This window comes from Lipophrys pholis (assembly GCF_963383615.2).
Source record: "Lipophrys pholis genome assembly, chromosome: 5".
NCBI classification, from domain to species: Eukaryota; Metazoa; Chordata; class Actinopteri; order Blenniiformes; family Blenniidae; genus Lipophrys; species Lipophrys pholis.
In genome coordinates, this window is record NC_137628.1 from 15,180,425 (window position 1) to 15,324,603 (window position 144,179).

The window sequence follows — 144,179 nt, forward strand, 5'->3', positions numbered from 1 at the left end:
AGAAATACACTCGCCAGACGTGAGGCAGCACAGCCGCGCCGAAATGTATTTAATGAATGGAGAGAAATGTGTTAATAAAGCTGCTCTGCGGAGAGCAGAAACTTCACCCTGATACAACCGCTTCCAAATTGGTTCTTTTGGGCCCGGCATCAATCCTCGGTGCTACATTGTACTATTAGACTTGGCTCACTGTGATGCCAGCGGACCATGATGAGGTTTCATGAGGAAAATCAATTCAATTAAAAGTGGATTTTGCCAAAAGGTTTAAAATATACATTTGTCAGGGATACACAGGCATGGTCCGGTTATAAAAGATCTCGACAACCTAGACAATTCTGAAGTTCACGCCGGGTTATAGTCTTTCACCAGTCATCAAAGTTCCACTACGTTTTTTCCTTTAGTGTTTTTTAATGCAACTTTTTTTTTTATCATTTACATGTTCATGCAGCTATTCCTTACACCTTCTGTCCAAAATAAGATGACGTCTGAAAAGATGTGGTCGATACAAGATACTGATGGCTTTGTAGATGTTGAGCCTCTCTGAAGTTTAGTTTTTAGTTGGAAAGAATTTTTCATATAAATTAATCTGAATGCCTCAAATTGTGAATTTCGGTTGGAATCCAGCAATGCAACGGGATGTCTGCACAGTATTAAATTTGAAAGAGCATTTTGCAGCACTGCAAAGTATTCTCAGGCAGGCTTGACCACAACAGCGACTCAGCACTATCTTACAGTTTCACCAAATCCACACGTAATCATGAAAATCCAGGAAAACCAGAGAGTACATAATAACAAACACATTAAATCCTCCCTCTGGTCTCGGCAACATTTGGTCCTTTCACTAAATCCACTACAAAAGGATGAAGGACCTGCTTCTTTGTTGTAATAATTTTCAATTTAGAATCAATATGTAAGAATTCCTATGGTTATAAAAATGATGCTAATGGCTTTATTTGCAATCAATTATCAAAAGAGTGGACATGCGAGGCTCGTCGGCTGAAGCTTGTACCCTTTTACGATTACTCCAAGTCAAAACCAGGACCAGAGCCCCCAACTTTCTTTATTTTGAGCATTTGTTTGTTTATGGTGTGTTCATTATCACACATGTAATAGTGTTACGGTTGTAGCATGATTCCTACACAGGCTTTTATTGAGGTGTGTGGCTTTTACGTTGTTTGGGCTGGAAACAGCGAGTCAAATCTGGCAACCCTGGTGCGGCATGACTTCACATCGTCTTCTGGGCATGCGCTGTGGGGCCTGAAAACATTCGGCCCGATCACGATCACATGGCAGGTTGCGTTTGAATTGATCACGGAAAAAACTAACAAAAAAAAAACGGATTCCAGCAAAAAAAATCGGAATTGAGCATCAAGACCTGCAGTGAGAACGGAGTAGTCTTGGATAAGGATCGAAACGTCTTCCAGGACATGTGATCAAGTCCAGTTGACCTGATGTGATTTGTTTTGAGATGACCTTGGTCTTGTCTAATGGCCGTACTCTGATCAATGTGTGGATTTTGTCGACTGTGAAGGATTGGGCAAATATGACATCATGACACCATGACACCATGTGTGAAAGCATTAAAGCACAAACCAGGTTTGATTTTACCTCACACGCTCGTGAGATGCAGATAAACCTGGTGCACGGGGAACCGTACACGTGGTTCATATCATTTAGCTGCCAAGTTTCCAGATTGATTCTCCACTTTCCAGCAAGCCCCTCATATCAGTTCATGCTGGGGAAGAATGAGAAACGGCTCTGAAAAACTTGATATGTGGCGGAGTTTGGTAATCCATCACACTGTTCCTCGCCTTTGGATTTTGTCAAAGTTATGTTACTGCTGCGAGGGAAGGAGCGCGGGGTGTTTTCTTTTCCTGTAGAAGCTTTGACTTACACGCTGACATTTCAGCATTACAGAGTCTGAACTGCAGCTTCGTTCACAGGAAGAAAAAAAAAAAAAAAAAAAGGTGACATTGTGCTTTACACACCGTCTGAGCTTGCTGTCGTTTTTCTTCTGCGCGTGACTCTCGGGTGACATGCTGAATGTATACCCGGTTTTGAAATCGATTCTCAAATACTCGATATCAGGACTTTGAAAAGTCTTTGAGGCAGCCGCTTCAACAAAGCTTCTGCTTCCGCCAGCTCAACAACAGAGTAAACAAACAAAAGCCTGAAAGCCATTTTGCAACCTCAAGTTGTAGGTTTCATTTATGTTTTCGTTTATTGGAACGAGACAGTGCATGTTAATGCACAATCCAGCTCTTCACCAGGTTACTGTAAGTATGCCAGATTTAGCACAAAGCTCATGGCCATCCGTTGTCCCACATAAACCCATACAAACATGTCTGTGCACGCTCGCTGAACTGCTGCCCGAGGAAAACAACAGATATCTGGAGGAAAGCAAATGAATCTAGAAAGAAGACAAGAGAAGAGAAGGACTTTTTGGGCAAGAAAATTTCACGAAAAGCTGAAATTAAAGTTGAAGCAAAGTCAGCCATTGAGCAAAGTCAGCGGCTGAAACGATAAATCTGAAGATCCGTGAGGTGTTTTTAGGAGATCTCTCACAGCTCATTTCCACATGAAGGCCACTGTGCGACAAGGCGTCCCAAAGTAGATATTGCTTCAGTCGAGGAAATCCTGAGCCAAAACGTTTGGGAATCACTGGACTAATGCATTCACAAGGATTAAAAAAAATAAATCACGGAACTTTCACGCCTGAATTTCAGGGGTAATTCCAGGTAAAGGGGAATACTGCTAATTCAACAACTTGTTTAAGCCTAATGGCAAAGGTCAGGGCTGTGTAAAATATGGGACATCTTTTAGGAAACAGTGCATATAAAAACCTATATGTCTTTCACACAGATTCCACTGCAGCAACACAAGTTCTCATTAGCTTCTAGCAATTCACACAGAGTCAAGCTCAGACATCCAGATGGGAGACATGACAGAGGTGCAGCATGTTACTGCTTAGCGTATGTATGTGTGACCTCCAACCGATCACAGACGCCGCCTCATCTCTGTTACCACCTTCAATGCTCACAAGGAGGGGTAAGGTTTTCTTCTTTTTTTTTTTTATCATTTTCACATCCATCCTCAAATCAGAGGAGAATGGAAGAGATGAAGGGTCCAAATGTCACAGGGAACATATGTGAAATCGCTCACAATGACATTGTCTTTCTACAATTCGAGTTAAATAACACTTTCTGCTTAGGAGGAAGTTCTCCCTGGGTATGTCCTTCCTGCACAACATGTGTTTTTTATCCCCCCCCCCAAAAAAAAGAAGTGATGTTTGACGTGTCTGCATATGATTAATTGACCCATAAAGGATTAAACAGAAAAAAACCAGCTGTATACAATACATTACATCAAGTAGAAAGAAATGCATATACCTTGAGCGACTGTGGCCAAAACATAACGAAATGCAGGGTAAAACCTTCCCACGTTAACAGTCAATCGCAGGAGGACCACAGACACCACAAGATCAGGTGAAAACCCCAAAAAACTTCAGGTGGTTTTAGGTGTCCGACACATAAAACACTGAAAACAGCTCCCATGATGTGACGTATTCGAAAATGCAACTTTTCTGAAATTCTGTGACCGTGCATGTGCACCTCGGCTGTAGTAAATAGTTCTTTTGCACAAGCACGAATAGATAAAAACAACCATGGTAGCCTCCAGAGGATCATGACTCCAGGTCCATATTCTCCTGGGTTCGGTTAGTTTTATAGTTGAGAGTCACGTTGCCATGTAAACAGGGCCTGAGACTCCCACTCACAACTACAGAGACTCCAGTAAACCAAACAGGATGTGATTGGGAAATGCTGAAAACCCAAAACACGAGGAGAACATGAATAAAGACATATTGGGCTGCGAGGTAACGGAGAAATACTGTGTCGCCTTTTTGTCTGGCTGTATGAACAGGTCCTCCAGGAGTAAAATGTTAAAGAAAAGGAAATGAAGCATAAATGTCATTAGCACTCCCCCACTTTACAAAAAGTCTGCGCAGACATCTATAGTACGGTCAGTGGGGATTGTACCAGGACGTTTAGGCGCTCAGGCTAAAAGAAATAATTACAGATACTAATAGTCCTACAGTTCTACAATCCAGCATGAATGTTGGTTTGAAGATGGAGGAGCTGCTGTCCCACCACATATTACTGCGAGTACACATGAATGCTTTCACACACACTCACACACCTCGACTACAGTTTCATGCTGCTTCCACTCCAGAGGGGGAAACCAAGGAGGAGCAAGTCACATCTGAACCAAAGCATGACAGCTGCTCCCCGTCTCTCTGCTGGGACTCCAGAGGGGGCGAGAGGAGCAAGAGAGAAAGACTCACTTCAGAGAGAGTGCCCTTGTGTGAGCCGAGACTGGCAGGTGGAGAGTTTAGCGAGGAAGGTACTGGCAGGAAGAATAGAGGGATGGGCGATGAAAGAGGGATGTGACAGGTCTCCTCTCTGGCTGTCCCGTAAGCTTCTCGAGTTTCCAGCAGGGACGCTCCTCTGTCTCCGGGACGTCGCCGTCTCACTTATCAATTAGTTCTCAGTGGTGGTGTTGGGAGGGGGCGTGGAAAGACGAAGTTTGAAATGTCACTGCTCTATACTTTTTAATGTATTAATCATGCATGAAAATTGCCATTAAAGATTTAGAAATGCCTTGAAAAGCTGCGTATTTTCAAAAAGGCACCTTTCATGAACGATTGTTTACGGCTTGATGAGGTCTGTTTGTGAAATCTGATGTAAGCCTCAGACTTATGAAGCTCTGCATTTGGCATTTTCAACCTCGCCCGCACCGCCTCATCTATACTTCATGAGATATCGGGGGCTGCACTAATTGTTTTCGACACAGAGGTGATGGGCCAATGAAATAAAGATAAAGGAATGAATAAAAGAGTTAAGGGGAAGCGGGAAGAGCGGAGAGTGTGAGGGGCAGGGGGAAGGTTGTGGTTTAACAGGTACTGAAAGACAAAAATGAAAACAACCGGGATGAAAGTGAGCGAGGAATTCATCTGCAGACGAAACCCAAATAAGATGAACTTAGTTTTGTTTCCTCATCCAGGAAAACGGCATTACACATATGACACGAGCAGCAATGCTTCATCATCAGCATATACAGGACGCGCTACGCTAGTTATTTCTCCCTTGTGCAATACAGATGGTCACTTTTATCTTATAATCAAGTGGTTGACTCCTTAAAGCATTTTAGTTTGGCTTTTTCATTTATAAAGGCATAAATTCATTGTCTTATTCTATTGGCTTCTTACCTAATTTTAAATGTGTCCCTTAAATTTGATTAGTGTCCGATTTCCTTTGTCTTCCTCAGTCACCTTCGGCCCCGTTTACGTGACAACGTTTAAGATTTTCACCATTTGCTTGGCGGCTTGGCGGGCCAGATGGAAGCCAGGCTGGTTTTGGCGCAAAGGCCTCATGTTTGACACCCCTGCTCCAAACGCTTTATCCAACTTCGAGTAGCGGGGTGCTGGGACTGATCTCAGCTGACTATAGATGACCCGTCTTTGCTTCACTCAGTTGATCACAGGACAAACACAGAGTTTTAGAGCGATCGGTTGACATGAAATGTTTTTGGGCTGTGGGACAAAACACCGGGGGAAAATCCACTCACAGGGAAAACAATGCAAACTGGACGACTGATCCACGAACGATCTTGTTTTGAGGCGAGAGTGCTGATCGCCACAAGGTATTGGCCACAGGCAGAGAAACGCTCATTAACCTGGGGGGTCTCACCAGGGTAAGAGGAGAATAAAGCAGAAAAAGAACTTTCCCTTCGGTGTGCTGGAATTGTTTCAGGGCTTCCTCTGAGTGCTTTTTGCCATCAATCCAACAACATCTCTAAAGGGGGTCTGCTATTTTCCTCCACTCAACACTGAAAACGTACAATTTGTCAGATAAGTGCCATTTCTTTTGACCTGCTCGAACTCTTCTCACGTCTGTTTGTGCTTCAGTGCAACAGCAGCATCTGATTCCGTGACCTCTTTAAAGTCGTCCACAAGCGCTAAAAAGACCTGCTTTGCTTTTTTTTGACCCGATGGAGATAAGCTACCGACAACTCAACTACCAATTCCATGATAAAATTATATGATATGTGTGTTCCTACAATATCTTTAGAAGAATTGTGATTATCGTAATGAAAGTGAGCCACGTTATGCTGTTTATATTTAACTACATTACAGAGTAAAGTCCAAAGTCACTTTTTCTGGCTCAGGGTTCGCATAGAAAAATGTTCTTTGCCCGAGTGGCAGAGCACTGGAACTGTGCACTTGTCTAACTCCACGGGGGGGAAAACTCCCTGTCACTTCTGCGGAATGAGCCTCAAGCTCGATGGCAAAACAATGAACGGAAAAGAGTTTGAGGGAAAATTTCTTTTGAGGAACAGCAAAGATGGCAAAAGAAATACTACTGTATAACCGTATAACTGCCATTACTGTTATACACACTGGATTGTGTAACATTGGTTGTACTATTAGAAACTATACTTTTCCTCAATGGTAAATATCAGCCTGTTTCCTTAAACCATTGTAGTTACACTTCAGCATTCAGGCAATCAGCAGCCCTGCTCTGCTGTGTCGGGTACTCCTCACCAAATTAAGTGCAATCCACACGGTCAACTTTCAGTTAAACGAAACATCAGCATGAAAGTTCCTTCGAACACAACGTGAGATGAGGGAGACGTTTATTGCAGTGGATGTGAGCACGAGAGCTTCTGTTGTTGCTCTGCCAACACGCAGCTCGTATTGCACCTTCTGTGTAGACACGCTGTCAATATGGACACACTGGAAGATAACTGGGCCCACGGGCGCAGGCCAGACCACCACTCATTTGCGTGCAAAAAGCTCTCCTTTCCAGGAGTGCGGGACAAAAGTCCAGAGGAAGCCACTTTTTTTTTCTGAACACTGTTCAGCAGAGATAAAGAGTTACCCAAAGTGGAACAATTCCAGTATTGCAACAGTGCTAGATAGAGATACACACATCACGTCCACATCACATACATATAATCGTACATATAGATGCATACACGGTATCAGGCAAAAGTTAGAGCTCCCCTTTTCTATCAACTATGAACGTATATGTTTCACCTCTTAATTTATTTTGGAACACTTTCCACTGTACTTTTGGAAGCCGACCAAAACGAGTCGTTTTCCTACCTTGTTGGTTTTGGTTTCTTCCACTCGGAATGCGCCATTTTTTTTGATTCAGCTGCAGCATTTGCTCCGTGGGATCGTTCACCGACTTTACCCACAGTAAACAACCTGCACCAGCGTGCAGTTGTCCAAGATTTTGGACCAGAGTTCGATAGTTTGGTCTTTACCCGAGTGCGGATGAGGTTTCCACCTGCCCAAAGAAAGCTGACTATCTGTGGAAGTGAACTCTACAGCGTCACTCCTTAGACCGATCCTAAATCAGAAACCTTTGAACGTGCTCAGTCTCTGTTCAAGCCTGAATTGTTGGTGTGGCACTTGTAAATTAGCATCAGTCGTTTGCATGCTGGGCATTTCGAGAATATGCAAACTGCATGTGGTGTTTGATGAAAACCAGTGACATGATCAGTTTGAGTGAGACATTCAGGGAATATCTGTAAATTAAATTAACTGCTGGATCCATGCGCGCTATTTAGAGAACATCTGTAGAGTTTGACTTCAACCGGTTTCTAATTGAAATTGGTGTCTTTGTGAATAATGTGCATTTGTATCATGTACTGAAGTGATGCATTTTGGGACATCTGCCAGTCTTATCATCGACCAATATTCTGGCCGTGATGTGAACTGCAGTACCCACTAGTCTGTGTGAGGCATTTCAAGGGTGTCTGGAATTGATATTTAACTTTGAACCGCATATTCTGTGTGACATGTTCGGAGAACATCTGCATATCCATCTGTGGATCATAATGTCTATTCTTAGTATCTGAAACTTTGAGGAAACATCAGCTAAATTTCACCAATAAAGAAAAACGTGTTGCCCGTTACATCTAATGATTGTCTAATTAGGGAAGTTTTGACGGACATCTGGAACTGCAGAATATCACCTGGGTTTCACCGTTCATCAGACCGAGTTCCTCCCACCACCATGAGTACGTTCTCAACCACAGTGCCCACCTTCCCGTGCATTGCGTCAACTTACTGCCTCATTTAACCGTCCGCTGTGTCCCCAGCCTCCAGATCTAAGACGGCGCTGTGTGTGGACGTATAGCAGAAGAGACCCCGCAGTTAGACTTCTTTGGAATCAAGAGACGATTTAAACAGTCACAAAAAAAATAATTTTTATTTGCATTTTGAGGTTGAGACCGAGAGCAGATCGTCACGTCAAAGGTTGCAGAATCACACGACACAGAAGGGGAAGAAGGGAAAATATGACCTCGAGTTGAGCGCTGCAGGGGGGCACGGAGGATGTGCCGTGTTGTGGAAATAAATGAGTGTGAAAAACAAACAACCCCCCCCCCCCCCCCCCCTTCCTAAAAAAGAAAAAGACAAAAAAGAAAACAAGGACAGTGTGTGGCATGTACGGAACAGCAGAATATGTTTTCTCATGGGACATATGGCCGCACCAGCTGGAGTTCCTATATTGTTGCTGTGATAAGTGGCCTTATTCTCAGCTCACTTCCTTTTGTTTCTCAGTTTTATTGGATTGCTCCCTTGCTTCTCTCTTCACCCCATGTTTATTTCTGCCATTTCGCTTTATTGCTAGAGAAATTTCCCTCGTCTCATCTCGACCATACCCACGAAAAACACACACACGCACACAATCGTTAACTAACTTCACTAAAAGAGCCTTTCAAAGTCGACTGAAATCCAATTCCTCCTGTCTGTTTTGGAGACGATTAAAACGGAAGAGGCGTTTCGGAGATGCAATAAATGCTTTAAATGATATTTCCCTTCTGCCGTGTGCCTTCTTAGTCACGACGTTTGCTGATATCACGAGTCAAACATAGATTGTGTAAAGCAATTATGTGCATGCATAAATGTGTAAAGCAACTAATGATGTAGTAATGGCCAGAAAACGTGATACCGTTGGCCACTTTTAATGTAATGTCAAAACTGAAATAACTTGATGAAAATGTTCCGAAATAGTAAAATATGTATAAGCTTATTACAAGTATAATTGAGAAAGAATGATTCATTGATGCAAATGTACAAAATCCTGCCTATAAATATCTTACTTTCAGATATACAGTTCTTATATGTATTGTTCCATTATAAGCTGCAGTTATTGAATTTTCAATGGATAAAAAAAAAAAAAGAGTCACTTCAATAACGGAATAGCTCAAACACTAATATAAACACATTCAATTTTTGGAAAAATGTTTATAGAAGATTATTCTGTTTTTGGCTAAATCACATTTAAATTGACTCAAATTATTCCATTATTGGTCATTATTACACCGACATAGCATGTTACATTTTAGTTTGAGGCAAATCAATAAAACATCTATCAGCCAAATGACATAAAGCATCAGGGTGTCTGCTTCAAGAGGATTTTGTGTTTTGTTGCCAGTTTAACCAATAAAGTAAGCAAATTTCCCACCTTGCCGCATCCTGATGAGTGTTGTAATATCAGTTTGCGCCACATAGTGGTGATTTACTAAAGGCACCATTGTCCCACATTAAATTCATTCCATTTAGCCCTGAACTCAATCTGGACGAAGTACCAACAAAGAGCCCAAACTCTGAAAGTCAGGATCGAATAGCGCCAAAGTGATACTCAATAGCGCCACCCGATGTTTGGCAGAAGCGTGGCCTTTATTTTACAAAGCGCGCAATTTTAAAGATTAATCATTCCATTAACACAATCAAAAACATGTTAACTCATAAATTTATTACAAGATTAGTCATGATTGAAACGTAGATGTAAATCGGAACTAAATCAGACCAAAAAAAAAAAAAACCCTATCAAAAAACTTAATCTTCTTCTAGATTAAATAATGCTAAAAAATTCTCCAATTGTTGAGAATTAACGTCAAAAAGAAATTGCAAAAAAAGGGAGTAAATCTACAGAGAATGTGGTGAATATGCCATCTTTGGATCAGCTGTAACCACAACAAACCTGTAGAAAACCATTTTTATACGAGACCTCAAGAGAGGATGGTGAAATATCCTGGGAACGTAAGCAAACAATAAACTTGGTGGGATGTGTTTTTATGCCGCCACAAAAAATGAAAAGAAAAATATATATAAATCCAAGCACAAAATGTAAATATAAGTTTCCTTTGTATGACATTTTTATGACAACTTTGTTGTGTTGGAAAAAAAAAAAAGAAAAAGAAGATGTTTCACCCAAGGTATATTGATGAAATATTCAGGGTACAAATAGCAGGAGCAAGAAGCTTTTTTAACTGTCTGAATGAAAGATAGAAGCTGTCTGTCAAAGCAACTGCGCTTCCTCCACAACACAAGAGTCGCTGCTCTATTCAGATGTCAGCGTTGTGGAGTAATACGAGGACGATTTGAACGCTTTGTAAATATTTTATGAGATGTGAAGGAGTGGTGGGGTGTGTGGGGGGGGGGATAAAGTAAAGAAGACTCAAAGGCAGGGGACAGAGACGGGAAGCGACAGATATTTTCAGCTGGAGGTTTGGACACCTGGCATGGCTTCAGGCCGAGGTCTGCCGGCCGAACAGCTCCAGCGTCACGGCGGAGAGGAAGACCGGGATGCTCTTCTGGTGGTGCAGGTGGAGCGTCACCATCTCCCCCAGGGTTTTGGAGAACTCGGTTTCCATGAGCTGCATGCTGCCGTTGGAGCCCTGCGTCACAACACAATACCACACGGTTAAACCATCACTTCGCTTCTGGGCGGTAAAAAAAGAAGAAGAAGAAAAAAAAAAACTTTCAAAGTGAAGCCAGATCACTTCAAGTTGTTTTTGTCTGCTGGGAATTGCCGAGTGTGCGCGCGTGTGTGTGCATACACAGCAGGGTGAAGGTGTCTAAATCTGTGTGGATTAATTAAAAGGAATGAGGAGCAGCTCGGGGCGATGGAGTGAAGGAGAAAGGGATGAGGGAAACGAGGGATAAAGTAATTAAAGCCTTCGGAGGAGGGAGGAAGGTAGCGAGGAGCCGGAGTCCCACGGCATACCGACGAGATATTGAGACGTCTGAGAAATGGCCTGTGCTCGTGTGCATGTGTGTCAGAGGCAGAGATCTTTCACTTGACAAGTATCATGAGAGGGCTTATGAGACAGAGGGCAAAAGGAAAAGACGAGAAAAAGTTATTTAATAAAAAAAGACGGAGGGAAAAAAATAGCCCAGATGAGAGAAGAAAAAACTGGAATGAATGGGAGGAGATTAACACAGAAAGATTTAATACTGTGTGACATTATTTCCCACATGGACACTTCCACTGAGGGTCAAACTCTGAACGTTGTGAATTGGAGCTAAATAACTTTCACAGAACTGAATCATTTTGTCTGAAATCAGCTCTTGACTTTAGCAAACAAGAGAGTTAAATGGACTGAGTCAACACGCCGGGGGAAAAGTACTATTGGTGTGTTTCCTCTGACGTACATTAAGCTGAGGAGAGTTCCACTGTTTAGTTTTGTCACTGAACAGTCCCAAATCTAGGATGGATGAGAGGAGAGGATACCTGAACTAATGGTATTTGCAGGCTGACTGCACAATGGCTGAATGACGCTGAAGAGTGTCGACAGACAGACAGACAGACAGACAGACAGACAGACAGAGACAGAGACAGACTTGATGTTCTTTGCTTAGATCTACTCAAGAAAAGGCCTCAGACAGGTTTATATATTCTGTGTTTCATAGTCGCAGTCAGTTTATCCACATACAATCTTTCAAATGTTCTCGGGGGAGCCCTCACCTGACTCCCCCAGGTGTTCCCCAGGGCTTTGTCCCAGGTCCCATCGTATTGTTCATCGCCTCTTCTTTGGCCATATTTGTAAGTATAACATGTAATTCTATGCAGATGAAACCCAGCTCTACCTTTCCACCGAATCCACCTCCCTCCAGGACGGTCATCAAATTCTGGTTCTCCTTCAACCTTCTCAGGCGCAGTGATAAAACTGAAGTTCTCGTTCCAAGTCCACCCTCAAAAAAGTTCATCGTGTTTCCATCACCATAGACCGCTCCTCTGTTTCCTCGTCCACTGCTGTCAGGGATAATACCCACACTCTTAACCTATCATTTCAGACCCATGTCGATAATGCCACTCGTTCTACAACATCAACCGCCTTCACCCCTTCCAGTCACCCAGCAGCAGCACCACAAGACCACCATAGGATCCACAACCTTCAGTTTTAACTGTTTTAACTTGAAAGTGCGCCTCAGCTGTCCAAGTCATCTCACAAAACAGAACAGTGAACACAGAATTGTAGTTTTTCTTCTAATTTATAAAAACAACGAGTCAGTGTTTTAAGATACAACATCATAAAAGCAAAGTTACAACCATTATGTGCATCAATATTTTGCATATCTTTATGACAGACAGACAAACAGACACAAGAGAGTGTCAGAAGAATGAAAGAATGATTTCGGGGCGCTCAAGGTCAGAATAAATGACATTTAAACATTGAAAGAAGGGGGCTTGGGGCTATAGAGCGGCGTTACATTTGTGAAGAAGCTTAATTTTTATCATCTGAAAGTGAGTCAGGTGACCTTGGCAGTGAGGTCTTTTTTACTTCAGTGATATATGACTTTTTTGTTTTTATTATTATTCCTGTGTTTCATGACAGTACACAGTCCCGTGGATAGAGACAGAATATTAAAGAGAGGGAGGATGACATGCAACAAAGGTTTCCAGCTGGATTCGTTGCAGTACGTGGTAAGCATCTTATGCTACTGAACCACTAGAAAACCCAAGATTAAATGTAGTTTCTCAGCTTTAATTGATGCTTTGGAAAAGTCATCAAATAAACACTAGTGTCACAAAAATGTTACTCCTTCAGGGTCATGGACATAAACAGAGGTAGAGGCTGATATTCCAGAAATCAAGCATTTCAAAGAACGTTTCATCCAAGTTGATGCTGTGATTCCACGACCAATACAACAACCCAGATTGAAGCCCATCATTTGAATGTCGTGGTACGCCATGAAGCAATCCTGTAAGGTCATTTAGAACTGCATTGTCATTCTTAGGCCACATTTTAAATGCAACATGTGACCAAGGTCAAGAACGCAACTTTTTGAAAATGCTGCTACTGTTCATGCACCCCACGGTTCGTGGTAAATAGTTTGCCTGCACTTGTGCGAGTAGACAAACAATAACAACAATGGCGACTTCCAGAGTGTCAGGACTCCCAGTCCATATTCTCCTGGGACTTGGAGTCACTCGCAAGAGCAATCCCACTTGGTGGTCTGTCCATAGGATCACCTGTGTTCTCATCATTGCTAATGAATGAATGAATGACCTTCTTATTTCAAAGGTGAAAAAAAAGAAAAGAAATGTAGAAAAGTAGAATTTTAGGGATAACACATTCCATATATGCCAATCTGGTTCACATGTTCGAAAGGGGGTCGGAAGTTAATGCTAGTAGCGTATAGTCCTCTGCACGCACGGGTGTGGTTTCATTACAAAAAATAATGCTTTCAGCATTTCTGCCATTTGTTGCAGTGTAAATGCAAAACTTTCCTGAAATTAAAACATAACCATGTGTTTTCACTTGAATTTTTTTCTAAATCAAATTAAAATGCATGCTAGAAGGCCGTTGTGACTCAACTTACACACCAATGCAATGCATGCATGAATAATGTGGTAATATGACTGGATGATAATAAACCATAAAATATGTGAGGGAGGAAGCTGAAAATTTCCCTTTTGCACATATCAAGGTTTATTCTGTTAGTGGTCTTGGTTTGCAGCCATATTGATGAGGCAAAAAAGGGTCAAACCAACGGTTTCACTGCACAGGTTTTCCTTTTGATCAAACCAATCCTGACAACTGAGACCAAATCCTCCACATGCTGTATCAGCAAATTATTGCATACAACAAAGAAAAGATCAGCTGTGTTCGGCCTCTTTAGACAACTTTGTTTGTATTGTGTTCATACTTCAATAAAACTTCAACTGACCCATCCCAGAGTTTGTTTGAGAACGAGCAGAGAGCGTTCAGTGCACATCAGGGTCCAGACCACAGCCTATACAAACCTATGAAACGCTAACATGCCCTACAGTGACATGAGCATTTGTTTTATAAAAGAAGGCGCTTTCTTCAAACAAATCCTTCATCTCAACTTCATCCAAAATAAACACTGGTTTAAATGGAACAACGAAGGGATTCAAAAGCTTTTTCAAGCTCGGTCTTCTCCCCACTGCTTCATCTAAGTGCCTCACTCTGTGGCTTTACTTTCCTGACAGTCCCTGGAGTTTTCCCCCTCCCAGAGCGACTTCCTGGAAGCGACGCACTATCCTGGGGCGGCTCCTCTCAAGACAGGTGCAGATTCCAACACGTGTGCACGCCACTCCAGAGGCTGCTGGGTCTTTGGGAACAAATACACCGAGGAGAAACAGTGCGACCAGTTACCATGGAGATGTAGCTGTCTGCAGCACCTTCTTGTTCCCCTGAACAGACAGTGAGTGTGTGTGTGTGTGTGTGTGACACAGTGGACACGCTTAAGGAGGCCTATGGGAGTGAAGACTCCTGAAAACAGCTGGAAAGGAAGACTGAGATAACAGTCTCATTATTTGGCAAAACACTTTGTGCCCCCTCAAAACATTTGGATAACAAGTGGCCAAATGAGCAGGAGACACTTTCACGCAGGCGGCTGAACAAAGGCGATGCAGACAAAGATTGCAAAACGTTTCTGACACAAAGCAGCAGTGTTCTTGCTATAAAACTGCAATGGGGAGAGAGCAATAAATTTAAACAAAATGGCCTGCAGAGGAGGGCACTTCCACACAACTGGCTTCAAAAATCCTACATCAAACCATTTAAAGTCAGTGAAGGATTCTGAGTAAACCAGCTCCAGAGTCAAATAGTCAGTGCATTTAAACAATTCATTTGCAGGCAATTCTTCTTAAAACAAGTAGCCTGCGCTCTTGATTGAGGCCTTATGAGTATTAAACTGTGTGGGGCTGCTAAGCGTCGTAAAATTCTGAAGCACACCGGGCTTATCGGCTTTCATTTCAATTTGTTCATTTTCAGACTAAAAGTCTACAGCCACACTACGGACTCCGGGAGGCTGCACTTAGGCGCTGCGGTGCCTCCAGATGAATGCTAACCTCAGCATGTCAGCAAGCCCACACTCTGAATGCTTTAGCACTCAGGCGACACTCCAACCCAATTAGAACTACACAAAGTACAGCTGAGGAAAATGGTATAAGCCACAGTGCAGGCCGAGTTGACAAAACGACTTTGTAAAAAGTTCAAGTTTTCACCAAAACCATCAAGGTTCGTCTTATGGGGACCTTGATCGTCGTCTATTTTTTGGTTTTGTCTGTAATAATTCTAGTTGATGAATTTACCTTCAGACATGGTGCCAAGACGTGGATGATGCTCACTCTTGGCAGGTTTTATTGGGACTCCAAACATACTCTGAACGCTCTCGTGTAAAACATTGTAATGAACTAAACGCAGATGTCAGAACCGTCGCCAACTAGCACTAGCACCAGCTGCTAGGAATGGAATCATCCTCAAAGAGGTTTTAGGGCTGCGAGCGACATATGCTGTGCCTGCATTATATGAGCATTTGAAGATGCCACCTGGGTCACATATTTTTACTCGATGATGAAAATTGCGGACTGGACTACAAGGTGCAGTTGTGGCTTTCCCCCCGTGCATGGTAGAGTTTTTTTGCACTCTGGCTTCCTCCCACAAGCCAAAGACCCTTTGGCCTTTTTAAACGGTAGATATCAGTGGATGAATGTGTCTTTTAGGTCTCGTTTACATGACAACGTTTCCAAGTGAAAACATCTGTTGCCTTTTGGGTGTCCGTTTAATGACAATGGTGCTTGGAGCCACTGAAAACAAAACTTTTGAAAAATAGTTCCCAAGGTTGAACTTTGCGAAAACGCTCCGTTTCTGTCACTATATAGGTGGCGGAGATACTGCTACCATGCATGCGCACCACGGCGCATGCATAGACGAACACTTACAACTAAGGCGCCCTCCAGAGTGTCATGACTCAGTTTAATAGCTACTCGGAACGGCAATCCAACTTCGTCGTCTGTCCAAACAAACGTCAGTGTTCATGTTTTGTATATTGTTCTGTACGTGCATGTGTGTGGTTTCAGGACAAAAACAAACAGCACCCACTAGTGGCCCCACATGAAAACTCAATAGTTTTCAAAATGTTACCGCGTAAACAAATGTTCTAAAAGGTTCCTGCTTAAACCTCATTATGAGCTAATGGAGTTCTTGAAAAAGTCAGTTGTTGTTTTCATCCTTGAATGAGAGGTGGAACTTCATGGTGTCTTATCCAAGAGCTGTTGAGCTGTCAAGTTTAACGTTGGCTGTCAGAGTTTTGTGATTTTTACCAAGCCTGGAGGCATAGGCATCGGCAGTGAATTGGCAAAAAAGACACCTTTTTACACCAATCTTGGCTCATTTTATCTCTCTTTTTAATCAGTATTAATGATGTTACAGCTTCGGTTGGCCAGCCAGGTGATGATAAGTTGAGCAGAAAATGGAGCGATCACCACGTGGTTGCGTAAAATAAGATATGTTCATGAGACGATGCTATCTATTTGGTAGAGCTGTTGAGGATAATCCCCACACATCCACACCTACTAATAAAGTTTGTAATTTAGAAACACTTGAGTGCACTTTGTTATTTAATTGAATTTTGTTTGTAGTTGGAAGTTGTTGCTGGGTGCATGTCAGCACCCTCTACCTACCACATCAAGCTGATTTTTACAAATTAGAGAAACAACCACAGTAACCGTCAAGCCGGAGATGCTGCAGAAGGTTAAAGGCATTGGAAATGCTCAGCCAATTATCCACAAGGAGAAATAAAGAGTTACACCACCGAACAGCAACGTTACATCACTGATAGCGACTCAGGTTTTTGATCATGGCTGTGTTTTTGTGTCGGTGTAAAAATCCTTGTTTCATAATGTTTCATAATGTCTGCAGTGGTGATTCTGTTTTTTTTTTTCTCTTTTCCTAACTCAAAGTTGGACGTGTCGGTACTCTCTAGGAAAAGCGGGCGTATCAAAGGCTGATGTGGAAAACAAGCTGATAAAATTCTGAACGAAAGCTTTGCTAGATCGAAACAAGAAAAGGGCTGGTGAAGACCAACGTATCCCCACACTGACCGCCAGTTAACCAAAAAGCAGAAGTTATCTGTATCCAGATATTTCTGCATTTGTTCTGTTAACGGTTCTTCCGTTGTGTACCTGTTTGAATGGCTTTAATTTAACTGTGACTATAATAAAACCACTTTTTTTTTTTATTAATTAAAAGACAGAGATAATGTAAAAAAAAAAAAAAAAAATGTTTTTGTCTGTACAATTGTGAGGCTATCTGCCTTTTTAATTATTTACTGTTAGATAAGGCAGTTTTTTTTGTTGTTGTAGTGATTCTCTCGCTCAAACGATAGTCGAATACAACCTTTGGAACACATATCGACTCAGTTGAGGCATGCAATGTGATGATGACTGTCAGAGCATCTTAAAAACTGCAGGGTTTGGTTGAATGCTTTTGGCATGCAGTGATCAGACCTGAACTAAGGCGATTTAATCGTTCATACTCCACTGTGGTGTTTGTGCAGTGTCTGGGCTGTGTAATTGTAGTCTGATCACAATGTCCATGCTGACCTCTGTTTAATGCTAGAGGTGCACTGAACGCCAAAGCAGATGGCCTGGTCTGTTGAATAACATCGTGTCTTTTACATCATGCAGATTGCCAGGTGTGTGTGTGCTTAGCTGAGGAGGAATGGGAAGGACGAGCAATGAGAAAAAGAAATCTGGTGGAGTCAGAGGAGCTCACTAGACTGATTCTGCTGGAGATGTCATAAAGGTGACCGACACGTACCACAAAGGGAAACATTAGTGGAGACTTCATGCAATGACCTCCTTTTAAGCCCGCGTTTACTCGGCAATATTTCAAGTGAAAACATATCATTTTAGAAAAGTTTTGTGTTTACACAGGGACGTTTTGAAAACGATGTTGATTTACACAAAAACAGCAGAAATGCTGAAAATTATGTCGATTTCATGTTGGGCCAGTAGTGGGTGCTGTTGTTTGTTTTTGTAATCAAACTACACACATATGCACACCGAGAACCATACAGTATGAACATTAACAATGGCAGGTACATGGACATGGGAGTCATGCCACTCTGTCATGGAGTCGGGGCATTTTCAAAAAGTTCCACTTCAGTGGCTCCAAGCAAATGGACACCCAAAACATAGCGAATGTTTTCCATTTTCACAGCTAAACAGCTCAGTTTTAGTTTGCTCCGACTGTTAGAAGACAATAATAGTCCAAACATCCATCAGGGGACAGTAAATAGTTCTAAAAGTGCAACCACCAAAACAGAATTCATACTTGATGGATGAGAGAGTGGCACACTCTGAACAAACATCAGCTTTTAGGCGAGGAGTTGAGCCACACTTGGTGATGTTTGCACGTTTCCCAATGTCTGTGCAGTCAGAAATTCAAAAGTTAATGAAAGGTCAGAGGAGATCTTCTTTAAAATCAGCTTTATTCAAATGTTGACCTTATCAATGCTCATTTGCATATTCACACTTCTCTAAAAAGTGTTTTAAACAATATCTGACCTTTATGAAAACAACAAGGTGCTGTTTAGATTTGAAAACAACTGGATTCCCCACGTTTGAGAGGGAGTGAGGCATCGTGTGTGTGTGTGTGTGTGTGTGTGTGTGTGTGTGTGTGTGTGTGTGGGGGGGGGGGGGGTAATGTAAATACCAATACCACACGAGCCTCCTGCAAGGTGACGCCAACCTCGTCCAGCAACAAAACAAGAAAGAGGTGAAGGGAAATTTCCATTTGTTTCCTCCATATCAGATGGAGGGATCTAACAAGACAAACACTTGTGCACAAAATCTAAGGAGGACAGACCTCCACAAATTGAGAGGCAAGGTGCTATCCCATTCATCTTTTCATTCCTCCACCCAATTAAAGGAAATCGATAGCCCCCGGCTTAGGATGCTGGGCGGGGCTTTAAACTGACCTCATCCAACCCGAGAGCCAAATACTCCCTGAATGACAATCACTCTTCCCTCTTGGCGCAGACGGCGTCAGAGTAAAAGGTGCACGACCACACGGCCTTTGGCAAACTGACACAATCGTGCGGGAGACAGGACGGCAAAAACCTAAATACAGACATTTAGGTAAAGACCTTCAAACAAGCGTTGCCTCTGTGTTTAGTGTGATTTACAGACATTGGAAGTCCAATACAAGGATTGTTTCGTAAGATGCGAGGCACTAATTTAACTGATGATGCAACAATTTGGTAAAAATGTGCACAACGTTCTAAAGAAGAAGAAAGCTACGATCACCAACTTGGGAATGAGATGAGTGATAGCAGCCAACGCGATGCGTACGACCAAAGCCTGACAGCCTCTCTCTGCACGTCTCTGCCTCAGTGTGCGGCGCTCGGCTCATCACAGAACTCACGTTACCAGGGGCAGCAGCCATATGTGCCACGACACTTCCTCCAGAGTGCCGTTTAATTTTTAATCGTTATGCGAAGTGATGCAGGTGGATTGTGGATGTTTTAATTAAATTTAATTGCGGCGACTCAACTAATGTGCTCTCTTTTTCAGGGGGAAAAAAACCAACCTGTCAGCAGCTTGTCACTGCTGACAGGTTTGATGTCATCAAGTTTTTACTCACTGAGTTTTGCCAGCAATAACATCAATGTTGCATGTAATTGCAACCAATTCTAATTTGAATCGCTTTAATTTTACACCTTCAATTTTGCTAATTTATTGCAGGTTCCATTAAAATGTCTAAGCAGCTTAGTGGATTATTGTGTTGCAATGTAAAAAAAAAAAGGCAAAGATGACGCCTCCACAGCACTACATTCAACTTTAAAACAACAAACTATTTTCTGCTTTTGTCACATTCTTGCCAGTCCACAAGACAACTGTTTATTTTCCCCCCACTTTGCAAAGCTCTTTGCACTCTCATTTCCATTTGATGAGACTATTCTCTATTATGTATGACTGTGACTGGCACAGCTGTATGAAAGTTTAGAGACAAGTAATGTGGTGGGAAGATAATGATTAATCACTCCTCCGCTGCCATTTATTTTTCCACTTCCCCCAAGTCCATTTTGCCTAAAATGCCTGAAAACATTTTCATTGTCCTTAAGGTAAAAGCACGCTCGCTTTTACTGGCGCTTTTACTCTACAGTGAATATCCATGCCGTGGTCTGTGTGTGTGTGGATGTGACAGATGGCTCTATATTGAGGTGCTGACATGCAGTGCACAGATCGGTTGACCTCTGTCTTTGCTCTCCAGTGCTAATGAGCAGGCTTTTCTTCTCGGTCGCTCTCTGTCTTGTCCGCCCCTGCCTCTGCTCTATCCAGTTCATCTCACTGCTGTAAATACTAAATATTTACTTCTCGGTTTCACGTCTGTCTCTTGTTGGATTTTTCTGTCAGCCACCTCTGCTGACACCCACCCACCCACCCACCCACCCACCCACCCACCCACCCACCCACCCACCCACCCACACACACACACACACACACACACACACACACACACACACACACACACACACACACACACACACACACACACACACACACACACACACACACACACACACACACACACACACACACACACACACACACACACACACACACACACACACACACACACACACACACACACACACACACACGCACGCAGACACACATGACTGTCCCTGTGACTGCATCCTCATCAACAATAGACAATTCCACTGGATGGCACAGCTACTGATTGGTGGGGGTGAAAAACAGAAGGCAAATTAATTGAATAATCAGGAATATGCAGATGAACAGCATTCAATTTATATGGAGATTTTGGCATTTTTCTGGAGTCGGGAGGAGGATGTCGGGAGAAAAAGAAAGGGAGAGAAAGGTGGCATAGAGCCCTGACCAAAAATAATTAAATCAGGAACAAATTTATCCATATTTACATTCTAATCAGCTTTTTGTTTACTGATTTCAAAGCAACACTTGCGGTTCGGAGCAATAAAAAGCTAATGACTACATACATCTTGCAACAAAAAAAAGCCGTTGTGCGAGTGGCACGACAAACATCATAACTAACCAACTGTGATTAACCTGATTCAAAGCAGAATAAATACATAATACATGGCATTAGTTACAGCTGCTAATATAAGAAGCTTTAAAACTTTAAATACGCATAAATAAATAAAAGACACCACAACTCTTGTTTTGTCGTTTGCTTGTTTGTCAGATCATTTCTATGAACCTAAAAGAAACTCAGACCACGTAAAGACCCATAAATCGAAACACATTCATAGCCTTGTGCTTTATGGTAGTGTCGTGTGTGTAAAAAGAAAAAAAAAAAGAAAGAAAAAAACCTCCACTAGAGGGCAGTGCATGTTGTTGGTTTCAAGTAGGAAGTTTCTAAGGCAAACATTGACTTAAAAAAAGAAACAAAAGATGAAAAACTAAGTTTTTGAATTTGGTCTGGGGGAATAATTTGCTGCTTATGTTTTCATCTTTGCTGGATAAGATGTTTGTCCACAACACTTTGCAAACCTCAGATAATAGGGATGACATCTAGTAGGACGTTAGCTTGTAGCCCGTCGCGACAGCTTGCACCGTAAACTAAAATTGGCAGTGTCACATATTTGCTCATGATGACCAGAAAATAAATACGCCCAAGAACATTCATGTGAGGGAAAGCGAGAAACATATCGGAAACAAAACAGGTCAAAGTTTAAACAGAGAGGTGGCATTAGGGCATCTGACGGATGAAGACGTTTTGGAACCATGAATTTTAACAATATACTAAAGAGGAGCTCCACAATATTAATAATTTAAAAAAAGAAAACATGTCAGAAAACTAGCATAAATGGTCTCCTTTATTTTGTGATTAACAGGTCATTCATTAGCCAGTTAGAGCCGAGAGAATGACTCATGGCTCTGTGCAGCGTTAAACAGCACTTCACCTCCTACAGAGGAGACCCATTTATTGAACTCTCAGGCTGTGAATTTCAAGTGAGGAAGAAAAGGGGTATTTACATGCCACTGAGCTATAAGTTAATGCCAGAGAAATTATGTGCCGCATGCAATTCAGATTGGATTTGAAACTGGGTCCGTAAACAGGATTTTATTGTTTGAACATTTAACAGTTCACCAGCAGGTGAATTTTTCAATCTTAGCAAATATACATCCAGGTATTAAACACAGGGTCACAGCCAGGTCGTACATTTGTTGTTAACGTTGGAGGTTTGGGAAGATGTGAAATGCAGGCTGTTGGAATTGTTGGAAGTAATTGTCATGTATAAGCATACACATAAAATGTCCAATGGCTCAGATAAATCAGCGCTTTAGAGCTTAAAGTGGTGAAGATATTGCGGTGCTTCAGATTATAGTGGGAACCGTTAACTCTAAACTACCACCGCTTACTCTTAATGTGAAGGGTGCAATTTGCACATTGCCTTTGCCACAGCATAGCTACAACTTCATATGTTCAGATCATTAGCGGGATTATGCTCAACAGTCGAGATCATTTTAGGAAAAAAAGTAGAACCCAAGCTTTTTTGGTGATTATCTAGAAATGGTGAGAAATTATAGCAACCTTCACACCAACAGCAATTTACTGTCACCAATTAACTGCAAAACCATGGTGCTGACTGCCAAAGGAAACATGAAGTAAAAAACCCACTATAAGGCGCCAACTTCTTCAAGTGAAAAATGAAAACTTTTGTTGTGCTTTGGGTGTCCGTTGACGCAACAATGGAGCTGGGAGCCACTGAAAACATTTTGAAAACGGCTCCCAAGGTGAAACTTTTTGAACACACTCCGTCTCTGTGAAAAAAGGGGGAAATGCAACTTTTCTGAAAAGTTGCTACCGCGGCCGTAGTAAACAGCTCCACTGCCGAAAAATCATGTTACCACGTTAGCGCAAAACCTGTGTGACTAAAACACAAAAACGATGTGTTTTCAAAGGTTGTTCTGTAAATGGGGCGTTAGCCACCAACTAACCTCAAAAACGAATTGGGCTACTCACAGTATAAAAGAAAAAAACGAAACACCACTAAAAGGCCCCAATTTGAAATTTTAAGCGGTGATATTGCCACTGTGAGCTGACCGTCCTTACCGCTGACAACATTATGTGGCCCGGGCATAATGGCTTTTTAAATACATGAAGTAAAAGCAGAGATAAAGCGATGCGAGTGGCTGGTTTTGGTGAAATCTGAATAGATGTGTGGACCTTTGTGAGATCATGACAGAGCGCCTGGCTCCATGACCTAAGGTGGACTGCGTGTGTGTGTGTGTGTGTGTGGTTGCGATGTATCATGTTACCATGGAGACAGGAGACATATGTTCCTAACATCGACCAGAGGAGCAAGTGATGCCGACAAGATCAGGCACGCAAACGTGCATGTGCGGACACACACTCGCACACTTATACACACACACAGCCCGGGGGCAGGCAGGACAGGAAACTGTCAGAGGAAATCAGAGTCAACATTCTGCCCTATCTGGGGGATTTTAACTCTAAGACTTCTCTCTGAAGGTTTAAGCACAGGAAGTCGTCTCGAGTGGGTAATTTATGCACTCTGGTATTCCCATCAGTCTGTGTGTTTACTGTTTATTAGTGTTTTGTTCGTGTTTATCTCCATAGCTCTCAGTGACGATCTTGTTTCAGTCAGTGAGCCAAGTGAAATTTACTCCCAGCAAGCCCTCCTGCTTTTTCCCCCCCAAAGTATTTCTGACACACACTCATTTCTTTTTCCATTTCACTTTTCTTTTCAACACATAAACCTCATGCATGTGCACATGCAGCTAGAAGAATATGAACAACATGTCATTCGGTTTTGCAGAGGTAGTTACTCTAGTGTACAGTGCAAATTATCAACATTTATTTATTTCTTTTTTGCTCCTCCACCGGTCTTCAGTCTGCATGGCGACCTTGTTTGATCAGGTTGAGCTAAAAATAGGTGTGTTACAGTGATAAAGCAGCTACAGTAAAAAGAGTACAGATACAGGTAGAGTATTTGTAAAAGATGTCTGATGCTCGGAATATGACGCGTCGTCAGCAAGGAAAACATTAAGATTGGGAGTCATTTGCTGAAGTAGTGCTGGTCCTCTTAGTTTAGAGTTTTCAATAGTTATACATTAATTAAAAAAATATATATTTTTAATAATTGTGAGCAGTGAGAGAACATTTTGAAAACAATGTCAGTTTACATAGAAGCGGAAGAAACGCTAAAAAGGCTGCAGTTTAGATGTTGCCACTAGTGGGTGCTGTTGTTTGAGGTTATAATAAAACCAAGCACACATGTAGAATGAAAAAGTGATGGCCTGAGTGGCTCCGAGCAACGCTGTTGTGTAAACAGACACCCCAAAAGTGACAGAAGTTTTGCAGTTACACTAGTTTTTGCTGTGTGAACGGTGCCTGAGTGGATGTGTTTTCAGTTGGCTCCGAGCACCATTGGCAAGTAAACGGACACCGAAAACAAATAAAGTTTTTCGATTCCACTTGAAAATAAACGGGGCCTAAATAAGGAGAAACGTAGCATCATAAAAGTGCTGGATCGCAAATATTTACAATTCAAACTTGGGCAGCATCAGTATGTAAGTTAATAGTGGGAATGCATTGCTTACTTTTTAAATGGTATTCTTTAGTGTCTTTTCACTGACGGGGGCGATGGGAAAACGGAGTAACACAAGCTATTGAACTGTGAGAGTAATCTCCTGCCAAGTCCACTGACAAATGATGGCAAAAAAAAACAGCAATCGCAACACGGCTGAATGAAAACAATGACCGTGTGACCAGAGTTCACCAGTGAATGACCCCGCTGGCTGAGTCAGACCAAACGGCTCGCCTGTCAAAACCAGTCACGCCGATCAATCAAAACAGTAACGACCACCAACAAACTTCCTATAGAGAATTAATCTGTACTTATGTATCAAAACAATGACAGACAAATAGATTCAAACATTGTAAGTTTCCAGAAGGAGTGCCCATCCCATAAAGACCAGAGGGGAAACACGCTACACATACAAACTACACACAGAAAGACGATCCTCACATTTTGCTTCATTAGAAGTTGTAACCTATTTTCATCCCCATATGCACAAATAACCACATGCACATAATTTATAAAGGCTGAATTAAGCCCTTAACTTCTGGAAAGATTGTGATGGGTTTTATTGAGGGACTAAGAAATACAGCAATTACTCATAACATTATTATGACCTGACAAATATTGTGGGGTCCAGATTTTGCTCCCAAAAAACTTCCCCGACACCATTGAGACATGAACTCTGCTCAACCTCTGAAGGTGTGCTGCAGTAGATCCTTTCAGTCCTGGAAGTTATGTCAAGATTTACATGAATCCAGGTGCCTCAATGGGTAAATCATGGCCCAATCACCAGTTCATTGCCTTCCCTTCCTTTAACAACTGCACACTGGGAGTACCCCACAGTGTTACAAAATACACTAACTCACCTGGCTGGTCATCACCATTTGGTACCACTCAAATCTAGGGCTGTTTAAACAAGGGTCTAAACCCAACTGGATCTTTGCTGACGTTACTGTTACCTGTTGTTCAAATCCAAACTGTCGGTGCAGGTAGGTGGATGAGAAGAAGTGTCTGCACATTGGCTGCCTAAAACCGTCAAGAACATCTAACAAGACATTTGATAAAAACATCCAGCCATAGACCAAACAACTCAACAGAAAAATGCTTCAATCAGTCAAAGCAGTGAAGGAAAAAGTGCTGTTTTTGTCTTCATAACAATCTCTTGTTGTTCGTTGATAGACAATAATCCGAGACAGTGCCCAATTCTCAGCGTGCTCGGGTCTGAATACGAGATAGCAGCCATCACAGAGGCAGTCTTCTTTAAAGCACATTTGCAGCCTGTTGCTGGCAGTTTCCCTCTTCAGCCTCAGCGCTGATATTTGGACCAGCAGTGTCTGGCCCGACGTCTCATCAGCTTAACCGTGCAGTTGGCTGACGAAGATTTTCTCTCCGCAGGGGAGATGTACTACAAGCAAAGCAGTTTCAGGGCTTGCAACCAGCCAAGGTGCAGCAGCTGTGGTCTTAAAGTCGCTGGATGTTTTTAGGAGCTTTGCTTTAGCTGATGGTGGAAATACAATATTCATTTTGAGTTTTCTTTATCAAGAAGTATCCAACTGTCACATTAGATAGTCAGGCAATATGCAAGCCTCATTCGATGGGGATAAAGACTGTTTTGCTTTTTTAAAATGAGCAGCATTGATATTTTCCACTCTACCCAGTGCTGTCGATAGTGAGGTGGTAAGCAACAAATGTGCTGTAATGGTCCTTCATTTTAAAAATGAGCCAGCTCTTCCCACTTTATTCTCAAATCAATACACATTGTTTTACAAAAAAAAGAGTAGACGACACCTTTATTGGTCCTTATCATTTTAGGGAAGCTTCCACAGTCTGCTCCAGACACAGTTTAACACTCTGTGCCATTAGATTGGTCAGAAAAGAGAGAGGGAAGATAAGAGGCTTATCCACAGGATGGTACTTCGCTGGGTGACAAAGAGCGACACCACAATCCTTTTTGGGTCCCGCTGCGAGAGCTCCCGACTTCTGTCGTACCCAGCCTCCCTGACAGCCAAGCTGGGCTACTCAAGTTATTTTAAAATGAAGCTATAACTGACTGATGGCCGTGACCATACGAGCAGCCGTGGCTTACAATCTGTCTTGCACACACACACGTCCAAAAGCGAAGGCGCGTTTGTTAATCATCACCCAAGTGGCCGCGAGACAAAGACAGGTCATTAAGACTTGACGGCATTCATAAACCGTGCTTTATTAACTCTCACTCACACACAAAGAGTATTTCGCTTTTTCACTGCTGCTGCTCTGTCTATGTTTCACCTGCCCTGTGTCGTTACGCTGCACATTCCTCCTCCACTATCCATCTTTCTTCTGGAGGGAAGAGGACTGACAGCTAATTGGGAGTACTTTTTAATGAGCCGGCCCTGAGATTCTATCTTTTCCTTTCATTAGGAAGGGAAGACAGGAAGAGGGCGTGTCAAACAAGTGAAGGAAATGAAAAAAAAAAAACAGACAGATGGAAGGAAGGAAAGAAAGAAGGAAAGAAAGAAAGAAAGAAAGAAAGAAGGAAAGAAAGAAAGAAGGAAAGAAGGAAAGAAGGAAAGAAGGAAAGAAGGAAAGAAGGAAAGAAGGAAAGAAGGAAAGAAGGAAAGAAGGAAAGAAAGAAAGAAAGAAGGAAAGAAGGAAAGAAGGAAAGAAGGAAAGAAGGAAAGAAGGAAAGAAAGAAAGAAGGAAAGAAGGAAAGAAGGAAAGAAGGAAAGAAGGAAAGAAGGAAAGAAAGAAAGAAAGAAAGAAAGAAAGAAAGAAAGAAAGTCAGTGGAAAGAGAATAACTAAGTTTCCATTGGCGGTTGAGGAGAGCACAGCTCTGTGCATGTTTGTTTATTTGTTAATGAGCTAATCAATAGCAGAGGTGTGTAAGCCCAGCAGTGGGTCTGCTTTGGGAGATTGCTTAAAGAGACACACACCTTTGCGAGAGTTGTTTGTCTACAATTGTGCCTCTTGTTTTTTAAGCAGTTCTGATTCAACTGGAGTTTCCAGACACAAGTTTCTCGGGTACAAATTGGAAGAAGGCAAACCTCGATCAAGGTCAATCTCGAGGCTTTACGTGGCAGATAAACAGGTCCGTTGGAGTTACCGCACGTCTCCATCAAGCAGAATTTCACATAGAAAAGGAAACAGCGTTTTTGTAATACCTCAGAGGAATATTAGTTGCACGGAATTTAGGAAAATTTCATTTCCTCAGTCTGCAGCAAGCTAATTGCTGTTATGCATAAACAAACACTGCCAGTAAACTCTCAGTCCTGTAACATCAGAGAGACACCCCCCCCACCCCCACCCCACCCCCCCTTCCCTTCCCGAACCCGTTAATGTATCCTGCAAAAGGTGGCTCCCTCTCCTTGAAACTTCAGGAAGAAAAATGTTCACATAATTTAGTCACTCACAGAGCCAAGGTGTTTATCTCGCTGATTAGCAGAGCCTCATAAATACCTAATCACTGATGCTAATCAGCCTTCTCACCCAGGGGTGAGCTAAAAATATCAATTGCATACACGCACAAGTTCAGGCGAATACACAGAAACTGTTTCTGAACACTTTCTCTATTCAAATAATTTTGCCAAAACGAGCGCTTTAACGTAACATGATCCATTAATAATTAACAAACAGTGTTCCTCCTTGCGCCACGTGTGGCTGAGGAGCTCTCGCGTCGCACTGGTTTTTGTTTACAACAGAGAGCTGCGGTTACAGTCGATTTTGACACCCATGACTTTTGATCTCCCACCACTCTTAAAGACCGCCTGGTAAAAAGATCGGGTTGCCACTTTTATTCTCCAATTTTGATAAAAATAAAAAAAAAAAATTACAGCAGCACGGAGGCGCCTGCATAATTAGATTCCTTTTGACTTTGAAGCATAGAAATGCATTTAAAATTCAAAATATTTTGATGGGAAATGATGTGGAGGTGTGCGTCTCAACCAAGCAAAAGATAAAAGGCACTGCAATTAAATAGAGACGTGCATTTCAACAGACTAGAAATTTTACATATTCCATATTAGCATGCAGGCTGTTAACTGCACATATTTAAGGTTTAATATTGAAGCAAAATATACATAAGAGGTTTTCTTCCATTGTTTTGATGACTGTTTGACTTGATTCGTTCTGGTTTCAGTTCATTGGTGTGTTGAATTACTAAAACGACAGATAATTCAATCAATAAACTCTGCTTATAGAGCATATTTCATGCCGTGTAATACAATTGGATGCACTTCATATAACAAGATCATGAGAAAAAACAAGTTAGGAACCTCAAAACCAGTAAAAAACTGTTTAATTTCAAGTATCAACTAAACTAAAACAAATATCAAATAACAAAGTAAGAAAAAATATGGAATCTGTATTGTATTTAACTATACTTTAACAAGGGCGAGTACACAGACATTCGTATGGACTGAGGACAAAGTTGGAATTCCTATTACAAGTGACTCAACTATCAAACTACAAAGTCCTAGGAGAATATGAACTGGGAGTCCTGACACCCGACTAAGGTCGTGGAGTGCATGCGCAGTAGCAGCGTTTCAGAAAAGTTGTGTTTCTACCGTTTGCACAGAGACAGAGAGAGTGTTGTCAAAAAAGTTGCCCCCACAACGCAATGAAGTGTTTGTGTTTTCACTTGAAAATGCTGCCGAGTAAACGAGGCCTTCGACAGTACTGAGAAGATGATGTTACAGATACATGCAACGCTGGCCTATATTGTGACTGGGCAAAGACGCAGAGGAAGTGATGCAAAGCATTTTCTCTCTGTTTTAGAATGATTTCCGCATATCCTGCATTACGTAAACAGTCCAGAGGTTATAGTTAGCAAAACGCACCAAATTTATAACCATGGCAAAAAAGGAGCTTGGATGCCTTATTTGAGCAGATTTTTAGTAAATTACAAAGAAGCTGATCCCAAAGTTCCATTACAGCATACATACTGTACCTGTGCTTTACATCAATTGAGATTTTGGAGGATATTATGCTCATATTATTCTGTTACTTCCATCATTGGATTTTTATTAGTTTTCTTGGCACTTACATCAGTTTACTTTAATCAATTAAGTTTAGAAATGTTCATGAGGAATGAGGTGGATACGAGAGAAATTGTCCGGCCAAAAACTGAAAGAAAACAAAATAATGAATTGTAAACTGGGGTTAATATTTGGGGGGTTAGTTTTATTATAAATGCTATTTCTCATTAAAAATACATGGAATTTCTCCACGGGGATTCAAGCCTAAATGCTCCTACACATTGAAAAAGCAGAATTATACATTTATCTACAACAACCCTAAATTTGCACAATGTTGCTCTCCAATAAATCAAAAGTGTCAACCGCACTGAGGCACTTCATTATGCAAGAATAACACGGTTTGAATAACATGAATCGAGTCGTGGTTAAAGTATCATTTATGATCAGAAACAAGTTTGGTATGGAAGTTCCTTACCGACCAGTGAATTTGCATGCCATGATTTTGCTGCAGAGCAGATGCAGCTTTGAGCGGCACATGATTTTATGCTGCAATTCTATTGATTGTGAGGAACTGTAGCTCATAGCAGTAATCGCTATCAGATTATGAGGCTGCCTGTGATCGAAGGACCAATGTGCTTCTGCAAGCCAGTCTCACTGTCGTATAGGCGACCACAGAATTTCAGCCAGGAACGATTGTTTGATCAACATTTAAAAAAATAATCTTGTACCAGGAGGTCACAATTGCAACATTATTAAGCTCATAACATAGTGATTGTTTCACGAAAAAAATTATGTCGTTATTTTTCATTTTAAATGCCGTTTGTATTTGTAGTTTAGGTTTTGTTTATGACAAGATAAGGAAGAGCATTATCAATCCTGATGGAAACTTGTGAGATTACATAAAAATCCTGTACTTTTTCCCATACGACTGTATCTGAGGGAAATCACTTGAAATCATCACGCCATGAGGCACCAAAAAGAAAGAAGTCTATGGCGACTACGGTGACAGAAGGTTGCAATAATGTTGATAAAAAAAAAAAAAAAGAGGAACAACTGGAGGCAGTGGTCTGGTCTGTGAGGTTAACGGTGGTAATATCATGTTTTGCAAGTACCTGCGAGATTCCAGGAGGCAGACATAAATATGCATGTCATGAAAGAACAGTATGGATGGATGGCACTCTGCATATCTGTATGCATATCTTTCTAACATACAGCATAAATGAACTTAAAGGAAATATGTGGACATTGTCTTCGGACTTATGTTGGATGGGTTCCAGCAAATTTTAGGAAACTGGTGATTTTCTATAGAACTTTTGATTTGATTTGTAAACAGTAAAGATCAAAGTGCGGTGATGAATTATCATCACAGAAGTTCGAGATAATGTGATGTCCACAAAACTGCATTTCATGCCAGGACACAGTGTACAATCTAACTGTGTTTTTGTAATTCCCATCATTGGCCAAAGGATGAATCAAAAGTTTGCCTCTGAGGTAATGAATAACTACTTCAATAACAACGACCAATAGACTTGTGTACTTTGGGGAACATATGGATAAGGCAAATTCTTCCTTCGTTCCCTTTAAAATTCTGAATCCTTTTACAAAAATGAAATACTTTTTTGGGCAGATTTATGTTCCTTTAAAATACTCAGACAAGATTAGAGGATGCTGACGCTTTCTGTGGATAAATGAAAGAAAAAGCAGTTTGACTTTTGACAACCGAGTGACAACATCTCTCCCACACTTGTCATCTTCAGTCTGAATCTCAGCAGAGATGTACAGACACCAGTAAATACGTGCGACATCTGGAAATCTCACTTGAATCCATTTCAATTACCAAGATACATTCACGTTAAAAGGCCAGTGAAAGTTAAAGAAAACCTCTGAGCGAGGAAGCCATGCAGAGCGATGACTGCAGGAGGTGGGGCACAACTGTTGCAGGTTAAACAGCTTACACTATAGGAGGGGGATTTGGGCATCTATAATAGAGGCACAAATATTAGCAGGATTATCTGGAAGCCCTGTTGCTAAGGTGAATAACATTAAAATCCTATTTTCAAAGATGACCAAAATCCCAAATTTTATTTCCGCCTTACTCCTCACCTCATCCAACAATTAGTCCGTTTCATATTCTCTCACATCAAACTCCTGTTATGCCCGCCACACACGGCCATTTTAACAATCTTATCAGTTCCCAGCTCGCCACACTGAAGAGCATAAATCTAATAGATTCCCATCTCTGCTTGTCCACATGCCGAAGTGTCCTTGAGCAAGACACGGACACCCCAAATTGCTCCCAATGGAGTGACAGCGCCTTGCATGGCCGCAGCCTCCACTGGTGCGTGAATGTGTGTGTGAATGGGTGAACGTGAATAGTGATGTAAAGCGCCTGGGGACTGCTCGCAAAGTTGAAAAAGTGCTATATAAGTGAAGTCCATTTAGCATTCTATAAACTTTGGGCAAAACATGAAGTTTGCTGTGTCAAGATGAAAACACAGACCGAGGCCCCCGTTTACACGACAACGAATACGAGTGTATCGGCAAAACTTTCTTCACCTTTGGGGGGTCCGTTTACACGGCACCAGTGTGCGGATCCCTGCAGAGACTGCCGGAGGCTGAGCACTCTTACTGCGCATGCGCACATCTCTCCCCCTCCCTCCTCGTCTTTCCGCTCATTCACTTGTAAACAAACATGGCGGACCCGTAGTGGTTTTATCGTCCATATCAGTAGTTGTATAGTTGAGACTCTCCCCTGATAGCATCCGATGTGTCATCAGTCTGTACGGATGTCGGGTGCTCTCCATTTTCTTCACGTTTATAGTGTATTGTTCTCTGCACAAGTCTGTGTGGTTTCATTACAAAATCAAGCAACAGCACCCTCCCGTGGCCTGGCATACTAACTACATCGTTGTCTCTGTGTCCGCTGCTGCAGTGTAAACGCACTCCTTTTTTTTAACGGATTAGGTGTTGTCACGTGAAACGCTGTCGTGTAAATGGGTCCTAAACTGCCTATGATGTACGTGAGTCTCCGTGATTGCACAAGAACAAAATTGACATGTGCGCCATTCATCATCAAAAAAGAAACTTGCAGAACCCTTGTGGCAATTATGTGTTTGGAGAGAAATTGTGAAATAAGTTTTTCCTTTTCATCACGCGTACTTTTTTTGACGAGTTTTCCCGTTGTAGCCGGAAAGCTTCTATTTAGGTTCAGTACATAATTTCATACTGCATTTCTATTGGTTAGTTAGTTGACGTAGGGCACAGCAGCAGTCACAATCACCCCAACTTTTGGACACCGTCATCCTTTTATTGCAAGTTGTCTTTGGTCGGAAGACCATGACTACATCCATAGTGGAACTTGGCTCACAGTGGCCGTAGGACCGCTGATTTAGAGCCAAGGTATTAACAAGATTCTCTCACAATTGTTATGGTTTGTTTGGGACGGCCAAATGAACGGGCGTTAAAAGGAGGAAAAGTATGTGTTTTGTCCACATGATTGTGTGTGTTCCTTAAAGTCTGAGGCGTTGATTTGTAATATGTACATGTGCAGGGTGTGAGAGTTGTACTTCATTAGTTGTGCAGGCCTCTCGACTCCCATAGGATTCTGGATCAGTGCGTCTCACTCACACACCGGCAGGCGCCCTGAATACTAATCCGGAAGGTGTTAGCATCTGCTTTTGAGTGTGTATGTGTGTCTTTGTACATCTGTATGCATGTGCATCCAATAGAGGGACGGTGGGGGGTGAGGTGGAGCTGCGCAGTGTGACAGAGAGTTGAGATTGGAGTGAGTATGTGTGCATCTGAGTGTGACAGTGCGCGCCATGAGGGCATTACGACTGTGTGTGCGTGTGTGTGTGTGTGTGTGTGTGTGTGTGTGTGTGTGTGTGTGTGTGTGTGTGTGTGTGTGTGTGTGTGTGTGTGTGTGTGTGTGTGTGTGTGTGTGTGTGTGTGTGTGTGTGTGTGTGTGTTTTATGGACACAGTCTGAGGTTAATAAATATTGACAGTGAATTATCTCTTCTGGCAGGGTCGCAGGTGGGTTCGACGGAGCAGATTGGACACCCTCGTGAGAAAGAAAAATACACACCGTCTAATCCTTGGATTTTTTTTTTTGTACGTCTCTATTCCAGCAGTATTTAAGTGAGTTTTTGAGAAAGGCACTAATGACGAGTTGTGACCATGTAAGCCCTTGACCACAATCGATACCTGCCTGAGACGATACAGCTGCCTCGCTGATATGGATTCTCCACAGTTTCTGTACTGGCTGGAGGCCGCCCTATCATAACAGAACACAGCGATTAGCTGCTGCAACACACTCACATCAGAGTAACAGAGAGCGAGGCGAGATAAACAAGAGGAGGGAGATAAAAGGAAAGAAAAGTGAAGTGGAGGACAGAATGGAGGGATGAGAGGAGGGCGAGACACAAGAAGTGTGAGGGGAGCACAACGGGATGTTATTGTTGCAGAGCTACTTAAGAAAAGGATTTGCTCAACAGCTGAGAGACAGTCACACATAGAGTTTTTATTTAGCCCACTCAATGTGCGTGCGGGGAGTGGTGATCGATTACTGCAGCCCGGCCCCGTGACATTGCCCAGTCATCACTCTTCACACACACCGAGACTAATATTCCTTCACTGACACAGATTCAAAACATACAGGGAAGGAGGGCCTGTTTGCCTTCGTCTACAGCTAAGTCAAGAACAAATCTGTTACATAGCGTAATGATGCATAACCTTGGACGTGAATGATACAGTAAAAAGAGGGGGGAAAAAACACACACCTTGCAAGGTTAAATTTGCACATCGGGAAGCATTAGTGTAAGAGCGCACTGAAATATCAGTGCCCACACAGACGCTACAGCCCGCAGGACTTAAGATGTTGACAGTGAGCCAATTTTAGGTTCACACCTCTGTTTAATGATCGGCATGCATACCATTACAGAAACGCACACCGCCAGAGGCAGATAGATGCTTGCAACCATCTCTCAGCAGAATTCAACATTATTGTGGAGAGTGTCTGTAGTAACTGGACAGAGAACCAACTCAATGTTGACTTCTTGTAACAAGAAACACCCCAACAATGAAAACTAACTCCACCAACTCAACATCAAAAGATGATATGCAACACCACAATGATATCTTCAATGACGTCTACAGATAAAGTTGATTTATTTGTTCACACTTTGTGTGATATTTAACTATTCACTCAGACAATCACAAACCTATAGTGACAGGTGCCACGCAAATAGCTTAAATATCATTGGTAGCAATTAGGGTATCAGCGCCATCAGAAAGGATGTTTTAAAACATGGGCATGGCATTATGGGGATCAAACTGCTGGCCTCGGGACTGGAATTTTATCAGCTCTACCACAGACGCTGATGTAAACACAAAACAAAGCATTTCAGGAAAGTTTGTTCAGTTTTGCCACCTAAAGGAATGCTTACCCAGCCAAAACAGCACATTAATAATCACATTCACTGGCATGCCTGATGAACAGGACGTGTCGCTCTATGAGTAGAGCTACACAACTTTAATGCCACTAATCTATTCCTGTCTGTGTGCTGAATTATCCTTATCCAGGAGGCTAAGCACAGGATTCCCAGAATGGTGTGCGAGCATCTCGCGTGGTAGTGGCCGCCAATGATGTGTGCGTGTGTGAATGTGACTGATCTCGCAAGGCACGTCAAGACTGCTGAAGTGATACAAAAAATGTCCAGTATAAGTGAAATCCATTTATCATTTGCCATCTGCCCTCTTAGAACTGTCAGTTGCACTCATTTCCAGTGGAGTCTGTCAGACGATCTCCAGCAGAACTCCGTTCAGGTGAGGAGTAAAACATTCATCCATAGAAAAGCGCAAATGGACCATTGGCATCTATTAAAACCCATGGACATTATGATTCAATGCAGGAGAATTATTCAGTTTCTTTTGGACGCTCACTCTCAGCTCTGTTAAATATGAAATTATATTTGTCCAGACTGTCCTCTGCGGCACCTGCTTGAAGACACCATTGATTCTGTTGAACATATAGGGGACTGTGGTAGAAGTAAAAAGGTTTTGTTTTGTGGCAGTATGCCCCCTGGCTGCCTGGAGGGGGAGACTACAAATCAAAGCAGATAGTTGGGGGGGGGGGGGCTTGGGACCAGCGTCTCTACCCATGAACACATGAAATGACAGCACGGGCGCCCAAAGGATAAGACTTTCTGCAGCTGTTTCCCAGAAATACCCAGAGTATTAAGACATTTATTGCTTTGATTGATTTAGCATCAACACTGTCTGGACATATAAAAAAAAAAAAATGAAACAAAGTGCCTTTAAATGTGCAGGGTGATCTTGGACATTGTGCTTCAGTTTCTGGAATGTCTGCTGTGGTGCTGAGAAGTGGGTATACGCTTGACTTTTGCCTTTTTTTTTCTTTCTAAAGCAGGCCAGCAACACAATTTTTTTTAGGAAACAGTGGCATGAAAGACTACTCTTATCTAGTACAAATCAGTTCATAGTTTTTGCTCATTATCACATTTTTTTCCATGTAATTTATTTGCCTTGTCATGACTTGCCCTCGTCTGCCTCTGATTGGCTTGTCAGCCTGTATGCCGCATTGACAGTAACCAATCAGACTAGTGGATGCAGCGAGTACGAACCAAAAAGAGGCAGAGTAGGGCGAGTCATGGCTTCATCATCCTAGAGAAGAAAATAGGCAATCTGGCTTGTAGATACTGCGGAGTTGTGGTATTTGAAAGTGGGTGAACACAGTGCTGACAGAAAAATACGTGGGTATACCCACATATACTTTGGACTGCATCACGGGTGGTCCTATAGATATTTACATTACTTGATGTTTAACCACAACTTCGGACTTATTCATGAGTCTTTCAATGTACCACCATCGTCGTCATGTACTGTGGGGTTGAATGTGAGGAGCGCTTACCTTTTTGAAGAGCAAGGAGTCATCCATGTGCTCGGCAAAGACTGAGGTGAGCCGGTATTGGTTCTCGGTGGTTATATCTATCTGGTAGCCGGTGAGGACGTAGCAGACGGTGCGGAACTCCTGGATCTTCTTCTGAAACACCTCCTTCAGCCTCTGGTTCCTGAGCTCCGAGCTTTCTATCTGCTTACGCAGATCTGCAACACACAAAGGTTAAGATGGATACATTGATCTTGCCGGTTAGTAATGCATAGTAAGCCTGGCGGGCTCCTGTACTTTTACTCGCGCTCTGTATGTACATGTGAAACTCTTTCAATCCTCACTTAACCAGCCACATGAGCACAATTTCTTCTCAGTGGAGTTCTGCGAGTGAACGCTCGGCTCACTGAGCTCATGCAGCATAGATGGATGGCTCCATATCAAATCTACACTCCCTGCAGCAGTCCATCTGCTCGCTGAAGGTCTACCAAATACTATAACGCAGAGTGTGGTGCCGACTAACGCAGTCAGCTGCATCTTTAGCTGGGAGCGGGGATAATCACGGAAAACAGAAACAGAATGGGGCTCCATATTAATTTGCTGGAAATCAATTTGCAATAATTACTTTAATTTAGAAACTTGATTTGAGAAGCCAGAAATGACTGTCATAAAAAAAAATAGTTGAAGAAGACAGACATGCAACTGAGCTTATATAACTGCACAAGCACACTAAATGTAACAAAGAAACTAATAGTTAACAACATGAAATTGCTTGTTCTCTGACTTTGGCTGGGAAACAAGCCTGGAGAACAACTTTTAAGTGAACCGAGACATCCTTAGGCAGAGTGTATCCTCTACCCTTTTCAAAAGGTCCAGACAACTCTGAAAGTTGGACAGATTGCTCTAATTAAACAGCAGTGAGTATCAATGCCTAAATTCGCAAGTTTCCCTCCTCAGTCACTGCATCACACACACAATAATCCTCAACCTGGTTCCTTCTGTTCATGCCACGCAGAGCATTTCTCACTGTTTATTTCTGTAGAAGTTAAACCTCAAAATTCGCCAGCATTGATAAAGTGAGCAGGAACAGTCCAGAGAATGGCGAAAAGTCCGAAAAAAAAAACTGAGCAGATGATTAACTCAACACTTCTGAGATGCTTAAATTTCCTTCATATGATGTGTAATTAAGTACTTGCTCAAACAAGCTCAAAAGATTGACTGCCAGCTTCATATTATAATTTATCTTACTTAAATGATCTCTTAGCCTGCCACTCAAACCCTCCCTTTCATATAACTGGACTTCATGTTTTTTCGATTTTTAATCAATCCCACCATTCTTCTTTTCATATATTTTAAGCTTATTAAATTTTCATCACTTGGGATGACTTCCAATTTCAGCTTAAGATACCGTGCCAGATTGGGCAAAAACAACAAAAAAAATTCTTGCCGACCTCAACATTGCAGGGTTACAGGACAATATTAACGAACCAATAAATTCCAAATCCTGTAACAAAAACATTGGCAGAGGTGGGAGGTTATTTACTTCAACCAATCGCAGTGCAGGGAAGGGACAATTGAAAATCACGCCAGGCTGGTACAGCCAAATCCTGTGGCTCAAGTCCTAAAGCTTACTCAGCGAAAAGTACAGGGATGGAGAGGAAAGAAAGGAAAAAGAGAAAAGTAAACACAAAGCTTGTGAATTAAACAGTGGATTATGGATGTACAGTGAGGTAAGGACAAGACAGAAGAAGCCGCTCAGTGATTCATCAGAGATCCCCGAGTGGTACAGCTGGGATGATACAGGGTCACCTGAGGAGGTCGGACCTAGAACCTTTTTTCAAAAAGGAATATTGAAGCGTAATCGGAGAAGTAGAGAAGATGTCTCCTTCGTTAACCAAAACTAGGAGCTTAGTGACAAGAGGAGACCTGAAAGCTGAATTCTCTCTATTGTGCAACCTTCGTAAACTTTACAAACATCCATCGAGGCAGCATTCAAACTCCGCCTCCAGATGCGGGATCAAGCTTGCTGTGTGCCGCCACAAGCTCGAGCTCGCCGTTACGGAGTGTATCAGTCATACTTTAATCAATTTAGCAAGTAGCTTCGCTGGTGCGTGAACCCCAAAACTCTTTCGCATGTAGCATGCAGCATGGTTCGTTAAAACCTCCTGATCCACTGAGCAGTGAAGCTAATGAGCGACATCTGGTCCAAATGTCACTGGTGATTAAGTTGCTGGTGTCGTACGGGCTTAGCTTTCGTCTCATCTTGATATTTTGACAGAACTTTATTTACAGCCTACCTTACTTCCGTCATTAATAATCTCATTAATATTAAAGAGTCTCCAAACTGCTGACGTCGCTCGCCCTCTCTCTTCTACCTGTTGCTGACGGATGACGTCACGTGATACCCGCCGGGGAGTATCAGGGATCTTTTACCAGTACTCCATGCCATATTTATCCTGAAATGGTATACTGTTATCAGCACATTAATACATGCTTTACTCATTGGTGTGTTGGAATATTATAATTTGGAATAAACAAGAGCAAACAATATACTAAACTATGACTAATGCAGACCAGGAACAGTGGCGTTTTAAAGCCATGTGACATAATGCTTCATATTAAGAGATCTTACATATCCATATTTCCCAGAATTTTGTAAAATTTAGGGTCGGTTCTCCACAGAAATTCAAATTTTAGGTGTGCCTCTCCCCATTGGAAAACTAATAAGCAACCTCTGCCCTCGCGGGGTGATCTTTAACGTTTGATGCACCATAGTCATCATAAACTTAGTAGAAAATCAATGAAGTTAAGGCAATATTGGAGAAGTAGAAACTTGCTGCAACATTTTGACTGAACCGGAGGCTTTTTTTGTAGAATTACAAGGACACATTGATAATGAAACAATACTACAGCCTCGAAGTAACAAAAGAATTGACTCATTTTTCAGCATCACCTCCGAACAGAACGTTCACAGCTGCACCTCAAAGAATGGAGGCCAGGATATTTGCTTTATGTGTGAATTAGAGGACAGAAATCGGTAATCCCCTGCAGTGGCACTGAAGGTCAAGGCAATACCAATCAGAGAAACTCAGTTAGACAGACCTCCCATTTGTTTGAATTCACAAGTGTTAAGTTTGATGTTATCATCACATCCAAAAATGCTGACTCGAACAAGTAGAATGTAGATGCGTTTTGATCAATGTGAGGCATCACTGCCTTCATACTTCTATGCCTCCCTTTCATTGGCCTGGTTGTTGGACATTACATCCAGTAGAGGGCAGTGCAATTTAGTGTAGACAAAGAGATAAGTGTTTTTTTTGTTTCTTTTTAAGAGCTTTTTTGTGCTGATATCCGGACGAGGTAATGTCATAGATATGCTTGTGTACATGTACACATTGGCAGTCTCTCTTTGAAGGGATTGTTATTTCTGTTGTCTTCCAAGTCATGTTGTCCTCTTTTATCCTCCCGCTGGTAGAACATGAGCTGTATAATAGCTATATAACTCGGTAAATAGTACTGGCCTTAAAACAGATCCCTGTGGGCCACCAGGAGTCTTTTTTTTATTCGGTGGTTTGAGCCACTGCAGACACAAATCTTAGCAAACCCTTGCTTCCAAGGTGGAACATTTCGAAAACGCTCGAAATCCATCTCCATGGAAAAGGACGGAAAAGGCAACATCTTCAAAACACTCCAAATCTGTTCTCATGAAAACAGGGAGAAAATGTCACTTTTTGAAATTGCTCCGACTGTCTCCATGTAAATGGGGGAAAGCACAACTTTTATAAAATGCTGATACTGCACACGCGCACCTCGGACGTAGTAAATAGTTCTTCTGCACGTTCACTAATAGATCGACCATTACAACAAGGTTTGCCTCCAGGGTGGCATGAATCCCAGTATCTGTTCTCCTGGGACTTGGGAGTTTTATATTTGCGAGTCGAACGTAATATTAACCCAACTCTGTTGTCTGCCCATACAAACTTCTGTGTACTCACCATTGTTAATGTTTATCACGTTTGCTCTCTGCATGCATTGGTGTACAGTTTCAATACAAAAACAACCAACAACCAACCAACACTGCCGACTTGTGGTCTGGCATGCTAACTACATTGTTTTCAGCATTTTTGACGCTTCCATGTAAACCGACATTGTTTTCTATATGTTGACGTGTAATTCTAAACCAAAAAATACAAAAATATTGCATTTCCACTCGTTTATTGTGTAAACGGGGCCTAAACGCCATAAACAAACTTGAATTTTCTTGATGAGGTAATAAATCTACTACATTGCACGATTAATACATAAAAATAGGTACTATTTTTTAAATCTATTAAAGGGAGGATTAAAAGGATTAGATACAAAATTTTACATGTTGGCCTAACTTCAATATTGCTGTTTTTTGATTGTTCTCAATGGTTAAATCCATTTTTCTACAGTGTGACGCAGTCAGCGCACATTTTGTTTGTTCCTTATATAGACTCATTTCATTGACACGCTCCAGTGTTGATTTAAAACTAAATCCTAACTGGCAATCAGTCCAACTACTTCTCTATAAACAGCTACATAATTGCAATGCGATAAATAATCATTTTAAACATTAAAGGAGGTTTGATGGAGTTGTGTCGCCAACGACAACACATACATCAGACGTAGACTTTCTAAGTGAGAGGTTTAATTACATAAACTCTAAAAGCCTGGGTTAAGTAGCCTGTTACTGAAGATAAATTGATCGGATGTATACGCCAAGTGTTAATGAGGGATAAAACATCTTTGAGCAATGTAGTTGGGATGAAAGCTGAATGACATGATAAAAGTGGATGTTTAAGTCGTCTCAGAGAAAGTCAGAAGACTTCACGTAAATCTTGAGCGATATGTAAGCGATTGGCTAGAAAGTCTAACAGCCGAGCGTGTGTGTCCGTCTCCCGGGTGATTGCCGGGGTCCTCACAGGTGTCAGTCAGCCGTGATAAATACTGTTTCAAGGCTTCGCTAATATGACAGAAGTGTCACCTTGTGGCAGTCATCAAACCGCCTTGAAAATGGCTGGTAATTCTCAAGTTTCAGCAACATCCAGCCGAGCCGTCATGTAGACGGGAACATGTCCTTATCTGTGTAATCACAACCACAAGTGTGTTTGCGTGCACACTGTCGCGTCAGTGCCAGTATGTCACAAGCCAGCGTGGAAAGATTTTTTTTTTTTTATTCACAAAACTTTTGAACTTCACGGAAAGTTGGTGACTTTTGCTCTTAATTGGTCTCTACAGACAGACACTCAGAAGTTGTCAAGAAAATGCCAGTGATGAGGGAATTTATTTTTGTAGAGTCATTCGTCAACCTGACTGTCTCCCAAATAAAACGCCTGCACTTTAAAGGAAATTAATATAAAAACAGTACAACATAGATAAAATATTTGTTGTTTGACCAACAAAAAATTACTTATTTTTTCTTTTAAGCTGGTGACTGCTTTTATATACGTTTGGATAATAATTCTGACTCTAAACTCAGGATGCTTTACAGTATTTGTAAAAGGAAATAATACTGTAGATAAAGCAACATTTATCTATATTTACAAGTGTTCCATTTTTGATCAACTGAATTCAGAATTTTTTTTTAATTTGATATTAAACCATTTTTATAAATGTATTAAAAAATAACTGGAGACCACACAAGGGCTGATACCGTCTGAAAGGTTTAAATGAATTTCCCAGTTAAGTCTGTTTGTATCCACAGTAAACAATCCATATTTCTAAATGCATGGTATTAATGTAACAAAGACTCACACCCCGACTGAATAAGTGTCACTTTAAACATGTAAACCTTTACTAAAGAATTGCCAACAAATTCTTAAAAAAACCTTTGACAAGTTGTTACATGGCCTTTCAACTGGAGATGAGAAGAGAGATCACACGCTCGGGTCTCTATCATCAGCTGGAAAGTTTAATTGTGCACACCGGCAAGAAACTATTATCATTCCAGATGAAACGAAGTGGCACTCGGGGAGAATGTACCAGGAGGATGGGACAGAGACGACAGGAATGAAAGGAAGGAGTAATAAAAGGAGAGAGACGGATCTTGTCGTTGGAAAAAAAGGAAAGAGAGAAAAGAAATGAGATGAGTGCCAGCGACCGGGAGCACCGTGGACCTCAGAAGACAAATTAGCCAACAGACTTGCACCACTCAACTGCCTTAAACTTCCATTATATATTTAACCCCGTCACAACTCCACTTCCTCCGCGACTGTCTGTCACAGTCTCACTAAGAGGAAAGAGGCATTAGTGACTTGAAATATAAATGAAGCTGCTCCCAGTGGACACATTGGAGATTGCCAGTACAGGCAGGACACTTCATTGGTTTTTCTCTTTTGATTCTTATCTGTTTCTTTACGCCCTCTTCAAACTAATAATACTAGGTTAATGACTGTCAGAGAACATGTATATGCATAGTTGTGTTTAACTTGAATATTATGAAGATGCTACACACGTTTGGTTACAACTCCTAAAAAGGAGAGTGTTAGTATCCCTCAGTGGACATGATTGATTCTTTCAATTTGAAAACATAAAAAAAACGGTCAGAAACGGACATTATATTTGATTAAATTCAATTCACACATAAATAGTGTAAGAAACGGGCAATAAATAATGAATAACGCAATTTACTGTGTCACATTAAGACTGTAGTGTACAGGATTCGGCAACTGGAAGGGCGAGTACAAGTGTAAGTACTAACCTGTAGCTGCTTCCCGAAACAGAGTACTTATTAAACGCCATTGAACCAAATTTTTATTACACAGACCAACAATGCACAAAGCCTATGGGTGGCCACGGACCATTGACGCATAGGGTCTTGAACAGCCTTTAAGGCTCCAGTATAATACTGCGTCTTCAGTGAACAGAGGGCCGTGTGTCGCCTTTATTTAAGCAACGCTGGTGTGTGAGCCCCGGGAACTCTTTAGCATGTAGCGTGGCTTTGTCTGAACAGAACTGACAGTCTGCTTTACCTTTGTTGGCTGCATAATGCACATCCAGCATGATTGGCTACTAAAATGACAATCATAACCAACATGCCTTCTTCTGTTTTGCAAAGATATTACTGCAACATCCTTTAAATAGCTCTCTTACATTGTTTCATGGCGTTAAGAGGTACATTTTTGGTCAGTTTAACAGATTTTAACAGTTAAACGCTGTATGGCGGTGTCTATTTTTTACTATTGGGAGATTGAAACCCATCAGAATTAAAAGATTTTGGAATCCTAAAAATTTTCAAGTAATCTTTTTGACGATCAGGTTGTCACTAGGAGTAATCAAATCTACAACTGTTCAAACATAATGAACCAACCAAATGTAACTATAATTATTCCACTTTTACTTACCTCATTATGCTCAACTGAGCAGTTTCAATCACAGAATGTGAATTAGAAGAACATGCCAATCCCCGTCTTTCCATCATGCTCACTCATGCTAAGCCTCATAAAGTGTGAATGGTGATGGAAGTGTGTTGGACAGCTGAAGACTTAACGCAGCCCCGATTCCTCCATCAAAACATCACTACGATCTAATAGTGTGTGTGTGTGTGTGTTTTAGATCTTACCCAGCACTTCCTTTGGTGGCGGTAGACTCAAGCTGAGATTTGAGGCGTGCATGCCGGAGTCGTCGTGTAACTGCGACGCGGCGCCCCCACATTGCAGGGAGCGCACGAGCTCCCGGAGACGGGTCACTTCTTCGTGGAGAGCCTCCACTTCCTGCTGGCGTTGTTGCTTGGCAACAGTGGTCGGGTTCATTTTGAGGTGGAGCACTTGGGTTTTGACGGGATCGTAGTCTCCCTGAGACACACAGAGACATTACGTCAGTCAGCCATCGCTTACACTGGAGGTAGACCCTCTCGGTCCCGTGTACGGAGTATCACCTTCCAAGACCACCAGTATTCAAGCTTTATTTAAAACTGACAGGTGAAAGCACTTTAGACCTTTGGACGACATGGACGAACATTAAGACCAGACCTTAGCTTTGCACAGCCTGCGGCTCCTGTGGCTGCAACTCGCTGGAACATGTGGGGTCAATGAGCAATTACGGGTCAAATGGAAACCAGCACATGATGCAGGTAATACAACTGCTTTGCTTTTATTTTAAAAGTGGTTGATTTGGGGTTTTTTTGCAAACAGTTTGTTTCCTACCAGAGCAATTATACCGTTTCAATCTTCATTTATTTTAACAAGACAGAGATATGGATCCCGAGAATCAGTATACAATAATCTTATTGAATATCACAATAATGATGTGATTTATAATAAATACAAACACCTAAATATATGATGCTAATGTCTACACTTTCAGATTTGTTCCTCCGAATAACAGTGATTCTTCTCTTGCCCCTAATTTTAAACTTCCTGTGACTTGGCCATGTTTTGTTTTTTCACACTGCAACCTCAACCACTCACACATATCACATGCTTCTAATCAGTTTATTCACACGTCTATGATGAGTATATTGCACATTTTGAAAGCATGATGACGACACATTTGCAATATGAGAAATATAAAACTTTGATAAATGCAGACTGAGTTATTAGAGTTTTGACTATGATTTAACCAAGAAATATATATTAACATTACAGAGTGACTCGGCCCTCCATAACAGTTATAGTTTTACATGAGACATTGATATTCTTTATTTATTACTAATACTTTATTGATTATCTTTGTCAGTATTATCATTATTACACATACATATTATCCTCTCTCGCTCTCAGATAGTAATACACACAATGATTGAGGTATTAATTGAAATGACAGTAATGGCAGTACGTCGCAGGAACGCAGTGAGCAGCACACTCATACAAAATTCCATCCAGAACGGTCTGGTTTTACATGTTCCCCTCAATAAAATGAGGTCTTATGAAGAGGGTACCTGTTAATCAGTTTCTTCAATGGAAACAAACCTAAACACAGAACTCTCTTTAGAGACAGGAATAACAAGTGCTACAACGAGAAGCCCTAGACTTCTGTTCTCAACATTATGGAGTCAATGTGGTGGGTCACAAAACAGAGACATTCAACCAACATAGGTGGAAAGGTCTGGAATATGCCGAGATAAAAAAATCTTCCACTCAGGATCTTAGGTTTTTTTTTTTTAGAAGAAGAAGAAGAAGAACTGGTAAATTTCAACTGCATTTGGAAGCACTAAAATATCTGTGGCACGCATCTTAAAAATGCCATTGCCATCACTTAGGATCAAGACTTGAAGGACACATTGAAGTTGATGCCTGACTGAATGGCAGACTGAACCTGCAAGTGGTCTGACCACAGATAAGAAAATCATCCTCTGTAACTTGGCTAGTAAAAGACAATTTTACAACCTGCTTTTAGCCAAATGACTCATTTCCAGCTATTTTTCTGCAAGGCTTCTGCAGTATGGTACTTTCTGATACCGTTTGTTTTAAGTTCTGGTCTGAAATGCTGGGGCCGTCTGCTTCACCAGGCTGCGACCTTCAAGCACACACTGGAGTGGTTTTGCAGCCGAGTGTGAAGCAGCTGAGATGAGACTGTGCACCTTTAAATCGGAGGCCATTGTGCTCTGCTGGGGGAGACGGTGACTTTGCCCCTCTGGTGGGAAGACAGACAGTGCCCCAAGTGAAGGAGTTCATGCATCTTGAATTGTTCATGAGTGGCAGCAGACAGGAACAGGAGATCGACAGGCGGATTTCGAGTTGTGTCTGCAGTGATGCGGACATTGTACTAATCTGATGTGATGAAAAAAAAAAAAGAAGAAAAAAAAAAAGAGTCGGGCCACAAAGCAAAGCTTTCAATTTACCAGTCAATCTCCGTCCCTGTCCTCACCTGCAGTCATGACCTCTGGGTAGTGACCGAAAGAATGAGATTGCAGATACGGGCGGCCGGAATGAGTTTCACCTGTAAGGTCTGTCATCTTGCATAAGAGGACAGGCAGAGGTGCTCAGACATTGGAAAGGACCTTAGAGTCGACCTGCTGCAAACTCACACTGGAACGAGTCTGTTGAAGAGGACTGGAAATACAACCAGAATGGACATGTGTTCGAATATTGTATATGCCTCCAAAGTGCACAAACACTGCTCCATATCACAGTTGTACTAAGCTCATTTCATAAACTGCCACGGCCATCAGTCTCAATCTGTGCAGTCTTTGCATTCACTGTTCCGATCGTCCTTCCGCAAGTACATCCTTCCATCATATTACAGATAACATCATTTCCCAGAACACCTTGTGGGAACTTTTTCACATTTGGCACATATGTTCACTCTCACTTGAGTGTGCTGTGATTAAGTTTTGGTGGCCAGAGATCAAGGTTATCTCACGTCGCCTTGTTGATACAGTATCTCAGTGACGCGTAGAGGAAATTTCTTTGGCACAAACATTCACGCCGACTCAAGAATCAGGTGATTAGTTTTAGAGTTTCAGGGTTACTACGTGCTTTTATGTTAACGCAATCCCAACCTTGTAGCGATTTCTTCAAAACCATTGTAAAATAAGTGAGACGTTATGGATATCAACATTCACATTGCCCGAGACCATCCATGTGTACCCGTAATACATTTGTCCTGACTGGAACTTTGCCTGTTGTCAAAGCAGTAACTGCAGTTCATTTTCATGGCATGGTTGTTCCAGACTGGATGGTGTGAGTATTTCACAAATTACTGATATACTGAGATTTTCATGCACAATCATCTACAGAATGGTTTGGAAAAAGAGGAAAGATCAAAAGATTAGAAAAATGTTGCCTGGTCTGATGAGTTTTGATTTTCTTTTTGGTTTTCTGCAGCAACTTTTCAGATGGTGAGATCAGAATTTCACAGAAACACGAAAGCATGGATCCATTCATATTTCAGGGGTTCATGATGTTGGTGGCTGTCGTGCAGCGGTTTGGGGGATGTTTTCTTAACAAAAGTTGGGACCCTCAGTCAGCAAGAATGCTCGGGTACGCTGTGGCATTTGAACAAAGATCAATTGAAACAACTACCCCTGCACGAACACAGAGTACCCATCTTCCGGAAGCTACTTCCAACGGAATAATGTGCTATGTTGCACAGTTCAAATGATCTCAAGCTGGCTTGAATAGATATGATCAAAAGACCTCCATCAGATTGCAATCCAATAGAACATCTTTTAAACATGGTGAAACGGGACATATGCATCAAGATGTCCAGATGGCAAATCTAACGGAACTACGTGATTCTGCCACGTCAATGTAAAGCAAGAACTGTAGCACGTCGTTTAATCTAGTAATAAGGTCACAAAGCATTTAAATATGGACAGTGAATGTGCAGAGAGCACATCAAATAGTTTAAACACCATGGAGAGCATGGCTGCAAAGTTGAAAAAAAAAATGTAGAAAAACAGTTTTTTTGTAAGGCAATCTTACAATCTTACATAAATGCTCACATTTATTCATGTCATTGCAAGCATGGACATGAAACAATGCATGTATGCAAGCAGGTGTACAAAAGTCAAATTCAAGTTCTTTTTTTATATCAGCTTTTTATATTTTTACGGCAATTGTATTCCTGTGTAACCTTCTGACTGCTGTTTACCTTGCCTGCCAAAATCCTCTCCAGAAAAGAACCAGGAGAGTACAGTGAAGTCATGACTATCCTACAACCCACCTGCTTCATTTCCCATTGCGCTGCGCTTTGACCTCACAAGCAAACAGCGCAAGAGTCTGCACATGAAATACACTTCATACACTTTTGAAGAAAGCCTTTTTGTGATTGAGGTAGGAAGTATTTTGGTTATTAAACTGTTTAGGTAATTGTCAATTTTAGTGTCGTCTTTGAATCACAAAAAAAAAAAACTTTAAGCCACGATAAAGTTGCTTTGGTACGCACTAGTTTATAGACGCGTTTACCCAATCGTGTAGTCTCCGAACCCCTCTGTGCGATAAATTCTAAATTCAATTAGATTAAAATGTTCCCTTCTAGATAAACTTGTTTGGAAAGGTGTTAAGTGAACTTTGCTGGCTGCAGTCGGAGGTGTTCTCAAATTGAAGTTCATTAGCCTCGGGGGTTTCTAATGTTTATCGTCCTTGATATAATCGGGTTGGAAACATTATTAGAGAGTTGTTACGTTCCAAGCTTATCCTAGATATCGGTATTAGGGTACAACCAGGCGCATTTTCATGGATTGCATCGTCGACAATAGAGCCAATCAAAAAGCAATCCATATTTCATAGTGTGTCACACTGCGTGTTGTTCACCTCAGCCTGCTGCTGCGCTGCTCTCCCCCAAGACAGGGGGCTCCAAACTGAGAGCATTTCGTTGCACCTCAGTGTGAAAATTGGGTGTGTTTGAATGTAGAGAAGTTATTTGGTCACACCGATGATTGAGTGTGTTTCGACACTCAGGTTGGCAAAATTCAGTAAGCCGCTTAGCTTTAGTGGCAGGTGAACAGAACCTAATCAGCTGGCAACGGGAGTGCACTGTATTTACTGCCACAATACATCTGCAAGTAACACAACAGGCTGGGGTTTGTTTTTTTTTCTCTACACCAAAAGAAAGAAAAAGGCAGCTCCCTGGAGTCTTAATGGATTGTTTTTTAGTTAATTCATGGAAGTTAATTTGAGTGATAAGTTTGAAATACTCAGTGGTTTCTGAACTGGGTTAGGGATTCGTTTTCGTCATCAGAGATCAATGGGGGCTTGAAGCTGTGCCCTGTCAGAGCTGATCAGAACAGATGTGCAAATAAAGTAAATCATATTAACACGCTATCTAGAAATGAAACTTCACAGGCATTGATTGTACCATTAGATGTATTTCATTGTTAAAAACTATGGAAAGCATGCTGATTTGATCATTTTACGCTACAAGTATGGAGTTAGTGCTTTTCATTAAATTAGTAGTAATGAGACTCCATTAGGTGATGTTTCGAGTGAAAATGCATAATTTTTTCATTTTCAATCCAGACAACAATGTCTGTTTACATGGAAACAGCATAAACACTGAATAAGATGTCGTTTTCATGTAAGGCCACCAGCGAGTGCTGTTTGTTTTTGTAATGAAACCACACACACGTGTACACAGACAACTCTACGTTATGAACAATAACAATGGCGAGTGCGTGGCCATTTGTAAGGACAGACGACGAAGTCGGATTGCTTTTTCTGGTGACTCGCCTATAAAGCTTCAAGTCCCAGGGGAATACGGACTGGAAGTCATGACGCTCTGGTGGCCGCCATTATTGGTATTGTCCATCTATTTGCGCATGTTCAGAAGAACCGCTTTCTACCGCTGTGGTGCGCATTGCACAGTAAAAGCATCTCTGCACGCTACATGGGGGTGTTTTCAGAAGGTTGTGTTTTACTTTAAGATTAGCGTTCAAATTTATTGCCATTACACATATACAACTGTAGTGGAGCGAAAAGTCGTCTGGCATCCAATCCAGAAGTGCAACATTATACACAGGGTATATGAATATAGGATGAATATAGACTAAATGCAGGACTATATTTCTTACCGATCACCTTAAAGGTGTTAAACAGCATTCCTCTAGGCTCCATTACTGATTACTTAACTAGGTTGCCTGGTGACTAAAGGGAACTTGACTGTTGAGTTTCCTGTGGTACGGAGCCACTCTGGGTCTGTGGTGTCTTTCAAATCACAGTTTGAAACTTTTTCTCTTTCATAAAGCTTTTAGAGTTGTGCAATCATTTATTATACAACCACAATCCTAAAAAAAATAAAGTTGTCCTTTCCTGCTAAATGTTGATTAAAGCAGAATGCAATGATTTGCAAAACAAACCTATATTTTATTCTTTACATCTGAAAAAAACAACAAAATATCACCCCCCCTTGATGGCAAGAACACATCTCACTGGGCAGCTGTGGCCCGGTCGATAGAGCGGTCGTCTCCCAATTGGAAGGTTGTCGGTTCAATTACCAGCTCCGCTGTCGACATGACAAAGTGCCCTTGAGCAATACACTGAACCCCAAACTGCTGCCAGTGGATGGACTCAGTGCCTGGCATGGCAGCAGCCTCCATTGGTGAGTGAATGTGCTTGTGAATGGGTGAATGTGATTAACAGTGGGGACTGCTTCCGCTGTGTATAAGCACTACATAAGTGAAATCCATTTTAAAAGTTGTGAAAGCCGGAACAAAGTGCTTGAAAAGTAATTTGCTTACATCAACAACATCTGGAGCGGCATGTGGCAACCAATTAGGCTACTTGGCAACATATCAGCACTAAAACTCTATATAAAGAGATTTCAACGAGGCACAGTCTCTCGGAGGAAAGGACACACATTAGGGAAGGTTAATACTTCGATGACAAACCAACTAAAAATTGTGGGAGAATTTCAGATAAATATTCCTTAAAATTCACTTGAAGATCACAACATCGTCATCAAAAGATAAGATTCAGAAAATCAAGCAAGGAGGATGAAGGGGAAAATTGGATGCTGGGGCGCTTCAAGCCTTCAGGTGGCACTCCATTAAAATCAGCCTCTAATCTCCACTGGATATCACTGCATGGGCTCAGCAACATTTCCAGAAATTACCGTCTGTGAACACAGGCAACAGTGTGATTCATGCAAAGTCTTCTCGGACCAAATCTCATTTGAAACGGTCTGAGCCGGGATGGCACACTGTTCTGTGGTCAGCTGAATCAAACATTGACATTTATTTAGAGAACCATGGACTCGACTAGATCATGTAGACTAAAGAAAATAAGAAGCCTCCAGCTTGTTATGGGCAGACAGTTTAAAAGCCTGCATTTGTCATGGTTTGAGGTGACATTGTTCCTGCTTCAGACTAACGTCCCAAACACCCGATACTGCTTTCCTCACTTCTCGTCTTTTAACAACCGTGAACAAAGTGAGGAGATGATACGACACCTGGGGTGTCAAACATCAGGCCCGTAGGCCAAAACCGGCCATCAAGAGGCCCTAACATGGAGAGAACCAACGCAAGACCCAAAACACAGGATTTGTAATATTATTCTGAAAAGTACTATACAAACACAGGTTTATCTTATTTTTTATTGTGATTTAAGTGCTTGGATTCAATTTTGTGGCCCTGACGATGATTGAAGTTTCCCATTTCTTCTGTACATGACAGCAAGGACAAAAATCTAAACCTGAAGGTTAAAACTGAGGTGCCATTTCTTCATGGCATGCATTGACTTCGTCTCAGTCTTGTTCATTTATTTACTATTTTTGTCATGAGGTCTGGGTGAACAAGAAGAGAGTATCTTCGCTTAGCTAAATGCCAATATGAAGACACACACATCCATGCACACACACACACACACACCAATCTGAGTTCTTGATTACTGGCTAAATTAGATTCCATGTGCCCCTGAGCAATGGCTGCCAAATAAACTGGGGGGGGGGGGGGGGGGGCGGCGACAGTGTACAACACATAAAATAACACGGTGAAAACAAAGGAGGCAGCGGGGTTGCCTTCGGTGCAAGACAGCAACATGGACCAAGATGAAGAAGAAAAACCTCACAGGTTCAGAAATTTCCGACAAACTGTTTCCAGCACACGTCACAGCCAAATAAAGCCCAGGTTTATTTTCTTCTGGCATGAACCTTTTCCAGTCCTACATCTGTATACAAACAGTTTATTTTCAGGCTCTGTGTGCGTGTGTGTGTGTGTGTGTGTAGAAACAGTAAATGGCTAGCCTAAATAAAAATGCAGCCAACAGCTACATCCTGTAGAAAACCTTTAGATCTTTCAAACATACTTCCTTTAAATTAGGTCAAGCTAAAGAAAATTGGAGTGATTTGACGACGGAGTTCATATTTCACCGTCTTGATGCCTGGACTGAGCTGAAGGGCAAAGTTTTAATTGACACGCTGAATGGGGAATGAAAAACAGCAAAGGAAACTTATTTTTCATCAACATTAAAGCACGATAATAATTTTTTAATTGCCTGAACTTGCTTCATGCATCAAACTTAAGTGAGCAAATGGAGAGGGGTCATTTTTCTTGTCTTTATCCATTTTAATATCTAGAGAAAAAAAAGAGGACAAATTAATCACGTGAATAAATGTGATGCATACGAGGCAAAGAAAATGCCTATATTTAAATGGAACGAAAGAAAGAACTATCTGCACAATGAATGAAGTTATTATTACCCATTGCTCTGTATGTATGCCCTCATTTGAGGGGAGAAGAAGAACTGGGGCATTATGTGGTTATAAATTATAATTTAGTTCGTGCTGCAGAAACAGAAACATGTCAAAGTACCTGCGTTTCAAAGCATGCAAGCAAAGTGCTGAATATTACAGTATTACACATGGCCTATTTTGTAGTGTGTGTGTGTGTGTTGGCTTGCATATATACAGCCTGCTCCTGTGCACAGTATTTACAGTGCAGCAAGGTGGAGTGCCATTGTCAGCGCCCGAGGCTACATATCTCTTATTCATAGAACAACAATAACAACACATCTAATACCACGGAGCAGTGGCGGCTATAAAAAAAAAACAGTAAGGGAACAGGGAGCAGGGAGCAAAAGATCAAAAACATGGAATATAAAACAAAGGGAGGGTGTGAAGTTGGGAACGGGTGTGGTCTGAATCCATGGAACAACGGTTTTTAACACCACAGTACAAACCCGGTGTCATCCCAGATAGACGCTTCCCAGTTAGACGCTAGTGTTTATTTACCAGATAGACGCTTCCCAGTTAGACGCCTTATTAGAATAAGTTAATTATTTGTAACATTTCAGTGACCTAGGATGAATAGTAATGTATTTTTTACACATAAAGACACATAGTCCCTTTGAAAAAGTAGCTCAACATTGGTTTCAAATCACGGCCAGGGAAAGAAAAGAAAGAAAGAAAAAGCCGGGTCTCTTGGTCCCAATGTCTGACGCATATACAGTATATCGGTCAAAAAATGCGTCATGAAGATGAAAAAAATCCTACAAGTTGCTCTGGACTATGTCGCATTTCTTTGGAAATGAAATTCACAATTCAACCCATGAATAAAAATACACAATAGCACACAGAGTTTGAACGGGTGTTGTCATGGCCCTGGCTCTCCAGGCCTGTGTGACTGGCCGGGAACAATATAATAAGTCGCTCCCTCAAGTTAACAATAGGAGGGAACGAGATGATTTAATTACGTCGGTGAAATCAGTGACGTACGACGTTCTGGAGTGACGCAATGACGTGGCTCTCACTTGGCTCCATTGACAATGGAAAAACAACCGGTTCTTTGGCGGTGCTCATTTAAGAACTGGCCCTGGAACCGGCCCTGAACTAGAACCTGGTTCTTTTTGGTGGAAAAGCCCTAACTGAGAGCTTTTTTTTATTTTTTTTTATAAACAATTTAGTTATTAGTTAAGCAGAATTGAGAAATGCATGTGGTAGCCTCAGCACTGAATCTGTTTCTAATTGCGGTTTATCCGTTTAGACTGCAGTAAGTGCAAGGCAGTCCCAGACAAGGTTCCCAATGACAACTAATTTCTCAAGGATATCCCGAGGCCCTGTTTACACGACAACGGAAAACTTTCATTGGGTTTCAGGTGTTTACACGGCAACAGTGTTCAGAGCCACTGAAAACGGGACTTTTTGAAAAAGGCTTCCAGAGTGTAACTGTCCAAAAATGCTCAGACTTTGTGTAAATGGGGAGAAATGCAACTTTTAGAAAACGGTCCCTGAAAATGCGACTTTTTGAAAATGCCCCGACTCCGTGTAGATGGAGGAAAATGCAACTTTTACAAAACTTTTCTACAAGTGTGTGGTTTCATTACAAAAACAGACAACAGCATCCACGAGTGGCCCAACATGAAAACGACATCGTTTTTAGCATTTATGCGGTTTCTGTTTAAACTGCTATCATTTCCACTTTGCTGTGTAAACAGACTTTTCTGAAACAAAAACACACAAAAAAAAAGATACATTTTCACTTGAAACGTTGTTGCCTAAACTGGGCTTACTTACATACTGAAGTCGGTACCAGCCACTGGGGACACGGTGATGGAACAGGTGACACACTAATGGTGAATGAGCGCGTACGAGTGTGAGAGGGAGAGGAGGGGTACTGTCGGCTTTAAACCGCGTAGAGTAATAAAGTAAAGATGACTAGAGAGTGACGGCGCTTCTGCCAGTGAGTCAGACTGGAGGCTCTGCAGCTCGGCCTCGGCAGTTTTAAATCCCTCTCCTGGGGAAATCAGAGATGCATTTTGAGGTTAAATTCAAATGAGCAAAACTCTTGGGATTTATTGTGGCAATCTCAAAACGGTGGCGCGGGGAACAAATTTCATTTGTGGAGCAAACACCGCTTGAAAAGTCAGTTTTGTTTAAAGTTAACAAATGAAAATCAAAACACTTCCAAACAAACTTGTCCTTGTGGCTCAGGCTGATGCAGAAACCGCACCGTCACCTACTTTGGTTTTCATAATGAAAATTGCTCAACAGAGATCTTGTTTTCAACATTTCATTGTGTTAATGCGTCACAAGTCTACTATTAAGGAGGAAAAATGAATGAGTCATTTGTTGAGAACAATATGAAAAACATCTCTACAGCTCCATTACTCAGCAAACACAACGATGCTTTTTTTTTTTTTTTTACCATGTAATGGCATGTAAATGGAGACTCAATAATTACATAAATGTTTTTAGTGTTCAATTTTGCAATAAGACAAACATATGGACATCTATGTCTCAAAAGTTGTTGTTTTTTTTATTGGAAGGTGTGGCATCCTCTGACCTTAAACTACACCTTTCTATGATAAATTGTACTTTTCTGTATAACTATGTATGTTTTTCTTTTTTCTTGCTTCTACACTTTGAAAATTAAATAAAACAAAATTAAGATCATTAAATTATCTTATTTGTTTCTGTTTTTAGTGCTGTTAAGCACCTTGTGACTCATGTCTGGGAAAGGTGCTATATAAATAAAATGCTATTCTATTGTATTTTATGAGCATGAAGTGGACGCCAACACAACACTGGAAGTCAGTTGTACAGATCAATGAGTGCAGCAGGGAGAATTTTTCTTGATTTTATCCAGTTATTCCTTGATGTGTTGGGGCAGTGGTTCGCTCTCTCCCCTCACAGGGAGAATGTCGTGGGTTCAAGTACGGCCAGGGGCCTGTGTGTGGAGTTTGCATGTTCTCCCCATATGTGCCTGGGTTTTCTCCGGGTACTCCGGTTTCCTTCGACAGTCCAAAAACATGCACGTGAGGTTGAATGGCGACACTAAATTGCCCCGAGGTGTGAATGTGAATGTGAGTTTGTGTGGTTGTCTGTCTGTCTATGTGTGTGTGCCCTGTGATAGACTGGCAACCTGTCCAGGTGCATCCTGCCATCACTTATAGTGAGCTGGGATCGCCTCCAGCAGCCTGCAACCCAGAACAGGATAAGCGGGGATGGGTGGATGGATGGATTTCTTGGTGTGTGCCGTGAACACTGTCACACTGGAGACTCGTGATGTGTTTTTTTTTTTAATCAGTGTTGAACTTTTTGCACATAATTTCTTGCATGTGTTGCTCAAATGAGTGTTGCATGAATGCAGATGATCATGCATTGGCCTTAGACTCTTTAAAAATCCATGTCATCTGGATGCACAATTAATTCACACTTTGTCATTAGCCAGTGTTGATATTAAATTATTCAATTTCTGGAACAAACGTTTCAGGGGAAATTTATCTTAAATTTAATCTCATATTTTAATCATGTTTGAGCATTTAGGCTTGGGTAGGGCAGCTGTTTTTATTATTTTTAAGGGGTCGTTGACATTCTTGAGTTTAGAATGGCTCTTACTACGCTCTCAGATCTCCCGAGCTTTTCTTTTTCTGTTCGTGGCACTTTCTGCAGATGGTTTGAAAGTACAAATATATTCTCTGCATTCAAGGAGCCACAGTGTTGTATCTGCCAGCTGTGGGATTCGAACCTGCAACCCCGCCATCACAAACTCACTTTTCTTCGGTAGATGTTTGTCTGATTTACTGTAAGATAACAGTCACTGCTTGCCAAATATTAGCTTTGTGATTGTACCTGATTGACTTATTGTTTTTAGTAACGCAATCAGCAGTGACACAGCAGCAGATAATCGTTTTATTTCACTAAACTTCTTTATTCCTTATTACATTACTGTCCTTGTTGAAAAATAGTCCAATTCTAAAAGATGCTTGTCAGCCAATAGTACTACTACTGAGAAGCTTTGGACACAGTTTCCAACCACAGACATAAAGCAATAAATACATTAAGTCAATCAGGTACAATCACAAAGCTAATATTTGGCAAGCAGTGACTGTTATCTTACAGTAAATCAGACAATCTACCTCAAGGAAAACCAAAACTGAGGTGTTTCTGCAAAGTGACCACAGTGTGATGTCAGCTGGAAAACAAAAACCCTACTGGGGCCTCCTGTGACGTGAGCTGGCAATAATGAACAAGGGGCAGCTGCTGAGTGGCTACCATGTCCAACTAAAGAACGATAGCTATATCTACTAGCTTTTCCTGCCGGGGTAAAATCTGAGCGCGATCGTCTTGCTGCAACACTGATGTTATGACCCGGCCTTTTGGATGGCGCCAAGGGAAGTCCATCGGTCTCTAGTGCGATGTAAACAAAAATCCATTGGACTCAAGGCCACAGCATGCACTGTACACAGCCATTTTGATTGAAGTGGGATAACTCCTCGCAAGCATCCCTTGGTAAAATGTTTAGTGATGCTTGAGTAACTGCACAAAGCACTGATTTGTGAAGGCCCATGATTCTCTGAAACACTGTAAGAACTAGAAGTCAGCATAGGTTTATCAGCAAAGGATAAGGTTGTGATGTCAACTTTGGATTTCCTGATGTAAAATGCATAATGCCAAGCAGCAGAAATAAACCAAATACTGAAATATGCTGGCCCCAAGTGGTTCCTAAGAGTCCACAAAGTGACCCTGTGAATACCTACAGGTCCAAGTGGTATTTCAGAAAAGCTCAAGTCTGTACGGCTTTCATAAATCTTGTCCAAATGGTATTAGTTTCAGAATCTCTGACAGGCTGTGCCATGAGACGTGAACCATGGAGAGCTTGTAGATAAGCAACGTGAGATTAAGGTCAGATATGAAAAGCTTGAAGGCAAAGGTCCACAGCGCAGTAACATGTTCCATGGTTGACTGAGCTTTAAGACCCCCTCTTCCTTTCTTAGTAGCAAACCTTTAGCACATGTACAGGAGCGCTGTGCGGAAGCCCTCCTCGGAAATAACGGGGATGCTCAATATGTCATCGCTTTTCCTTGTGAGACAGGTTGACCACCTGTATGAACCAAGCGTGACAGCCTGACCTTTCCAGAGTCTTCCGGCTGGTAATTAGACTCCTGCTTACTTGATGTATTGGCAGAACACAAGACTGATGGGTCTTCTCTACTTTCCATGTCAGATATCTTTTTATGACAGGATATGGCTGCAACATCTACAGACAAGAATCGATCCACGATGTGAAATAGGGATCTCAAGAATAAACACGTTCTAAGTGCAGTTCAAGTGAAGCAAAAAAAATAATTCAAAATATTGGATCTTCAAATGTTTTTCTTCCACATAATTTTTCAACACATCTATATTCTTCACAGATGAGAGCTGCAGGCACTGTGGCCAATCTGAAAGTGTGAACGGCATATTACATCCTGGACACCATTTCGAATTGATCTTACATGCATGTGAGATTAATTAGAAATCAAGAATGGGAGGATGTGGAAGTACAGAGGGAAAATGCACAAAGACAAAGGAAGAACATGTAAAATCTTACTGCGAGGCAGCAAAAGACCCAGTCACTGCTCCACTATACCACCCCCACATGACCGTTATTACTGACATTTCTCTCTGAGCAGGCTGAAGGGAGATTAGACATTAGTTTCTCAATACCCTGGATCGTTTCAATGATTTATTAGATGGAACCAAGTAGCATCTGGCATCGTCTCTTCTAGTCAAAAGTCAGAATGCCGTTATCAGTTTTACTCAGAAATGTCACCAGTTTCTCTTCAACTCAAGCCAATGTGCAGCCGCTCACTTTACATACTCCATGATGGGTGTGATGGGAAGATATCTGAAGTTCATTCACTGACACTGGGAAGGCAGGATTAGCAGAGTGGGGGCCAGTAAGCACAAAGAAAAGACATGAGTGCCTTTCAAACAATATTGCTGCTTTTCTTCAGTCTTCACTGATCCCGTTTTTTGTTTTGTTTTTCTCTATGCCTTTGAAATCTCTATTAAAATATGCATCTTTTACAGCATGGTACTAAACAGTCTCTGTGAAAACGGAGCGTGAGCATCTGAATAAATTGAGACATAAGTACACTTGCTGTGTTTTCTCAGTTCTGAACTGTTGTAATTAAATATTGAATAATGTCCGGAAATGTCCTTTATCAAGATGCCGTTTCTTTTGTACACTGATCATCTATAACAATATGACCACCAGTCTAATATTGTACGGCTCGCCCTTCTACAGCTCTATAATGCATCTCATTGTCACGAACATCATCACACTGTGTAGACCTTTACGTGATAACCAGCATTACTTCTAAAGCAGTTTAACGTAAAGTAGCTTGTCTGCTGTATCACACCACACGGGTCAGCCTTTAATCCACACGTACATCAATGATCCTTGGCCAGCCATGATTTCTTGGACCAGTTTAGATTAATGCCGACGACTGCGGACTGGAAAGATCCTCTAAGAGCTGTAGCTTTGGAGACGCTCTGACTTAAAAAAAATCAATGTTTCCTTGTCAAACTCACTCAAATCCTTTGCAGGTTTTTTTATTTTGTTCCCAACACATCAACTTTGAGGGTAAAATATTCACTTGCTGCAGGATGTGTCCAAATCCACTAAAAGGTGCTATGATGAAAAAAATCATCTATAATATTGACTCTGTCTGTTAGTGGTTATAATGTTTTCGCTTTCTCAATATAAACGTAACTGGACCCAAAAGTGGAAAGTACGAGCACAGACAATAGTAGTACAGTATTTCTCAAAAATAGTTGAGCTGTTCCTTGTTGTGGTTGCAGGTGGACACGTGTTACAGCCACCATACAAACAGAAAAAGCATGTCTCAATATGGACATGAGGCTGCAACACATAAAGAGGAAACCACAATCTAATTATCTGCAAACTTTGTCATTTCACCCATAGCGTTCAGTAAAAGCACAAACAAACTAAATGGAAACAAAGGGGGTCTGGAGACCCTGAATAAAAACATAAAAAAAAAAAAAAAAGGATAGACCAACCAGTCTGGGCCATTGCTCCCAGCATTTCCCCCTAACTTACCTAAAACAGAACTCAAACATGAAATTAAAAAAGAGACGAATAATGGAAATACCAGCAATCTGCAGGACTAACTAAGGCCCAGTTTATGTGTCTTTTTGAAAACGATCTCCATTTGCACAGAAACGGCAGAAATGCTGAAAACAATGCCGTTTTCATGTTGGACCACTAGTGGCTGCTGTTGATTGTTTTTGTAATAAAGCCACACACACATGAATGCAGAAAACAACACGCGAGGAACATTAACAATGCTGACACTTGTATGGACAGACAACAAAGTCTCAACTCAACTATCAAACCAGCAAGTTCCAGAGTTCTAGAGTTGGACCTTTGAGTTGTAAATCATGTCTTTTTGCCTTCTGCAGTCAGGTCTAGAAGAGGCTGCAGAGCTGAAGTGAAAACATTGGAAGGCCATATAGCTGGAAACTCAAACAGTTCAACTGCTTCCTAGTGTGTGTTTGTCTGCTCATAAGCAGAAATCATGAGCAGGTTATTAAGAAGTTATCAACCTGTTTGAGGCAGCCATGTATGATGCTCCATCTGATAGTTAGCATTCCATTGTGAGATCAATACTGACAGTAGATTGTGCAGTCATAATGCGAAAGGTTAGCAGCTCTAAGGTGATCTGCATCATTACTGTAACACTTTATACTCTATATTATATTGATGTTGACTTTGTGAAAATCACAGGCCGGAAATCACAAGAAGGCCCGTAGGCCAAAACAACCCCTTCACTGTGATTTGCAACAGGTTTCATTCAAATTGGCTTTATGTTGAGATTGTAGTTATTTTCAGTAGTAACTGTTTGGTTTGAGTGAAAATATAGACATTTTCATCATGTGAACCCTGCCACAACAAAGAAAATCCCCAACAAAACACCTTTAGAATTTAAATTGAAAGGATATTATGGCACTTTATTGTCAGTCCAGCCCACTCGAGATGAAACTGGGCTGTATGCGGCCACTGAACTAAAATGTGTCTGACAACCTTGCCCTAAATATTTAGTCAAGTATATAACAGTATTATACCCCTAATATTGCGATGGTTAATGCTTATTATGAAGCTAGAAATCATTATGCTTAATTACTTAACGGCAAAAGATGAAAATGGCATCACTATAACTGCAGCCCCCTGACCTTTAAACCCAACATTAAAACTGTGGAAAACATCTTACCTTGGCTAAATGAGGACAGGCTGCCAGTACCGTTGACACCTGATCATTCTTCTTGTGTCTGAAATGATGTCTATACATCATGTTGCTGTGGCTGTCTATTACAGAACTGGGCCTGTCAGTGAAAGCGTGTGAGACTACGTTGATGCAACCTCTTGCAATGGCAACAATTATCTCCGTCTCGACACTAGTATAGGAGCAAATGTGCTAAGACAAAGTAGAGCTGTGTCAGGGGTTCTGAAAACAAGGGGGGAAAAAAAAAAAGAAAACTGCACACAAACATAAAACAGACACAGTGAAGCATTGGCTGGTGTTAAAGTAAACACACTGTCTTGGCTAATAACCGAGTTCAGTCCATGTGCTAATGAGCCGAATTTCTCGCCATTAAGAACAAAAGGTTGAAGCTGCGGAGAGGCTACTGGAGATAAGACTGAACACACGCAGAGGAGAGCAGCTCCTGACAGGTTTTGAAAGGCTGTCAGCAAATAACATTGTTAACAGTAAGACTGAGCTGAGCACTGTGGGCTCTTGGAGATGGCCTTGTCAGACAAACCCGGATCAAATATCCTGACTCACAACCAGCACTCCCGAAAAAATTCAAAAGAAACGATAGCAGCTTGAGGTGTTCGGATTGACACTGCAATACAAAGCATTCGGCTCGTCAAGTTTGTGTTTTGCTACCGTGTCAACAAATCAAACAGCTCACACTTTGATCCAAATCCTCATTTACTTTTCCCAGAGCAGGGGGAAAAAAAAAAAGGCAGTGGTGCACAGGAGTAACGCATTTACGATTTTATCATCAATAATGAATGCTGGAAATAAACAGAATCCAGTACTTCCTAAGATATATAAAAAAAAAAAAAAAAAAATAGATGAAAGCTGCACAGTTCTGCATCTTTCAGTACACAATCTTAAAGTTGACATTTTAGCTTTGCACCGTCCTCGAGCAGAGAACTCATTAGTTATCACAACCAGCAGCAACAATCAAGTATTAGGGGCCAAAGAAAAAGAAAGAAATCTATACTTTAAGGGAAATATATCCAAGCAAAAATACAGTCAAAAACCTTCTTTAATTCTGAAGAGACCTCTAAAATGTTGCAGGGAATTGTGCAAAGAAGACTTCCCTCAAAAAGGCACCGATCAACACAAACTGGAGGGCTTTCAGCCATTTCCCACAATTCAATGCATTACCCGCTTGTTCTCCAAAAACTGAAGGATTTAGTGATACAAGTAGTAGATTACAAGAAAGTGAGTGTGTATAAAAAGGAGGCTTAAGACCACCCGTTTTTAATTATAGGATCATGATTTTACCAGAGCAAAGAACACAAGATCTCTGTTACAATATTAAATGACTGCTTGAAGCACAGTTCGTTTCACCAAGTTGAAAGCAGAAATTCTGAATTTGTGACGAGAAACTGAGCAGCTCTGTAATTAAATGGTTACAGTGGTGAGAGTTGTGCCATTAAACGTATCAATAAGTGTTTTATATACATGCCAAGGTAAAGAAACCTGAGAAAAATGATCCAGAAATCTAGTTCTGCAATTACTCTGACTCAAATGGGTCCATGAACACTGTACAGAATATTTTTATATGAATAGAAAGAAGCAAAGGCACCAACAAGCAACGTGTCCCACAGCAAGACTTGTTGATCAGATTTGAATACAAGGGTTTTTTAGCATAGGCTCATTGAATTCAAACAACAATACCTTCATATATTATATAGATGTATAACACTTCTGTGATAATATGAAGCTTTATAAATTTAAATCAAAATATTTTGAGAAGAAAAAAAATAAATGAAAGATATTATTGGAAGACTATATAGATATTTTATTATATAATTGACTATTGCATTCAAAATTATTACATCACTGGCCATTAACAGATTATTGGTTGGTCCAACATTTTACGGCACTATTTTTCTATTTTACTTCATATGTCCATGGTTTACAAATAACTGCCAAAATTGTAGGTGTTCAATAGTGTTCCGATTTTTCAAGATGCTTCTGAATACATCAGGAAAAGTCTTTTGCTGGGTTCACTTTTGAGGGGATTTGTTTGTTGACCGAAGTGGAGAAAAATGCAAAAAACACTCATTTTAGACCGGATTAAATTGCACTAATGTCAGTGTTTCATATATGATAGATCCAAAGCAAGGGCATACCGTGGAGCAGTTAGAGCATATTTCTTACCAGGAACTCTTAACCTTCAACGATTCTACATACTGGGTTAAATACACTTCACCATAAAAGCTTATTGAACGTTTAAAAGGATCAAACAGGTGTGAGGACTTCTTCATAGCACAAAGATCTACAATTCAGATGTGAACCTATGTTTGATCTGTTTTAAACAGCGTCTGGCTCGTCTGTCCTCTCATTCAAATCAAAGAGCACCAGAGTGCTTTGAAAGTGGACAGACTCAACCTTCAAAGACCTGCAGTCCACTTGTTTTGGTAGATACCAGGCTTTGTATGGTACGTTCAAGGTTCCCCCAATGAGCAGCACAAACAGAGAAATCCCACTAGAGTGCATTTTAATCAAGCAAAGCCTGCTATGCTTTCACAAAACCCCATACAACTCAGTTTCCATTACTTGTTTAGTTGAATGAAGAAAAAAACAAAACAACCCTTCTGACCCCGAACCTCAGGAGCTTATCCTTCTCAGGGAAATTATCGATAGCTTATAGAAACTGCTGCCGCTGACCGGACCGTACCGTTAATTGACGGAAGCCTTGTGGATAACCTTGTGCAGGTGGTGCATGCACTTGGTGGGAAACAACGTCCTCTGATGTACCAGTGAGAAGCAAGGTGCCCAGCACATAGTGACAGCCACTGTGACTTTAAGCCCGATAAAGTGATATCTCCTACAATATCTGGATATAGCCCCTTCAGACACAGCCCAGATCAAGCAACACTGAATGGGCGTCTTTCCAAGATTTTGTACATACAGTAAAAATGTGTCGTGAATTTAAAGGCATTCAGTCTTAAAACAGAAATGTTTTGGGGGTTTTTTCAGATGCACATGTGCATTCACCGAAGGGGGAGAGATCCTGTTATGCTCTATCTGCCAATAAACTGCTCAAGAATTCCTGTCAGGTTAAGTGTCCTTGCAAAATGTGAACTCTATGCTCACTGGAGTATGGCTCTGTAGTTCACTGTGCGGAAAACAATACATACAATGTTGTAAAAAAATTTTTTATAAATAACATGTACTTTCCGACCGAATCCCCAAAATTTTAAAGATGACACAAAATGAATTTTCACACAGTGTAAATACGCAATAACCACTAACCTAAATTATTGACCATCAGCCGGCACTTAACAGGTTAGTCTGGGTGAATAGCCAGTGGGGTCGTAAAGCCCTCTTCATCTGAAGACATGTTTTATTATGCTTTACAAATAGATGAATTTGCATTTAATTCATGTATGTCACAAAACTACAAATTTTAAGTGTTCACATTAAAAGAGTATCATTGCTGATTAAAAGTGTTAAAATACTGCGAGGATATGGACAAGATGAGCATGAATATCCTGCAATAAACGCAGAGGTAAGCTTGCAAAGTAAGCAGGGCGCGTCAGGCATAAGAGAAATATGAATCAGTCAAAAAGAAAAAAGAAGAAATGCGTCAAGAGAGTCAATATAGAATGTGGCTTCATTGAAGCAATGTACAAAATTAAAAAAGAATGATTCTTCTTGGGTAAAGTCGCCCAGGTTTACGACGGTAAAAATTTGAGACGCTCAGGATAAAGGTTGGGAACCACTGTTCTAAGGAGCCATCAAGATGTGTCATTACTGCTTATACACACTGAAAAGAATGGCATCGGGTACATGCGTCCATATGTCTTCTAAATTCACTTGCTTGTCCCAGTCGGATTTATTTTCTCGGACTGGTTGCAATGACATTTCCTAGAACCTAGGACAAAAACAAAGAGTCACACTTTCGTGCCTCATCAATAAGATGGGTACAGCTCGTCATGGAGGTTTCATCTCCCCCGAATCAGGTTTGTTGAGTAGCAAAACGCATTTTGCATATATAAAGAGGAGTAATCTCATCAGAGACCCAGGATACCATCTGAAAGAGTTGCTTGTGGTACATTTACACAATGTTTGACAAAATGTCACAGGAGTTGTACAGTTTTTTCATCTGGAGAAGATCATGACTCTTTTGATTTGGTCCCATCTTGATCACTGCTGCTCAGCTTTTAACAGTAACGCACAAGCTCGCATTGCTTCTGCGCTGCTCAAGCCACGTTTCACCCGCCGAGAGCTTGTGTTAACATTTAATGGATCGCTCTTAAAGTGCTTCATCGCTCTGTTCTTTGGTATAATGCTGAATAGTTCAGTCCAATTTCACAACACTGGTTATCCGAGCGGCTGACCGTCAGTGTGATTGGAATATATAGACTGAGCGCACGTAACGGGTTCGGCCAAAAGAATCAGATGCACGTGACGATATAATGAAAAATCCAATTGTCCTGATATTTGAGCATTCGGTTCCGCAAGTTATTTACGTATACTCACTCGAGCCGTTCATTTCTGCTGTCAAACACTTCTCAGTTCAGTCAATCATCTCTTCACGCGGTCTGATGTGGAGGTCTCTTGGTGTTCATTAGACCATAGAGGAGTCGTGAAAATTAGCTCCTAAGAACTGACCTGATCCATTGACTGTATAACCTTGAAACCCTTAAGAGCACGCACACACACTCACTCTCCTATGCACTCAGTTCAATTGCTTTAAAGGTGGTGGTCATGCTTGAGGAAACCTGGATTTCATTCAGCCCACAGCTAAATGGAACCAACACGCTTGCCCACACACGTTTCATTAAAGTGCCCTGGTAGGCTTAGTTTGGCACAGTGCGAGTCAGAGGACCTGACTGAGATGAAACACACACACCACACACACACACACACACTTTAAAAATGAGAAGGGATCAGGTATAACTGAAGGGGGGCAACTTTGCAAGATGGAAGTAGTTGGATTACAAGTAGTGGATTGTTTGTGTGTGTGTGTGTGTGTGTGTGTGTGTGTGTGTGTGTGTGTGTGTGTGTGTGTGTGTGTGTGTGTGTGTGTGTGTGTGTGTGTGTGTGTGTGTGTGTGTGTGTGTGTGTGTGTGTGTGTGTGTGTGTGTGTGTGTGTGTGTGTGTGTGTGTGTGTGAGAGAGTCAGAAAAGTTAAGGTAGCAACTTAAAAAAACACATTCATTTCCTTTCAGTCAGTTTCATTCCCGGCCAACACTCTCAAAGGTCTCAATTTATTCTGACCCCCTGCAGACAACACAACGCTCGTCTATTGTATTCCCCTCATCCAATGAAGGAGGGATTTGAATCAGTGATGTGTTCTACTACTTTTCCATTGGCCGCTGCTGGAATCACACCTGGGTCCAATTGTGCTTGAAGAGCTGTCAGATATAGGAAACGTTTGTGGGAATCAATCTGCGGTGTCACGCAGTCTGGGCCGCTGCCCTTGGGGTTATTGAATTGGTTCCTTTGTACCAAACGAGTAAATCCATCACGGGAAGCAGTTGGATAGAAGTTTTCAGGTATCTACCTGTAGGTTGTGTCTCTCCAGTCTCATCTCCAGGACATTATTCTGTTCCTCCAACCGCTGCTGCTCCATCTCCAAATCTTCAATTTTCTGTCTGAAAAAGACACACACACAGTGACCTTTTTTTTTTTTTTTTGTAACTGCTATCTACCATGTCGCATAATAACTGTGCATGTTGTTGACGGAGTAGGTTAATCTTGGAGCTACAGCCCTACTCAGGTACGGATAGGAGGTCTGGGGAGTTAATCCACCTTCGGTACAGTCATGAATTTTTCATGCCCTCGGTTTTGAACCGTTGTCGCGACAGGTTGAGTGCGCTAAAACTACCTGAGGATGTTGACCTCCTCTTTGGTCGCCGAAGAGTTTCCATCAGCAGCCGCGGCCTGCTGATTCTTCAGGGACTCCAGCTCCAGCTCCACCTGGATCAGAAAGGAAGAAAATGAGCCTGGTGCACTGTGGAGGGACCACCTTTGGTAGAGTTCCTGGCAGAAGCCCTTCGCCTGCAGATTAATCCCGAGCAGTGCGTTGCGGTGGGCTGTTATCAATTCTAGACAGGCATCAAGACCAATGGATGTATCTGTTCCGCACCATTACTTCACTGACTTACTTTCCATTTCACAATGTTCCAGTCTTGTTTCCTCTTGTACTTGTTTCGAGTCTGCGTGCCTCTTAGCTAGTTAAGTCTTTCCTCTGATCTCGCTCTCGTCTCTGCAATTATCCCTCATTTCCATTTTCACGCCAATTTCCCTCCTTTTCTGACAGCATCTGCCTGTCTCTCGGTGCATCCTCGCCCTCAGTCTTCCTAGGATGGATAAGTAATTACTGCTATACCAGACAGGTGGATTTCACACGCCAATACTCATTGCCATGGGTATGTTGATGTCACCTTGGCAGCATGGAGCCACAAAAAAAAAAAGGGGGGGGGGGGGGGATCACAGAACAAACCCAAAAATCGGTTTAGGTCACAACTGCCAAAGCTTTAAACAAATTCTGTTTTCAAATATTATGTAATGATCATAACCTCAAGTTCAGATAGGTCCAATAAATAAAGCTAGGAAATTATTCTACCTCTATATTCAGGCAAATTACTGAGACTTTACAACTCCAGTCCAGTTCACTCACGATAAAAAAGGGAGAAAACTCCGTTGTTGTTGGTTTTTCCATCACTCCAACAGAATGAGATACAGGAGGAAGGAAGACATACTCCGTCCTCCTATATACAAACTCGTAAGCCAGCAAGGTGTACAATAATTCAACAGCATGCAGGCAAATAGGACTGTCCCTTTGAAAAGGTCTTCAGCTTCAGCTCCATTGTTGAGCGCAGTGGAAAATAATGATTTTCGTTGGCAGGTTAGTCACAGAGGCATCAGAGCAGCTTTGACTCTCGGTGCACCTGCCAGGATAACAGCCGTGACTAAAAAGGTCCCTGAGACAGCACAACTGCTAATGACTTAAGTTACAAAGTATGTGAGCGCTTGACAGATTCTGTGGACTACCTGTTCACACTGCAGGTACAAGCAGCCCAAATCAGATCCAGGCCACCTTCATGGCAGGTCCTAGTTTGGACTCATATCTGATGCTGTTCAGAGTTCAGCCTGAATCTTGTTTCATTTTTACACCAGAGAAGTGAGACAAGTGTCCTAATTTCAGGAGGTGAAACATTGCCGGATCACATTTGAACAATGGATGATACCTCCTGTGCAGGGGAAGCAGCCACCGCTCCACCAGTGGCCATCATTAAAATGTGTGTTGTTTTAATCTGATTGTGTGCTCAGATTGCACACAACCTAACACTTGATGCACACAGGAACTGTGAACATGAATCAAGTAAATGAGGTTAATGAATCAATTTCTAATGTTGCGAATTAAGCAAACAACCCTGTTTTGATTTAACCGTACGTAAAAGAGAGATTATGAGAAAGATTATGGAAGAGACCACGTCTCCATCATGAAGCTAAAATGTTGCAGACATGAGTGCTGCCATATTATATCAGTTGCCACAAAAGCCAGTCAGCGGTTAATCTGCCTGATCACACTTTAATATGAACAATGGGATTATCCTCTGTCTTTACCATTTTGAACAGGTTAGATTTATAGGAATATGAAGCCTATCGCAGCTCACTCAGCAGATAACCACTCACTCACCGACAAACAAAATAGAGCCATATAATAATCCAAATTGTTCTAACAAGTATATCTCAGAAATCTCAGAAGAACAGGCAGACAGGTTTCTGACATGCGCAGTGAGTAATTCGAGTGTGACGTCATCGAGTGCAATCCAACATGGCGGCACCCTGCCTGTAGTACAAACTTTTCCGTCTGACGGAAGGAAAAAACAAAACAAAACAAAATAACAAAAGGGAAATTAAGATCACAAACAACGCTGGAAGAAGAAACGATCGAAGAACTTCAAGCTTACTTGGACGAGTGCTACGACCGTCTCGTCATGCCTAAAACACCTCAAGCCGCGGCATCTAAAAGAAGCCGGCCGGAGAGCTCTTCACCCATGAGTTCCCCGCCGTCCAAACAATTCGAGGACATCCTGGACAGCATTAACACCAAGCTGTCCAGCTTCGATGCCCGGCTCGCCCTGGTCGAGGTGCTCCACCGCGAGTTTCAGGCTCTCCGGGACTCGCTGGAATTCAGCCAGCGGCAGGTGGTGGAACTGACCACTGAGAACCAGGGACTTCGGGACGAGGTGAAGTCACTCAATAAAGGACTGACCGGGCTGACGCAGGACAACAAGAAGATGAAGGAGTCCATTCTCGATCTTCAGAGTCGGAGCATGCGGGACAACCTCGTCTTCGCGGGTCTGCCGGAGCGGGCGGAAGAAGACACCGAGGCGTCGCTGCGGGACTTCATGCAGGTAAGTCTGAAGCTTCCAGCCGACACCGTGAGCAAGATCACCTTCGCCCGCGTCCACCGCCTGGGAGGAAGACGACAGGACAACCAGCGCCCGCGGCCCATCGTCGCCAAGTTTGACCATTTCAAACAGAAAGAGCAGGTGAAGAGTCGCGGCAGGGAGCTACGAGGGACGGACTTCAGTGTCAACGACCAGTTCCCGAAGGAGATCCTGGACCGCCGCCGCCTGCTTTTTCCGGTAAGAAGGAAGTTAATCGCTGAGGGATCCCGGGCCGTCATCACCGTGGACAGGCTCTATGTCAACGGCCAGCTGTTCCGAGACCCCGCTGTCACTCCCTGGCTCTACTGATGGTCCTCACAAGCTGAGTATGACCACTCTAACACACACACATCACAGGTTTACTCAGGTCCAGGTAAGAGTTTAACTGTAACATCAGTAAACATCATGAACAACGTATATTAAAGCGAAGCTAATTAGTATTACATCATTAATGTACACGATGTTTGCTATATTGCGGTAGTAATAATTATTATGGACTTGCACTGTCAGCACTGGGATATTAAAAAAAAAAAAAAAAAAAAAAAAAAAAAGCACGGATATAATTAAAAAAAAAAAAAAGCACTCGTTACGTCACCGCTAAATGTCACCTATGGGTTTGAATTGGTTCTTTTTCTGTTTTTGGTTTCTCACTTTTCTTTTCTATTTCCACCCCCCCTCCCTTGTTTTGATAACAATACACTTCCACTGTTTTCACCACATTAAAACCTCAACATCACAATCCAACTGTCACCATATCACACACTCATATACTGACAGACACACACTACTACGTTTGAATAGCCAGTCAGACTTAGGGATCCTAAGTACACACGCACAGATATATGCATCCACACACACTCACACACACACACACATGCAGACAGACACATACAAAGATGCACGCATGCACACACGCACACAAACGCATGCACCTAGTCAAACACACATGCGGACACATATACACGCACACACTCACGCATGCACACACACACACACAAACACACCCATACACGCACGCGGACACACATACACACACACACCCACACATACAGCATTAGAGAACCCACCTAGAAGATGAGTGTAGCTAGAAACACGCTCAGGTTTGTCACCTGGAATGTACGAGGAATGGGCACGCAAATAAAAAGACAAAAAGTTTTTGAACACTTAAACAAACTACAGGCAGACATTGTCTTGTTACAAGAGACACACACACCTACAACAGGACATCACAAATTGATATCACCACAATTCCCTCACACATACTCAGCTTGTTTTAACTCCAAGCAGAGAGGCGTAGCTATATTAATCAACAATAAAATACAATTCTCGTGTAAAGACACAATCACAGATCCAGAGGGAAGATTTATAATTATTCACATCTCTCTTCAGAACATAGAGATGTGTATCGCAAACATCTACGGCCCAAATGTTGATGACCCCTCCTTCTATCATAATTTCTTCACCACCCTCTCAACACACTCTGATAAAACACTGATAGTGGGAGGAGACCTCAACATTGCCTTCAATCAACAAGTAGACAGAGCTAGTAAAGCAGCAAACACCCGACACTGGGAATCTACAGACATAGTCCAGCAGTACATGAGTGACTATGGTCTTTGCGACGCCTGGCGCACCTCTCATCCCACTCTTAAAGAGTACACCTTCTACTCAGCAGTGCACCAATCTTATTCGCGCTTAGATTACTTTCTGGTGAGTAAATCAGTGATTAAAGACATCTTGGACACACAGATTCACCCCATTACTATCAGTGACCATGCACCTGTCACTATGACAGTTACTAATAGAACAATCACCCCTCCTATTAGACAGTGGAGATTTAACACGTCACTGCTTAAGGATCCAGATTTCCTCACATTCTTTAAAAAACAATGGACAATCTTTTTAGAAACAAATGACCTGCCTGGTGTCTCTCCCTGCGTCCTCTGGGAGACAGCTAAAGTTGTCATGAGAGGTAAAATCATTTCTTACTCCTCATACAAGACCAAAAGAGAAAAAAAAAAGGAGAAAGAACTGGAAGATAAAATCAAAACCATGGAAACAGCTCATGCTGCCTGCAAAGACGACAGCCTATTAATGGAACTAAGAAAATTTAAAATAGAGTTGAACAAAATAATTGAACATAAAACACAATTTCAACTGCAGAGACTACGCTGGGAGAACTTTGAACATGGTAATAAATCCAGCAAACTTTTAGCCAATCAGTTAAAACGAAATAAAGAAAAATGTACAATCCCCTCAGTCCAAACTCAAAATGGTAAAATCACTTTTAACCCACAAGAAATAAACAATACTTTCAGAGAATATTACAAAAAACTTTACTCTTCACAAATTGATCCTTCACAATCTGAAATAGAGAGCTTTCTGAGCACAGTCAACCTCCCAAAATTAAAAGAAGAACAGATCCAAGGTCTAGAAGCTTCCATCTCAGTAGAAGAACTGCAGGAAGCTCTCCAGCACATGCCTGATGGTAAAGCTCCAGGACCTGATGGATACCCCACTGAATTTTACAAAGAATTATGGTCTTTACTCTCACCTATTTTTTTCAGAATAATTGAGGAAATTAAAGAATCTTCAACTCTCCCCCAACATATGAACTGTGCAAATATCAGTCTTCTTCTAAAACCGGATAAAGATCCCACACTACCATCTAGCTATCGGCCGATATCACTAATCAATGTAGATCTTAAAATAATTAGTAAAACATTAGCAAGCAGACTGGAAAAAATCACACCCCACATCATACACCCAGATCAAACTGGGTTTATTAAAGGACGACACTCCACTAATAATACACGTAGATTAATTAATCTTATAGACCACTGCCACCACAATAAACAAAAAGCCATTATCACCTCCTTAGATGCAGAAAAAGCCTTTGATAGGGTAAATTGGAAATTTCTACTTGCTACACTACGGAAATTTGGATTTAGAGAATATTACCTTTCCTGGATAAAAATACTGTATACCTCACCCAGTGCCTGTGTTAAAACCAATGACCAAATGTCCTCAAGGTTCAATCTTGAGAGAGGCACCCGACAGGGGTGTCCACTCTCACCATCTCTCTTTGCAATTTTCATCGAACCACTAGCAGCAGCCATCAGACAGAATAATAACATAAAAGGAATACGAACAGCAAATATAACACATAAAATATGTCTCTATGCGGATGATGTGCTAATTTTCCTGCAAAACGCACAGACCTCTCTTCCAGAAACAATAGGGTTGATAGACAGATTCTCCTCAATCTCAGAATATTCTATAAATTGGAACAAATCAGTAGTCTTGCCTATCAACTCTACATTTCAGCAGACACCTAACACCCTACTAAAACCAGGGAACATCAAATATCTCGGCATTAACGTCTCAGCCAAACTCTCAGACTTGGTACACTTAAACTACACCCCCCTTATTAAAGCAATAGAGGAGGACCTCACTCGATGGAGGACACTCCCAATTTCACTTATGGGGAGAGTAGCAACAATCAAAATGATGATCTTGCCTAAAATTAACTACATCTTCTCAATGATCCCAGCAAAACCACCAAAAACCTGGTTTAACACTCTTGATTCTCATGTCTCAAAATTCTTATGGAAAAATAAACCATCACGTATAAGTTTAAAAACACTCCAGAACACCAAGGACCAAGGTGGTTTAGAACTCCCAAATTTTTATAATTATTATCTGGCCAATAAACTACTTTATGTTGTAAAATGGATCAATCAGAAACCCCTAGATGAAGGCTGGCTAGACGTTGAAAAAACATTCTGTGAAGATCTCCAAGTCAGAGATCTTCCCTTCTTCAGTCCTGACATCAAAAAGCACAGCTGCTTCAAAAGCATCAATATAAACACGTCGCTGACAGCTTGGTGGGAATTTCTTAAAATAAATGGATCTACACTCATTCCCTGCAAACTCACACCCATCTGGAACAATCCCGACATCCTGCAAAGAAAAAAACCAATAAACTTCCCAAGATGGCAAAATAAAGGAATAAGACACTTAGAACAACTTATCTCCAATAACTCTTTTATTCCATTTAATGAACTAATAGAAACATATGGTATCAGTCAAAACAACTATCTGGAATATCTTCAGCTTAAGTCAATAATACAAACTAAGTTCAAACTAGAACAGATTAACTTGAACTTACCTCAGACAGTGACAAACCTCCTGAAGATCTCAGCACCTAAACCTCTTTCTAAAATTATCTCAATCCTGTCAGGTTCAAATATCTCAATATCCCTTCCCACATTCAAATGGGAAGAAGATCTCAACATCAACAGAGACCCAACGTTTTGGTCAGAAATCTGTACAAATACATTCAAAATGAGCAAAAACCCCAATATACAGCTCATACAATACAAGGTCCTTCATAGAGTTCATTACACAGGACAAAGGATGTTCAAGATGGGGCTCACTCCCACTAACATATGTTCAAACTGCACAGGTGATCTCCCAGATACTTATCTACACGCACTTTGGCTGTGTACGCCAGTCCAAACGTTCTGGCAAAAGATTTGTGAAGACTTATCGTTATGCCTGGGCCACCCTATTCCAGTCTCACCTTCACTTTGCTTGTTAGGAGATCTCACAGAAATTAAAAGAGAAAAAAATGAGTCCTGCATGCTCCTGGTTTCCCTAAGCGTCGCAAAAAAGGCGATCCTCATGAACTGGAAATCCAAAAGTAATTTGAATATAAAGTTATTTAAAAACTTACTTCTAGACCACATCACATTGGAGAGAATGTCTGCTTGTAGGAAAAATCATTTGACAGAATTTGAGTCCACATGGTCCCCAATAATTAAATACACCATGTAGCCCTGTGGGGGGGGGTAGTGGCTCCACCCCGGGGCTCTGGGGACCGTCCGTGGCTGGGGCGTCGTGGCTTTGGTGGTTGGTGGCTCTGTGGGCTCGGGGGTGTCCTGGCATCTATGCTGGAGGGTTACGGCCTGGCCTGGGGAGTCCTGGGCGGGGATGTGGGGGGGGCTCTGCTCTGGGCCGGGGTCGGGCCCGCTGGGGCGGGATGGGGGGGCTGGGCGTCGGGCCCCGGCTGGGCTGTCGACTGGGGGGAGGTTGGGGGCGGGTTGTCCGGGCCCTGGGGGTGCGGGGCCTCCCCCTTCCCGGTGGGGGTGCCCGCTGCGGCGCTGGGGGTGGGTCCTCCCTCTGGCCCCCTCCCCCGGTGGGGCGGGTTGGCCCCTGCTGCCGCGCTCCGGGTCTGCCTCATTCCCGGATTGGGGGGAGCGGGGTACGGGGGGGGCTCCGGGTTCTGGATGGACGGTTAACTGAGAGTGACCTCCAGGGCCTGATAGGGGTGTGCGTGTGCGTGTGAGTTGGGGTGTGTGAGTTGGGGTGTGTGGGTTGGGGTGTGGGGCTGTGTGGAGTGGGCGAATGAGGGGGGGTGCCCTGGCCACTGGCCTCCGGCTGGGCTCGCACTGGGCCCTGCGGGTCTCGGACTCTGCTGTCTGGCCGTTGGGTGGGGTGGGGGCTCCCTGCCCGGGTCCCCTTGCGGCGCCTTGTTTGGGGGGGTGTGGCCCCCCTGGTCCTAGGCCGGCCGCTCGGGGGGTGGGGTGGGGCAGCGCGGGGGGTCCAGCTGGGCCAAGGTCCTAGCGACGGGGGGACCCCCTCCCTCAGAACCCTCCCTGCCTTACCTCACCTTATATTACCCCACAATAGGGAAGAGTGGGGCGGTGCCTAGGTGGGGGGTCCAGGCTACTTAATTGCGGTCTGGGTCCTCCCCCCGACTTTGCACCACCCACAATTCCCAATCAAGACCCGGGGGGAGGGGTTATGGGGCGGGTGGATTATGAGGCTCCTGGGGGTGTAGAGTTGACTGTTCTCCGACCGGGGCCTGCGCCGGGCTTCGCTTTCCTGGGTCTGGGGGCGGGGCTGGTCCGGGGCGCGGCGGCTGGGGCCGTCTCTGCCTTACCGGGTTGGGGGGGGCGGTGGGTGGGCCTGTTCCCGGGGGTGCGGTGGGACTCGCCGCCGGGGTTGGGGGGGCTCTCGGCCCGCTCGGCCCGGGGGCCCTGCTCCGGCCTTTTCTCGGCTTGGCGGCTTGGGTCGGGGCCTGGGGCCCTGTGCCCTTTGTCCTTCTCTTGTGGGCCCCTCTTGCCTGGGGGGGATTCCTCTCTGCATTCTCCGTCGGGTGCTTTTTGGGCGGGGGCGGGGCTCTCTGGGGTGGTTCGCTGGGGTCTCCCCGGGCCTGGGGGGCTTCTGTCTGCCGGGGTGGCGGTGTCCGGGCGCGGTGGCCTCGGACCCCGGGGTGTCACCACGGGTCCCCCCACAACAGTTCCGGCCACACCCAGTGGACAAGCCACACACACTCACATACACGCACACACACACACACACACTTTCACTCCTCACGAAAGGTGCTTCTGAAGTTGCTTGTTGTCTGTCATCATTTGCTCAAACTTTAAAAATCATGTTCCTCTTTTGTTGTTGCCTCTTTGTTATTTCATGTTCCTGCTTCACGTTACTGTCTAGATAGAGCTGCTCAGGCTGGTTAAATCTAGGAAATCATCTTACTGTCTAGATAGAGCTGCTCAGGCTGGTTCAATCTAATAACAGTTGGAAAGTATTTGGATGAGTGTGATTATTGCAAATAATATATGTAGCACAACAAGGACATTGTATGTTATCCCCTTCCCCCCACCCCCCTCCCCCCTCCCCCCTCGACTTTCTTCTCTCTCTTCTCTTCTCTCTCTCTTTGTGCGTTCCCCCCCGGTCGTGTACGGCAGCCATGCCAGCTTCTGACGGAGAAGGCAACAGGAGGAGACTCCAGGTCTCTCCCTGTTGCAAGACCAAAAACTGTTCTGACTCCGAAGGCTCTCAATCACATCATATTGTTGGCCCAAGCTGCCGAACAGGACAAGGGCAAAAAAAAAAAAAAAAAAAAAAAAAAAAAAAAAAAGTTACAAAGTATGTGAGCGCTTGACAGATTCTGTGGACTACCTGTTCACACTGCAGGTACAAGCAGCCCAAATCAGATCCAGGCCACCTTCATGGCAGGTCCTAGTTTGGACTCATATCTGATGCTGTTCAGAGTTCAGCCTGAATCTTGTTTCATTTTTACACCAGAGAAGTGAGACAAGTGTCCTAATTTCAGGAGGTGAAACATTGCCGGATCACATTTGAACAATGGATGATACCTCCTGTGCAGGGGAAGCAGCCACCGCTCCACCAGTGGCCATCATTAAAATGTGTGTTGTTTTAATCTGATTGTGTGCTCAGATTGCACACAACCTAACACTTGATGCACACAGGAACTGTGAACATGAATCAAGTAAATGAGGTTAATGAATCAATTTCTAATGTTGCGAATTAAGCAAACAACCCTGTTTTGATTTAACCGTACGTAAAAGAGAGATTATGAGAAAGATTATGGAAGAGACCACGTCTCCATCATGAAGCTAAAATGTTGCAGACATGAGTGCTGCCATATTATATCAGTTGCCACAAAAGCCAGTCAGCGGTTAATCTGCCTGATCACACTTTAATATGAACAATGGGATTATCCTCTGTCTTTACCATTTTGAACAGGTTAGATTTATAGGAATATGAAGCCTATCGCAGCTCACTCAGCAGATAACCACTCACTCACCGACAAACAAAATAGAGCCATATAATAATCCAAATTGTTCTAACAAGTATATCTCAGAAATCTCAGAAGAACAGGCAGACACATACAACCCAGTTTCAATTTGAGTGCATCGACTGGACCGGTGACAGTGTTGTAATAACCTCTAAAAGTAAACTTGTATATGATGAAAATGTTTATATTTTCACAAAACCAAACAATTATTGAAGAAAAATCCTACAATCTCAACATGAAGCCAATTTTAAAAATACATTGAAATGTCCAAAAAACTTCAATAGCCGTTGCATTATGGGTGTTTTTACAAACTCACCTTGACAACATGGCTTTTAGTCTCATTTGCGAGCAGTGAGGTAGCCATCTTTCATGGCAGCATCACTGATATCTCAACTCAGGTTTCAGTGTTGCATCTGCTACTTTTAGAAAATTTGTTTGGGGGGAAAAAATAAATAAATAAATAAAAAAAATCTGTCTTTTCTTTGAAATGTTTCCAATTTGCTTGGTGGCCCAGATTGGCAGTTTTGACCTACGAGTCTCATGTTTGACACCACTGGGCTATTAGCTACTGATCGTGCTGATTGTGTTCTTATTTTGTTATTGAGAACCACTGAGAGTCACATGTTGTGACACCAGTCCTGAAGTGAACTGGCCTCAGTTATTGGTTAGTATAAAGGGATTCATTTTCAAACACTGAACCAGAGGGGAAAAAAAAAACAACTCACCCAAAAGTGTGTGTGTGTGTGTGTGTGTGTGTGTGTGTGTGTGTGTGTGTGTGTGTGTGTGTGTGCGCGCTTACTGCTTGCAGCTGCAGTTTCAGTAGCCCCGTTTCCTCTTGTGCCTTGGTCAGCTGGGCCTGAGATGAAAAACAAAAAAGTGATAAATATGCATCACCGAATATAATGACAGGCTTGATCCTGCTGGTTTACAGTGTTAACTGTGAGCAGAGCTTCTCTGTGAACTGTAAGTCTGGTTTTTCTTACTTTTCAATACAGACCTCCGTCACTCTGACTCGGTGCGTCACGCTTTAATTAGCAACTCGCAAACAGGTTACATATGTGTGGATCCATATTTTCTAGTGATGCTAAGACTAAAGAGAATATGATTTGGGTACGCCTTGTTCCAAAAAGGTTTGGGAAAAACTAATTCGGCACCACCCACCTCCATCTCTACATTGTGGCTCTGCGTCCTCTGCAGCACCTCCTCTGCCTCTTTGACTCGTTTGCCGAGTTGAGGGGAGTACTCGGCGTGCGCGAGCTCGCCGTCATAGGACTCCAGTATGGCACGCATCCCATCGCGCTCCTGTAAAACAAACACATGCATGCCTCGGTGAAACGATAAACCCTCTGCAAGCTTGAAAAAAATTTATAAAAAAAGAAGCGTCATGACAGAATTCCGTGGCCTCAAGACATGCAATGTTTGTGTGCATGTACATGACTTAACACAGAATATCAAAGCCTTTTCAGATGTTGGAAAGATTTTAGTCTCTGTCGCTCTCGTATGACTGTTTGGTGTGCTAATATGACCAGAAAATGCGTGGGTAAATTAGAAACAAAGCACGAGACAGCTGTGGCTCTTCTTATGCAAGCAGAGACAAGAGACACTTTGGGTGGCACCCGTCTGCTTCCCTTGCTCGTGAAGTAATCAAATCAAAGATAAATGTCTTTGTGGACAAAAAGGATCAAGAATAAATCATAACATTAGAGCGGAGTCATGACAGAGAAATGTTTTTTTGCCAATGAAGCATGTCACATTATACCGCCTCATCTCTATTATCCTGGATGTGATGGGATCGTTTGAGAACTCCAAATGAAACTTTTCTCCTCTTTTGCAGGTGAAGTCAAAGACGTGTCCTCGATGCCGCCCGGTCCAGTAAATCAACACACCGTGAAGATGAAGAGAGGATGAAAACCTCTTTACTTTAACATCTTTGCAAGAGTCACTCAAACAAACTGACACGCAGTCTCAAAGCAAGCTTTGCCACATTCACAATCCTGTGTGTCCCGGTGTGAAGCTTTTTAAAGAAAAAACTGACATTTAAAATAAAAATAAAAAAAAGAATCTGTCTAAAACGTAGTCAGGCATTTGGAGTACATATTAAGAACTGTCAAGGAGGAGGAGTGTATATGATTGAGATTGATGGAGCAGGAAAAGAAAGAGGGGAAATGGCCTGTTAATTTCCATTAACACACCGCTGCAAAGCAACATAACGGAGCCCTGAAACTGCCGCTAAATCACTACACTGTCTTAACCAATGGGCCATTTCAGCCACTTTGACTCTGAATAACTAGTCTGCATTCATTGTCCACAGAGTTAATAAAACTCTGACATATGCTAATGTTTCATACTTGACCGTAGATTTCATCAAGGGCTTTTAAGAGATTAAAGTGACATAAAACACTCATAACACCTAAACTAGAACAAAACAGAATTTAAAACTATTACACCAATTTCTAAATTTTAATCAGCATTTCCAGCTTCAGGTACGTGATTACATTTACTGTTGGAGGAAACATAACTAGACATTTCATGTGTTCCACATTCGTTGTGCTTCGTGGGAGACAGGTCAATATCTTTCATCAGTTTCTGACATTTTAAAGACCAAACAACTAACCAACTGAGAAAAAGACTGCACCAGTGATGACTATAATCGTTACTTTAAACCCCAGTGCAAAACTGAAAATTTTCTTCTCAGGCACGAAAGTCAACAAAGCAAATCTGACCCGTTTACGACTGACATAATCTTCGTTCTGAGAGGCGTGGCTGGAGAAATACACAAGCGAAACATATGAAAGTTTCCTCAATATTTACATGAACAGTGCTGACAATCTGACAGGTTAATTAAAAGTTTCTGTAATTGTGCCAGCATTCGTGATATTTAAAAAAAAAATACAATGGTTAAAACTGCCCTGGATGTGGTTGCCCTGTTTAAAATAATTTTTTTCCCACTTTGTTAAAAGAGGGAATTTTTTTCTCCTAAAAATGCTTTTACGTTTATTGATTTGAGAAGCACAGCATTATGTTAACACCCAGAGAGCCATTAGAATAAATGTAGGACTTCTAAGTTATTTCCACTGCTTATATCAAAGCGATGGAAAGATATATGTAGAACATATATATAGAAAGTACTCTGCATTGCAATAATAATGAAGTCTGGTCATTTGAGAACCTGGAAAATAGCCTGGATCACTGGCTCATGATACGATAAAGGCCTCCAAGCGACGCCACAAAGTCAGAAAAAAAATGTATCGTCAATAAAATTGGTCTTTATCAAAATCAAAAATCAAGATTTCACTATCAACTACAAAGCTGTACATTCAATTTGTGTTAACCCAGAAAACCTGTGCTGGTTTCCAGTGAGTGAAAACCACCTGATGTATGTCAAGATGAAACTGCCTGTTTATTAATGCAGATTCACTGTCAGTCATGAGTGGTAAAACGAAGCCCCCCCCCCCCCCTCCACGGTGCTGGTCGACTGCATGATAAAAGCAAAGCAGGTGGCATTTCATGGCAATCAGCCTTTTAATAAACATCTCACAGGCACACTGGCTGAAACCCATCCTTGAGTGTTGAGGGTCATTGAAAGCTCAATCGTCGATCATTAGCCGGGCTAATTTGGTAAAGCGTATGAAATCCAGACTGGAGGCAGGTGATAAATAGCAGTTCAAGATAATGACATTCAATATATGTTGATTGTCAAGTGGTGCTGCCTTTTCAAAAATGACTTGAACGTGCACTGTGAAGTCCTTCGTGCAAAAACCCGTCAACGAGCTGCAATTGTTTTCTCATGTCAGATCGCACCTGATAACATAAATAAGATTCAATGTGAAGTCAGAAAGAAATGATTAAATGATTAAATCCCTTAAAGAAATGACGGTGAGGAAAAAAAAACATGAAACAAAACATGAAACATTTAATTCATCATTATTTGTTTTGGCACAGCAACAGTGTCATTAGTCACGCAACATTACACAAAGTGCCCCATAATGCCGGCGAGGTCCTGCACACGAGAGGAAGACAAACACAAAGAGAGAGAACGCAAAAGGTACAAACACATTTAGGGGTCAACGTGTACGCGTTTGCTGCGAGACACAAAAATCAACAAGCCCTTCGGCTGTTTACCGACTATTAGTGTGCGAAGGAATTTACTCAATCTTAATCAAAAATCTGTCAGTGCCTCCCTGATAAAAACTCTCAATTTGAAGCCACACAGACAAGCAGAGCGAGAAAACTATCATTACTCTTTTCATCATTTTTTTTTTTTTGGGGGGTCAAAATTGCTTTTGTGTCACCCGTTTTATCTAGTGCGTGAAGCTCCGACTGCCTCTGATGGGTCAGCGAGTCTTTCCCATAAAAGTGCAGCTTGCAGCTTAAATGGGACACAACCTTAATAGATTGATTTCAATTGAAAGACTTTTGAGAAATCAAACGTGCATAAAAGCAGTTTGTTTCTACAATCATTCCCACATGAAAGCAAGAAGAGATCTATACATTGTAAAGGCCAGACATGTTGGTATTTAACTGATGGGCTAATCAATACAACAAAAAATGGAGAACAATTAAAAGTGAGGGAAAAATCATTTCAGTCATATGTTTACCACAAATGTCAATTCTCCCAGATACAGCTTCCAATAGCTACTGATTCCCTCCCGTCATCCGATTGCGCCGTAAAGTTGGGACGCATATTGGAACTATAGATTTAAAAAATAAACAGTTCTTTACCATGGGGAGTTAAATAAAAAAAATAAAAAAATAGAAAAAAAAAAACTTCAATTACCTGGTGAGAAATTTGCGAAATGATATGTACGCCTCCTCTGTCATGGAAAAATCTAAACTCTATAAATGCAAATATTCCCCATTACAGGCATGTTGGCATGTATCACAGAGAGCCAATTCTATCAACGGTATGCTTGTGTAAGGCTATTCGTACACTTCTTATACTCAAGTACCACGTATTGTAATCGTGAGTGCCATGTAATGTGTGCTTGTTTGTATGGAAGAGAACAATCCGGTACACCTTGGAACAGTAATACAGGTCTTTGTATACCTGGTATCTTAGGGTGTGTTTACATTCCCCTGTGTGATCCGGACCAGAGTTCTCTTTCGGGAGAATCCGTTTCGTTTGGGTGATGTGAACGAAATCTGAACCGGATGTAACAAGTGATCTCTGGTTCCCTTGAAAAGCTAGGTCTTGGTTTGTTTACAAACCATCTTTCTCGCGGGTGGGCTGAGAGGATGGGGGTAGAGGACGTCACGTAATGCACTATGAATTCGTAAACAAATTAAGCGAAACGCGCGAATCAGAAGAAGCACATGCAGAAAGAAAAAGTTGGAAAATATCTCAGGCAGACTTGTAGTACAGAGGAAGAAGAAGTGAGAAAGACGCTCATTGATATCTGGTCTGAAGACTATATATCATGGTTCTTTGTGGCTACCCAATAGCCACGAGCTAATTAGCATAGCCACTGCGGGCTTTAGGTTACTTCCTGTCTGGTCAGTGTTTGTTTCGGGCGACAGCGCTCCCAAACCAGCAGCTGTAATTGTGGGACATTTTGAGCCGGTCTCAAAAGTGAATGTGAACAGCACCCAAACAAAATGAAGGTGTGGAACCCCTTGTTCATCCTAAATCGAACCCGGGATCACATGACCCAATGTGGCTACCTCACAGAGGAACAGCTGAAAGTTAAACACAGACCAGAAAAAAAAAGAACTAAACTTTCAACAAAGTTATTTGGAAAGTAGAAGTCAAACACGGGAAAGAAGCAGCTATAAACATTTATGAGTGGAAGGTCACTTGTTAATTTAGGCTATAAAATGCCTTCATAAAAAAAAAAAAAAAAAAAAAAAGGAGAAACTTCAAAATGCACGAGAATACTTTTGGTCAGTAAGCAACAACAGTAGCTGACTGCATTAGAGTTTAGACATTAGTTTTAGCCTTTTGTATTTAATCCATTAGTACTCTGTGGTTTTGTTGGTTGAACATTTCATGATAGAAAACTGATGAAAGAAATGGACAAAAACGTTAGAAAAGAGGCAAATTCTTCAACAACTAAAGGGGAGTTTTTACAACACACTGTGACTTCGTGATATATAACAAGTATTCACACTCTGTGAAAACTTGGTAACAAAGTGCAAACGTTTTCCAAAACAATCCTGCATCGACTGAGCTCTATTAGTCGTGTCTGCTTATGGTGCTGGGCTGTGATTTGTGTGCTAAGAGATGATGACCAGGGAATTCACACACACATGCTCGGAAATCAATATCACGGGGAGGTCTAGTCTAGAGCCGCAGAGCAGAGCAGGGGAGGGTAGAATGTGGCATCCATCAGCCTATCAGAGTGAGAGATTTGGAGTTTCTGCCTTGAGACTGTTGCAGGTGAATCTGTCTGGCTGGTATATGAAGATGTATGCGTAATGTTGTGAGGGTGCAAATACTTATTGTGGGGTACCTTGGTTAGCAAAAGCACTCGCTTCTGCAGCCGCCGGACGAGGCCGTCCTGCGTCTCCCTCTTCTTCGTCTCCTCCAGGGTCTTGCTGCGCTGCTGGGTCAGCTCGGCGCGGAGTGCCGACTGAGCCTGCTCCACGCTCCTCGCCCTGACACACCGGGTAAATTAATAGGTGGGAAGCAATCTTGTGTATGTGTGCATGTTAATTACTGGTGAGCGAGAGGGCACGCAAAGAGGGAAACAGGATGATTAGTGCTGAATGTTCAGACAATCTCAGACAAGCAATTCCTAGTCAATTTAGAGTAATACTCCCTAACAGACAACACACCTGAGTGACACCTACTAATTTCCATTTGGGGGGGGGTTGTGCCACGTCTGATCAAAAGGACAATAATTACTCCGAAGGGCAATAATTATACCACAAACTTTCCTCGCCATGCCCTCCCCACACCCACGCGGCTTTCTCCAGTTTCTAATATTTCATAATGAGCCCAATACGCTGTGCAGCAGAGAAACGCTTGTTAGCTAATGGAAGCCCTCCTAGCTGGATGGAGCCGCGGCATGAGCACACTAGAGCATGAGCTGCTGCTGGCCTCCCTGCAGATTTCACCTCCGTCCAAACAGGACCAGTTTAATTAGTGAGTTCCCTCTCTTGCATTCACACACACGCGCTGTCAGGAGTGCTATCAGAATCAGGACCAGTTTAATTAACTTTGTGACAATTAAGGGCTTCTCTGAGATATGCTCTAATAGATACATGAGGGGAAAAGAAGCGATAGAGAGGGAAAATGGGTATGAAAGCAGAGAGAGGGAAATAAAGAGGGGGATTTTGTGTGCAGGGAAAAGCAATGTTTTTGTTACCGGCTGTTGAGTGCGTAGTTCTGCTCTTTCAGAGCAATTTCCCTCTGCTGGATCTGAATCACCTCCCTGGACAGATCCTCTGGTTTCCTGCCGACAGACGACGGCGCAGAACAGTTAGCACACACACACACACACACACAAAATGCAATACAAGTGAGCGAGCAGAAAGGACAGAATAGATGGAAAAGACAGGGCTTCGGTGAGCTTTTGTTTGTTGGACGGTGGGAAATAAACTGGCGCCAGCAGCAGAGGGACAGATGAGAGGAAGAGAGTCGGCTAAATACCGGTCATCGCTCTGCACAACAAACTCAGATTGACACACAATGCACACAGGTAACTAAAAGGCACCAGATGATGGATGAAACGGCGATTCCTGCAACAACGACACAAACTCTGTGCTATCGCATGTCGATGCAGTAGAGGTCACAGGGAACCTGTTATTAAGCCTGTGCACCATTAATGGATCAGTAAAGGAGATGGCTGTGAGAATTCCACAAGTCGAGGCCGGACATGAACAAAAAGTACACATGTACATGAAAGCAACATATTTTAGCCCAGCACTGCAAATGTCGGTCGAGCAGAATGACCTTGAGTTGTCCTCCTACATTCATCAATACACCGAGTCATATGACATAATTAGGCTAAAAAGAAAAAAAAAGAAAGGCAAAGCAGTGAAAGTTGACCTCAAGGCTGGAAAACAGCAGTGTGCTCTGTGAAAGTCAAATTTTTTGAATTTAACTCCACTTCAGCTCGGTGGAGCAGCGCTTTAGGTGTGGAAATAACCTCATGACTAAAATATCAGTTGTGTGAATCATATGATGGGATAACTGGGATATCCAGAGTCGGTAACTCCACTATGCCCAGCGCATGGACGGGGATTAACCTGCTCCAGAGCTCATACACGAACCACCCAGTTTTTCCCGTCAATTTTGCTTTTTTTTTGTTGTTGGTGGTGCGGTTGGGTTGTTTTTGTTTTCTTTGTTTTTGCCAGCTACAATCCACTAATCTCAGTTGATGCAGCAAATAACAGGTTGGTTGCGTATTATCGAGTGAGATGTTGTGATTGAGCACAAAATACGAGGCTGTGAAAAAAAAAAAAAAAAAAAAAAGCGCAGCGTTTGGCACACAGCAACAAGGCTGCCAGTCTGGTCTCAAACTGTCTCTTGTGAATGAAGGTAAGTGATAAATGGCAGTTTAGTAGAGCGAGCTTCTTGTTAGTGTTTCCAAGGTTTGTGACTCTGAAGAAAGTACTCTATAAGTTTAAGTCAACGTCTGTATCACCGCTCTGTATCAGCAAATACCTTGTTTCATTAGCTTTGGCTTCTTTTTGAAGTATGAAGACTGAAAGTCTTAACTCAAAAAATACATTGTAGAAAAACAGCAAGATAAACCAAGTATGAAATTTCCAATTTCAAATAAAATGTGAGCCACAACACTTGAGATTGAGTGTTTTAATTTAACAAAGGAATTCAGTGGAAATTTGACTATTATTCAACAGAGTCCTGCACTCACTGGGTAGGGTACTCGCAGGCAGTATTTTGGCTGCCAGAGCCAGTTTAAGTAGCGGCAGGTCCATTTCAGTGCACAGTTTCAGGCAGGGAGCCTCCAGCCGTCATTTGGACGGTCAATGTCCGAAAAAGATGTCCGAAAAAAATAGCGCACAGCTTGCTCAAAGCCATCTAAAATATGTGTACACGGTACAGTCAACCTCGGACGAGGGGACTCGGGAAGAGCGGACGCATCATCGTGCACGGAGAGGTTTTAACCGTTAACTAGCGACGTGCGAGTTTGACCGAATCGTTCAAAACCCGCGAGTCATCAGTTCATTAACTCGTTCACCGAGTCATTCTTGCTACAGCCATCCAGGTTCAGAGAGGAAAACCGAAATGTCACTGACATGCTGCTGCTGCCACTCTAACAGTATAAATATATCACATTACCACTTTAGTCGCCCTGCGGTAAAAGCAGCCATGCTGCTACTGCTAATAGCTGCTAAAGCTGGTAGTCGCGCCGCCAGCACTATTAGCCGCGTCGCTAGTGCTAATAGCTGAGCTGTTCAGCTGAGCGTCCCGGTGCAGGAGAGGGTGAAAATGGTGCGCTCAATGATGAACCTTACAAAAGGGGTTTGTATATATTTTTTTGGGGGGGGGGGGTTCTACACTGGTTGGACTTAGTGTCAATTTGATGGCAGAAAGTGGAGGAACTGTTGGAGGGAAAGCGAGAGAGAGGAGTCCCACTTAATCAGAGAGGCTTTCCTCATTTACTGGCAGGGGGGTACAGCTTAGAGAGAGGGGGGCGTTGAGTGGGAACTGACTGCCGGTTTGGCCTGATTAGTTAAAGAGAAAATTGTGGGTTTTGTTTGATGAAGAGAGCATTCATACAGATAAAAATACAGGAGAGGAGCAAAGATTCGATTAAACCGATTTTTTTCACCAGTTGTTTAGTCTTTAAATGTACTTTTTATTAATCCTCCCTTTGCAGAGTGTAGACATGACTCATGAAAGCTCATTTTGTTCTGTAATAAACAGAGCGGCATTAGAAAACACAAGAAAATCTCAGATCACTTGTTCCCACATAAAAAAACAACTTCTTTTTCGGTGTAGCCTCAGCTTCAAGCCTCACTCCCACGGCTCAGCTTTGACAAATGCTCCAAATAAATGGTAAAGGAGCTGAGGGGGCGGGGTGCAGGAGCTTAGGAGGGAGCATGGATGTGTGAAGCAGGAGGGCAAGAGGTGCTCAGCGGTGTCTCCGGTCAGAGAAAATAAAGTGCCTGGCAGAAACTCCAGGCACCTGTGACACAGGAGCGGAGGAAACCCTGAAGCGAGCGGGGGAGTGTTGGAGGACCACACTGACCCTAAACTGTATTGGGCTGAGCTGCTGGCTTCAGAGCTGAGGGAGAGCAAGGGCAGGAGAGGGTGGGGGTCACTTGATGGGTGGAAACGTCGCGTTAGACGGCTGGGAGTAAACATTTCAAAGTAGAGCTCGTGCAAAAGGAGAAATGATGTGGAGATGAAGACGTGCGGGCAGGCGGCACATCAGCAGCAACTTACTGTAAATTAAAGGAGTTCTAGTGGACGTCCATTGATAGAGGAGTATCAAACCATCAACTTGTCTGAGCGACAGCCACATTCAGGCTGATTCAAAGTGGAAAAACAAGCCTGGTGAGCCACTTCCATTCCGAGAATGTCAGTTCTATTCAGAACCTATTTGTTGTGATCGCCAATATGAACAAAGCACAGGCATATCATTTACTTCACAGATAAACAGCACTTTTCTCACCTGGGCTGTAACAACTCCATTTAAGTTTCACACACCAAAAAAATATTACAATTGTAGAAGCAATTCAGCAAATCGTTTTGTAGAGATGCTGCATGAATCTTTTCTTAAAAACGCTGGTCAAGAACTGTCTGAGGTTTGCAAAAACTGCACTCACACTCGAAACGTTGTGTAAACAGGGCCTTAAAAGAAGGAAATCAGTGATTTAACCAACATCGTGTCCATGGCGCATTGACAGAAAGACCTGTCCTGTTTAGTTTTACTCCAGGCATGTGAAACAGAAAAAAGATCTCTCCCTGAGCGTTCTAAGGTACGTCCTAGTGCCTAAGTTAGTAACAAGTCAAGAATATGAGGGAGCAAGGCCATTAAAAAGCTATAAAAGTCACCAGTTAAATCCTGAAATCTATTTTACTACACAGTGGAAGCCGTTGTAAAAAAAACCCTAAAACAGTTAATAGATTTGTGATTCAGCCAGGTTAAAAAAAAAAAAAAAAAAGACTCTAAAGTCTAAATGTGGTGCTAAAAACATGAATGCACATTCCTGGAAACAGCCTTTTCATTTCCCATCCCTATTAATTCTACTTGCAGTCGTCCACCATCTAAACGTGCACGCTGTTATCAAAATGTGTCACACAATGACGCGGGAGAGATTGGTGGTCACCAGACTCTCACTGCCAAATTTAAAGCTGCAGCTTTGAGGCTTGTCGCCTTAACCAGGCAGACATTCCCATTGTCTTAAGGGACGGTTCTCTTCTGTCCAAGTGTTGTTGGGTTTTTTTGTGTTTTTTTTTGGGGGGGGGGGTTGTTTTGTTTCTGGCAGCGCAGTCAAATGGCTCGTGAGAAATGGAGGCCCAGGCTTTGGGAGACAAACTCTTTATCACTACAGCGCCGATGTGTTGGCTCCTCATTAACATCCGCTCCCCTCCTCATTCTTTTCACACCTCTAATGATCACCCTGACATCTCCAGAGACACAAACAGTTACATTATGTAAACCCAAGCTCAACAATATATGAAGATTGAGCGGCTTGCACTTATGTAAAACCGACACCATGCGCGACAGAAAAAAAACAAATCTTTTTTTAAACGCCTAAAATTTGCAGCTGTTATGAGACATTTAATGAGAGTGAAAGAAGCAGGCAGCATTGTTTTGATGTCAACATTAATTCAGAAAGTTCCATTACTGATTGCCGTGTCCTCAATTCTCCTCTAATCGTTTTTTAGCGTCGAAACAGAAGACCTTGACATAGATCCACTTCTATCGTCGCCAACTTCCTGATTCTTACATTCGTGGCATTTAAAACTTTAACAATTACATACCTGACGAGACTCGGCACATTCCCATTGTAAAATAATAACAAATACTGAGCCTACGAGGCAATCACAATATCGCGCTAATGTGCAAACCCACGTCGATATTAATTCTTACACTGGGTATAAAGAGAGAAAAAAAAGTTAATAGAGCTGCTGAATGAACCGCAACACTTTGACTCACCTGTTGATTGATTTGGACATTTAATAAACAGTGAAAACAGCCAGTAGCAGCTTGCATTGGTTTCCATTCAACCGAGTTCGGGAGCCCTTTGTCAGTTAAACGAACCCGCGGTAACCAATAACAAGAAAAACGCGTGGGGGGATTTCAATTTGAATTAAATTTTACCAGCATGACAACAAAGCTGGACTTACATATATGGAAAAATGATGGACAGCCCAACAAAATCACTTGATATATTAACCTGTGAGTTTCATTACTTTCCCATGATCCCCACATAGGTTATGTATAAATTCCACAAATGTCAAGCTCCATCATATTTAAATTATATTAAATTAAGATTACATACGCTTTATTAAATTATGGAGATGAAGTCCCTTACGTTTATTCTTGACCTGTGTTTTACACGCACACGCGCACACACACACCAAATTGGCTGGATACACTGCACGGATGTGTTTCGTTAAGCATTCTATTATCATCACAGTCAGAGTTAATCACAAAGAAAATGGTGTGCGTGCGTGCCACAGACAGGTCAGTTGTGTTTATAATCTGTCAGATCTGCTCGACCGCTCACAGGGAAAACTCACAATCATTCTCTCATTACCAGTTGGGAGTGAAAGCACAGAGACATACAAAACAAACAAAGCAACTCCTGCACACTGGTGGAATCAATCCACAATGATACGGCACATTTCGTTTAGCGTGACCACAGCTCCACCTGGTGGCCACGCTGCATATTTCAAGGAAAGAATATAGGCTTTTTTTTTTTTTTTTTTACACACACATTTAGATTGTCTTCCACACAATGTCTGACCTGATGTTGAGTCCAGTAGACTGGCCCAGGTTTTCCCAGGCTAGGAGCTTCTCAGCCAGCCTCTGTGTGGAAAAAACACGAAACATAAATAAAAATAATCAATCCAAAAAGCAAAGGGATGCCATCATTTCAACAAATTCCAAAACAAGTGTATCATTTAACTCAAACTCTAAAACTTCAATATATATTTCATATATATTCAATAAACATTTTATTGGGTTAATCTTCATTAATGAAAACAGAGTATCTCACAATACTAGAAGATTTGCTTTGTAAACACCATCACAATTAAAATTTAAGAAATGCCTAGAAAATTTAGTTACCGGTACAAGAAAATGAAAATACTAAATAATTAATCTCCCAAAAAATGAAATTTTTTTTATTCATACAAACTTACTACCTAGCAAGACTTGCTTTACATTTTGTGACAACAAACTTCTGCTGATGCTCTTATTCGTGTCATCTGTTGACTTTGTCGCTGTGCAGTTCATCAATCCACACACTATTGGGAAGTTTCTCTCAAAAAGCAAGACAAGCTGTCAATTTAACAGACTATAACAAATCAAGCAACAACCAAAGAAAACTCAAGCCGTTTCATAATGGCGGTTGTTGCATATTTGAAGTGGACACGTACTCAACTATTCCCACAAATGTATGATCCTTAAGACAGTGGCAGCATTTACAAACTGAAATCAACAGACTGCCCAGCATTAGAAGATTTGTTTCAAACTACCAAATTCCTTTCTGTTCTGTGCCGTCAAATAAATCTTGCACAAATATATATATATATATATATATATATTTTTTTTTTAAATGCTATCACTGGATTAGTTTTTAAGAAGGAATATACAAGTACAGTTGAGCTGAAAAAAGTATGATAGAAAATGTTGAGAAACCGTTTAAACAGGAAATTGCACTTAAAATAAGAACAAGTACCATAAAACATCACATCCTAGTGCCGACTGATGTAATTCAGACCTTATTTCCCTTTTAGTTTTGCTTGTACGTGTTCATAGACCACTGAAAGTACCACGAGCAACACTGAAAAAGTAATAAAATGCTGCATGTGTTATGGGCTCTCTCCAAATAAGATACACCTTGCATGAAACTTATTTCTTCCTACTAAAAATGTGACAACAGTATTTGTCTCAATGAACGAGGTGGTAAGATAAATTCTTATTTGCGCTCCAATATTAATCCTGCATAGTTTTGAGATCAAAAGAAGCTACAAAAGTACATGTGAATATGCTGCAGTGTGTAAAAGAGACAACAGGCAGCACAAAGTAAGGTCGAGACGAGAGTCTAAATACAATCCCAAAGAAACAGAAACAGGCGGTTGCAGGCCTGAGGAAAGCTGCAGGTGGATGTCAGACTGACTCCGACTTGCTTTCAAAGCTTTGAGATAAAAATGCACTCAACTGTTCTGAGTGATGTTGTTTCAGTGTAAATGTTACTTTAAGAGTTCATGTGGTAATATATTGTCAGAGATAGGACCTTAACTACCGGGGGGGGAACAAACCAATCACTTATTTTCAGGATAAAGCTGTTTGCTTTTAGAGGTTTTCAGAGTTTTAAAGTGTGTGTAGAGTTGTAATCAGTGGTGTGATGGTCCCTGGAGAAGTGGGTATACTCTCGATTTTTGATTTCTTTTCAAACAACCCAGAAACACTCTTTGTTTTTGAAACAGTGGCACTTAAAATTACTCTATTTAGTGAAAACCTATCCATAGTATTTGCTCATTGTCTCATAATTTTGTTCTAAATTATCATTAAGAAACATTCGGACTAAATCGGTGGTCGGAATCATTGTAAAAAACAAAACTTGCGTGATGAACTGAGGCAAACCAAGTCAAGATGTGAAAATGTTCAGTGTTCCCCGCCCAATCGAACCGAGTCCGCGGACCATCCTGGTGTGAAAGCAACCCAAGTCCCTGGCCAGTTTACCTCTTTCTCGAGCTCCATATTAAGCAGCTCTTCTTTGCTTTTCTCCATCCTCTCCAGCTTCCTGCGCAGTCCCTCCACCTCCTCTTTCAACAGGCTGCAATTCTCTCTGTTCTCTCTGGATCAAGCAAAGAGGAAAAAAAAAAAATAAAAAAAAATGTTAACTTTGAGCACAGTGACTAATACTAATATGGCATACTTGCTTAGATTCATGTTGTAATAGGATTTAAAAAAAAAAAAAAAACATAAATGACTCAAAATACACAAACAAAACTCTTATGAGCATGAATGATCAGATTAAAGAGGTATACTGCATCAATCTGATTACACCAAAACGTCAGATTTCTCGCAGTCTCGACTTGAATGGAGGATGAGATGTGCCAAAACGTGATTCACGTGACCATTTCAGCATGCACACCGTTATATTGCAGCTTATAGTGTCACTAAGATGTTTCCAGTGGAAGAAGTTAGTAGGACAAGACTTTAATCACAACGCTAATTCATCCATGTGCATTTTCATGGCATGTATCAATTTCCAGCTCATTAAGAAGGATTCTTCACAAAAGTAAGTTTGTAGATGAAACACAGCCAAGAGTGGAAAAGTGGTGTGACTATGCCAATTGTTGTATGGTAAAGAACAACATCCCGTAGCAACTAAAAGTCTTCCCGGCTGGAGTCTTTTCATGAATAATGTCTTGTTATTTAGTAAAGGGTGACTAAATTTTAACCTTAACACAGGTTTCAAGGATGTAAAAAACCCAAAGAAAATACAAATAGCATTTAACGCTTCCTGCTCTGAAATGTCAGGACAATCTGACCGATGGGGAGAAAAGAAGAATTCCATTTGTGGGCGTTCCTGACCTGAGAAATGCGTTATCGTCCCTCAGACGTTTCAGGTCCTTTTCCAGATCTGGAACTTTGGCCAAGTCAGACTTCACAGACTTGACGATGGAGATGTCCTGCTCCTGAAGGACAAGACGACTCTCCAACTCCTGTCCAAAACCAAGAGGGAACATCAGACAAATCGGAGACCAATAGAACCTTTGACAGTCTATATTCCATGACACCATCTTTTAAAACATGCATGAAAACAAAACAAGGAAATGAAAATCATATTTACTCTAAAATTGGGATTACACACTGTATATCAGATTATATGAATTGTGTAAATAATTCTGTTATGATCTCAGTGGCATACATAAATTGGCCCCGTGGAAGCCTGTACCTTAATCTTCATTATGTGCTCTGAGCAAGTCGACTGTGCCGCTTGGAGACTCTGGCAAAGTTGAGAGACTTCCTGATACTTCCTGCTCACAATACAAATCAGAAAAAAAAAAAAGTGTGTCGTCAGCTTTTATCTTACGCAATGCAGACCCAAAACCATTAGCATGACAGTTCAAACAAAGAGGTCATTGGTAATCCGTGCGCGCGTCTGCACCTGCGCTGTACGTCCAGCTGCTCCCGGAGCTCCTGGTTTTCCTGGGTCTGAGTGGAAATTGTCGAGTCTTGATTTTGGATCTTCTGCTTCAGCTCTATGATCTCATCCTTCAAAGAGCTGACGGTCTGCGAAAAGAGTGTCGTGAGCCAAAATAGGTCAAGAGACTTGATCAGTGCCGCACAAATAAGTGTGAATGCTTGCGCGTACAAGATGAGCTGTATTCAGTTTCGTATCTCGCTCGTCCAGCTTCTTGTTCAGACCCTCCAGGTTCTTACGAAGAACGCGGTTCACCTCCAGCTGCTCTGACAAGTTCTTCGCCCCCTCCGTCTCTCTTTCCTCCAGTCTCTTTATTTGCCCCAGAAGCTGCTGGTTACGCTCCACTTCATGCTGTTTCACAGAAGAAACTAAGTGTTATCCTGCATCAAGGAAAAGTTACAAGCGAGGAATATGAATATCTGAAATGCGGACCTCTAAATTCCGTGCTTTGTCAGAAGCTTCCTTCTCCAGCTCAACGCGAGCCCGTTTGTGACTGAGCTCCATCCGTTTCTTCTCCTGGTCCAGCTGCAGGTAGCGGTTCTTTGATTGAACCCTCTCTGCAGCTTCTAAAAGCTGGAAAAAAAAAAATCGAAAGCAAGTTGATCATTTCAGAGATGTCACACTGCTTTTACTCAGCTTGTTGTTGACCTTGCAAAACAAATGCATACCTCTATGCTGCGTTTGTACTGACTCTGCAGATGTGCACTCCCTGCTGGGTTCTCCGACAGCCGCTGTGGAGGTTCAGGGCGGCTGATGAAGGAGTTGAAGGACTTGAGGGTTGTGATCACAGAGGTGTCATCGTCTAAATCCATCGTGGAGGGCTGGCGTGGCAGCGACGGCCTGAAAGATGCACAGCACGAATTAGAACTACAGCCCAGTGATGCACACAGACGGCTGGTAGTAAAAACTTAACTTGAACCACGACACATCCACCAGAAATGTACAAAAAGACTGAGATGTCCATCATTCGGCATGTTTCGACACTCATTAACCCAAGTAGGACTATTTCTAAGTCTCAACGTGACGGGACATTAGCATTAAAAACACACAAAGGCACACTAAATCATGAAACATAACCTCGGAGCTGAAACATACATTAATATGAACGTTATTCCATCTCTCTCTCAGTGTTTATGTCTCTATGATAAACTATCCCTGCAGGCTAAACGCAGCTACAATGTAAAGTTACAACCTCACTAAAGCTGATAAGTCTATTACTCCGATTTTTGTGCAGATGTAGGCCACTTTGAAGGCAACATGTTCTCACCTGGGAGCCGGCTTGTTTGAGAAGAGGAGCTGGTTGTTTTTAGATAAGTTATCTCCGTGATGCTAACGTGTTAGCAGCATGCCTGTTAGCGCTGCTAGAACTCCCTCCAGTAAAGCTCGAACCGGCTCTCTGAAACATCGCGAGACTTATTGTCTCATCGTGTGACTTTGTGACATATCGCGAGATCATCCAATGTTTTCAAGGATATGACTTAATATAATTTTTTTAGACATACATGATATATTTTCTGTACTTTATGTCATAGGAAGCCTTTTTAAGAAGAATACACTCATCCTGAACAAAACGTTATAAGGGGAACGGCTTTTGTCTAACCCTAACCCATTTAATAAACTTTTCAGCTCCTGTTTTGGCTCCCTGTTGTACAAAATACATAGAAATAGAAAGCAGTTTTTTATCATTATATGATGTATCACGAAATTGGAGAGCTGATCCTTGCACAGTACAAACGAACTTGTTTTTTTGCTCTTTTTGTATTTTATTCAAAATTGAAGTGCAGTTGAGTTATGTTTAGAATATTTCATCAACTTTAATATAGAACAGAAAATACTTTATTGATCCCATAGGCAAATTCTTTTAGAGAATAGAATAAATAGGATAGAGTCCGAATAACATTTAAATAAGTAAATATCAGATATTATTATGTTCAAAATATGTGCGAAGTAGGATTTTACGTACCAGTGTGTTTATTTGTTTGTTTGTGTTTGTGTTTGTTTTCTTCCCATAAGAGCAAAACAAAGAGAATAAAACATAGAAATACAAAAGACCCATGTAGGCTCAACCAAAAAAAGTGGATTACATAGCTGATGATATAAAACCAAATTTGTTGATAATAATTTAGGCAAATACAGTTTAAAAGGTTAGAAAACAACTATATAAAAAAAATTATAATAACATAAATGGGGGGAGGTCTCTTAATAGAATATCAAGTTTCCATGAGGAGCTGCACAGTGGGTAAGGGGTGAGAAGGTGAATAATTATCTGTCTCTCTTTGTTTCCCAGGAGCTGGCAAGCTGTCCATGCTGGAGCCAGCCTTCACCCATATTCAACTGGGATTGGTTCCAGTGAACTGGACAAAGCATTAAGCAGGATGAAAGTCTGAGTGGCAGTACTGTGTGTGCTGTGAGAATGTCATGAATCTTCATTTTGATACCACTTTATCCCACTTGAGAAGGGGCACTGTCTGGAACCATTCCCAGTTATTGGCAAAGACAAGACACGCCCTGGAGATGTCTTCATTCCATTAATTCAGTCTAATTCATTTATATCTCACAAATAACAACATAATCATCTCATAGGGTAAATAGACAATGACGTACTCATATTCACACTAAGAGGCAATTTAGAATGTTTCGAATTGAATTTATTTAGACTGCAGTAGGGAACCCGAGCATGCAAAAGGGAATACGCAAACTTCATACGAGAAGGACCCCAGTTGACTCAAACTAGGGTCAGGGTCAGTATGAGGCGAGAGGGCTAACCTTGACACACCAGTGTGCACGTCTTTCCTCCTTGTTGAGTCAATACTGCAGTTGTGGCAAACACTGTCGACACTTACAGACTCCCTCCACAAGGAGGGGTAAGCTACTAGGCAACGATGCTGAAGAACTGCAACAACAGCTTCAACAACAGATTCAAAACCTGACTGAAACACATTATGGGAGGGAAAAGTGCAGGAGCAGCATGGTTTTGACAAACAAACCTGTGAAGCAAAGTTAACTGAAAAAGCTTCACAGGATTTAGCATTAGGCTCATTGATCAATCAGGGATCATCACACACAGTCATGCTTACTGAAAGTATCCATCCGTCCACCCTCAATCTTACTCATCCTGTTCAGGTTCGTAGGGTGCTGGAGCCGATCCCAGCGTTCTGTGTGAGCGAGGTCTGTGACAGGGCAAATACATACAGACAGACACATAACCAGACACACTCACATTCAGACCTTGGGACAATGCATGTCAGGTCACCAATTGACCTGACATGCATTGTTTTTGGACTGTGGGAGGAAACCCACACACATACAGGGAGAACATGCAAACTCCACACAGAAAGGCCACGGGCTGTACATGAACCCACACCTTCTTCTTGTGAGGCGAGAGCACTCACCACACAGCTTATTCGATACATCAATGGTCCTCCACCTTTGCTGTTCCAGTACCTCTGCCTTGCATGTTTTAGGCGTTTTCCTTCTCCAAAGCAGCTGATTTAGATAAATGAGTCATCACCAAGCTCTACAGAGGCCTGATAACCAAACAAAGTGTGTTGGAGCAGGTAGACAAAAACATGCAGGGCAGAGGTACTTGAAGAGAAGCACTGCTGTAAAAAAAAATCTATGAGTTGTTGTCAATGAATACGTGGGATGGCAGAGTCACACATAAGTGCAACTGGAGACAAAAGAATAGCCAAAACACATACAAAAGACTTGAAACACATCAACTTTCTTTGCAGCTGTGCTTTGTCTACGTGAGCATTAGATCATTAGAAGCCTGAGTGCAGCGGAAGGTCCATTAAATTGCATGTTTAAGGGCTCGTACATCGTTTCATTAAAGGTGGGACAAGGCAATCGCACTAATGGTCAATGATGTCATTCTAATCATTGTCTTCTCTGCCTTCTGGGTAATACTGATAAAAGATTGAGAGATACAAACAAAATTAAAGACAATTAGTACAGTGGTTTGCTAAAGTAATTATCTCCCTTGAACATTTCCACATTTTGTCACATTATAACAACAAATGTAAATGTATGTTTTGGGGACTTTATGTGACAGAACAGCACAACGTGGTTCATGATTATAAATGGAGAAGGAAAATGATACATGTTTTTTAAGATTTTTTTACTGTGAAAAAACTGAAAAGTGTGGCGTGCAAAAGTATTCATACCCATTTGCTTTGATACCCGCACCTGAAAAGAGAATCATGCATCATGAGGACCAAGGAGGAACAAACCAGACAGGGCAGGGATGAACTTGTGGAGACATTTATAGAATAGTTAAGTTCTAAAACGGGGACAAACCCAACTTCTCAAACTACAGACCAGTGTCTTTGCTGCCACAGTTCTCAAAAATCTTAGAGAAATTATTTGCAAAGAGACTGGATAGTTTTTTACAAAAAGAAGACATTTTAATTCAAAATCAGTATGGCTTCAGGAAAAAACACTCAACGGCAATGGCAATAATGGAACTGACTGAGAAGATATCAAGAGACATTGATAACAATTAATACGTTGTAAGTATATTTTTAGACCTGCAAAAAGCTTTTGATATCATTAACCACTCTAGATTACTCTGGAAACTTCAAAAATATGGAATCAGAGGCATCGCTCATAAATGGATATCCAGTTATTTAGAAAATCGAAAACAGTTGGTTCAAATAAATTGTACACAATCAGAACCTCGTGACATTAGTTGGGGGGTACCACAAGGCTCAATACTTGGACCAATTTTGTTTATATTATATATGAATGATTTACCAAAAGCATCAGCTGTTTTACAGAGCATCTTATTTGCTGACGACACAACGTTATTTTATTCTGGAAATAATATAGAAGAGTTAACAACAGTAATAAACAATGAACTCTCAAACATAAAAAATTGGTTGGACCAAAATAAATTATCTCTAAATGTTAGAAAAACCAATTATATGATATTCAACGATAAAAAGAAAAATCTTGAAAATAGTGTATCAATAAAAATAGATGGGCTGGAAATTCAAAGGGTAAAGGAAGCAACATTTTTGGGAGTTATCATCGACGAGGATCTAAACTGGAAATCTCATATAAATTACACAAAAGGAAAATTAGCTAAAACAATTGGTGTGTTACATAAAGTAAAATACATTCTAAACCACGCAGCATTACTCACCCTATATAATACAATGATTATACCATACTTAACATATTGTGTAGAAATTTGGGGGACAACATTTAAAACATATACACAGCCAATTTTCATATTACAAAAAAGAGCACTGAGAATAGTATACAATAAAAGATATCGAGATTCATCAAAGCCTCTTTTTGTCAAGTGCAAGGTGTTAAAATTTTATGATATTGTGGATAATAATATTCATCAGATTTTGTATAAAGCAAATAGTAAAATATTACCAGGAAACGTCCAAGAGAACTTTGAAAAAAGAGAAAGTCGGTATAATCTGAAAGGAACAGACATCTTTAAAAAACCCAGATTCAGAACCAAACTCATGGAACGAATCATTTCAGTGAAAGGAATTAATATGTGGAACGGAATTAAGAAAGAAATTAAAGAGTCAAAAAACATAATGGTTTTCAAGAAACAAATCAAAAATATGATACTCAACAAATATGAGAGTGCCACTTGATAGGAGAATCCAGATGAAAGTTGATATTTTGTGTTTTGAAAAAATGAAAACTATATAAAATGTATTGTGTGGAATGTAGATAATATATGTATAAATAATGTAAATGTGGAAACTGACGACAAAATTTGTATATTTGTATAAACTGTAGAGACTTAAAAGAAGTAGAAATATTCTATGCTTATGTAAGTTCTGATTGCAAATCGAATCATTTGTAAAACTGTAAAAGAAACAAAAGACTGAAAATGTATAAAGGGGTAGGAAACATAAGTTTTACTTCAACCTACTCCTTTTCGAATTGTATGTACAGTATATTACTTTCTTTTAATTTTTTATTTTTTTTTTAAATTGCATTGTACAAATTCGAAATAAAGACTACTACTACTACTACTACTACTACTACTACTAAAAGAGATATCCCAAGCTTTGAACATCCCGCAGAGGATTAATCATAAGAAAATGGAAATAGTATGGCACAACTGCAAACATAACAAGACATGGCCGTCCATCTAAACTGACAAGCCGGGATAGCAGAGCATTGATCAGGGAAGCAGTCCAGAGGCCCATGGTAGCTTGGAGCTGCAGCGATCCACCGCTCATCTGTCCACTGGACAACTATCAATTTGCACACCACAAATCAAAAGAAAGGCATTGCTGAAAAGAAGCCAGAAGAAGTTCTGGCGCTAGAACTGCACATCACTCTGAACATGCCATGCCCACTAGGGATGCCGTTCTTCAGGAGGGATAGAGAAGCTGGTCAGAGTTGATGGGAAGATGGATGGAGCAAGCAATCTTAGAGCAAAACCTTTTAGAGTCTGCAAAGTCTTGAGACTGAGGTTCACCTTTTAGCAGAATAATGGCCTGAAACATACAGCCTGAGCTAGTAGTATGTGGGGGCAAGTCATAAATAGGTATTTTATAAACTCTATTTGAAAATGTATAAAATTATCAAAATAGAATATATATATATATATATAAATTTAAATAATTTTATTTATTTATTTATTTTTTGTCAATCCATCCATCCATCCATCCATCCATCTTCTTTCCTGCTTATCCAATCAGTGCTGGAGCCCATCCCAACCTACCGTGGGCGAGGGCTTTTCTTCCACTTGACAATTATGGAGCATGTTGTGCTGGCCTATCACATAAAATCCCAATTAAAAAACATTTGCATTTGTGATTGTAATGTACCAGAATGTGGCTCATGGGGGCATGAATACTTTTGCAAAACACTGTAATTACACGATTCCCCCCATAGAGAGCAGTACTGCTATATCTTTGGTTAACACAAGACGCTCTGGAAAGATGTTCTGACATGAACACAGTACTACTCAGAATTAAAGTCCATCCATCCATCCATCCATTAAACTGCTTTAACTAACTTAGAGTTGTGGGACGCTGAAGCTGAAGCAAGGGAAGAAGGTCTACGCAGAGCTCCAGACGCGTCTGTATATATATATAAGATATGTAGATAGATAAGAGCTCCTTCGTTTAATTCAACACTATATATAAATAAATATCAATGTCTATATATATATATATATGTATATATATATATATATATATATATATATATATATATATATATATATATATATATATATATATATATATATATATATATATATATATATATATATATATATATATATATATATATATATATATATATATATATATATATATATATATATATATATATATATATATATATATATATATATATATATATATATGCAATAAAGACTGCTTCATAATGAAATATATATCTTAGGTTTTTGTGTCAAATATACTTTGAAATCCAATCCTTCAAATAAATAATGCTGAAAATGTGCAATGTGCACATGTGCAAATGTGTCGTGGACGAGGTGTCCGGAACCACATAGACGAGTTGTCCAGGGTTGCAGTTTTGTGGACGAGTGGATGAGTTGTCCGTGTGGCAGGAACCAAGTGAAACTGGAAAAAAAAAACACACATGCTCAGCGAAAGCATTCAAACGTAATGACCCTCAATACTGGACTCAGAACAGGGATGGTTTGGTGGTGAGCAGAGCGAGAGAGACACTCAAAACACTAAGTACATTTGCAGGAACATGAAGCTCTGCCTGGCTATATATTGCTGGAGTTTATTAGTATTGATGTGTAGATACGGATACTGTACACCTTGTGTACTCGGATCTGGCTCTGACTGCATTCATTTGGCACGGGCATTAAGGATATGGCCTCCAGTGTGGCTCTCGTATCATCACAGCTGTACAGGCATTGCTTGTTTTGTTGTTTTGATGACAGAAGTGTCATTGACAACACAAACAATTTTTCAGCATGCTTATCAAATCAACAAAATCTCAATGAGACTCTCTGATGTGAATACCAGCAATCCTGATGCCAAAGTATTACTTTTCTCATGTATTACACTGAACCAACTGAGGTTCATTTTGAAACAAGGGATTAGCCAGAGCATTATGTTACATTTAACATACATCCATGCACAACAAGGTGAGAAAATAATCATTGAAGGATAAGTAGACTTATGTCACCAAGGTCTCTCCTCTGAAAGGTTTTGCTGACCAGGTTCCATCCATTCATTCATCCATCCCTCCATCTTCCATCCATTTTCTTACCGAAGGCCGGAGGAGACTGGAGTTGATTCTCGGATGATTATGGTTGAAGGTAAAATGCATGCTGGGCAGGTCACCAATATATCACAGGACAAACACAGAGAAGGACAAATAAATAAACACAGATAAGGGAGCATGGAAAAGCACTTCAGCGCACAGAGTGACAATATTCATGGTTCCATTTTTGGCTGAAGTTATTTACTGCAACTCCACAAAGATATGAAGCCGTGAGATATCATCCGCAGACAACCAGCCATTTCTGAAAGCAGACGAGATGTAACTGTTTTGCTATTTCCAGATTTCATAGGCCCCTCGCTGCGCTTCTTTTGTTTTGGTGCAGCAGCAATGAAGTCAGTTGTAATTATGAAAGCGACATGACATCACCAGTTAACGTGGGAGCACAGTAGGTCAGCGCCGTTGCCCTAACTTGACAACACTAAAGCAGGAAAAGAGCGGGAAATCCTAAAATAAGGGTGAGATGATAGAGGGAGAGTGGAAGAGTGTGAATCTCTCTGAAAAGGTCAAGCAGAAGAGATGTGCTCGACAGGGTGACACAAGAGTTTCCTCTTTCTCTCTCACTGTCTCTTTCTTTTTTCATTTTGCAACCCCAAGAGTACGATGTCTGTTCTGGTCCATTGTCCTCACACTCTCAGCCTGTCCTGCATGTCTCATCTTCTTTTTCTTTTCCTGAGTTCACCATCTTCTTCCCTCAGTGGCTAATGACACGTTTCATTTTTTCCACATCTGTCACAGTCCGCCCCAGACACTCCCCCGCCCTCTCCCAGGTACTTCGTCACCCTCGTCACCGTCTCCACCTGCCACTGCACCTCCTGAGGTCAGCCTAAATGTAGCAGTATCTCTGACTTGACGCCAAGGCAAAATCAAGAAAAAAAATATTAATAAAAATTTTAGAACACACACGACGATCGATCCCACAGCTCCTGACCTTGAACCAGGGGTGTGAAATCCACGTGTTGAGATGCTACAAGAAACACTTCAACCTTCATGCTGCAGCTCCTTTGTTACCTTGACAAGATTATTAAAAAACTGTTCCATTGTTGTTTTTCATGTCTGTCTCTTCTTCTACACGGCAGACTATCAACGTGGAACCCAACTTGTCATATGTAATTATGTAATTATGTAATTATGCGCTGAGGGTACATATTATATTTATTTTACAGTGCTGCTGACAATTTTATCTGAACTCAACCTATTTCTCCACAATTCACATAGACTCGTGCTGACTTTTCCTGTTTTTTCATGCAGACCTCGACATGTTGTTTTATCATTCCATTATTTTTATTTCTTGCTCTTCATGAGAGTCCTGCATTTTCTTATAACAGCTGCAACAATGTAATAATAATAACAATACATTTAATTTCTAATGCACTTTTGATTAAAAAAAGCTCAAAGTGCTATTGTAAGAGAAAATCATCTATTCTGAATCATAGTGAAGACAAGGCCACACACACACACACACACACACAGTCCCACACAGGCCACAAGAGCTAAATCAGTGCAAATGTCTGCAGATGTGCTCCTCATTGCCATCTGTTATGGGAAAGCTCACATAAAGCCATGTTTACATTATCTACAGGCACAGTTTGTAAGCATAGTAAGGGGTTAGTCAGCCCAGCTCAACACACTTCTGCAATGTGTCACATTTTGTCCGTGGTAAGGGTAATGCTTGTATCTCAGCATACAACCTCGATGAATGACTGATACAAACATTTACGTTGCTCACATGAACATAAATGTGGGCTTGTGGCGTTGCCATCAGCAGCCTTCTGAGACGGAGCTGTAAAATCAATAAATCAGTGTTAGGCGTTGTAATTACAAAATTATGCAACGATTTTTCAGATTTTGCTGAACATCTGGGTAATCAGCCATTAAAACGAAGACAGCTACTTGTGTGACGGATCAAAGTCACACAGCGCATCTGAAACATTTTTTTTTTTTTTTTTAAATATGATCCTTTTAAAAAAAACCTACAGAGACATACAATTCCACATGTTCAAGTTTAAGGATGACTGTGAAAAATCTTGTGGTTTGTAGAAGATAAGAACCAAAACATGTTTACACACATAGAGCTGGATGCCAGTTCAGTGTTGATGCAGAAAATGGCATTCTAACTCAACGCTGAAGGCATCTGAACGGCTCCCCTCAATGGGCAGTAGTCGCATCCTGCATGGTCACGCCTCACGCATTGCCAAGTAAACACGTTTCGGCCACTTGTTTCTGCACACAAAGTTCATATTTAGAACTGAGAAAGCTTGAGGAACAATCAGCAGAGGGCTTCGTTTCTGAGGAGGAGGTGGAAAACGCAGGAGCTAATCCGAAGTCGTGCAGGCAAGGGTCACAAATCTTGAAGGTCAGAGGAGGGCTGGAGAGGAATCTCGGGCGGACAGATAAAGGATCAAAAAAACACCACGAGACAAGCAACAGAACTGGCTGGAGTGACTGGTGGAACAACACAGGCGAACTGGGAACAAGACAGAACAGAAGCCCAACTTCAGGAGCAGTCACCAGGTTTAAACAATCACACAATCAGGCACAGGTGAAAGACATCAGATCCGGTAGCAGCACTCACACATGAGGAGGGGAAGTTAAGGAGCCCGAACTACAAAATAAAACAGGAAACAGACAAGACAGCAATGTGCCCTGTGACGACGTGTAAAAATACATCAATTTCAAAACATTGCAGTGTAAATGTGAATATTTTAGGAAACAACAACGCAAAAGCGTTTTCACTTGAAACATCTGTGTTGTATAAATGGGGCCTCAGATGCACTGACACTGTCAGATTGACATTGTCAAATGATTTTTATCAATTGATCTTTGGTCTGATGGCGTCTGTGAATATTTAACACCGTCCAATGTAGGAACACTGATTGTAATCCACCATGAATTCACCACGTATGGTCATCTTCTGTCTTTCACAATGTGTGCCCTAATGGTTTGTTGAAAGTCTAAAACAAGTGTTTCAGGGTTACAATCTGGTGAGAGTCACAGTACATCATTCTTATATTTTTGATATTCATCAAACTATTGTCATTTCAGAAGAGACGAGTTCCGTTATGATGGAAATGTTTGAAAGCAGGTTAAAGGTGATCACTTTGTGTTCATTTAAAGTGATTCATTCTTCTAAAGGACAAGTGGAGTCAAACTGTGCATGCAACATCCCCCCAGCCGCGTTTCCTGTAATTTCACACCCCATACATCTGAGAACCAGAAAATGACTCACTGAATTTGTGTTTCACTCTCAGTCGACAAAGAGGCCAAGATAATACACATTCTGCTTCCAGGAGAAATACTATACAATAACTGCAAAACCACAAGTGGAACATGAAAAGCTTAGCAGCCGAAGATGAGGGCAGAGAAAGGGAAAACTGTGATCTCTGTTGGTCTTTGAGATGCAACACAGAGTATGATTGGGGATGGGAATGAAAGGAAAAGACACATGGGAGACGAAAAGTGGAAAATAGCATGACAAATTCGAGAAAGGAACAAAAAACAATGTTAGACATCCAAACAATGCAAAGGTTAAAGATAGGAATCAAAGGATGGGTGATTTTATAGTTTTCTAATGAAGGAGGACAGAATCAACAGCTGATTCCGGCTTTCCGTGTGTCCTCGAGCCTCGGTCCTTCAAGAGCATTAGTTTATGAGAGTGCACAATCATGCCCTCACAGAAACCACTCAGGGTTCAGACGAAGTCAGTGATGCAAAAAGACGTCAAAATCAGAGGAGAAATTCAAAAACATGTTGATCTACTGTATGTTGGATATTTTTCCGAGCGACATAGATAATCTATTCAAAACAAGAAGACAACACCTCAAGCTCTTTTAATGCAAAACCAAGTATGAATATTGAAGTAGGCAGGTAATCCTGTAGACCTTTCACAAAGAATGCATCATATTCTGTATGATTGTGTGTGATTATGAGTGTCGTCAACCTTATATTTTCACAAACGGCACATCTCTCAGGTTTGTCCATCAATAGTCCTCCACACAGCTGGGAGTCTGTTGCTGTGATATGAAACTGATATAAAACACAGTGTATGTGCGTGTGTGCGTGTGTGCGTGTGTGTGTGTGTGTGTGTGTGTGTGTGTGTGTGTGTGTGTGTGTGTTTCATGAGAGAACTTATTATCAATTATTAGCCAGTATATTTCATGATTTTGTTTGCCATCACTTTGGTGTTCTTCAAAGAAATTGCTGGAGAGAAACACATTTCCCCGTTATTGTTCCCCACAAATCAAATAAGCTCTCATGTGAGTTTGTCCTCCGCGGTCCCTGCCGTAAAATCATATTTGTTGAACCTTGTTGACATTATATTGGGATCATATTTTGTATTTGCACTGTATATACAGTGTGTTTTTCGAGCCCACTGTGGTATTTCCACTATGATAGCTGTTTTGTTGATAAGTAATTTTCTTCTTCTACCTCAGCCAAATTTACCCGGTTAAACATTAACAAAGTGCAAATGAAACAACTAAAGTGTTTTCCGGGAAAGCCCTGCTGACCCAGCATGTACTGTATGTATGATGTGAAGCATTTATGGAAATGGTTTATGGACATACTCAGGGAGATAGATGTCTCGACATCGTACTTCAAAACATGAATAAATGGTGCAGGTGGAAGAAATGAAAAACCGTTTTCATAAAGACACAATCTCTCATTCATGTTTTCATGATTGTGCTCAGGACAATTCCTGTTGTCCCCAAATTCTCTCCACCTGTACCCTCCTGACCTGCCTGCCTTTATCTGTTCCTCAGACAGGCTTCTCTAAGTCTTTCAGTCCAGACCCACTTACTGCTCCCTTCCACTGCCTTAATGGCTTGTCAGTTCTTGGCCCCTGATCCCCAGGTCTCTCAGCAGTCTGGCCAAAAATATCCTCTTTATCCACGCTAACACACGGCAGACTCTGGGGCTGCGGCTGCAATGTTGTGCTTCAGCTGCGAAATCTGCATAGCTTAGCGTTTTTTTTTTTTTTTGTTATCTTATATTACTTTGCTTCCTCGGGAACAATTACCTGGTGAGTTTTCTAGGAGTGACGTGAGCTCGCTGACATTGTCACAAAAATATTCTCATTAATTATTTTTACAGCTGAATAAGCAGGTAAAAAGAGTTATCGCTGGGTGTAAGACTAATAGGGTGAATCACTCAGCCTTATGAAGCTTATAACCTTGAAGAACTGCGTTTCCCTGATGTTTCTGATGATTAAAGCATCTAGTATTGACTCTGGCATTCCTTCTGGCCCTTGAAAAACAATGTGATTTAAAGTGCAGTATCAGCATGCTTCATCAGCACCAAGACATGAGTTCTCACTATGTATTCATGAGTAATTGGGAAGTGGGGAAGGTTCACCTTCCATCCATCTAATCGCTTACTCATCTTTATCCAACTTATGGTCTCAGGGTGCTAATATCAGCTGAGTATGGGTAAAAAAAAACAAATCACCAGTCACACATAGGCTCATGATTCACATGTAATGTGGAATTTTGTTCTTCTTTGGTAGTAGGTAGGGTCACCCGTTATATTAATCCAAATCCGTGTGTATGTCCATGTGAATGTCTGTTTACTCAACATTGTTAATGTTTATAGCGTATTGTTCTCTGCACACGTGTGTGTAGTGTCATTACAATAACAACCAACAACACCTACTAATGCAAAACTGTGCAATACATAATTGTCAATTCATTGCAAATGATCATACTTGTGCAATAATTCTGTCTGTAACCACAGTGCAATTTAACGTTCGGCCACTTTCACTCCTATATTTTTCTAGGAGTCTTATTCTTTTTGCCATTTCTATATCTAGTTAAGTTTAGTTAAGAGTTTAGATTATATTTTGTACCTTTTCTGTAACTTATCTTTCTTGTCCTCTGTGTGCTGCTCCTCTTTTATTAAGCTGCTGGAACTTAAATTTTTGAGTCTAAGTCTAAGTCTCTAAGTCTACTAGTGGCCCAACATGAAAACTATATTTTCAATGTGTTGCAGTGTCGATGCAAAACCTTTCTGAAATGAAAATAGAAAAATTATTCATCCATACATCCATCGACTCCAGCTTATCCGTTTCCGGGTCACGGGGGTGGCAGTCTGAGCACTGTCACCCAGATCACATTGCACCGATGAAGAACCTTTCCTGCAGGTGGTGAGCCCCCGGGAAGGTGGCGCCCAGCATGGGACATGAACCCACTACCTTGAGATTGCGAGTCTCATGCTCTACCAACTGAGCTCGCCGGGGGCAAAATGATTCATTCTCACTTGAAATTGTATTATGTAAACAGAGCTGTAGAGGGAAAAAATGCCTCAAACGCATGTCTTTGACATGCAAACACAGGGAGAATATGCAGACTATATACAGAAAAGGCTCCAAGCTCAACTCAGGGACCCCCATGTTTATGAGGCAATAGTGCTCGCCACCACAGCACTGTGCTGCTTGCTGGAAATATGGGAGTTTTCTATCTGATAAGTCTGAATTCCCACATTCATGAATGCACCATCATCTACTTATTGGTCTGTTGATGGCGACTCTCTTCCCACATTTTCCTGTCACCCATTGTCAATTCCCTGCATTTCAATAGCACTGCAAGCACTCTTTTGCCACCTCTAGTGTTATAAATCCATTCCGTGCCTTCATCCCTCAGGCTTGGTTTCACCACTTCCCCTTTAAAAAAGAGCATCTTCCCTGACATATTCAATTCAAATGGCTCGATGTTTCAAATTATTGTGTGTCACTCAACACATGCCGTGGACAAAGTGGCATTCCATTTCATGACACACACACACACACACACACACACACACACACACACACACACACACACACACACACACACACACACACACACACACACACACACACACACACACACACACACATAAACACACTACAAACAGTTGTTTTTTGCCATTGTCATATAAACAGACACTCAAAATGTAATAAAACTTTTCAGTTTTCACTTCAAACAGTGTGGTGCAGGCAGCCTTAAATCGCTGCTTTGCAAGAGATAGAATTGTATAACAGATGGAATTACTTTAAAGTGCTGAAGTAGCTCTTGAAATATCCTTTGAAAACAATTTCAAGGTTTTAATTTTCAATTCACACAGTAGGTACATGAAGAGCTTGTGAGCTTGGTGGTGGGAGTCCTTTTTCTGAGGCTTGATTATTCAAAGAGTATGCAGCGTGTGTTTTTTGCTGATTTGAGAATGATGCTGTTGCCATTTCCCAATCAGCTTCCACAGAGACACTCTGAACAGTAGACATGGTGACAGCCAGTCGTGCCTCCATGGACGTGTCAGTCTTCATATTAATCGTGGTCAGACACAATGATGCATTGATTTTTTCAGGTGGGAATTGTGTAACTGAGAAATGAACATGGATTGAATTGAATATTTTCCTAATCCTTTCGGGGCACATCCACGGGGGGAAACAGGGGGTAGCTCTGGCTGTGATGGTGAAGTGACTTGAATTCTAATCACAAGGTGGGTGGTTAAATGCATGCCTGTCAATGCATCAAACTGTTTTCGAGCAAGACTGTGAAACCAGTTGCTCCCAGTGCTGCATGTTTGTGTGTGTGTGTGTGTGTGTGTGTGTGTGTGTGTGTGTGTGTGTGTGTGTGTGTGTGTGTGTGTGTGTGTGTGTGTGTGTGTGTGTGTGTGTGTGTGTGTGTGTGTGTGTGTGTGTGTGTGTGTGTGTGTGTGTCTAATCATGTAAAAGCACATTGAGACAGAGTAGAAGCAACTTCATATTTTAAGTAAAAACCTTTCATTGGTTGCAATATACATGAATGCCGCGTGTGTTACACAAAGGAAGAAGCACATTCAGTTTATCACGAAGCACGTTTTGATCGGTTTATTTCAGGTTACGGAGTACAGGGCAAATCGGACACTTGAATGTGCCTAACCTTCTACACCGATAGCGTTCAGCCATGCGAACGCCTGACCTAATGACTGTCCCTCCAAATAGTTCTCCAGCTGTCAGCCCCGCCAGCGTCTATAACCTTTGGGGTTGTTGGCATTAAGGCTGCGGCAAACAGGATTCACAGCAGGGAAACGTATCACATGGACGTGGAAGTGGAGTCACCACTCACAGATCAAACGTTTCACCCTTTCCACAAGCACTTCTTGATTTGCCAGAAAAACTGCTGGAGTGAAGCGGTCACAAAGCAAGCAGGCCATGTCTATCATTCACACCAGTGAAACTAGAACGCTGTGCTCTACGATTATTTAAGTTTTTGTTTCATATTGTTTTTTTTATTTCGAAAATAATAAATAGAAGCAAATGAATGAAAACAACGAAAAGGAATACGAAGAAGCTTACGCTTATTTCATCAAACCCCTCTCCAGTCGGTCTGTTTGCATCCTGTGGTTGTTTTTGTTGTTTGGATTTTTAACCAATCACATACCCAGAACTTTAAATAGCCACAAAACAGAGTAAAGAATGCAATTACTAAGTAAATAAACAAGTAAATAAACAGCTAGTAATTAAAAGGTTACAACTCTTTTAAAGCAGTTTAACACTTACGCAGTAAATTTGAGTAACACTCCAGTCAACGTCTTTACCCGTTTTATATCATTTAGGCTTGTGAGGTGCTACATGGGCTCTGTGATGGACTGTTCAGGTGTGTCCTGCCCTCGCCGATAGGAAGCTGGGATCGGCTCCAGCGACCCTGAACTGGATAAGCGGTACAGAAGATGGATGGATGAGGTGCTACATGGGGTGAAATATGCAAAGGATGCCTTTTCATCATCAAAGAGGCGGCGGATCATGAACACATGTTCAGATACACCAACTCCTGGTGGAGATTTACTCTGGCACAGGAATGACACACAGAAAAACTCCATGGTCTACAATTGAGCCCTACATCTTACCCTGTGAAGTTAAAGTGTTTATTGCCACACCTATATGTTATATTGAAGCTTCGACAGTCAATCTGTCCAGAGCTCCAAATGCACAATGCTCAGAGCTTGACATAATGGCCAGGAAAAAAAAGAAAGAAAGAAAATTACAGTAAAAACAAAGTGCAATCAAATGACTTTTCTTCTGTCTGTCATTCTTTTAAGAGATGCAAGATAATGGAGACAGTTTCTAATGGTCTGCGTAATGATAGCTGTTCATGGTGGTAGCTTGAATCACAGTGCATTTATACTCTTACACAAAACGCTTCTTTGATTATCTCTTGCTGACACCTGATTGTTTACATCAATAAGATATGTGTTCCATGAAATCATAGTCTTGAGCTCTTTTGTTCTCAACCATGAAGTCATCTAAGAAATGGTCATTGTTACAGTGGGGTATATGTGACGGATCAAGCTTTCCAGATGTGATGCAGCACAATGTGGTGGATATGACAATGGATATGATTTAGATCTCCATGACCTTTGCAGATTTCATTGCTTCGGCTGGATTGGACGGGAAGTAAAATGGAGGCTGACGTGTCTTCAAGTATCCGTACAGGGAAGAGGAGTGCATTAACGTGGGAGGAACCAACTACAACTAGAAGTGGATTCCATTGTATGGTTCTGCAGTTGGTTCATCAATCAACAATTTTGTCATTTTGATTTTCCATTTTCTCTCCTCTCTTTGTTTACGATGAAGACCGTCACCCAGGTGCATAAAGCTTGTGTGGGGGTTGAATGCATGTGGCAGCTGTCATGGTGACAGACAAAAAACCCCAACACTTTTAATGACGATGTCACTTGAACAAACTTTGAATCAGATGCACAATAAACAACTATTTTACGGACTGTTTAAGTATTTGTGACAGTAGTGTTTGTGATATATTAGCATTCATTTTAATGTCTGATTTTTTTGGTTTGTAGTTTGAATCATTGATTTATAGTTGCATATTTTGATTAATAATGCAGCTCTTTGAGATGTATCTTATTGCTCACCACAGCCATGAGCAGGGACACGTATTACACCTGCTTCATAGTTTTTCCTGCCTGTCCTTATTGATTTTGAAGCGTTCTAAAACCCCTCGTGGTCTTAGCACCAGCATGCACGTCTTGGACTATAATTGGATATGAACTGGAACAACCTCTCAGGTCCTCGGGCAGGAGTCTGACAGTTGACCCAAAGTGCAGGATTAAAGCATTTGCTGAAGCAGCTTTTAGTTTTTATGCTGCGAGCCGCAAGAACAGTCTACACTAAAGATGTGACGGCAGCTGGATGGATGCATATCAATTAACCACGGTTCATCAATGACCCCAATCAACAAAAAAAAGAAAAAAGAAAAAAGCTATATCCAGATTTCTCTTGTAAACATCATGATATTTTGGCTTCTATTCAACATATGAAATGTATAATAGAGTTATGTCATCCAATTCTCTTTAGTCTTCTTTTTAAATATTTTTTCCAGCTCGTCTCAATGTCATGTTTGTTCTGTTACACTTTTCTTCTTCCTACACTTTTTTCTTCTTTCTCTATACACAACTCACTGACATACTGTCACTGTACATTTTATTGACTTGTGTATTTTTCATCATAAGTGATTATTGTATGGTCTTTACAAGCTTCATGTTCCATCTTGTTAATAGACTGTGGATGTGTGTGAAGTTTCAGACAAGGTTTTCACATTGTTCTAAAGGACACGACTCAGATCAGACAAATATGAAAAAGATGTGAGATGATAATCAATTCAACCTTGCTGAACTAAAACTAGACTTGATGATCCTTTTATGACTGGGACAAACACTCAATGAGAATTGTAATACAAGTATATGGAGAAGCAGACGTGATGTTCACATAAAACATGGTGGCTACTTCAATATATATTCATGCAAATTTGGCCACAGGTGAAAACGATCACAGTTTAAATTTTCTGCCCATTTCTGTCCATCTTATGCACTGCTTCATCCAACTCTGATGAGTTGACAATCAGAGAGGCTTGACACACCCTGTACAGGTCGCCATTCCATCAAAGAACAAACAGAGAGAGACAGTCACACGCTCACACCATACATCCAACTTCTAAACCGTCTTCTCCGGTTCAGGATCATGAGGTGCTGGAGTCGATCCATGCTGACGGTAGGTTAAGGCAGGGTACAGCCTGGAGAAATTCACAAGGAAGGGCAATTTACAATCATCAAATAGCCTAATTTACTGTACATGTCAGACTGTGGAAAGACAACCTACGCACACACCAGGACAACATGCAAAACTCCACACAAAAAGCCTCCCAATCTTGGTGTCACCATTTCATACATTAAGAGACTGTAGGGAATCAGACATAGACTTGTGAGAGCAGAACATGGACCTGTTCTTACTGCACTGAATGATACAAAACTGATTATTATTCAAACCCTGATTACTATGATATAAGAATATGGTATGAACACAATATGTGAACTATACATGAAGTACATGAACATGAAATATAAAACAAAACACAAGAAGGAAAGTGATAGCAATTAACTGCTAGAAACCTCAAGACAGGACATAGACACATGGACATGAACCAGAAACAGAAAGAGGATTAGATATGAAACCCCCAACACAAGGAGACATGATGGATCTAGATATCAGGGGAACACACAGCCAAAATAAGCCTTGAAGATGCAAAGATCAAATGCAATGCCAGGACGGCAACAGTTTGGTTGAACCAGCGTGGTGATGCAATTGTAGATTTTCACCAAAACAACTGCATTCAATAAAACCAAACTGAATAAACTGAAAATCGCTGACATGTTTCAAAGAACTGGAAGCATTTATTATCTGTCTCTCCTTGTATCTGACAGTTACAATGTTCATTTTTATCTGCATGTTTGGAGTGTTCTTTGAATCTTGAGGCCGTGTTGCTTGTGTGTGTGCATGTGTGTTGCTTTAACTGTGAGTAATGTGCCACTTTAACTGGCCTGTGCTGGGTTGATTCATCATGAGCCCACCCCTGTTCAGAGCAGTGATACCCTGAGCACAGCAGCTTTTCTTCAGGCTCCTTCTCAAACACACACACACACACACACACACACACACACACACACACACACACACACACACACACACACACACACACACACACACACGTCGGAGTTCCTGTTCAGTAAAAGCGTGTGTGTGTGTGTGTGTGTGTGTGTGTGTGTGTGTGTGTGTGTGTGTGTGTGTGTGTGTGTGTGTGTGTGTGTGTGTGTGTGCGTGCGTGCAGTCTCATTGTCATGCAACACACAGTGTTGCTCCACGAAAAGATTGCCGGGATTATTTATTTAGTTGGTTTTGGAAAACAAACCCAATCCATCTTCTCTGATGTTTCCTGTAAAATGAAAACAAAATGCAGTCAGATATGTTATGATAATGTAATTTTTCTCTTATTTTCATATCCGCCTACATGAATGTACATCGACATTCTTTTTTTTTCCCCCCATGAAAAACAGTACAACACTTCTCCACCTTCCGTGGTTAAGAGCCAACATACAACAACAACAGGGTTACTGGACTCCCGGCATGATGGTTACATACTGCTCCTAAATACTTAAAAATTGCCTCCAGTAATTGCATTCCTGACAGTAGTAGTTATTTTTCTAACGGAGATCTGTTCTGTTTGCACTTTGTCTTTGCTTTTCTACCTGACTTCCATAATACTCCAGTGAGGGGTCCTTTCACCACTTGAGGATGGAATTCCAATGGGTGTAACACAGGGTGGGCAAACTACGGCCCGCGAGCCATCTGCTAGCGCATGTGCAGAAGAACTATTTAGTACGGTTGTGTTGTGCAGGCACGAAGACAAAGTTGGAGCATTTTCAAGAAGTTTGTTTTCAGTTTGTAAGTTTTCAGTGGCTCCAAGCACCGTGGTCATGTAAACGACCCCCATAATGCAAAGAAAGGTTTCTGTTTTCACTTGACTCAAATCTGTTTAAAGATTTTTTGCTAAAACAAGAATTTCAAAAGCTTTGCATTTTCATGATATTTTGCTTTTGCGTTATATGATTTTGTTCCAAAATAAAAGCGAAAAAAGCGTCCATTCCCAACATACCTTCAGTAGTTCCGAAAGCATTGCAAGTTGCAACCCTTCAAAATTAAGCTGAAAATGATATAGCCTTACAGTACTCCGTGAATCTTCTCCAGCATGCATCAAAAGCTCGAGTTAACAAAATAAAATTCAAGAAGGTTTGTTGTGATTTTTAATCTAACAATGATTTGTTTTATTTTTCCCCAGTTTTAGCTAATTTTTACCTCCTAATTGCACTTCTGACCCAATCTGACTCATGCACAGGAGTCATGCCTGATGAGCTTTAATTATCACCTATCAGAACCAGGCTACTAAATAATATTAAAGTCAGCACGCTGTGGCTGCACATGCTTATTTGGTTCAGGGTTCCCTAATTAGATGATGCACATGAAAATAATGGAATCAGCTGAGGTCAAAAGCTTTTAATTCAAACACATATTTAATAAAATCAAGTTAAATACAGTTTGGGTGCAGTTGGGTCTGTATTGGGTTTGCATGTTCTAGGTGTGTGTGTGTGTGTGTGTGTGTGTGTGTGTGTGTGTGTGTGTGTGTGTGTGTGTGTGTGTGTGTGTGTGTGTGTGTGTGCGTGTGTGTGTGTGTGTGTGTGCGTGCGTGTGTGTGTGTGTGTGTGTGTGTGTGCGTGTGTGTAGGTTGTCTCAATTCAAAAACATGCGTTTAGGTGGAATACTAATTATTAGACAATATTAGATGGATGGATTGGATAGAAGTGTATCACCTTGAAATAGAAGCAAATAAGAAAACTGTCACAGTGTGGATCAGTATGCAGCCCAAATTAGCTTGGACCCTCTTGTAAAAAGATACTTTGGTCTCAATACCAAAATAATCATTTAGAAAGTAAAGAGAGATGTCAGAAATAATTAATTCTATTTCTGATGTTGTTTTAAAATTATTTTGGGAAATATACTGTACATATGTATGAGACAACAAAAGATTAACAGCAGTTCAGTATCTGGATTTTGATAAAAGGCATATTGCTAAAAGAAAATACTGGAAAATGAGCTGATACATGTAAGGCTCTGTCTTGGCCAGCCTATCATACATTCAAGGATCCAAACATGAGCAGGTGAATGTGAGTGTGTGGGTTTGCCTGTGTGTAAAATAAGAGTTCTATGAATTTCTCATATGAATGTGGATTTTATCTATTTCAAATGTCTCTGGTAGAATGTTATGACCATTTCCCCACATTCCTTTTCCATTATTCTTCTTTGTTATCAAACATGCAATAATTCACAATCGAATGCACCTGCAGCTCCTGGCCCCGCTGGTAGCAGAAAAGGTTCCGTTTATCAGTCCCTTACTGATTATTTCCGTCAGCCACCTTTTCAAATCTGTCCTTTCTGATCCCGTCAGGAGCAACTATCTGCACCTAAAAAAAAATAAGAAGAAAAAGAAAGAAAACAATAATAGGAAGCTGCTCAAACAAACCCAGCAACTTATCCAAGGGTGGGAAATAAGGTACAAAAAGAAACATGTTTTCATTTCAACAAAGATAGAGATTTCTCACATGACATGTAAGATGTGGAAGAAACAAATTTTATTTATCGATACAGTATGTTACCACTTGTAGCATATCACTAAGCCAGTATATATCCACCCAAGTTTCAATCTTCACCAGATAAATCTGTGTCCTCTTACAAAAATGTACTGCCCGTGTCATCTCTGTCCTATAGTTGGTATCTGGATCTGTCTGTTCTTGACCCAAGAACCCTGCCTTGCAACTTCCTGGGTTTTGTCTACTGAATGAAAAGGAACTCAGAGCCTCTCGCCACCTTCATGGTTGTGTGGGAGCCCTTCGCATCTTTCCACTGAACATTGGAATCATCACATTGAACCTTCATATGGCGAACCATGTCTCAATGTCTGGCCCCTTCCAGAAGAGAAATGTGTTTACACACCTGCTTTGGTTCACAAGGAAAGTCATTACGAATCGATCTGATCTCGGTTGAGCTTATTTTGGGTTCTCAGAGTGCTGGCTTACTAGAGATTCCTTCTACTAAAACTCAGAGGCATAGCTTTCAACCATTGGTTTCAGTTAGAAGGACTTACACAGTCCCTACTTTTAAGGTGAGAATTAAAACCTTCCTATTTATTAAGGTCTATACAGTTAAGATTGTTTCAGGTCAACCTGGATCAGTTACTAGTTAAACACTAAAAGGTTTAGACATTTACTGTATTGAGATTCTCTCCTGTCTCACTCTTCATACACTCGTGTTTTACCGTTTCACGTCACTAATATTCTGTCTCTCTCCTGAGGTTTCTGCCGTCTCTCTTCTCTCTCTCTGTATCTCTCTGTAGGATCTCTGGCAGTAAAACTGGAAGTTTGTGATCTGAGCCTAATACTCCTATTTAGTCTGCAGTGAGTTGGGTTAGCTTGCCTCCATATAACAATCTGTTTATGTTTCTGCCCCCATTCATTTGGTCTTACTCTCCCCTAATCCAATCCAGAACAGTCAAAGCATTAATTTATCACCCAATGAGACCCTGAGGATTTTATTCAAGACTTCACTGACTGACTTTTTAACAGCAATTTCTTATAAACATCCTTTTAAGTGTTCATATTTGAAGTGAGGCTAACCGTCTTGTCGACCCCTATAATCTCACTCAGCAGATATCAAGCACCAGGCATTTAAAAGGACACACGCTGGACCTTGTATTGTCCTTTGGTCGAATTCATGTGTCAAGGAGATTTATGACACACATTTCTCTGACCTTTTTGCCGTTTTATCTTTCCATGAGAAACCAAGCGCTCAGCAACAGCAATTGACCATTCAACAACATCTCTGTTTCTTGCGGCCCCTGTGGATTCTGTCCTTCTCTCAAGAAGTCATGATGTCTCTCTTTAACTGCACACCTGAACATGTGCTAGACCAGATAACTCTATTCAGACTAAAACCTTCTAAGTCCAAGACAGAACTGTGGCTTCATGAAAATGCACTTCATATAAGTAAATGTTATTAATCCTAATAATGCCATCAAACTGTAGTTTGATGATGGTGGATTTATGATTTTAACAATTACGGGCCCATTTCTAGACTCCTCTTTTAACCAAATAATTGAAAGGAAATATTTCATGACAAGTCCATATCATAGTTTCTATGTGAATGACTTTCATGAGAACTTTCAATGTGATTTTAAATTGTGTCACAGTACAGAAGCTGAGAAGATCATGCCTTTCTGTTGTCTTCTCTTGAGTCCTATTTGGGCATTAGATAAGTACATCACCTAAAAGGTTATCCTCCTATCTGCCTGCTACAATTATTTATTTGTCTACTTAACTCAATACAATACAGAATAAGCTGCTCCTAGATCTGAGGTCCTCCAATGCACTATCCCAATCAGTTTCAGTTTCAGTTGGTTAGACATTTGTAGTATGAAAACCACATTAAGGTGCAAGGAGCTCAAAGTGCACATTCAAAAAGACATTTCACGATAAAAACAATCAATCAATGCCACATAAAATTCTATAGGGTGAAATACTGTACAATAATAAAAAGTCCATACAAAATTAAAGTACCTCGTTTAAAGTCATCACAGCTTGTGGAAAGAAACTGTTGGAATGGTGAGCAGTGGAACATCAAACCCCTCTTCTTTCTCACTATATATGTTGCTAGAGATGGTCAAATGAAGCTTCATGAAGCATCATAAACACAAAACCAAAGTGAGCATTTTAAGCCAATCAAACCTGCATCAGACCCTTACCATGACCTTCGTGGTTGGTGAAAACTGAGGAGTAACCTTCTATAGTGCTCTCACGTTTGATAACCAGATCATCTCAGCCATGAAAACCGGATTCCTTCAGCAAAGGCTACTTAGCTACTGAGCGCAGGAAAAGATAAACGTCTGTCTATAATTTGGAAAAGCCTCTATGTTATCATAGCAATAATTTTATATTGTTATATTGTGCCACACAGCTTTTGAATTTCATATTGTTATCCATTATTAATGTGGTGGGTATGTTATGTCACTGATTAACCCATACAGCACTTTTTGTCACAGACTTTAATTTTATCAATTAAATTTGACTTGACTTGACTAGTTGTCAGGTCATTTAATCGCTTTTTTCTTTTTTTAACGGACTCCAGCATCAAACCAATTGATGAACCAAAAGGATGCTGATCTCCTGATTTGTTTTGACTCTGTTGTTGTGATATTCGCCTGCAGTATGAGCCATTACCATCCATGATATTAGCAGAATGATCACATTGTATGAATGTGTTTTATGTTTACATTTCCTGTGTTATTCACTGATGAGTTTCCATCTGTACCAAGTTTAATTGCACATTTATCTTCATCTTTGTCAGGGAGATGACGTTACATGCAAAAAAGAACAACAGGTTCTAGTCAGGGATAAGCAGTCAGTGCAATGAATGTTCTCATACTGTCTGGTGTTGCCCAGTCCACTGTGATTGGTCAGTGTCGGGGGCTGTAGATCCATGAACTCCTCCAGAGCTTCAGTGAGCTGTTTCTCCAACTTGCTCCCCCGAAGGAAAACACCACAACGATGGATAGGCCATAAAACAGCCGGGGAGCGAGCCAGACCCCGGAAGTGGCCAATGAGGACGCTTGAATCCGACCCGAACACACCACAGGGGTCCAAACCCAAGTTGGGGAGAGTCACTTTCTCCCAACACTAACCGCTGTTCAATCCGACCATGGAGGGAGAAACATCTCTCCCTCCTCAGGATGGTAAAGAGGGCAAAAGAACAGAAGAACCACCAACACCAGCCAGCTGGACGAGCAGAACCCAGTTTGGACTACATCTTCTGTTTTCCGCTATTTTTCCTGTTTTTGGGAGATTCTGGAGACCAGAGCCAGTGTCGTCTCCTCCCAAGATCATCCTCTCAGTTGCACTCCTGCAGCTGGAGCCAGGCCTCTGAATTTCAGGACGCTGAAATTAAGACCCGGTAACAACCAGTTACCACCGCCTCCCAGAACCAAAGAACTATCAGGGTGAGAGCGTTTGTCTGGGCAGAGAATAGTTAGAATGATGTTCTGTTGAAAATGCAATGTGTTTCCATGTGCCGCTCAGAAGGCGGCAGCCTTTCACGTTGTTTGTGTATGCGCATTCACGCGCACTAAGTCCAGAACGCTGGTTTTCCACCTCAGAACCAGAGGTCCAAGTGAGCTCCAGGCCCACTGGGAGCTCTGTGTGGAGGAACCAGGGTTCAGAACCGAGCCTCACAGAATTCTCTGTCTTTCTCTTGTCTTCATCCTCTCTCATCTCTCCCTCCTCTTTCACTAACCCGCAGCACCCCACTTATCTGATCAAGATAAGCTCACACTACTGCATGTCAGCTGCTGCAGAGCAGATCTGTTTTGATCACAGGAGTTCTGACTGCCGGTCCCGACCTCCACTTAGGTGCTCAGAACCGGGCCAACGGAACCGCCCGTTCGTTACGCCCTCGGTAGACTAACTCGCTCCCAGACCGCCCTCGCGCACGAGCGCTCGACGGACGTCTTGTTTATGTGGCCGCTAAGCAACCGCCGCGTCCCCAGAAAGAGCGAGTCATCACACCCCCTCGTCACGCACACACACACACACACACACACACACACACACACACACACACACACACACACACACACACACACACACACACACACACACACACACACACACACACACACACACACACACACACACACTCTTTGTACATAGTGTTTGCTGTTTAATAGATTAGATCTCCGTGTTAGATGTCGTTTGCTATTTGAATGTGTTGATTTATGATATGATTTCCAAATTATTTATGAATTAATACATTTTTATTAATAAACGCCTGTTAGCTGAATTGTACGCTTCTTGGTGATTATTGTGTATTTATTGTTGACAATTCACTGGTTTGTAACAGTCTGTGCTCGGATCTCACACCTTCCAATCTATTTAAGATTGTTATATTTTATGCAGAAATATTAACTAACTTAAATAAACTTTTTACAAACGAGACTGATATTTTGGTATTAGCTATTTCCAGTTTATCTGGTGGTGCCCCGATTTATTATTACTACATAAATAACAAATGTATGCAAATTAATAATTTTTTTTATTAAAAATTATTTTTGATAATTTTTCATTTTTTTGGGTTTTTAAAGTAATTATTCAATTACTTTAAGAGTTGTTAATGAGTAAATGACCGTTTACTTCTATTAATAATTTCAATTTTTCATAAATTACTTCCAGTGATTTATTACTTTTAGTAATCTATTACTTACAGTAATTATATGCTAATAACCAACCATAAACCCCAACATCAGGCTTGTTAGTATGATGCTTTCTTTATTCCCGCCATGCTGTGAACTGATGCTGTCCATTCAGGACTTGATGCAAATTGCAGCGAGGTAATCAAGCATTCTTATTTACAGTTCGGGAGAAAGGAAGTGAAAAACATTGATTCTGGGTTGCAGCTGTCAAGGGACAAATTCGGCTATAAAGTTCACATTTTGGAAGACTTGAAATTGCATATGCATGTGCCAGGTGCGTATGAGAGTAAAACAAAATAGAACATAGCATTTTAAACTAACAAGATAAAAAATAAGTTTCAACAAAATTAAAACCAATGGAGAAAAGGAGATTGATCCCATCAGTGCTCATAACACTGACCTCATCCTTGACCCGCAACCCTCGAAACACGGGCTTTGCACAATGATATTGATGCGATAATATTGTCCCCATGGCATAGGCTGCTGGATGTGATGGATGACTGCTTGTGTCTTTTCTGCCCCGGCGCTCAGCTCTTTAGGACTGAGCCGCCCAGGCCAGAAATGAGCCAGACTCTGTTAACCTGTCACCTCCTGAACAATGCCGATGGTGAGTGCACTTGTGAACTTTGAGTTCCCATCACAACAGAACTGCATGTAGCAACAGAACTGCCATAAAGTGTGATATATCACATCCAGACCTGGCAACCAAAGAACATTTTACAGAAAAACAGCAAACAGTGCTGAGTTTTCCTCGCGTCTCAGCTGTAATGTGACCTGCACATTAGGCCAACATTCACTAAAAGAAGTACAATTGTTGTAATTAGTTGTTATGGATCAAATGACTGTGTATGTATGTGGAAAAGGGTCTTTATAACAACATTAAGAAAATTACCTCACTCTTCAGCAGCATTTAACACTAATAAGCAATTTAGTCTATTCATTTCTCAGGGGGAGCTTTTTCCGGACTGGCCAGCTGTTTTCTGTAAGAGAAGCTCAACAGTAACAAACTAGTATGGTATGTTTTGAGTATATCGACGTCAGTGGGAACCAAAACAACGCTAAACAAAGAATAAATGCTATAATTGTACTAAGACAACAACTACAAAAGCATTTCTTTTGTTGCACACAAGTTGTCTCACATGGCCACCCTCCCATTCTTCAAGAATATTCCTTTTTGGAATATCTGCCTACCTCTTAGTTCACTGTCTCCACTTTAATGACTTCCTGGAAGTCTGTCACATTTTCAGTTAGCAGGCAGAACAACATGGGTAATTTACAATGATGAGAAGTCGTTCAATCAAATTTCAAAGAAAGAAGAGAGTGACGACTCAGTGATGAATGAATGTGCGATTGATGGAGCACCTGCCATAATGGCTTGAAGTTTGTGCGCCTCAGCAGTGTATGTAGCTTTCTCAAATGTAATGAAGAGTAACTGTCAATATGTAGCACATATTTCAATGTCGTCCTCACGATTGAAAGGCACCATTTCATTGAAAGATTTGAATTGCTGCGTCCCTTAATCAACCTGCCCATGTGCCCATGTAATGTTGGTCTGTTCAGTTTCAGGGTTAGTCAGGTAGGGTAGACTTCAGATGAAACGGAAAGCTTTTGATGCGTTTGTAGGCGTCCATTTATATGATAACAGTGCCAGGAGCCAATGAAAATGTAACTCTTTGAAAACGCCTCCCGAGGTGGAAAATTCTGAATATGGTTTGTGTCCATGCAAACAGAGGAATAATGTGACTTTTGTGAAATGCTGCTACCGCATGTAGGCACCATAGTCATAGTAAATAGTTCTTCTGCACAGGCGCAAGTAGAAGTACCATAACAACATTGGCCACCTCCAAAGTGTCACGACTCCCAGTCCATATTCTCCTGGGACTTGATAGTTTTAGAGTTGAGAGTCACCTGTGATAGCAATCCAAATTCATCGTCATATTCATACGAATGTATGTGTACTCACTATTTTAAATGATTATAATATATTGTCGTCTGTACGTGTGTGTGTGGTTTCATTACAAAACTAACAGCGCCATGTCATTACATTGTCGTGTAAATACGAAACTTTTATGAAACCAAAACAATGTCTTTTTATATGAAACGCTGTGGTGTAAACAGGGTCTCTGTTTGTGTTTACATTTTTTTTTCCAGTTAAAACAGTCATTCCTGTTTGGCTCTTTTCAAATTTGCTCTGATGCTGTTTAATCTTCATGAAGTCTGACCAAACACAGGGCATGATGGACATCAATAGTGCTGTAATCTCTCCTATTTGTCACTATTGGTGAGAATCTGCTGTTATAACTCCTTATAACATTTCATGAACCACTGGTGGGTTCTTTCTGATTGAAGTACCACCAAAATAGACATATATTGTGTTGCACATCTGTTCAGCATGTGCTTCGTTGCATCGGTTTTTTTTCCCAATATACAAATTATCTGAGTGTAAAGTGAACCAGTGCAAACCACAACACCCCCTCCTACCATGTAATGATTGAAGTAAGTGGTTCGATATTAGAATTAGAATACGGTTTGTTGAAACCAGAGACGAAAATAAAATGTTTATGTTCCCCCTCTGTGTGCATGGCTGGCTACTAAAGTTTCCTTCCGAAATCGAAAGACATGCACAGACAAGACAGCCAAAGTGTGAGTGTGCGTGACTGTGTGTCACTCTGTGTTTACCTCAGCTGAATAAAGTGGAAAGCAAATAGGTACTTTGGCTTCTTCCCTTGACTGAAATACATGCTTATTAGAAGATCATTTTAAACTGGTTTTCGGTGTTTGGAATACAATAGAATTGAATAACCTTTTGTTCTCAGGGGTAAATTCTTGAAATGCAAGTGTCTTTGTGTGTTTCTCTTTGTTGAGCTGTTGAGGACCCTGTTGGTGTTTACACAGAGTGTTGTGCCCCATGTGTGCTGTGATGAGACCCTGCACCCAGTGACCCTATCTTGGATATAACCGCCCGGTATAGAAGACGAATGGACATGTGCGTCTCTGTTGAGGCAGACTCAGACTGACCTGCTTTAACTTCTAATGCAGGTGTGTTTTCATGAAACTCCATACTGACAGTGTGCCCATCTCTGAGCCAGTGTTTTTAAGCCTTGATACATGGCTCTCCATACAAAACACTGCATTATGTGCTGCCAATTGACAATAGATTTGCATTTAATGAAATGACTGGTAATTTAGCCTGGTCAGTCCCAAAAGTAATAGATCATAGAGAAGTCAAAGAGGTCAACAGCCATTAAAAGTCTGGGACTTTGCTTGGGTTGGAGAAGTATCAGAGCACAATGGCAGCCTAGACATTGAATCAGACTGGGCAGAAAAGAAACAGAAAATTGGACCGTGAGTTTTGTAACTCCACAATGAACACCGACCCGAGAGGCCCAAACATCAGATCACTCAGTCACCTGTCGATCAGCCTCTATAACCCTTATTTCACTCATTGGAGTTGATTCAATCACTTTTCCCTCAGGACCTTATAAAGATACTCTCGAAACCACTATATCATCATCTCGGGTTAAAAGCTCCTGAGGAGACAGACAGCTGTAATACAGTATTGGTCCAAATGACAAAGTTTCTCTCTAAGAAATAGGTCTGAAAAAGTGAGGTCATCAAATCTTTGGTTTCAAAGGAAAAATAAATATTTGCTTTTCACATTTTCTTCTGTTTGTAAACATAATCTGATTCTGTTTGTGCTGCACAAATACACTAATACACTGGGAAAAGCAAAGGGAAGACGCAGGTGGGACACATCAACACAATCAAACGCACAGTGGGGGGCCAACAGGAAAGACAAGTGTGCGGAGACAAGGACAAGACAGGTGAGTCGAACTAAAAGAGGAAGTGACAAACGAGAGATGCAGACAAGACACAGAAGGATCCCTTACAACTGAGTGCAACATAAGAAGATGGAGAGCACAAAAAGTCTGAAAAAACACTAAGAGTGAGAGGAGACATCATTGAAATTGATTGTAATGGAGGTCGCACACCTCCAAACAGCTCAGACATCTGCGTGTGAGTGGCTGAACATGATGAACAACGTAAAGTGCTTCAAAACTGCTGAAGAAGTGAAAATGCACTCTAAGTGCAATTCTTTCCATTTACAATTTAATCAACGTCACACGGTGTTCCAATATTGTGTTACGTTAGGCCTTCTTCCCCAAAATCTTAAAATGATAGTCATCCCAATCAGGATGTCAATCAACAATGAATTAAAAAAATATGCATTAATCTGTTTTTCAACAATTAATATGTATATGCACAAAATCTGCATGATGATGGGTAAATTCAAACTTGCCAGGTTTCAGAACTGCTCCAATTTTTTTATTACTAAAATTGGATATTTTTGCACTGTTGTTGTCTTATACAAGTTATTGAGTCATGTCCAACCTCTCGAGTGTCTGGGACACATGTGATTTCCTGGGCTCAGCTGTACCATGATGATTGCTTGCAATGGGTAATCTGGTGGATTTATGAAGTGGGCCACTAGATTGAGCCTGCGGTAAGGTACATAGTTTCATTCAATAGACAGTAAGCACTCACAGCGGGCTCAAGCCTGGCGAGTCAGATGTGTCATGGCTGCTGAGATGTAATGCTGTAATAGAGAGGAGTGCTTGAATTAGACAGAAGCAAAGCGAGAGGACATATTAGTGGGCCGTCATATTCGTCATGGTCTTATATAAACACTGTGTGAACCGACATTTCTTCAGCAATTTTAATGCAACCAGACAACATGATGAGTGAGAAAGGTAGTCTAGGTTTTAATCATTTGCTAAGAAATAATAATAAAAAAAAAAAAGGGTTAGGATGAAAGAAATAACATTTAATTTCAAAAAAGATACTCAAATTAAAATGTGCAATAGTAAAATAATTGCTCGCATTCAAACACTTTGAGCGAATCATAACCCGATACTCTCTCTCCTGGAAAATTTCCACATCTTTCAACTACTTCTTGAAGGTATAAACTGCTTTGGCTCACTGTCAATGCTCTCATTAGCATCCTCTCCAGATGACGGCCCTTTTTCAGGAAACACGCTGTAATAAGCCCGAAAGCGCCACATGCTAAACATTAAACAGCTGACAGACAATGCTCGCTAATGAAGAAAGGGAAAGTTTTAGCTGCTTGACGAGTGGAAATTCTCACTCAAGAATTAGCAGAGATGAGAAAAGAGCCAGCATTGCTCCGTTGAAAACAAAATGAAAGCTAATGAGGCTAAATTTCACCGCCTGACGTGGTTCTCACTGCTTACACACAAATGCACATTGCTATATTGTGCCTCTGATATATATCTGATATAAAGCAGATGTAAAATATTAAATGTTTGTAACTTCCAACAATTTTGGTTCTGTAATTTCCTCATTAAAATTTTTTTTTTATATATCCAGTCACCATAAAATACAGTAAAATGATGTTGCTTTTCATCAGTGTTACTTCCTTTACTGGCATTTGTCTTGCCCTTGATTCAACATCTTCTGGAGCCAATATTTTTTCCAGAAATGCTAAAATCCCTGAATTTTAACATTTAGCATGTTTGCACTGTCTAAATTGAATAAAATATGGGTTGCAGGATCATTCTGTCCTTTATTATTTCAGCAGTACGAGAAATTACTCAGAGGCTTTAAAGGGGACATATCATGCTAAATCCACTTTTTTAGCCCTTAAATGCATTTTGTTGTATATTTAGAGTGTTTAGAAGTACAGAAAAGTTCAAAGTAGTCTCTTCAGGTGCTCCGTTGATATCTTTATATTCTGTTTTGGTCATATTTTGCGATCGGTTTCGATTTTTCTATTCTCTATTACGTTTTTTGAACAATGACGTCACAGTATTCTCAGCGGAACTGCCAAATTAGGACATCGACATTTCGAGCAATCCGCCATTTTTGTTTCTCGCTGCGATTTTGTAGTCCAACCGAAGTTACGAGAGGATAAGTGGAAATGTTCGGTTGTTGGATGTAGTAACCCACAAGCTTCGTTACACCGTCTCCCAGCATCAGAACCTTTTCGAAGTGCCTGGTTGAGTTTTATTTTTCACAGAAATGTACCCACATCTGTGGGTAAGGTCATTTTTGTGTGCGCGAAGCACTTTAAGGACGATTGCTTCAACAACCTCCGCCAGTATAAAGAAGGATTTGCCTAAAGACTTCGTCTGATTGAGCGGTCAGTTCCTTCTATCTATGGAGACGACGAACAGAGCACTTCGGTAAGCTGTATATAACGCTAAAAAGTGTGATGATAAGACGTCCCTGTCATTGTTTTGTTAGCATTAGCAGTTGCACCGTCTTCATATGTTAGCGCTGTGTGCTCGTTTTAGATTATAATGTCACTTCTGTGTTAAATAGTCGTTGTAATACAGGCAGTATTGTAGTAGTGGGCATGGATGGAGAAGTTAGTGTAAATATAGTAACACACCATTGCGTTACATCCATATGAAGACGTTGTTCTGTAGGTGCATCATCGTCATTTTCATCTCGCTCCGCCGGGTCCGACTCTGGCTCCAACATGTATGGCTGGATGGACAAATCTTCCGTTGTTGACATTTTGTAAATAATGTGTGAATATAAAGTTTCTGCGCCGCTAGATAATTGTATCTGTTCTATCAAACTACAAAGATGGCCGAACAGGGTGACGTTGAACCGAGTGTCACCTCTGCAACCTGGAGAGGAGGAGGGGTATGAAGTGTCTCATTTGCATTTGAAGAGACCGCCCCAAAACGAGTTGCTCTCAGAAGCGCATCAGAAAAGGGGTTGAAAAGGGGCCTGTGGAGCTATAATAATGAGGAATTCAGACCCAAGCATTGCAGTTTCACGTTGTATAGACCACAACTGTATGATTTATATGTAAAAAGGAAGGATTTAAAAGCATGATATGTCTCCTTTAAACCACTTTGGATAGTTCAGTCACTTAAAGGCTCAGCAACAATATTTAACCCCAATTTTACAGATACAAATCCTTTAATTTCCAGATATGATGACAAAGCTGCGGGCACGCTGCCAGAAATGACAGCTTTCGATGATTGGTTTGAACGAAAGCCAACTGGAGTTTAAAAAAAAACCAAACCTCTCAGAAGATTCCTTCTTGTTGTCCTTATAAATAAATTTTACCGTAACATTCGTTCTGCTAATAACTGTTACTGCTGTCCTTCTTTTCCACTTTTATCGCTCACTTCAAACACTGCTCAATATTCCAAATGCATCACATAAAATCACTTATCCCTTTTTACTAACAGCAAACACGTGGGATGATTAATGCAGTTGCCCACTGTTGTGTGAAATTAACTCAGTCTTATTGACTTAAAATGGGAAAACAGGAACAGATTAGCTTTGTTTAAAAAAAAAGAAAAAAAAAAGAAATGTATGCATTTCTTCTCCTCCATATCGTTTGTATACATTTGTCCCTTCTGTCAGTACTGGTTGTTTTTGGAAAGTCCTTTTGAATTATGTAGTGGTTAACTGGACCATGTGTTGTGGACTGGACCATGTGTTACTGTTCACAGTGAAAGTGAAAACGCATCATTTTTGTGTTTCCTTTCAGAAAAGTGTTGCGTTTACATGTCAAGGTTTGGAAAACGATGTCCGTTTACACGGAAATGCTAAAAACTATGTTTTTTTAATGTGGGGTGCTAGTGGGTGCTGTCGGTTGTTTTTGTAATGAAAGCACACACACATATAGAAAACAATACTCTATAAACATCAACAATGGTGAGTATTACAGACATTTGTATGAACAGACCATGAAGTTGGATTGTTATTCCAGGTGACTCTCTAAAACTGCCACGTCCCAGGAGAATATAGACTGGGAGTCATGACACTCTATAGGCCACCACTGTTGTTATTGTCCGTCCACTCGCATATGTGCAGAAAAGCTATTTACTATGACCGTAGTGCGCATTCCTGAAAAGTGTTGTTTTCCTCTGTTTCCACGGAGACGGAGCAAGGGTGAGGTGCTGAATAAAAATCAAACATGAGTAGTAGAAGCCAAGGAGCCTAAAATATGAAACAGAGTTAGAATCTCACAAAAAAAAACCAAAAAAAAAAATCCAAGAGACAGCACATGAACCATTCTAAAGCTAAACCATTACAGTTTTACACAATGGTATTTATTATATTAACAGTTTGAAAATAATATGTTTTGATATATAATTTCATGGTGGTCTTTTTTTTTTTTTATTGAAATAATGCACAATACATAACTGAGTCTTGTATAAATCTTGAAAATGTTTCTGGACAAACACTTTAGTTGTGCAGTCTATACATACACTGTTGAAGCTTTCACAGTCACAGTGACATACTCAACTCATGTCATAATTATTTCCTCAGTGTAGCAAAGTCCCTCCAGCTGGAAGACACTCTTGTTTCATGTTTGACACACAGCCAGTCGGCCAATGAGGAAAGCAACACTGTCATACTTAGAATGTCTTCATCCACATGCAGAATTAATGAGAAAATACCCAAATGTCTACACTGAATGCTCTTATGGTAGGGCAGGATCAGTGACATAAGCACTGACAGCATTTTAAAGAACTCACCCGTTTGATAAGAACCTTTTAATCTAAATCCGACAGCACTTCACTGTGTTGGCTTCATGTATGATTTAGTGCCCATGTCAAATTTCCTAAGAAGTCAAGGCAGCCGTCTGACAGCGGGCAGATCATTTAACATCGAAATGCTACTTCAGATGAGGTCCTTAAAAAATTCTGACAAAGTCAAAAAGACTGCAACATAGAAAAGTGAAACCTTTATTGAGACCATGTACAGTATATGGAATAATTGGATGTTCCATTAGAGATTGTACTTGTATGGGATGAAGCATCATCATATAGAAAGACAACAGCTTAAAAATATGACTGTAGCCCCGTCGTTTCAATCCAGGTCACCCTGCATGCTCTTCTTCATCTCTTTCCACACATGTTTGTTTGTTACCTCCACTTCCTGCACTGCCGTCCTCCTCATTAACACATGCACTCTGCTTTACTCCCTTTCATTCCCCTGTTTGCCCCCGACCTGTCTCTACTTTCACTACAGATGTCATCTGCAAACACTATAGTCCACGAAGACCCCGGACTTCATACCACCACTGCAAATAAAGGATGAATGATTTTATAAGAACAAAGTAATCAATTCCTTAAACAAATATCAAGGAATTATAATGCTGTAAAATGAAATTGAAGTGAGTGACTTGGATTTTTAACTAAATGGTCTCGGAGCCACCTTTAAAAAGACCATTCTATTTCATTGTTAATGTTTACGACGTACTGTTCCCCGTGTGCATGTGATTGTGGTTTCATTACAACAGGAAACGGTGCCATTTTTACGTTGCCATGGAAATGCAAAACTTTTCTGAAATGAAAATGCAAAAATTATGCGTTTCCACTTGAAATATTGTCGTGTAAACGGGGCCTGGAAAACTCCCCCTGATTCACAGCCAAGAAAATGGACTGAACCATTGTGAGGCAGGTAAATGGAGAGGAAACTTGAAAATGAATCATCATCTGTGTATAAAACACAAAATGTGTCCGTATGCACCAAATGGCTCAACATCTCGTTCATTTCTCTGTTGCCCTCTGTCTCTGGTTCGATCCTTCTCTTCCGTTCTTTCCCCTGACCCAGACCTTGACATTGTACGGCCCGCAGGCCACGTCTGACCTCCTGACTGTCTCTGACCGGTCTGCGTGAGATCATTCGTGAAAGAGTAAAAAGTAACTTATTACACTGTGATAGGTGCATAAAATGCAACTACACTGCTCTAATTTTAAAGACTACGTTCTGTGTGTGTTTATGTGTGTGGTCAGTTTGGCTATGCACCTTCACCCAAATGTGCCAGCAAATACCGCCCCTAAATGTGTCACGAAATGAGATAAAAGAAAGATGAGGCAGTGTTTTTAATGAAGTATTGACTTCTAGATATATATTTGCTGAAGTCAGGCTGTGTGCTTAGTTTGTGGAGAATAACAGATAGCTGTGACATCTGTGTGTAATCATGCAGAGAAATACAAGAACGTGACTAATGACGCAGAGCGGGCATCGGAAGATTTCCAAATGACTGCAAAAGCAGAAAGGATTTTGTACAAAGCTTCGCTCATCCAGGGATTCAACAGTCAGAAATTCTTTCTTCTATTACTAGCCAAAGTGCCTGGTAAAAGAAAAATCGTCCAAGCCACCCAGTTCTTACATTCTGAAGGATAAAATATCGGTTTGAAACTCTGTATCTGCAAACTGGCTGACCTCACATTCAGCGGTGTGCTGTAATGAAAGAGACGTTTTCTCTCGGTAACACAAAACAGCATTGATGCCAACAAAGGACGACTGTAATGTAACATTTCAGTCATCACACTAACTATTATGCACTAGGAATAATAATAATAACTGTGGCCGTTGTGGAGAGATGCTGCAGTGTTGGGGAACATATAGGCACACTGCTTACGTGATGAGAAACACATTTCACTGCATGATATCTTCTGTATTTAATGCTCGTTGTAACAAATAAATGTCTGGACTTGACCTGATGTAACATATCTTCATGTATTAGTTATATTGTGAGAAAAGAATCTTTTGATTGTTGCAGTATGCATAATTGTGCCACTTGAGGAGTATTAAGGATTATCTTAATAAGGAATAATAATAAAGACTGTCAAGGCCCCCTTGTAATACGTCCTTGGACGGACCCACGTTGAAGACCACCGATCTACAGCCGTCACGTACTAAGAGTGTTACTTGAGACTACGTTTCTTAAAAGTAGTGATTAAGTATTCAAGTTTAGCAGTGGTGACATTGGTGCAGGTTTTGGTGCAGAGTTTCAGCCAGAGATGTCAAACACGTTTTAATTCCACATGCAGCCCGAGTTCAGTTTGAATCGACTGCACCGGTAAAATAGTGCCATAATAACCCTTAAATTTAAACTTTAACGTTTTGTTTTGTTTTGTTGTGGCCCGGAGCATATGTGATGAAAAAGTCTATATTTTCACAAAACCAAACAACGACTACAGAAAATCACTACAATTTCAAAATAATGCCAATTTTAATGAACCTTTCTGGACCAAAAAAAAGTGATCCTATAGCTTTTGCATTATGAGTGTTTTTACAAACTGACCCTGGCAGCATGGCTTTGAGGCGACTTTGTTATCTTTCATGGCAGCATCACTGCTATCTCAGTTTGGGTCTCAGTGTTTTGTTGTCTCTTAATAAATTTGTCGACAAAAACATTGGATGACTCGCACTGCTTAATGTTTGTTTCCAGGGCTGCAAAGCACAACTTTTTTGTGTTACTGTGAGCATAAATGACCTAAAATAGTATAATAACCATTAAAAACTAAATGCAATACTTACTTGCAAAGTCATTCAAAGTCACGGAATGCTTTCTCCCTCTATACCGATGGCGTGTGCACTTCTGGAAAGTACGTTCAGTCTTTCATACTTGGTCTGCTTTCAGCCTGGACCGTGCCCTCATTCAGCCCCTTCTTCTCTACACTGATCTTTCTTTGAACAATGCAGAACAACGTCTTGTGACATTTAGACACTTTGTGATCTTGGCCTGCCAATAAATGTCTGCACCTTGAAGTCGCTTCCAGGGCGAGAAATGTATTTAAAGATTTCTAATTCTGATAACTTGTTAGAAGTTCATGCCTTCAAGTTTAGTCATTTAATTATAAAACCTTGGTTGACTCTTTCAGAAGCCAAATGAAACTCGTGTTGCGATTTTATTCAGCAGGTTTGTCGTCATCTCATTGAAGCTATTTCCATCCATAAGATTTGCCATTCAGGTTCAAATTGCGAGATGTTGTTTGTAGGCTGAACAAATTCATCTACCGCTTGATGAATGTCCCCACATTTTAGCGCAGGTGCTAATTTTGCACGTTGGTCAGGACCAACTGGGTAACATTCCACAAAATTTCAAGTAACAAGGAACCATTGTCCAATGGCGAGTTAAAGACGATGGATGAGCGGACAGATCATGTGGAACCGTTGGGTTTTTCTCTTTAAACGTGTCTTGAGATGGCTGTGTTGTTATTGAAGCAATGCAAATTCCTCAACTTAATAGTCTAAAATTGTGTATTTTACCCAAGACGATTGTTTGCTGAATGTTTTTTGTTGACATTTAAAATGGGTGACAAGAAATCAAGTCCCACCCAAACAAGATATAAAGCTTTGACTGTGATAGCACAAGTTGAAACAGTCAGAGGCAGAAATTGATGTCCTTAAAGATTGATATGAATTACCACAGCACAATTCCATTTCTAAGAGTTGACAAGTTTGCGTACAGGTTAATAAACAGATTGAATAAATAATATCCACTCATTGCACACATGGAGAGGCGTCAATAATGAACTCTCACAAAGAGTTTATCTGATCCTTTTATGTATCTGTTCATGAGAATTGTATGAATGAATCAACAAACATGAGATACCCGACAGCCCCATTTTTGTTATTCAGCACCTGCACATGGTCGCATATCGTTATGAAAACGCCTCACATCAAATAATAAAACTGAGGTGAAAAAGCAGTCAATATATTACATTTTTAGTCAGCCTTCCATCGTCCTTATGAAGGCCATTAAGCTAGAAAAATATCACGGTATGTCTTTGTAATAAATCTGCCGCCATGTCTAGATAAAGCACATAAAACACAAGTCAGGCAGGACAGAAAGATGGAAATGTGCTTCAGATGAATTCACTCACACTCCTACATGAGATGGAATAGGAGCCAAGAGGCAGGAACATTAGCATATGTACTATAGGTACGAGAAAGATGGCAATAAGAATAAGAAAAACACTCAAAATTAATTATTCCATCAGTTACACCATACTGAAATAAGCCACTGACAGTTAGACCAGAAGGTGGGATTTTTAGTGAACTTTAGTGGCTGTTGTGACGGTAGTAATATAATAAGCCCGGGTACTAGCAAGACCCCGTTTACACAACAACGTTTTCAAGTGAAAACAGAACAGTTTTGTTATGTTTCAGATGTCTGTGTACACAACAACTGTACTCGGACCCACTGAAAACGTAACTTTTTGAAAACGGCTCCCAAGGTGGAACGTTTTGAAAGCGCTAAAACTGCATGGACACTGGGGAAATGCAGTTTATTTAAAATACTCTAAATACATGTAAATAGAGAAATATGCTACTTTATTCTAACGTAATGTAACTTGAAAGTAGTTACCTCAAACAAAATGATGTTTTGCTAAACCTTTTGGTTCATAAAACTAATCAGATGCAAGTTGAGTGAAAGACACATTTAGTGAAGGAACTGTTTTTCTCTTTCCGAAAACCACAATGTCGGAACAATCTATGTCATATAAAAGAAAGTACAATAATAGCAAATCAAACACCTGCATTATATGAACGTACCCCTCGAAGTCTACTCATTTTCCCAGACAGGAAGCATCTGAAAGCAGCTTCCTCTTCATCTCCTTCTGATTTCAAACTAACTGATGCGTTCCAAACACTTGAATTGATATTACTTGGAGAAGTGCAAATGTTTGCCCACGTTTTCACACAGTTGGATTTTCAAAACACAATTTTTCCTTTGAGCAAAACTGATGCAAGCAATGAAGCACACATATATACGTATATATATATATATATATATATATATATATATATATATATATATATTTTATGTAATAGAAGCAATTGTGGCAAGGGTAAAAAAAAAAAGAGAATGGGGAATAGACTGTCAGCACCAATAAGGGAAATGTTCCTCAGGTTCCATCATCAAGAGCCATGGGGACGGTTTGGAAGATTGCTGCTGAAGTACACACCTGTATTACACATGAAAGATGGATGTTTTAATGTATTTTTATAATCATCGATGCAATTATCCAAAGGCGAGTTTGAAGCTATGCAGGAAATGAAAGTGTGTGAAACTAATTAGTAAGATATTGGATCATTATTCTAATGAAATGTGGGCCTTAAAGCAAGGTTTAAAAAGAAAGAGCACTGAAAGGGTAAAACTTTACAAAAAATTGGAAAAAGGACTGAGATCATTACTGTATAGGCAGACTAGACTGTGGTGTGCCCCCCACATCACCACCTGAGACCCCCCCCCCCCCCCTCCCACACGTGTCAGTGCTTTTACTGTGACAAGACCTCAACCTGGCTGCCTGAGCTGGCTACAATGTTGCTTTAGCTGGAATGAAACAAAAAGCCAAATAAAAAATGATTCAGAGATAAGTAAGAAACCTTTGTCGGCAGAACTGTACAGACAAATGAAGGAAAACAAGCTACAAGGTTGAACACAACAAATGAGGGTAAAATATATTTATCAGGTTAATAAATGTAATGGGTGAGTTCACCACTGACACATTTGTTTATCAATTTGTTTTGCAAATAAATTTGTTTATATATCTTAAAAAAGTGTTTGAATACGATTCTGTTTTGATTATTACAACATACCTATATAACTTATAGGTATGAATATCAGAGGGGCTCGTGTCTGGTAGTTTGTATTACAAAAACTGTTTGTAGACACTAATACAGAGAGAACCATGTGTGTCTGTGTACTCGCCATTGTTGATGTGTATAGCGCACTGTTTTCCGCGCACATGTGTGTGTGTGTGGTTTCATTACAAAAACAACCGACAAGGTCAACTCGTGGCCCAACATGAAAGCTACAGTTTTTTCAGCACTTCTGGAATTTCCCTGTAAATGGACGTCATTTTCAAAACACTGTTGTGTACATGTGAAATTTTTCTGAAGCAAAAAGACTAAAATGTTGAGTTTTACCTGGAAACGTTTTGTAAACGGGGCCTAAATTACAAGGAGGTGTAAATGCGAATGACTGCGTTCCTCTATGTTTGTACTGGGACTGACTGGCAAAGGTACCCCTACCTTCACTGAAATTCAGCTGGGATGTGAAATGAAAATGTTTACATCTCTGATAATTCTCTTTTGTAGAAGAGACTTCAGCATCTGCCCGAGTCAACAAAACTAGCACAGACTTACACACAAGCGCATACACTCACACATAAGCCTCGTTTCCACAGTGCCCCTTGGTGCCGGTGCCGGTCGGGTGGGGTCGGCTATCCGTAACCAGACCCATATCAGTGCCGCGTTTCCATAACACGGGGTTCGGTTTGAAATGTAGGCGGGGTTATGAACGGTTGCGTAATCATGCAGGATGTGACGCCATAACGGGAGGACATTTTCAAAAAAGTTTCCTGATTGCTGCAGAAGAACTGATTGGAAATGGCTGATTGCTGGGAGAACAGCGGTTATCACGGACCAATGAGCAGACGGCAGTGTTGAAGCTCCTCCCCCTCATATCCGGCACATTGTGCCTGGTACCCCAAGTGGAGGGGTACCGAGAAATGGTTACCAATGGTACCGGTTGGTAACGGTTCTGAGTCAGAGGAAATGCACAACAACCGGTTACGACCTGACCCGTACCGGCACCAAGGGGCACTGTGGAAACGTGGCTTTAGACCTACTTTAGAACAGGAGCACAGAGAAAACTCATGCAAAGAGAACATGAAGCCTAATTTGAGCCTCTGGTCCAGGTCAGAATGAAACAATGTCGGGTGGTGGCTTTTTCTCCTCTGTGTTTATCAGATTTGAACTTGCATGTTGTTTGTTAGTGGCAAGAGTGTCTGCCAGGATTTGACTTCATTATAATGTTTTGACAAATCAGAGACCAGAGGGGACCTTCAGCCTTTTTCCACACACAAACCGGGGAGCTGAACAGAAAAAGAGAAAATTAAACTAAAATCAATTAGCTTAATATGCATGGCATTGGTTAGCTTGTCCATGTCGATTCATCGCTACTACTCCACACCTGAATTCAACATCCCATGCCACAATGGAGACCAAAAACAACAGCCAATAAAGTGGGCAAAAGGCTCACAGGTGCCTTGTATCTTCTGTTAGCGACATCTCATTCACCTGAAACACAAAAACACGCTCTACCACACATAATACTCACTACTGTGAGGCAAAGATAAGGGAAAATGTATTTTAATGAGAAGCGACACATCAGGTGGGACATATAATTAATGGAGATTGGAGCTCTCAATGAACACCAATTGAAATCTCCCACTGTTTCTGATTCTGTCTCGTGTGTCTTTTTAAATACATTTTGATAAGGATATGTGCTTCCCAGTCTGCAGCAGTTCACTGCTTCTTACCAGAGCGCAAACACAAAGAAAATCTTTGAGATTACCTGGAGAAAGCAACGCGATGGTACCTACGCAATGTTGATAGAGAAATGTGTGGATTTAAGTGCAGCGTTTGCTGCGTTGACTGCATTTTAATGTGGTTCAATATCTGTCACCGTGAAAATGTTTACACCTTCAGACATGCACAGATGAATACCACACATCCCCGCCGGCATTAACAATGAGCAAAATAAATAGGAGGATAATTGGGAGCACCTTTATAAGGGCTTATAATCAGGTAACAATAAGATGTTTCTAATGAGGAATTTCTGCAATAAAAGCAACGACAGCAACAGATGAGAAAAGTTGTTGTGGAAAGGACGGAGGCTATGAAGAAGGGAGTGTGCAGAAAGTATGATGAGGTGAATTAATTTTCTTTGCGTTCTGGTGGGTAATCAGGAACATTGAGGACCTGCGAAGATGGCGAAGTCTGACGCATACCGCAGGTGGGATTATACTACACAAATACTCCAAACTTTAACAGCAAATACCACCAACGTATTCACCACCCAAACCGTCTATTATAATCTTACTTATTCAAGGGAAGCAGCCTAAGAATAGATGTGGTTCGAGATCTAAAAGTTATTTGACAGAATTAGATAGATAATGGACAAAGAAAATAGGCAATAAAAGATGTCCAACAATCGTATTGTCAATTAAACAAGTTCAATCTTCACCACAGAGAATGGATGAAACTAGGGGTTGCCATGACCACAGCCCTGTACAAAGCCTCCACAAGTCTCTACATCTCACTAATGCTAATCGCACAGTCAAATCCTAACATGAATAAGTATGAAACTCGAAGTAGAGAGCTGTTTCCTCCAGACAGCCCATGGGAGTATAATAGGGTCCACCCCTTTGCATACCTTCTGGAGGCTTTAAACCCTTTTTCTTTAATATAGCTGTTAATTAGCTGATTATTTTACTTACTTTTTTTATTTTTTTCAAATGTAATCAATGTTTTAGCATAATTTACTTTATTTCATTCATCAATTCATTTTATAAGCTCCTATATATTTATAATTAGTTGATCATTTTACTGACTTAAACTTTTTCTGATCTTTCTGATGTTGCCAATGTTTTTCCTCAATTTCTTTTATCTTCATTTATTGATTCATGTTATAAGCTCTTACTTATTTTACCCCAGTGTCTCCTCATGGGGACCCTTTGCATCGAGAGTTGAGTCTGGTCTGCCTGTGGCGGGCTTCGTTCAGGGGACCGTTCTGGCCACGGCGGTGGGCGCTCTGCACTGGTTCACCGACCGTGGTGTGGGCTCCTGACCGGCTGGGTCGGGGCGGTCCGCTGTGGTGGGGCCCCCCCATAGCTGTAGGCTGCCGCTCCTCTCGATGTGGTCGGCCCCCTAGGATGGTGTTTTCATCAGTGTCCGGCTACTGTTACATCACTTTTTTATATTATACAGGCAGTTGGGGTTGGTGGTGGTGGTGTGTGTGTGTGTGTGTGTGTGTGTGTGTGTGTGTGTGTGTGTGTATGCATATGTGTTTTTATTTTCATTTTTATAGTATGTGAAGCACTTTGTGCTACAACCTTGTATGAAAAGTGCTGTATAAATAAAGTTTGAGTTGATAGCAGCACGATGTGTGACATCATGTGTGCCAGTAAGAAAACTAACCAGGCTGAAAGCAACACTGCTGCTGCTGCCAAAGCCAGAAAGTTCCTGACTTGTTAATGCCCGACTTCATGAGATTATCCGATTTTAGTTCATTGGACAATATAAGCGGATCTGCACGGCACGGTGATCACTCAGTTTCACTTTATTATTCCTCACTTTTCTTCTTTAACTTTATATTTTCCATCAGTTTGTTTTGAGGCTGTTTCCCCCATGTGAATGCATTTTGTGTTGGAATATTAATTCATCACCGTGACGGCAGAGTAGACGTGTGTTCCATAAATTCGTGTTTCTGCAGTTCTGTCAGACCTGTCCATTATCATCAACCTCATTATTACAGATAAACCCTCATGGAACTAAACAGACTTGGGAACAAGTCAAGAACAAGAACATCCTTCGAAGCCTCAGTGACGAGGATTTGTTTTATTATGTCAAAAAGATCGCTCTAAACACTCTGGACGCTCTGAGTATTCCAAATGGGCGGTACAATCCGCGCACCAATCAGGATATTCAAAAATTAGGCAGGTCATTTTCCAAGAGATCTGATTGGTCGGTAGACGAGGCTTTTATTCTCTGCTCCAGAGTTGAACATCATAGTACCGAGGTGATTTATCCCTTTAAGAAATGAATTTGCTTCTCAGCAGGGAATCCCAGGGTTAATCCTGAACTCAACTCACTAAAAGAAAGTCCAGAGTCGTAATATAGGTCCGAGGTTGATTTGTGGAAACATGTTTGTTCACATGTACATTCTGTGTTTTACACTGAAGTCAGTTTTGACTATGCAGGATTTGGGATATTGAGCGTGAAGAGCCTGAACTCTTCTCTGAACCTCTAACCCTGCTGAAGAATCGGATTGTGTGTGGTGAGCTCCGTCATTCACACCACACACTATCAGATCGGAAGAGGAAGATCTTGTGCGTTCTGTCTTTTGTGATCATCCAGTGTGTGCTCTCCTGTAGTGTGTGCCAGGTCGGAATTGGTTGACGTCCTGAGAGGCCGAGCCACTCAAAAGATGATCAGCTAGGAGAGAATAGGCTGAGGATAACATTCTACAGAAGGGGAAAATAGACGATCAGGTCCGAAACACAAATATCCTCACATATATTTTGACCAGTGTTAACCAGTGACCTGTAAACGCTATAAATCATTAACAATAATCTTATAACACAGCTGATAAGAAGTGTGTAATGCAGCATGCAACAATGTTTTCCGGTGAAAACACAAAAAACTGCATCTTGTCTGTGTATTTACTCAACAACAGTGCTAGGAGCGACTGAAAAGTGAATGAAGTTAATGAAAATGCTGCTACTGTGCATGCACACCATGAGTGTAGGGAATAGCTCTACAGCATATGCATGAGTAGATGGACAATAAATACAATGGTGGCCTCCAGAGTGTGATGACTCCCGGTCCATATTCTCCTTTCAATTGATAGTTTTATAGTTGAGAGTCACCTGTAATAGGAATCCGACTTCTTCGTCTGTCCATCCAAATGTCTGTGTACTCCTATTGTTAATGTTTAAAGTGTATTGTTCTCATTTGTGTGTGGCTTCATTACAAAATAACAGCAGCAACCTCCATGCTAACAACATAGTTTTCAAAACCTTGTCAGGTAAGCATGAACCTTTTCTGACACGAAAACGCAAAATCAATGTGTTTATACTTGAAACTTTGACATATAAATGGAGCCTCATTTTCACCTTAAAGCATATCATAACCTCGATTGATTTCACTGTTCCTGTTTCATACAACTCCCCATAAGTGTAATTGCAGGTTTAAGTACCCACAATGAAAGAAAAACAGGCACGCACATAAGATATGATTTGAAAATGAAAGCGCATTAATCTTGCAAGTCTCCCATGTGTGAGTTTGATAACAGATTAAAGTACCCCCAATGTAGGAAGCACACACACACACACACACACACACACACACACACACACACACACACACACACACACACACACACACACACACACACACACACACACACACACACACACCGTGCAATCTTGTATTGAGTATTTCAACAACCCGAGTGACAGCAAGCTGGAGGTGAGGTATGACTGTTTCAAATCATTTCACATTTCTGAAGCACATTGCTGATATCTTGACTTGTGACACCATCAATGATGGCAGAAATGAAGCCAATTTTCAAAGGCTTTGTTGCAACGAGATACTGCAAAAAAAGTGTACAAAAAAATCACACAAAGAAATGTTTAAAGAATGAAAGCCCAGATTAGCCCCGAAATGACTTCAGATGAAAAAGGCATGAAGATGATATGCATGAGTGTGATGTGAAGTGAGTTACAACTTAAAGGATGGGACATACAGGAAGTGCACTTGTGGTAAGCTGCAAAGTGCTATATAAAGGGGTCTCGTCACCTTCCAACCAAGCAGCATTCAGTTCAGTCCATCCTAAAAGCATCATGCATGCCTTCACCAAGTTTCTGCTTTTACAGCTTCTGGCTTCTCTCGGACGGCAAGGTAAGCTCGATAGCTCAATCTGCTATCTCACAGTGCTGCATACATGCGAGAAGTTGACCTTCTTTTCTATGTGTTCAGCTTTTGGAACTGAAATCATCAACGGTAAAAAGGTCAGGAAAACCTCAATGCTGTTCATGGCATCGGTGCAAAACCGCGGGGGTCACGTATGTGGAGGATTCCTCATCAGTGAAGACTTTGTGATGACTGCTGCACATTGTGATAACGCGTGAGTGACTTTTACTCTACTAGCAATCTCTCTTTCCGTTTAATAGGACCCCTAGTAATTCTGTCATGTTCTCGCTTTTCATGAAGGAATCCTGTGAGTGTTGTTCTGGGTACCCACAATCTGAAGATGATCAATAACAACACAATGAGATATGGAATACAGAAATGCAAACACCCCATGTATAAGAATGCTTCACTTGGAAACGATATCATGCTCCTTAAAGTAAGTACACAACAATTCAACCTTGGAGTTCAAGTCATTTCCCCCATTCCACACCTCCTTCATGTGCAGTATGTGTACATGTATCTTCTCTGTAAGAATACAATTCATTTCTGGAGGAGGATACCCAGACTTCCATGTCACTGCTATACAATACAATGAAATACATTTTGTTTGTTACTTAATTTAGTATTACTTTTCAAAACTTTGCAGCAAATAACATTTCTATTGAGATAGTAATTTGCATACATATTGCCAAAACTGTGCAGGAGCCTCACCTTTACACAGAGCCATGCACAATGTGAGAAGACTGTCAGAGGTCACTGCAGGTCATGTAGGTCTCCACTATACAGCCACGTGTGTGTGAGCAGATTCACAACACTGACAAGCTTTATTAAAGGCAGATTTAGAAACTTGGTCTTACCGTCCAGTGAAAACAAAGGCAATGAGCTTTGGGTCAATGTAAACAACCTGTTCCTCCTCATCTCTACTACACCAATGCTCTGTGTTTTCGTTTCTTCTGTTTTCAGCTGTCCAGGAAAGCTCCTGTTAGGAAGAACAAACTAATCAAGTTTGTTCAACTTCCAAGTCTTTACGTAAAACCAAAAGCAAATCAAACATGCATTGTGGCAGGGTGGGGATGGACAAAAACGAATGGGCAGACCGTAAATGAACTGCTCGCGACCAAAGTTGCCATCGTTAACCTGAACACATGTCAGGAATTGTGGCCTAAGAGACTTCCAGCCAATGTTATGTGCGCAGGTGGATCTGACTCAACCACTGGATTCTGTCAGGTATTTATTTATTTATTTATTTTATTTGTTTTGCTGGTTTACTATAAATATGGTGCTAACAGTTGGACTTAGCAAACAATGATTCAGATGTTTCTGCTTTATAGGGCGATTCTGGCGGCCCGTTGATCTGTGGCAAGAATGAAGCAGTTGGTGTGGTTTCTTTCAACTACATGGCCAACTGTGATTACCCAAACGCACCGAACGTCTACACAGATGTGTCCAAATTCCTTCCTTGGATCAAAAGAATTCTCAAAAAAAAGAAATGCTAAGTGTATTGAAATGTTGTGGTCACATTGTTTTCGCTTTAGTTGTTCTGCTGAGTAAAATGAATTACACAAAAACAGAAATGTTCATCATCTAATGAAGAAATAAAAGGCTTCTTCCTGAATGTATGGTCATTTTCTATCCATCTCTCTATATATAGTACATGTGCAAAATTTAAATGTAAAAAAAAATCATTGGGTTGTTTTGTTCATTTTGTGTTCCCGCATAAAAGATAAGACACACTGACATGAACCAAAATGCAAATAAAAAAAGACGCAAAATCAAAATGACTCAAAAGATTGAGTGAATTTAATAAGAAGAGCAAGAGGAAGGTGTGTATGCACAATATGGCTCATAGAATTGCACCTCAATGACTGGAAATAGTATATCATTTTAGTTAAACTTCTTTATGGCTTAACGGCAATGAAAAGAAAAAAATATAAAACCATGAAACCATATTTACATGCCATAAAATGCTACAGTTTTCCCACCTTGACCACAATTTATTTTACTTTATTGGTTATTAAGTTTCAATTCTTGTACAGGTAGAGACATTCCTGTATTGTTCTGCAATTCTCTAGAAAACTAACAGTAGAAAAATCCCTTGCATTATATTAATATATGAAGTTGAGTGATGGAACTTGGCAAAGAAATTGTAAATGATCATTTATTTATTCTTGTTTGCATGTGACCACACCACACATTGAAAATACTCTAACATGCTTTTGTTAGTCATCTTTATGAACCAGGGGCACTCACAACTCTGAGATGCTTAAATGTTGCTAAACATTTAATATATAAATTAGAGAGAGCAGGACTCAGGACTCAGACTATACTATACTCATGATATATGTACATTCCTATACCCTACAGTGTATTTAAAAATGTTTGCATTGAAAATTAAATAAAAGAAATGCCAAAATAAATAAACACAGTGGTTCAAACAATTGAAAAGATCAAAAAATGATATGATAAAATAGGAAAAAATAATTGAGATTTACATGATTACAACATCCTAACTTTGACTGTTAATCTTAACAATTAGTTAAAGACACCAACATAAACCTTCATGGCCTAAAATAAAGAAGATGCAAAACAGAAATGAGTTAAAGACTGAGTGAACTTATTAAGAAGAGAAAGAGGAGTGTGTCTTTGCACAATATGACTGATCGAGCAGAAATAGCACATCGGTATATTTAAGTCTGTTGATTAACTGCCAGCTACTTCTTAAAATTGACATCTACTCACAAATGATAAAGGCATACACACAGAACGAGTAAAAATCTGCAAAAAAAAACAAAAAAACAAGCACACAGATCTGCATATCACCAAATAAACTTTATCTCATGGAAAATTCTTTCAATTTGTACGTGTTTCACATTGCATTGCTCTGCAGTCGTCAAACAAGCTAGAGAGGATGAAACCACTAATACCTTCTCATTAACCAATTTAATCTTCTCTGCATGCTCTCACACGGAACTTCCTGTTGCGTAATCTATACATCTCATCTCTTTTACCAAATGCACTCACCACTGTGAGGTAGGAAAATGACAGCCGGCAAACTGCTGATCATGCACTGAGAAACCTCAAAGACCTCAAGCTGAGTTTGCAGCAGCAATGTTTCATGCATTTCACATGTCTGCTACTGCATGCCCTGGGAACCAACAGCAAGA

The 144,179-nt window shown here is 41.1% G+C and overlaps 2 protein-coding genes across 2 annotated transcripts; one reads left to right on the forward strand and one right to left on the reverse strand.

Annotated features, from left to right (window-relative positions):
* Nucleotides 1-8,256: 8,256 nt before the first annotated feature.
* Nucleotides 8,257-94,709, reverse strand: mad1l1 (mitotic arrest deficient 1 like 1). Its single transcript, XM_080462991.1, has 18 exons — nucleotides 94,599-94,709; nucleotides 94,000-94,171; nucleotides 93,764-93,904; nucleotides 93,503-93,682; nucleotides 93,296-93,420; nucleotides 93,083-93,164; nucleotides 92,719-92,849; nucleotides 91,861-91,975; nucleotides 89,918-89,979; nucleotides 84,334-84,420; nucleotides 83,476-83,620; nucleotides 78,188-78,328; nucleotides 77,826-77,882; nucleotides 66,840-66,931; nucleotides 66,516-66,606; nucleotides 44,159-44,390; nucleotides 36,598-36,791; nucleotides 8,257-10,755 (listed from the first exon to the last, which is right to left on the reverse strand). The coding sequence occupies exons 2-18, from the start codon at nucleotides 94,141-94,143 to the stop codon at nucleotides 10,606-10,608; spliced, it is 2,169 nt and encodes a 722-aa protein (XP_080319117.1). The 5' UTR covers nucleotides 94,144-94,171; nucleotides 94,599-94,709; the 3' UTR covers nucleotides 8,257-10,605.
* A 46,207-nt stretch (nucleotides 94,710-140,916) lies between these two features.
* On the forward strand, nucleotides 140,917-142,767 carry LOC308109452 (granzyme B(G,H)-like). Its single transcript, XM_080463018.1, has 5 exons — nucleotides 140,917-141,003; nucleotides 141,082-141,229; nucleotides 141,316-141,451; nucleotides 141,979-142,242; nucleotides 142,347-142,767. The coding sequence occupies exons 1-5, from the start codon at nucleotides 140,946-140,948 to the stop codon at nucleotides 142,509-142,511; spliced, it is 771 nt and encodes a 256-aa protein (XP_080319144.1). The 5' UTR covers nucleotides 140,917-140,945; the 3' UTR covers nucleotides 142,512-142,767.
* The last annotated feature ends 1,412 nt before the right edge of the window (nucleotides 142,768-144,179 follow it).

Excerpts from the sequence above, each read along its gene's own strand:
- mad1l1 (XM_080462991.1), bottom strand. The coding sequence starts at position 94,143 with ATGGATTTAGACGATGACACCTCTGTGATCACAACCCTCAAGTCCTTC. Across the intron at positions 83,621-84,333 it reads AACTACGCACTCAACAGCCG|GGCGAGGAGCGTGGAGCAGG; the intron begins GTAACAAAAACA and ends CCGGTGTGTCAG. Across the intron at positions 44,391-66,515 it reads TGGAGAGACACAACCTACAG|GGAGACTACGATCCCGTCAA; the intron begins GTAGATACCTGA and ends TGTGTGTCTCAG.
- LOC308109452 (XM_080463018.1), top strand. The coding sequence starts at position 140,946 with ATGCATGCCTTCACCAAGTTTCTGCTTTTACAGCTTCTGGCTTCTCTC. Across the intron at positions 141,230-141,315 it reads GCTGCACATTGTGATAACGC|GAATCCTGTGAGTGTTGTTC; the intron begins GTGAGTGACTTT and ends CTTTTCATGAAG. Across the intron at positions 142,243-142,346 it reads CAACCACTGGATTCTGTCAG|GGCGATTCTGGCGGCCCGTT; the intron begins GTATTTATTTAT and ends TCTGCTTTATAG.